The sequence below is a fragment of the Lygodium microphyllum genome, chromosome 1 (genome assembly GCF_053477565.2).
Source record: "Lygodium microphyllum isolate KBCC chromosome 1, Lygodium_microphyllum_v1.1.10, whole genome shotgun sequence".
In the NCBI taxonomy this organism is placed as follows: Eukaryota; Viridiplantae; Streptophyta; class Polypodiopsida; order Schizaeales; family Lygodiaceae; genus Lygodium; species Lygodium microphyllum.
The window spans coordinates 110,789,747-110,933,925 of NC_141135.1; the positions used below are offsets into that span (position 1 = coordinate 110,789,747).

At 40.2% G+C, this 144,179-nt stretch overlaps 1 protein-coding gene across 4 annotated transcripts; it reads left to right on the top strand.

The window, feature by feature from the left end:
* Positions 1–49,491: 49,491 nt before the first annotated feature.
* LOC148041547 (external alternative NAD(P)H-ubiquinone oxidoreductase B1, mitochondrial-like) lies at positions 49,492–102,321 on the top strand. Of its 4 annotated transcripts, XM_087680670.1 has the most exons (11): positions 49,493–49,698; positions 49,856–50,101; positions 51,110–51,446; positions 51,550–51,756; positions 52,333–52,583; positions 52,721–52,940; positions 64,362–64,466; positions 66,485–66,751; positions 101,153–101,271; positions 101,472–101,591; positions 101,996–102,321. In XM_087680670.1, exons 2-11 carry the CDS (start codon positions 49,896–49,898, stop codon positions 102,081–102,083), a joined length of 1,920 nt encoding a protein of 639 aa, XP_087536796.1. In that variant the 5' UTR covers positions 49,493–49,698; positions 49,856–49,895; the 3' UTR covers positions 102,084–102,321. The 4 variants fall into 4 exon arrangements, with proteins under 4 accessions (XP_087536799.1, XP_087536801.1, XP_087536796.1 ...); XM_087680676.1 differs by lacking the exon at positions 49,856–50,101 and having other exon boundaries at positions 49,494–49,698; XM_087680673.1 differs by lacking the exon at positions 64,362–64,466 and having other exon boundaries at positions 49,492–50,101.
* The last annotated feature ends 41,858 nt before the right edge of the window (positions 102,322–144,179 follow it).

The following is a 144,179-nucleotide window of genomic DNA, read 5'->3' on the forward strand; positions in this document are numbered from 1 at the left end:
ATAATCTTTTTAAAAGAATTCTTAACCGCAAATTCCAAGGGGTAACTTGGATCTGTACAAGATGAACCTAAGTGGGTGCAAGGAAAGTATTGTATCCCTAAAAGATTTAATATTTTTTATTTGTATTGATCGAACAAAACCTTTGATGGGTAATCACAAATGCTAATCCTCGATATATAAGAGACCTTGAGATGAAATTGCCAAAGAATATTGTTTGTAATTGAACTAACCAAGATTTTCTTTTATTGTGGGCAAGGACCCACGAAACTCCAAAGGGGTTATTCTCAAGAATAAAATTCTTGTTTAAATTTAGTCTAGCTAGATCTCAAGGAAGGAAAAATCCAAGAAGACTATTGGAAGGTATTGCCACTTATGCTAATTTTGCCACTTATGCTAAGTTTTGCCTTGATGTTATTATTTTTGGAAGGAAAAGATTTGTCTTGGAAATGAATTTGTTAAAAGTAATGCATTCAAAATAATATGTTTGTGATTGTAAATTAGGTATTGATCTTCCTGAAAATCATCAAGCTAAAAGATGGATGACTGAGTAGTATAGATCGCTGACTAAGGCAGTATTCCGATGAGCACAGAATGCCAAGTGAGGCGGTGTTCTTAATGGTGCTAGACCTCCCCAAGGCCAACGTGAATAAAACCTATCCAAGGGGTTTTCTTTTTTTTGCTTTGCATTAGTGAGTATAGACCAATCATGATGCGAAAGGTCTTATCGTAGGGAACTCTAGTCGGCAGGAGGAGGTGAGGATACCAGGGGACTCTAGTCATAAACTCCTTAGGCTCTTACGAACTGCCAACTACCCTTCGATTTCCAAACTGTGTCTTGGAAGTTCAAATACTAGTTGGGGAACGGAGCTTAGAGAGAATAATACCTTCGAACAAGAAAATATTTGTAAAAAGTCATTTTTCTGAAAGGAACTATTAAGAAGGAATTACTCTACTCTATTTTTGTGTCGTGAATTAAAGGCGTGTAACGAATTTGCATCAGGAGATAATTCAAAGAAGCTATTTTTACGTTGAACCTAAAGTGGTAGCTAATTAGGTAACTAAAACTACTCTCTCGAGGGAAGCAGGAGGATGGACCCCCAACGAATCCAGACCTATGGCTGGGTGGTCTCAGTAAGCTGAGAGCTTTCCAAAGAAGCCTGACCCGCATCACTTAGAATCTTGAGTAGAAGGAATTAAAGTGTCATACTTCTCCCGTTCTCTTTGAACCCAGCAGAACATAAGTCTGTTTCAGTCAACAATTCCTATAGGGGATGGAATCTCGAACTGCTAATACTAATCAATTGTTAGTAATAGATTTGACCAGAAAGACTCAGGTCGATTCTCGTGGGAATAGCCAAAACTTCCACTGCGGGGTAGACTCAAGCGAGCCTAGTTAGCAAACTCCAAGGGTTTTCATAAAAATCCCAAACGGCACTTCCTAGGACATCTCTTGATGGACTACTAAGAACATACCGCCAAGGAAAGCTCGGGCAGACACGTCACAATCTCATAACTGGGTTAGCAACTTGGCTCACCCATCCCCACCAACTAGAGTTTTTTGGAGTGATCCATTTGAGGCCTCTCCATTTCCATTGCCCTTTGGTGGCCTTCCATTTGATTGACTATTTATATGGAGAAGGGATCTTACTCCTTAGCTAGCTTTCTTCATTAACGAACTTCATCAGCATTGGCATTCTTCCTACCACCCTTGGATCTACATCTCCTTTGGCCTTCCACCACATCCAAGATCTAAGAGGGGATATTAGTAGTCATGTGTGTCTTGTGTGGTCATATTCTATTTATGAGCCTCAGTCTAAGTTATAAGGACATTAGGAGTTCTGACATTGTATTTGTCTGTCATTTTATGTGTTTTAGACACTAAAGATGGAGGGCACTTTAGTGCATTTTGTTTTGTGCAATTTTGGCTATTTTTTAGGGTTTGATCATATTTAGGATTTTTCCTCTTTTTCACCTATATATAGACAGACTACCCTCCCACTTTCATTATTCATTATCCATCATTGATCCTCCGTGATCAACCAACCCTCCACATTCTCTCATCTCCCTATTACCACCCGGTGCCCACACTAACGTATAGAGCTATGTATCGGAGCTAACCATTAGAGCCTTGTACCTTCAGCCATTACAATCACATTGTTCCTTCTCTTTCCTGCATTCTCTTTTTGTCTCTATCTTCTCTAAGTGTTCACTTTCCTCTTTTCGTTACGCACTATCATGAGACTCTCACAAAGGATGGCACCAAGACTAATCATGCATATAAGGAAGTTAATGCTGGTCTCTAGGAGTTGGATTTGCATGGTTGTGGTGACAAGATGTGGAAACATTCATAGATTGGGGATATCACCATTGGGTCACCTTCTATGCTAGATGCGAGAAAAAAGCATGGTGCAAATAATGATGAATCGGCCTTCTCCAACAAAGAGAGAAAAGTCTACTTCAGGTAGATTAACTTCCCAAAAACATCAATTTTCCTCTATAAAAGTTGGGAAAGCTCATGCTTATAAAAATCTCTACTAGCTATCCTACTACATGTTGTTTCTGATTATCTATCTTTTCATCCTTCTATCTTCCCACCTCATGGTGATGGTGCTTTTGTACTTTCTAGATATATAAGATCATCTTCTTATTTGTTTTGTTGTTTAAATTGATGAATTGTTCCATATAAATTTTTCTTTACTATTTTTAAATATTGTATTTTTAAGTTGATATATAATTTCTAAGTCCTACAACTCTATCCGTAGGAAAATCTTTTCTCAATATTGGCACCATCTACATGATGTGGTTGCCTCCATGTCTTTGAATTGCAGTGGAGTCTCTAATTGTGGTCTAACTGTGGGGGAGGGAAAAAAATGAGCTTTCTGAGTGAGCATTTAAGCAAGTTTTTTTGGGCAATCTCCATTTCTTGTTCCAGGTAATCCACTTATTCTACCCCTACATATTTTCACCTTCACCACCACCACTACCATTGCCACTACCATGGCTACCTCCACCACCACTACCACTACCCTTGCCACCTCCACTATCGCCACCACTACCTTCACCCTATCTATCTCTCTTTCTCTCTCTATCTTATCTCTCATTTATAGTTTCTTAGTTTCTCTCTCTACGTGTATATTCTCTTTTTCTCTTTCTACTACATCCACTCAAATAGCACTCTATCTCATGTAAACATTTCTCTCTCTCTAGCACGCAATGTGGATACATTCATACACCCTAATACGATACACCACAACCCACCTCTCTCTCTCTCTCTCTCTCTCTCTCTCTCTCTCTCTCTCTCTCTCTCTCTCTCTCTCTCTCTCTCTCTCTCTCTCTCTCTCTCTCTCTCTCTCTCTCTCTCTCTCTCTCTCTCTCTCTCTCTCTCTCTCTCTCTCTCTCTCTCTCTCTCTCTCTCTCTCTCTCTCTCTCTCTCTCTCTCTCTCTCTCTCTCTCTCAAATTGCTCCATCTCTTTACTCTCTCTCAGTTCCTCTCTATACATGAAAATTTTCCCTCTCACTCTATATTCTATCTCTTTGTGTTGTGTAAACACACACACACACACACACACACACACACACACACACACACACACACACACACACACACATATATATATATATATATATATATATATATATATATATATATATATATATATATATATATATATATATATATATATATATATCATAATGTGAACACGTGTGGCCACTTTGTATTTTTAGAACTTTAATTGCAATGGATTGATAGCTCCATCCCCCCCCTCCCCCTTTCCCCCAATAAATTTGATACAATACAATTCATACAAGCAATCCAAATATACAATTTTGGTATAAGCTAACCAAGTGAATTGTATGATAGTATTTTCTCAACAAAATAAGATGCAATTGTGCTAAGAGGTAGTGTTAGCATTGCATAGTTGGTCATAGTATAGGGGTGGTGCTAGAAAAGTTCTGCTTCCAAATACAATGTGCAATTTTTCTTCATTGAGTATGGGTTGGTGTATAAACAAGTTTACATTTGCATCCATTCCAAACACTCAAAGATACACGTAGTATAGGTGCTTGCATGCCAAACGCTTTTCTTTCTACGACACGGTCCATGAAATCACGACTATTACATGTTGGATTCTTTGCAATGTGCACATCATAACACTCTTGCAAGACACTTGAGTTAGGTGTCTCTAGTTTGAAAAGTTCATGCTTTAAGGGCTTTGCCACTATGTTGCCTTTCACAGTTATATATGGAGCCAATGCTGAGTCTATCCTTTTGTAAAACAAACCTCTTTAGCATCTACCTCTTGTGTCACATTTTGTAAAACAAACCCACCACTCTCCAACATGTGGATTTCTTCTACTATCAAATTTGTGCCTCGTGCCACTGGCCATACTTATGGAGCTTTGGGTAGTGCGCAATGAATGGAAGAACAAATGCTTCATGTACTATCATTACAGAACCACATGAACTGACGCCACATTTCTTGTTGATTGGTAGCTTGTCCTCTTGAGCTAGACCACTCCATGATGCCCCAAAACAAAGGTGCAGGCACTCCATGCATCATGTTTTTAATTGGTTTTTTGTATTTTTCCTATCTAGCTCCCAACCATCCTTAACATTGCAAATGACTATGAGCTAGAATCCTTCTTATAGCCCAAACGATGTCGTCAAGGACTGTCTCCACCTCCATTTCCTCCGAAGAATTTGGCGATACTACCCTTGATTGGTTGGAAGGCAAAGGGTCCTCAAAGTCTAGTTTTCTTGTGGCCTTTCTTCTAGGTATGTTTTCAATCACATACTCAAGACTATGAGAGGCTTTGCTTTCTCTAACCCTACTTTCCCATCAACCTTACGTTTCTTCGCTACAATCACATTGTCCTCTCAAAAATCAAGATGTTGATGCAATTCAATTCCTCTTGCCACCTCTTCAACCATCCTTGCTACTGCTCAAGATGTGGGGCTGATTCCTTGTTATAGTTGACTCAAAAGCTTCTCTACAATGGGTCCTACACCATGGAACTTTTTGCGAATGAATGCATGTCATTTTAAGCTCTATAGTAGAGCATTGGCCAAATCACTAACACATGTATCATACAAGCTTATAGATCCTTTGAATCCCTCCCCTGCCAACCAACTTGCATGCATCGGCTCTACTAGGCTCGTGGTTGGCATATGAGCAATGTCCTCCACCACACCTGGACAAATACCAGCACAAGAGGGTATGGAGTGTGAGAAAACAATTGCACCACACATCACATCCTACTATTACAAATTGGTCTTATCCCAACAAAGTGTCGCCTTCAACATAGATATATAATATGCCACCAAATAAGGCAACAATCCATTGCTAGAATATTGCAATCTGCAACTTTCCATGAGGCTCACCAAGCCCAAATGAATCAATATTATGTGGTTGCATCATCTTCCATGGCTACACACCTCCACATGTGGCACAAACGCTTATGCTTGTCTTGGAAACTCTTGTGCACATATTGTGATGTGTGAATCAATATTATGTGGTTGCATCATCTTCCATGGCTACACACCTCCACATGTGGCACAAATGCTTATGCTTGTCTTGGAAACTCTTGTGCACATATTGTGATGTGTGTATTTGGGGACTTTGTTCCCAATGAAATAAGCAAGAACTCTCCCTTCCTCGCATTATGTTGTTTGACCATGGAACACTGTGTGGATGGCAATCCAGTTGACGATTGTCTCATCTGCCATGAATCCTCGAAAATCAGCAATGGGGTGGCCACACTTCTCCCTCGCTTCATTCATTTTTGTCTAGAAAAGTACCTATGCATTTGTATCCTCTTCCTTCATCTCAAATATTGCCAGAGTCGTCAACTCTTGTACACTACAGAAACACAAGATAGGAATGGAAGAGTAAGGAGAACTATGTTTATTAAGTTCATGTTGTGATGGTAGAATCATATAGGAGAAACTGCCTTGGGTCATATTCATGTACTGCCATGGTGGTCCAATCATTAATACAATGCATGTAGTCGAAACATATCCAACTATTGCGTAGGTCCCCAATTCCATTCCTTTGCATACGATTCATTAAGTCGACCCCTAAGGCTAGCCTAGTCTTTGACATTTTGAATATTAAGCACTTGATATCATTGTCAACGACTTGCCTAGGAAATATGCTACCATGGAAAAATATGTATATACACAATGTTGCTTTAGCTTTAGAAGATGAGATTCCATCCCCTGATTGCTCTCACTGCATACTGCATGAACCATGTGCTTGAACCTACATGCACGAAATACTAATTTTTATATGCAGGGCTTTTTCATGATATTTTGGGATGCATTGTGAATGGAATAATATGTTACAAGTTCCTCTAAACTAGTGATTGGAGTTTATCAAGCATCGTCGAGAGTTCAATATCAAACATAGAAACACCTTGCTCGAGCTATTACTAGTCTTCTAGCTACATTCATTTGTAAATGTCAAGGTCCAGCTACACTAAAGTCTCTTACCATTTCATCTATGGTCTTTCATACCTCTTTGACATTAGCTCTGCACATGCCTCTTTGCACCTCATGGTTATATGTGCCTTGATGGATGAACAGTCTCAACATTGTGCTCACTGCCACCATCACATAATACACTACACACTCACACTTGGAAAGTAGGATGGGGAAATTCTTACAATAGAAGCATCCAAGGCTTCTAAGACCATTAGTTGGCATTCTAATAGCTAGTATATTGGTATTAAGTTTTCCTGCATGGCATGTAATGTGACTTAATTAGTATGATTTACTCATAATAGGGTACCAAAACTAGGTCATGCTACTTCGCAATCATTTTAATGATAATGGACCAAATGAAGAGTCTTATACATGTCCATGCCACCTAGTTTGGTGAGCCAAAAATTGACCAGCCATCACAATTTCTATTTAGATACTCTAGTTCTCCAACACATTTACTTCAACGAACAATACCAAGGAATACTGTCGATGTTGATGCGGGTTTTATCCAACATTGGCAATCGTACTTTTGCTCCATACCCTCCACTGGATGCATATTGTCTGCTACTACCGATGGAGGCTCATACACCACATTGCCATCATACAAAATTGGGATCTTCTCCACTCTCTCTATAATGCTCTGAAGCAAACAATGTAACGCTTGGTGTCAACTCCCTGAAGACATTATGTGCTCAACCAAACTTGCAAGCATAAAAGGATGGTCATATCCCCTCCTCTTCCACATTAGCCGTGATTGGGATGGTTTTGTTTTTCGCAATGTCTAGGGGGGGTGGTGAGCCTTCCATAGTGATTGTTGTTTTCTCAACACTGCAAGGGCTTTGGGTGAGGTCTATAGTTGGGGAAGGCTACAACATAGACCCATTTCTAGTTCAACAAGATAGTCTTGCGATACCAAGGTGCCCAAAACATACCAAGGTGTCTTATTTTCCCAACACTACAAGGGCTCTAGGTGAGGTCTATAGTGGGGAAGGCTGCAATGTAGACCCATTTCCTTATTTGACAAGATAGTCTTGCGAGACTAAGGTGTCCAAAACATATACCTAGATAGCATCATGGTCATTGTTGCAATGGATCAGTGTGCTTTGTATTCGGCCATTCACATGGGTGATAGCAAGAACATGGTAGCCATTGCCATTGCAAATGTCCTCCTTCTTCAACATCATGAACCGACTACTTGTGTAATGTATAATAGGTTTGGCAAAGAGGGATGATACATACATGCGGACCTCAATATATGGTGTACTACTTATTAATGCTAGATTCATTTCCAAAGCTATCTACACATGTACAAATACTCATGTCAGATATGGGTGACATTGAAAGACTTTGTGTGTGTGTGTGTGTGTGTGTGTGTGTGTGTGTGTGTGTGTGTGTGTGTGTGTGTGTGTGTGTGTGTGTGTGTGTGTGTGTGTGTGTGTGTGTGTGTGTGTGTGTGTGTGTGTGTGTGTGTGTGTGTGTGTGTGTGTGTGTGTGTGTGTGTGTGTGTGTGTGTGTGTGTGTGTGTGTGGATGCGGGTGCCAAATATGAGAGAGAGAGAGTGTGTGTGTGTGTGTGCGTGTGTGTGTGTGCGCGCGCGTGCGTGTGCATGTGTGTGTGTGTGGATGCAGGTGCCACATATGAGAGAGAGAGAGAGAGAGAGAGAGAGAGAGAGAGAGAGAGAGAGAGATGTATACATTTGTGTGGCAGAAAGAGAGCAAAAGAGGGAGATAGAGAGAGTTTGTGTGTGTGAGTGGATATGGGTGCTAGATATAAGAGAGAGAGGGGGGGAGGGGGAGGGCAAAAAGAGGAAGCCAGAGAGAGAGGCAGGGCAATGGATAGAATGAGGGAGGGGAAGGGAGATGGAGAGAGAGGGGGGCGAGAGAGAGAGAGAGAGAGAGAGAGAGAGAGAGAGATGGTAAGGGAGAGAGGTCTACGTACTTGCGGGATTAAGTAAATATTCCACAACTTGGGGGGGAGGTTGGCCTTATATAACCACTTTGAGATAGTGGAGCATTAAATGCATGTCAAATATGTAGAGTGTCTATGTGATGGAGAAAGGAAGACTAAGAGACGTGTTGCATTAAAGAGAGAAACATGAGGGGGGAGGGAGGGGTGTTTGACATATTTTTCTTCACCAAATATGGGGGCATCAGAGCGACCCTTCTTTGCTGATGAAAAACATGATCCTAGCCCACATGCACGCTCTCTCTTCAACCATCATGGCCCATAAGCACACTCTTTCACATGGCGCTGGCAACCCCTTTCTCTGTGGGCGGCAAAACGATCCTGCACATTCAAACTCTCTCTTCATCCCCTTCAACAAAACCCATATAACTAACATATTAACATACTATCATATTAATTATTTTATTGATTAACTAATATTACTATACTAATATACCGATTTATATAAAATTATTAAAATTAACATATCAATTAATATACAAATTAATTAGTATTAATTTACTAAAATATCACTTCATACTAATTGATTAATATACTAGCATGTTAATCAATATATTTACTACTTTATTATATTAATATATATTAATTATTAATAATGAACATAAAGTAAGTACTATCAATCAACTAAATAAAATAATATTAATTTAATATAAGTGTTATTATAAATCTAATAATTATAATAAATTAATTGACACTCATAGATTGTTGATATTGATATATAATAACATATTAATTAATGAACTAGTTGATATTAATATTGACTAATGGATAAGCTAACTAATATTAATTAGATAATTAATTGATCATTTAACTAACATTACTCAATTCATAAATTAATTAACTACTTAATAAGCTAATTAATAATATTTAAATATTAGTTTATTAATACAAGTATTAATTGATTTTCATATTAATTAAAAATTTAATTAACATGTTACTATTAATTAATAACCTAATTGATATTGATTATCTAGATATTAATTAATTTGTGCTAGTATTAAAATATATACTACTTATTATTAATCGTTATTAATAACCTCGATAATTGATACATGTATTCATTCATTTTAATCTTAAGTAATAAGTTAACAAATAAGTTAGTGTGTTAATTAATTACTATTTCTAATATTGATAACCTAATTAACAAATAAATTAATACTAATCAATAAAGTTTTTACTACTACGAATTACTAATTAATATTTTCCATAATTAAATTATTAACTACTTAATATCATTAGCTACTAATTAACTAATTACTAAGTAATAAACTAATTACTAATTGATATTAATGATTTTATTTAACTATTATTAACTAATGCATTAACTAATTTTAATATTAGTTAATAAGTTAAGTAACAAGTTATCTTAACTAATAATTTAATTAATTAATAAGTTATTTTGACCATTAATGATTAATTAACCAACTAATTAACTCAAGTAAATAGAATATTATCAATATAAAGTAAGTGATATTAAGGAATTAATTTATTATAATAAATACAATTAATCAATAAAGTAATTAATACTACTAATTACTAGTTAATAAGTTAAGTAATAAATTATTCTAACTAATAATTTTAAGTAATAAGTTACTTTATCATTTTGATTAAAAGGTTATTTTAGCTAATAAGTTAATTAATTATTTTACTAATATGTTATTTTAAATACTTTACTAATAAGTTAATTAATTATATTACCAATAAATCATTTTAACTAATTAATTACTTCATTAACTAATTAATTTGATTAATAAATAAAACTAATAAATTATTTATTTTAATAAATCAATTAATTAACTACTAATTAATTTTTAAAGAAGCAAAAACGCACTCACACAAAGAGAGAGAGAGACACAGAGAGAGAGAGAGAGAGAGAGAGAGAGAGAGAGAGTGTGTGTGTGTGTGTGTGTGTGTGTGTGTAGTTAGTATTAGTTAATTTAGTTGATTATTATTAGTTATTTATTTAGTTAACTATGTTAGTATTAACTAGTAATTTAGTTAACTATTTACTTAGAAGTTAATTAATTAAGTTAATCATTTACTTAGTAACTAATATTTTAGTTGATTAGGTAATTAGTCATTAGTAGTTAGTTAGTTCATTATTTATTGATTCACTAATGACTAAATAACCTGAATTGTCACTATTTTATACTAATTAAATCATACTTATTAATACTAATCTAATTGATTATTAATACTAGTAATGAGTAATTGATTACTCATTAATTAAATAATACTAATCTAATATATAAATAGTATTAATTGACACTAATATTTATAATTACTAAAATTTCAAATATTCATAAAATTAATAGTAATTACTAATAATTACTTAGTTCTTAATTAAATCATACTAATTTAGTAACTAAATACTATTAATTTAAACTCATATTTATAATTTTGAAAAATAATTATGAGATAATAATTTTTAAATTAATTAATTAATTAACGTGAATATTATAATTAAATATACAAATATTAAAAATATAATAATTATAATGATTTTATTATTTAGTAAGTAATTAGTAGTAATCAATTAATTAATAATTATAATTATTACTTAATTATTTTGTGATTAATAATTATTATTTACTTATTAATTAAATAGTACTAATAATATTAATCTAATAATTAAAAATATTAATTAATAGTAATATTTATCATTACTAAAAATTAATTATGGCATAATAATAATCAATATTGAATAGTTAATTAACATTGATATTTTAGGTAAATAATATTGTAATAATTAAATTTAAAATAATTAATACTTATAATGAATAATTAAATAAATCCAATTAAAAATAAAAATACTAACTAACACTAATGTATAATTGAATAATATTGATTAATACTAATAAATCCTATCAAAAATTTAAAAATACTAAACTAATAATTAAAATAAGATATCAATACTAAAAATTAAATAAATAATACTTATAATTAAATTAAAATAATATTATAAATATATTATTATTTAAAAATAAATTAAAATTAAAATTAAATTATTAATTAATAATTATTATATTATTTAATTTAATATTAATAGAATTCAATTATTAATAATTATATCTAATAATAAATATTTATTAGGATTGATAGTTAATTGAATAATAATAATCTAATTAAATGATTAATTAATATGAATAATTGATTAATTTTAATTTATTTATTACTAACTAAGGTAATTAAGAAATGTAATCTAATTAATACCATTATTCATTATTTGTTAACTAAATCATAATTATTCATTATTTCTCAACTAAGTAATTAATATATTATTTATTAACTAACTGATGGTTGCGCGCGCGCGCGCGCACACACACACACACACACACACACACACACATATGTATGTATGTATGTATATAGAGCATGGGACTTGTGGAATTTCTCTTCACTTGGAAAGGGGTGAAGAGGACTTGTGGATTTTTTTCTTCGCCAAGAAGGGGTCATTGGTAGCCCCTTCTTACGAGGCAAAAAATAAAACCACAAATCCACTTTTGACTTTTTTTTCCGCTCGAGAAGGGGCTACTATAGCGACACCTTCTTGGGTAGAGAAAGAAAACAAAAGTGGACTTGTGGCTTTCTTTTTTTGCCCAAGAAGCAACTACTACTGGCGACCCCTTATTGGTGAGAGAAAATAAATTATAGCATGCTCTCTCTCCCCCCATTTTCTCTATTCTTTGACTTGTGGATTTTTTTTAAACCCAAAGAAGGTCATCAAGAACCCCATTTTTGGAAAAAAAAATAAAGCCACAAGGGGACGTGGCTTTTTTCTCGACCCGAGAAAGGGTGCCAACTGGGCGACCCCTTCTCTCGGTCAAAAAATAAAGCCACAAGTGGATACATGGCTTTATTTTCACTCAATAAGACTGCAGGCACAATGAGTTCTTGACGAGAGTAAATTGCACATATCACGTGCTCTCTCTATCTCTCTCGCTCTAAGAAGGGGTCGCTGATAGTGATGAAAGAGATAAAGAGTGATGAGAAAGGGGGGAGAGAGTTTGACAGCATGTGATATGTCCAATTTGCTCTCACCAAGAATGGGTCACTAGGAGCCCCTTCTTGGTCATGGGACTTATAACTTTAATTTTTGCCCTATAAGGGGCTGTCGGCTCTATCTCTCCCTCTCTCTCTCTTATCACTCTTTCCTTCTCTCTCTCTCCCCCTATTTTCTCTCTCCTTTGCCTATAAAAGGACCCTTCCCCCTCCTTATTCACATTGTGAATCATTTTTACAACTCTGAATATGTGGCCCTATGCCACTACTACATGCTAATTACATTGTTTGGAGCCGATTGCTACTAGTGGCTTAACTTGGCTTGCATCTGGCTTCCCGAAACTTACTTGGGATATTTCTTGGCTTGCCAGAGTTGTATTTGGGATACAGTTGATGCCTATGGATGATCTAATTGGAGGCTACAGATCCTATATGCTCATGATGTCTTATTGATGTCTGGTCTTGGATCTTTTGTCACTGCTGCTCTCATATGCCCTTCTTGAGCTTCTTGGCTTAATCCATACGGCTTTTGTGCAAGTGGGAGCATCGTTGGATGTTTGACAGACATTGAGCATGTGGTTTATGCTATTAAGCTTTGAGTCTTCTAAGACTGGGATCTTTTTCACTTTGATGTTGCATGGTTGATATGTCGTGGTCCACATACATGTACTTGGGCTGATTTGGGCTTTGCACTCCCTGAGCATACACCTCTTTGTGTCGGGTCTTGCCAGTGTTGTGTACACTTTGCCCTACTACACAGGGGGTGTGCCGGCTTACTGATGGATTCGTTTGGCATGCTTGGGTGTTTGCTCGATGACCGTATGACTGTCATATGCTAATTTATGCCCGCTTGATACTGGTTATGCTTTGATAGTCAGTGGTTGACTTGGTGCATTGATATTGCCTACAGTTTGCTCTCATTGTACATGGTTGTAATTTGTTACAGCAAGCAGTTATGTATGGACTGATGTGGAATTTTCATGTTGAATCATCCTGATTTTATGTACTTTTGATGGTACTTGGTGGGCAGCATCATTAGCTATCAATTTGTGGTTATTTTGCCTTGGTTTTGGTGGTATTTTTTGTTGTTTGCAGCAAAAAGCAACAAGTAGTTTTGAACTGTCTGCACTTTTTTGGACTACATTATGGGTTCTTCTTCCACTGATAGTGCTATCTTCAACATCATTAAGCTTGATTGTATGAATTATGCCTATTGGAAGGGCCAAGTTTGGCAGGTATTGGTGCAGAAATCACAGATAAAGCCACTAAGGATGCATGGCGAGCAGCTTGAAACTATGACTGATGACGAATGGGATGAGCTTGATGAGTTATGCAAGTCCACCCTCATCTTGTCTCTCACTGAATAGGTGCATTACAGTGTGGTTGAGGAAGCACAATGTGCTTGGCAGTTTTGGGATAAAATTAAAAACCTCTATGACAAGAAAAGTCCAGCAAGTCAAATGTATTGGCTGAAACTACTTATGGACCTGCCCGTGAAGGAGAATATGACAATGTCTGCTCATTTAAGCCAATTCCATGCTATTCTCAAGAACTTGACTTCGCAGGGCATTACCTTTAATGATAAGGTTACTCCATTGTTTTTGCTTGGGACTCTAAGTAAGTCATGGGATGTATTTCACACTGCCTTATGTACTCCTGCTACTATTTTGAACTTGCATGACGTAGAGAGTGCTCTTCTGCAGGAAGAGATAAACTGTAAGAACTTGGATGCCTCTTGTGTGTCGCATGCTTTGATTGTTAGAGGCAAAGATGGTAATGGCAAGAATGATCGTGGAAATGGCCGTGGCAGAGACTCGCAGAAGTCTAGGTCTAAGTCATGTGATAAGTCGTGTAGCAAGTCTCGTGGGAGAAATGTTAATGTGACATGTCATCATTGCGATAAGAAGGGTCATATACGCCCACAGTGTCATGAGTTGTGCAATGAGAAGCGCAAAGAAAATGGGAAAGACAAAGTACAGGAAAAGTCCTCTGATCGCAGTATTATGCCCGCAAAATCCAATGTGAAAATCGAGGAGATAAATATCATGCAGACTGATGACTCCAATGAGGAGTACATAATTTAGCTAGTTCTTATGATACTACGTCATAGACCGATGTTCACTCTATGTATGTGCAGTGCTAGCTTTTGGATTCTGGTGCTTCATTTCATGTTACACCATGCCATGAGTGGTTCCACTCCTACTGCACTGTCTCTGGTTCAGTTCACTTGGGTGATGATAGGTCACTTGCTATTGTTGGCATTGGGGATGTACGACTGCAGTTCTCTACTAGCAATACTTTTCTATTTGTATGTCATGTACCTGCGTTTACACGCAGTCTCATGTCTGCAAGGTAGCTTGATAATGCTGGGTTTCATGTTTCATTTGGGGATTCTGCCTAGAAGATCACCCGTGGCAGACTTTTGCTTGCTAGAGGTGCCAAAGCTGGCAACCTCTATCCTCTTGTAGTTGATGGGTCCTCTGTTGACCATGTTTTGTCAATGGGTTCCATCCCACATGTATCTCTTTGGCATACCCATTTGGGCCATATGTCCTTGAAGGGAATGAAAATGCTTTCTGGTTTGCAGTACTTACCACCCCTTGACTACGCATGTTTTGATTCATGTGAACATTATCTTTATGGCAAACAGACTAGGAATACGCATAAGAAGTCTAGTAGGACACACATGAGTGAGCCCCTGGCATTGCTACATTCGAATGTCTGCGAACCCATGCCCTGTCAGTCTATGGGTAGCGCAAAGTATTTTGCGACGTTCATTGACAACTTTTCATGTAAAGTATGGGCTTACCCCATTAAGATTAAGTTCGAAGTCTTGGCTATATTTCAGAGATGGCTTGCATTGGTTGAGAACCACACTAGTCATAGGCTAAAATGCCTTAGGACTGACAATGGGGGAGAATATGTGTCACATGCTTTTGAGCAACTATCTGACGAGAGGGGTATTAAGTGTCAATTGACTACCCCCTATACCCCACCCCAGAATGGTTTGGCTAAGCGGATGAATAGAACCATCTAGGAGCGTGTATGCAGTATGCTTAGCCATGCAGGCTTACCACAGAGCTTTTGGGTTGAGACAATCAGTACAACTGTGCATGTCATAAAACGATTTCCAAGTTGCAGAGGAGGTTTGGACTAGGAAACCTCCATCTTATGCACATCTACATGTCTTTGGATGTGAGGCATTCTACCATGTGTCCAAAGACAAGCATACTAAGTTGGATCCTCAAAGTGTCAAATGCATTTTCCTTGGCTATGGGGATGCAGGCAAGATGGGTTACCGCCTCTGGGATCCACAAGCGCAGAAAGTCATCCGCAGCCATGATGTAGTCTTCCATGAAGACAAGATGCATAGGAAGCCTAAGAAGGTGGTAGGGATACGCAGAGTTATATTCTAGGAGGAGCCCTGTGCTCCAGTACAGCCTACACAGCCAGATGGTTAGCCTGCCGCAGCAATTGGTACACATGGCTAGGGTGTTGGATAGGCAGTAGAGCCTGCTACCATAAGACAGTCTACTAGAGATGGACGTCCACCTAATAGATTTGAGCCCTCGAGCACAGGGGTGACAGTCACTCTTGGGAGAGGGCTATGCAGTCTAAGATAGACTCCTTGCACAAGAATATGACTTGGGATTTGGTTGCCTTGCCTTAGGGCAAGAAGACTTTGCCACGCAAATGGGTGTACAAGCTGAAAAGTACCCGTGGAAACCCCAAGTCGGCTTATAAGGCAAGACTTGTTGCTAAGGGTTTTAAATAGGAGCATGGAGTTGACTTTGATGAAGTCTTTTCTCCTATGGTCAAGATGACCACCCTAGGCTTGGTTTTGGCCTTAGTCGTGCAGCTTGACTTGGACTTGTACCAGATGGATATCAATACTGCATTCTTGCATGGGGATTTGCATGATGAGATATACATGGAGCAGCCTAAGGGCTTTGCAGAACTTGGTAGAGAGCACTTAGTGTGCAAGTTGAAGAAAAGTCTTTATGGCTTGAAGCAAGCCCCTAGGGAGTGGTATCATAAGTTTGATGCCTTTATGTAGTCACATGGCTACAACAGGAGTGCTATGGATCCGTGTCTTTACATGAAGAAAGCCTGTGATGGCTCCTTGCTTATTTTGATACTATATGTGGATGATATGTTGATACCACGGAAAGCTCATGATGAGCCATATGTTATCTTCCACAGCTCAATTCCAAGCAAGCTTCGATCCTTCTCACCTCTCTCTCTCTCTCTCTCTCTCTCTCTCTCTCTCTCTCTCTCTCTATATATATATATATATATATCTGTGTATGTGTGTGCGAGCGCGCGCATGCGTGCGTATGTGCGTGAGTGCACGCGTGCGCTCGTGCATGTGTGTGTGTGTGTGTGTGTGTGTGTGTGTGTGTGTGTGTGTGTGTGTGTGTGTGTGTGTGTGTGTGTGTGTGTGTGTGTGTGTGTGTGTGTGTGTGTGTGTGTGTGTGTGTGTGTGTGTGTGTGTGTGTGTGTGCGCGCGCGCAAGAGAGTCTATACTTGGATTTGTTCCTACATGGCTACTATGTTTATGTATATTAAAATTGGTATTTGATGGCAAGATATCAAGGAAGCAATATATCTACAAGAGGGTAAATATAAAACCCTCCATCGTGGCCAAATCAGATTTCAAAAGACAAGACCATGTCACCCTTTTTGAGGGTGTTGAAAGCATAGAAGAAGGTTTAGTCCATCAAATGTTCCCCTTGCCAACATTTCTCCCTGGATGAGTGGGGGTTCTTGTCACCATCATGCATTGGAGAGGTGTGAAGGCCCGTGGCATAAGCAATACTGAGATTGACTTTAAGGAAAATGCAATTGTGCAATGGCCAATGGAACAGACGGTAAGCAGCCCTTCTCTTTATTTTTGTTATTGCTACTTTATCTCCCCCTCTTACCTTATTTTGGGACATTGTTCACAAGAAAGAGAGCAAGGATCAAACAAGTCTCCCTAGGACTTTGACTTGCCTTCATGACCTAGAGCAGGACATGTTGCTATCTCCAACAGCATGCAATCACAAGGGGGGAGTTGCCCTCTAAGAGTGAGGGGGAGAGGAACACAAACATGAACATTGACATATGTTAAGCTACAAGCAGCCATTGAACTTACATGTGGGGAGGGAGTGATACCAGAAGAAGATGGACACGCTTTGATGATGCAAAAACAAGGAAGGGAAAGAGAAAGCTCATAGTATTAGAGAGTGATACTGACAAGGAGGAGAGCAATGGCCATCAGAGCATCGAGTCTTTTAGTGCACAATAGGGGCATGACCACACGCAAAGCAAGAAGAAGCTAATGCAAAGAACTAAAAAGGAGTACATGACAAAGGCTAAGGATATGACTATGGCGAGACTGCTCTCACAGTCACTTGTGATAAACATATTGTGCAAGCTTGAATCGAAGACTAGTTGCAATGTTGACAGTGAATGTTTATAAGAGTTGGTGACATGATATTGATTATTTTATTTATTTATATTATGTCAATGTGTATAATACCTTATTGTTTCATATAGATGTAGACTCCACCCCTTTGCCACCCATCCCATTATGTTGTTTGGTTTCCATGCATATGATAAGACAAGTCACATCAAGGTATAAGCAACTCTCAAAGACCCTTTTCAAAAATGGGTACATTAGAGGGATGGGCATATTCATAGTAACATTAGAGACTCTAAGGCACTATTGCAAGGAGATTGATGATACAATTAGAAATGAGTGGAACCCCCATTGACTAAAGAAGAACAAGGACTTTGAGGTAGAAATCAATGGCACCGATTGGGCTTTTTTGTCAAATTGCATGTTTTATGTTTGGAATGGTAACCATCACCTCATAGCATGGATGAATAACATATGCATATGTGAGTGGCCCTAGACCGTAGGACCTTAACATTTTCCAATGTGTTTGTTGCTTATGTTGTCATTATAGTTGATTGTTTGCAATAGCCTTTTCAGATAATATGAGGCAACATGCATGCATTGATTGTCACCTCGTGAAAGTGATTGGCATGAGGGGGAGATTTTGTCAGCTATATCTCATACAAAAGTGTATGCAGTGGACCATTTTCTCATATGCTTTGAATGCCTTTGTGCATTAAAGGTCATACGGATGGAGAAATGTGCATTAAACCTTGATGAACAATGTATACAAGCTAGCACAAAAGGGGGTTATGCATATCTCGTATCCATACCTTGTTTGCCAAGCAAGGATACTAGGGCAAGCTGAGCACGCAACTATCTTTGACAAGTTAGCTGATTATGCAAAGGCATGGGTGTAACTGCACAAAAAGCCAACATCCATTTCCACATGGTACAAGGCACAATTGATTACACTTGCCCATGTAATGTGGAAGGTAGGTAGTTCCTTAAGCTAGCTTAACTATTCATTTCACCCTTACACATTTTTCTCCAATGTAGTAAAGTTATCCTTAACTACTAAGTGTAGGATGAGTATGATATGGTGGTGTGGCCAATCAAATAGAAACAAACACAGCTCTTTGACTTTGAGTTTAGAACCAAGTGCAGGATGAGTATGATATGGTGGTGTGGCCAATCAAATAGAAACAAACACAACTCTTTGACTTTGAGTTTAGAACCAAGTGGGGGGAGGCATACTACATTGTTAATGAAAAGCTCATCAAGAAAACTTTATGTTTGGTAAGGGTTACAGACCCCAGTCTCAGAGACAAGCGGTATCGGTAAGTTGCTATCTCTTTGCACTTGCCATTTATATGTATTCAAACTACATTGGTCTGAAGTAACAATGTTTTTGTCAATACAGAACTATCTCATGCTTGGAGTGGGGCTTCAAGACCGGGGGTGTGTTGATGAGAAGAGAGCATACACATTGGCATCCTCAAAGCTAAACAAGGCAAATCACATAAGGATATTGAAGACCATAGAGAGTTTTGACAAAAAAAAATTCAAACGTTAATGGCCATGCCTAAACATGGGTTATTCTTGTTCATCTATATTATCATAAGTCAAATGGATTAGTATTAAATTATATAACTTTGATTTGAGCATATGAAAATGCACCATTTCAAAGTTGGGTGAGACAAGAGACCTTTTGGGCCATATAGCAAGGCAGCGAAAGGAGACTACTCTTGAGTTGTGAGAACTATTATAACATTCGAGTGGAACATGATTTATTCTTCCAATACACGGAAAAGATAAATAGAAAATATAGAGAGTAAATATTTTGCACCATCTTCCATGATTTCAAGCCGAATGAAGATATAGAGGCACTGAAGTCATCAAAGTTGGGAGCATGGAGGCTTTTGTACATGTAGTTCACAATATCCTTCTCTTATAGTATGTTTGTGATGCTATCTTGCCAATCCATTCCAGAAATGTAATGGTGACTTTGCCTATCAGGTTCATGTATTGGCAGATGGAGATGGGGACTATACAAACTCTACCAAGAGAATGCAAGGACTAGGTGGACCTATAGGATGATCAGTGCATTTATAAACATTACTAAATAGAGCAAGAGTGGGATGAGAAGGTATATCAAAGATACCCTATCTTCCTTGATTACCTAGAAGGTGAATACCCCTCCAATGAGAAAGATTTGTATCAAAAATATTCAAGGAAAAAACAAACACAAGAGACACAAGGTTCCAGAGGTGTAGTAAGTAAAATAAGTTGTATCCTCAGGAGTATATTGCACTTTTTGTCTCCTAGTAAAAAGACTATGATTGATTTACAGGAAACTGATACTTGTAGTGCAGTCATTAAAAAAAGAAAATAGAAGAGCAAGTGCATACCTAATATCATCGAAGAAAGAACAAGCAGAGATTGGCCCTCATCGCCAATTAATTTGGTTTCTCCACATCCAAAAGATATAGTGTTTTAAAGTACTATAACCTAGACATCTCTTGTATTTTGGTAGTGAAAATATTTTATTGAACATGAACCATAACCACTAGACCATGCATGACCCTTCATTGATAGCATTGTAGAGCAGATTGAAATCCCAACAATGTAACAAATAATGCACTCAAGCAATAGAGGTAAGACAAGTGAAAGTTGCAAGTTTGTCATTTATTACATGTTCATGTATATTGTTCCACAGGATCTCTATTGTTCTATGCCTTGATATGTTTCCAATGGACCTAATTTGTAGTGGAAGGCACCATGAAGGAAGCCGTTATCATTGTCATGGATAGAAGGATAGAGCAAGTTCTTCCAGATCTTGTGGTGGAGATCCTTACCTTACACACCACTATAGAGAGATGCACGACAGTGACAACGGAAATTGGGAGGCAATAATCAAGGACATGGCATCTCATCCCACTGGCATGCATCCACTACAAAGCACCGAGATGGTAAGGTTGCTTATGCAAAAAACTCATTATGTGAAAGTGCATAAACCTTGTTCATCATTGAGTCATCATCAAAGTAACAAGAAGAATGTTTTATACTATGCAAAGGGTGAAAGAACTGAAGGTCTTGAATTTGCAAAGACCGTGGACATGGCTCATACACAAAGAGCTAAAGAAACAATGCTCATGAAATTCACATGCCATGATCAGATGACATGAGAACTTAAAAACGTTCTATCATTATACAATATTAATAGTGATGTGTCACCCTATGTAGGGAATGAAAGAATTCATGAGAACACAAACGTGCTAGGGGGCGTGACAGCTATTGGTAAACAAGCGTGACTCATGGTTTTTTTTTCTCCCCACAATATAATGTTAATAGCAATGGTCTATCTTTTTGCAGGGGGGATACAATTCAAGATTATGAACTTACAATGGTGGAGGATGTGCCAGCCACCACAAACACAAGTGAACTAACGTGCCTCAAGAATATTATCTATAGTAACATTTTGAAATAGAAATATGTTGCTAATTGTGAGGTCATCATGCAGAGGGCCATATTGAAAGTCAGGTTGAAGCCCCCTTGCAAGACATTGTCTCCCACAAAGCTACAATGGTGCAGGATGTGCTTGCCTTCCACACAAATAAACAAACATGTCTCAAGAATATTATCTATAGTAACATTCAATAAGAAGAAAATGTTGCTGATCACAGAGTCAATATGTAGAGATCCATATTAAAAGCTGCATGGAAGTCCCCTTATAATTCGTTGGCTCCCATGCCACTATGATGGGAAACGTGGAGTTGTGTAGATTGTTCTTTGTGACCCATTCGAGACAAGAAATGCATTACGAAGTGATCATTCAAGTGAGGCATTCTCCCGAGCAGAGGCATCAGAGTCACATTGCAATGTCCTTATTTCTTTCTTGAATGTGCATCCTAGCAGCGATTCCTTACCAGCGGCCTTAATGTTAGGCATCACATAGAAGATCATAGAAAGGCTTTCAATATCGGTAGAGACCGTTATTTTGCACTTTTCCAATAGTGACTATGGGATTGTCTTCCAAATGGGTTGAGTTTAGCATTGGTAGGCTATAGTTGGGACTAACCAACGAGGGTCCAATGATTGTGCATAAAGATATTACAGTCAGCTCCCTCGTCAATGAGTGTATCAAAGGCATATGTCGTGTGACCAGTGATTGATATGTGCAAATATGCAGATACCACTTCATCCTCATCCTCATCCTCAATCTCAATGATGGTGGCTACTATTACGTTTACAAGTAGGTTTAACATTGGAGACTCGTGTGGTAGGTGCACTAGTATTGGTCGATTAGTAGAGCTCCTAGCCATCATGCAGAGTGGTATTGATTGTGGGACCCTACTCTTCAATGGTGATTGAGATGATGTGACCTTTTGGGACTCACCCACTACCCTGGCAGCCTATTTATAATCCTCCTCTTCATCTAAGAACAACAAATGGATGGTGGCTAGCACATGCATCCAATCCCACTCATCCTCGAGGCAAGGGATATACTTTGTTAGTGGCCCATAGGATTTGTTGACTTATGAGTCTCCTTTCAACATAGCGGAGATGGCATTTAGGTCAACCTGAGTGGCCTTCCAAGTATTCATCTCGACTCTTACAGCCTCTGGTCTGTTGCCCAAGAATATAAGACCATTGCCCTAATCTTTTATCACTCATGCATTTCTCGGTCGGTCTAGCAGGACGTCGTAGTCCACTCCCTTCATGACTATGAAGTTAACTGAGAACTAAATTTCCACTATCTTCAAGGGCCAGTCTTTTGTCACTCCAAATGGTCTAACCTTCATTCAGTTAGCCAATGTGACATTAGACCTTGTGGTCTCCACAGGTGGGTTACCCCAAGCCTACATGACTGCATAGCTAAGTACATTGACTCTTGCTTCTGTGTCTACAATTCCCTTTCTTGTAGTATCTCTTAATGTGTGGACAAGCAAGATTGCATGCATCTTTGTACCTTCCCAAAAAGCATTCACGTGCAAAGACTTAAGCACTAAGTTCAAGGTTAAGCTTGGTATATGTGTTACTATGGCGAGCAAGTCAGTCATGTCAAGCTCGTCATGTCATTCTACCCACTACTTCAACCCTTGCCATAGCATCGGGTTCTGCCTAAGCAATTCTCCCAAAGGTAGGGTCACAAGGGCTAATATCAATGTCATGAGCAAGTTTCCAACTCCCTGCTTTTCGTTAGGCTCTACATTCTTTTGCCAATGATCTTGGGCAATATGCCCACCTGTGGTGTCTAGGCTCTATCTATGCGCTGTTATGTGGGGTGCAGATGCATCTCTTGATCTGAATTGAGTAGCCGAGACTGGTGTGCTCATGCTAGAGAGCTCATCAATCTCATCTTCCATGATGGGTTTTGCATCTTTTAGGTACGCTTGAGCTTCTCTCGCCCACTCCTTAACATTATCAACCACTTATAATTGGTGCCTTAGATCGAGATATTCTCCAACCTTGGCATTTCCCTTTTGTAATATCTTAGGAGAAGATGTCTCTGCTTTTTCATTCATGACTTGCTTTCCCTTTGGTAACGTATGGCGCTATCTGTCTTAAGCATAATATTCACCTCATCCCTTTTTTTCCTTCTTCTATGGCTTCTCTTCCCTATTGAGGCTGCATCAAGGTTCCCAAGTCATTATAATGAAATACCGGCATGCTTTGCCTATGATTGGGTCATGACATTCAACAAAATTGGCATGGCTTCACCATCGAGTGTTTCAACTCTGAACAATCCCAATGGTATAGATGGCATGATAGTCGAACTAGTGGATGGTTTTTGCCTAGGGCACTCGACATACAAGTGTGTGATGCCACACTCAGAACATCTTAGGTTGGCCTTCTCTCAATTGGCTTGCTCCCTTTCGGGGCATTGTGATGAGATGTGTCTTGGGTGACCACAAGTCCAGCATCTCATGCAATGGGTTCTCGGTTCTATCCTCCTAGACGTCAATCTCTTCCCCTGCTCAATGCCATCACTGACACTAGTCTAAAATCCATCAAGATGGGATTACCCTCTTCGTCATATGAGAGGTAAGGGTTTACGTATGCTTCTTTCTTGTTTGGCTCCTCTACGTAATGTATTGGAGCATCACTCGGTGGATGGGTCACGATGGGTCCAGGTAGTCTAGGTATCCTTGTGGGGTTGATATCCATCCTAGGGATAGTTGGCTTTGAATCATTTGGTGGTCTATTCCCTAGGTAGTAAGGCTGATTGTATGGCTTTGGGTAGTATGGCAACTGCCTCTGCAATCAGCAATGCATTACATTATGACCAAACCTACCACAATCGGCATAGGGTCTAGATCTAGGATCCATGCACTCGGCCAGAAGGTGGTTTCCTCTGCAATGCATACATTGCACATGAGGTTGTGTATAGCTTCTCATCATCTCTTGAAGCTTAGCCAACTCTAGCTTCATGTCTACCAACTCCTGGCTCTGATTGACATTCTTTCACTTATATACAATGCTTTGATTAGATCTTTCACCAATGGTCATAGCCCTTTCTGAAGTTCTAGACACAGTGATGTCTCGGGTTGTGGGTCTTGAGTTCCTCTCCTCGAGTAGGTCATCCACTTGTCTGGCTTCTTCGAAAACCCTAGCTAGCACATCTCTTTACAGGGTTGAGTTGCTCACCAGGGCCTTGTAAAGCTCTTCTCTTCAGATTCCACTTATTGAACACAGTGGAGACCACTTGTTTGCTAGGTCGCTCTGCGACTGGAATTCTCTTAAAGAGACTTCGCACATGGGTGACATAGCCTCCGATATCCTCCTTGTCCTTTTGACTGACATTCATCAATCTAATGATGAGGTTGTCAAAGTATCCCGCCTCATAGAATCTCTTGATGAAGAGACTCTTGAGGTTATTAAAGTCATTGCATTCAGCATTGTCTAGTCTAGTGTACCACGTTCGTCCTTTGTCTACTAGGAAAAGTCTGAAAGCTTGTGTGCATTGAGCAAGGTCCATGAGGCCATTTTCGTCACATACTCAAACTAATCCACAAAGTTATACGGGTCATTGTTAGGCTAATACTTGTCAAGTTGCTTAGAAACCACAGAGGTATCTTTGTCTTGCTCCTAGAGTTTGGGGTGATTCCTAGTCCTGCTAGCAATGTAGTCGCTAGAGCTGCTCCACTCTACTTCGCAGTTGTGTCGTTTAAGAGTCTCTTCATGATGAGAAGCTCGCTTACCACAAGATCAACCTCTAAGGCTCTCTCGCTCTCAACATTTGGTCTTGTCCTAACTCTATTGGCAAGAGCTAAGACATATTGAACCTCATGAATTTCTATGTATTGTCTCGACTTTTGAGCTTGTTGCTCTCGATTGTAGGCAACCATGCTCTACAACGCTTTCCTTGCCAACCTTCTCTCCTCCTCTAGATCGGCTAAGATGTCCTCAACTAGTCTACCATGATGCTCCGTTTTGGTTTGCAGTTCATATCGGGTCATTAGTTGCTGTGTGTCAAAGTGGGAATTCGCCCAGGTCAAGCTCATCATTTTTCAGGTTGTTGTGGTCTCTGACATATTACTGACTTCCTGAGCAACTGGGGTGTCAATCAAATTGATCAAGTCAGGTAGAGCTGTGTTCCTAATCATGCTTGTCATTGTTGCTCCCTAAACGGCTTCACAATTCAGTTTCTCAATGTTTGCTGATTAGGATACTTGTCCCCTATTCAATGTATGGGGTCTTCTCCTATTGTTATTAAAAACAATCCTTAATGTTAAGAGCACTCAGATGTAAGTGGTGTGCTCCTCAAAGTGCGTTCTGTGAAATTAGGCTTTCAGTGTTTCTATGCACATCAAATGTTTAATTAATGCAATGTGTGAATCAAATGAAAACAATACAGTGCAGCATACACATTTCCTAATTCTTTTGTGTGTTAGCAACCATTCTAGCTGGCTTGTTCTTGTCTCTATAGCATCCTAGACGTGTGGTCTAAGATGTAGTAGGTTTGGTTGATTAGCCCAAGTATCTATCGGGACACGAGGCTGAGGGTTAGTGTTGCAATCGTTTTCTAAACCGTCGAATCTTAGCTTTTGAGTCAATAGGCTCTATTGGCCCGTTCACTCGCCTGGGGATCCATTGGGATGTCCCACAGCTAGGGCTAGGCCTCTACAGGGTCCAGTAAGGTTAGAGTTTGTCAAAATTTGATGTCCCATTATTGTCAGATTTGCATGTTTTTTTGTCGAATTTTGAGAAACGATTGTTTGATTTTGGCATGTTCGATCCTAGCCTACTGTCCAATTCTAGGTTGTCTGATTCTAGACTATCCGATTCTAGCTATCCAATTTTGGGCTGTTTGATTCTGGACTATCAGATTCTTCAAAGTTTTGTCCGATTGGATGATCTAATTGTGTCCAATTTTGAAACTCAGATGACTTTAAGGCAGTCGGAATGTTTGATTCTAGGAATCAGATGGACCAAATAACGCAGCGGTGAAAGTTCCAAAATGGCAAAAATCTTACCGAATCTCACATGCACCTAAATCAATCTCTCAACTATGATCTTGGAAGCAATTAACCAACACCAAGGCACACTTAGAGCTTACCTACGGGGCTCGAAGGCATGGTCCTGAAGACTACCAAGTACGAAATGGTTTCTAGCCGTGCCGTATAGCTCTCTCTCTCTCTCTCTCTCTCTCTCTCTCTCTCTCTCTCTCTCTCTCTCTCTCTCTCTCTCTCTCTCTCTCTCTCTCTCTCTCTCTCTCTCTCTCTCTCTCTCTCTCTCTCTCTCTCTCTCTCTCTCTCAAGCTCTCTCCCTCAACTCAAAAATGACAAATGAGCTCTCTTTTTGCCCTCTTTGCTTCTTATTTAACCCTTTCTCTCTTGCCCTGTTATTTCCCCCTTCTCTCTCTTTGCTGTGTTAATGACTTGAAGCTCTCTTTTCCCTATTTTTCCCTGTTTTGGGCCTGCTATTATAGCATATATCCTATTGTGTATTTATCTAATTTTCCTGATTTTTCCTTACCTAAATGCATTCACAAGTAATCACTTACGCTAATCCAACCTACTTATCTAAATCCAAAAAACCAAAAAAAATTACTTGCAAAGGAGATTGAATACCTCTTCAACTCCCTCACTTCCTACCTATCTCAAGCATCGATTCAGGGCAAACCCTACTTCAATACATGATTTAGAGTGTGCAAGCACTCAAAGCTTAAATCCATTGGTTGCGGCAATGGAACCAAAATATGGGAGCTTCTCGCTCGACCGACAAGACCCACGGATCGCTTATCGTTTCAAGTATTTCAAGCCAAGTGCAATGGCTACCTCTCACATAGACATACGTGCTCTCACACCTACAAGTATAGTGAGCTTACCTCTATGCTCGATTGAGTTGCCTCCTCCCTCAAGCACTCCGATAGCTCCATGATCCAAGGTGTGAGCTCAAGCAAGCTTGATCCTCAAGCTCCATACTCCATTGCTGCGCATGAGATAAGAGAAAAGAAAAGAAAAGAAAAAGAAGAGAGGAGAAGATGCAGAGCTTCTCCATCATGGTCCCTCATCCTCACACACTCACTCCCTCTCTCAAGCAGCACAAGCTCAAGCAAGCAAGAACAAGAAGAAGAAGAGAATAGGAGAGCTAGTTTTGGCCACACACAAGAATGAGCTTCTTTGTTCACTTTTTGTCTTTTATACAAAACCCTAACCCTAATCCCCTTTGGGCACCCATCCCCTTTTACATGATCGGCCATTTTAGCCTGGTCCTCTTTTCCTCTTTCCTTTCTATTTGCATTGTGCCTTCACCCATGCCCGTCTACATTTACAAATTGCACAAGAGGGAGCCTGGCGCTCTTTTACAAAGATTTAGAGCGTGCTTTTATATTTAAAATGTGCATTTCCTATTTGGTGCTTGCCCTCAACTTTTAAGATTGTCCTTATGCTTTTGGCCTTTTTTCCTCTTATTTCTTCAACCGAGGGCCACCTTTTCCACTTTGCCCTATGTCTTCTTAATTTTCTTTTTGCCTACTTTGCACTATGGTTAACATGAGCACAGAGAAATGAGAAATTTTGTGGAATGGATGAAATAAAATTACCGTGGAACAAAGAAAAGAAGTAGGGGGTTAGGTGGCTATGGTTGAGAGAATTGGGGGGCTCTATGGCTATGTCTATGCTTAGAAGAAAGAGAGAGATTGGCTGCTATGTAGCTATAGCTGGGAGAAGCTAGGGGCTATGTGGCTATGGTTGTGTGAGGATAGAAAGATTTAAAATGGAGGTAAGAGAATGACCATGGAAGAAGGAGAGAAGTTGGGTCTTGTGAGGCTATGCCTAAGAGAAGATGGGGCTATGTGGCCATGGCTGAGGGAAGCTGAGAGCATAGAAAGTTGAGAATATTTGTGGAATGGGGGTAAGAGAATCACTAAACTGAAAGCATGTCATGCAAAAAGACACAAAAAATGTATTTTTTGACCATACATGTCATAAGAAGAGGTTTTGGGGAAGGGGAAAATGCGTTGTTAGAGGGGGGATTTTCAAAATTTGGGTAACCTTTTCGGACACCCAATGGGACCCACCTAATATGGGGTGGTAAAAGTGAGAGAGGGAGGGGACATAGGCGAAAAAGCCTATAAGTGCTAGGGACAAGGGGGAAAAGGGGTGGGATAAAATGTGTACACCACCCCCTCTCCTATTGATCCACCTCAAATCTCTTGTCATTAAGAGAGTCATTAACTCTTAAGCTAAATGGCCCTTTTTGAGTCCATATTCCCCCTAATGTGTGTGTGTGTGTGTGTGTGTGTGTGTGTGTGTGTGTGTGTGTGTGTAGAGGTAGAGAGAGGGTTAGGAGGGAGAGAGAAAGAGAGGAAGAGAGAGAGAGATAAGGGGATAGAGCCAAAGAAGCAAATGGGATGTCATTATATACTTGTATTCTCCAAACTATCCTTCATCTTCCCCCCCCCCCCCCCCCCTTTTTTCATTCTTCAAATTCTCAAAGAATCCAAAATTGGACTCTAACCAAGGCCATCATTTAATCTAGCCACACACTCTATTAGCCTTGTCCTCATCCTTGTGCACGCCTCAAATTCAAAGGAAGCTTTAACTCAAGATGGATGAAGAGCTTGAGGAGAAAAATGTGCAATGAAGCCATAGAGTTCATGATGATGGCCCCACAATGGAGAAATGTTGGAGTTGGGAGTATTGAAGCTAGGAACAATATCACTTGCACAAGAGATGTGCCACTTGCACCAAGCTTAGCCCAGGTTCTCCTTGTTGTGCTTGTAATATGATTTTAAAAGATGTAATTAAAAAATTCACATGATTTTAAGAAGAGATAGGTATGGTCAAGCAAATTGATTTATTAAAAAGAAAAGGGATTCTCCATACCTTGAGTTCCTATATAAATATGCTCATTGGTAAGCTTACAAATCATGGGAAACTAAACCCCTAAACTCTCCAAAAGATTATAATTTGTAATATCTTTTGATCATCTTTAAGTATTTTGAGTTAAAGAAGTAGAGCTTCTCTATTTGTAGTTAAATGCCTTAGCATAACAAAGGACCCTAAAGGCAAGATAAACACTTTTCCCTAAGTTTACAACAATCTCTACAAGGCTGATGGAACTCCAAGTTGGAAAGACACTACTCAGAGCAAATTCCAAGTTGCATAAATTGCATCCCAAGGATTGTTGGATGCATTGAAAATGATTTTTAATGCTTGTGTATTCTATTTAGGGTTTGTATTACACCAGGTTGAGCTCGAATATGCCCTAGGCCTTCTTGAAGGCTAGCTGCATAAGCCCTTCACCAAAGGGCTATTCTTGTTTACTTTTGATGCTAGGACTAGCTTTGTGATGTGAGAGGCTCTCCATATTGATCACACATTAGCTTGGAGATGACGAGGGCACGAAAATGGCTCTAGCCATAAATCCCTTGGATGTCTAGGACTAGTCTAATTGCCATACAAGCCTAGGATGGCTTTCCTAAAAGGCCTTGATGCTAGCTAAAGGGTGATTGATGGTATCACTTTCAAGTAGAGTCCCATGGGAATGATTGAATTGATGTAATAAGGCTACCTGGTTCGAATAAATAATCGTTTTTTCGAAAATATTATTTTCAAATAGTTGTTGTATTGTGTGAGAGAATTATGTGAACAAAACTTAGGCTTAACAAATTAATTTGTGAACTTATTTTTATATGTCAAATCAAATATGCTAGATAATTAGATAATGATAAGCAATTCCATCATAAAATGGAAGTAGGAGAGTGGATCTCCAATTGATCTGTTCTATGGTACGTAATCTTGGTAAGCCAAGACATTCCCCTTAAGGATGATAGGCTAGGAGATATCAAGAGGGGCTAGACGTCATAGGAAATTGCTATAGATCCTGACTTTGTGTCATTTTAGGTGCATGAGATGAGATTTTGCCTTATGGGCAAAGGGTTCGACATGCTAGCTCCCCCTCATTTCTCACCCTCTTTGAACCAAGTGTAACATAAGTTCACTTTGGTCTAAGTAAATTTGCACAAGAAGTTGCCATGATCGACACTAGATAAACTATTAGATGACCTTAGTATTATTTAGGAACCTTATTTTTTGGTCGATCCTCATGCAAAAGGGGTGGATCTTCCCCTACAAGGTAGACTCAGGTGACCCTAGGTAGAAAATTTTACGATATTCCAAGGTTGATTTTGATGGCATCACCTAGGTCTCTCTCTCTCAGTGGGCTACCAAAATCATGCCATCAAGGGAGCATTACATGGGCATGTTACATTTATTGATGATGCTATATGAAAAGTATGGGTATATCCTATTTGAAAAAAGAGTGTTCCTTTGATAGATTTGAATAGTTCTTAGATTATGATGAGGATCAATCAAGCAAGAGGCTCAAATGCTTGCTTGTTGATAATGTTGGGGAGATCACTTCTTATCCCTTTCAAAACTTGTGAAAATGTAGGGTGGGTATCAAGAGAGTTGGTGACTTGTAAAAATCCAACTCAAATTTGGGTTGTTGAAGAAGGTAAATAGAACCATACAAGTAAGGATATTTAGCATGCTATTTAATGTTAGTCTTTTAAATGGATTTTGTGTTGAAGCTGTCAAAACAATAGCTCAATTGATCACTAGATCACTTTTGGTAATTCATGGATGGAAGATTCCTAAAAAGAGAAATGCTCTAGAATGAAACCCTTGTATGAGCACTTACATGTGTTTGGCTATGAAGCCTATTGCATATCTTCAAGGACAAGAGGAGCACACTTGATGCTAAGTCATGGATACGAAGATTCAAGAGAGATGGAATATTGATTATGAGATCCAAAGGCCAAAAAGATAGTACATAATCACTATGTGATTCAATGAAGAGAATATACATAAACAAACCATGAAGATGGTTAAGATAAATAGGGTGGCACTTGAGGAAGATGGATAGCCACCATATGAGTAGCATGCATGACTATCCCACATGATACGTTGCTAGGATAGTTAGGACATGTTGAGGCTAATGTATCACAACCAAGTATGCAACCTCACATCCAACAAGATAGATAATTGGGAGAGCAATATGCTTAGGTTGAGGAAGTACTAAGGCAATCTATGAGAGTCTCTACATCTCCACAAAGATACTCTCCATCTCTTGATTATGACATGTAATGTATTGTGGAGAGTCTTGATGTTATGAGGATGTTATATCCAAGTATGCTAGTCATAAATGTGAATAGAGAAGCCCGAGTGAGAGCACAAGCAAGTGGAAGCAATGGAGGAGTGAGCTATGGCAGATGGAGCAAGAGAGCAAGGGAGAGAGACTCAAGATGTGGGAGCTCCAATACTTACAATGTGTAACCACCCTTCCCTCATTCAAATGTCACTAAAAGAATAAAGAATAAAGTAACTGGGTGCCTACCACTTGTGGTATATAGGTATGCGAGTACTATTAGTGTAGTGAATACACAAGTAGTATAGGCACAGATGTCTTTATCCCCAACAATCTCCTACTTAAAAGTGAATGTGCCCCTAGTAAGGAGAAAACAAGAAAAAAGTGACAAAGTACAAATGTACATAAAGTACAACGTGATTATGAAAGACATCATCTCATCCAATGCCCATCAACTTCTTAAGGAAGGCAGAATGCTCCATTGAGAGACTTTTAATGAGTAGATTTGCAAGATTTTGGTTAGTTGAGATTTTGACAAGATTAATGGACTTGTCCTCAATGACCTTACTGATAAAGTGGTAATGCATCTCAATGTGCTTTGTCTTCACATGGAAGATTGGATTCTTGGCCAACTAAATAGTACTCATAGAATCCAAATGCAGTGTAGGGACCATATTAGTAATGCCAAGATTTGTGAGCAGATGGCCTAACCAAAGAGCCTTCTTGCAAGCCTCAGTGATTGCAGCATACTTTTCCTCTGTAGTGGATAGGGCCGTGCATTTCTGCACCTTGGACATCCAATAAATCGCACCCCCAGCAAAGGTGAAGACATAGCTAGAGGTGGACTTCCTACTATCTACATGTCCTACATAACCATAGTCAGTATATCCCATGACTCCTATATCCTAGCTACCATAAGACATGCACATATTTGCAATGTCCTTAAGGTACCTCATGATATCCTTCGTGACATCCCAATGCCACTTGCCAAGTGTAGCCATACATAATGTACTACAACTCCCACTACAAATGTTATGTTAGAACAAGTCGCTATAATTGCATGCATCAAATGGTCCATTGCGGATGCATAAGGGATCTTGTTCATCATGGCCTTTTGCTCATCATGCTGCAAACAATTGGCCTGACTAACCACATGAGAATGTAAATGACAACGAATAGGCTTAAGATCCTACTACATATGAAAGGCTCAAGGACCTTTTGGATGTACTCCTTTTGTGACAAGTAAAGAAGCCCCTTAGAGCAATCGTACATGATGCACATCCTAAGAGTATGCAAGGCCTATCTGATGTTCTTCATCTCAAAGTTCTTCTTGAGGTAACTTTTCAAGGCATTTAGCTCATCATTGGGCACTCCCAGCAATCAACATATCATCCATATAGAGCAACAAAATCATAAGGCTACCATCCATGGACCTTCTTCTGTATAAACACAAATCCATATCACTGTGGATATATCCCTGTCAATGTATGAAAGCATCAAACTTGTGGTACCATTTTATAGGTGCCTACTTAAGGCACCAAAAAGACTATTTCTTAACTCGCACACTAGGTATTTCTTGCCTTTTTCATAGCCAAGACTTTTGATTTTTGCTTTATGGGGTATGCCCAGACCTTATGTGAATAATCATAAATGAAACTAACAAAATACTCCATGCCACCTAATGACTTGTAAGGCATAGGTCCACAACATGTAAATGAACAAGAGTCAAAGGCTCGTCCATGCACGTAATGATAGACTTCTTACGTGAACTACATGTTGGCTTGCCATAAAGACAACGATCACAATAATCAAAATACTTATAGTCAAGGGGCAGAAGATATTGCAAATGGGTAAGCATTTTCATTCCCTTTAATGACATGTGCCCAAGGCAATGATGCCATAATGATACATTACATATGGTACTATAGCCACTATCAAATATATGGTCGATAGACCTAGATACAAGTAAGGGATAAAGAGTGCTAGACTTGGCACCTCATGCTAGGATAAGGTTCTTGGAAGTAATTTCCATGAGAAATCCCCAAAGGATACAACATAACCTGCATCATCCAACTATCCAATAGAAAGTAGACTTTTAGTCAAAGTCAAAACATTATGTACATCATGAAAAGTAAACATACTACCTAAAGCAACTTGCAACTCGACATCTCTAATACCAAAAGTATCCAATGCCAAGTCATTGCACAATTTGATAGATCTTGTCATGTTGTGATAGGAGTGGAAGCACTCTCAATGAGGGATGACATGAAATTAAGCCCCTAAATCAATCAGCCGCATTGAGTATAAGTTGACGAGGAGTGGAGTCAATCAGCCAACAGTAAGCACAGGTCAATGAGGCATCTATCAACTATAAAACATCAAGAAAATAAGTTGCAAGTTTATAACCACAATCAGAATCAGTCTACACGATATTAATCTCTTCAATCTTAATCTCGAACTTTCTGGGGACAATGTTGTGATCATCATTCTTTTCATAAATTTTTTCCTTTCTCTTTTCCTTATGCTTGTCTTCACGCATTTTATGGCATTGTGGCCAAATATGACTGCTTCCCACAATAATGGTAAGTCAATGCAGACACAGCCACATGACTTACTGCAAGATTATCCATGTGACTAAGAACGAGACCTCTAATAGTCTCTCCCATGGTGATCATTATTGCTCTTACCATTATGCCCTCTAGCTGGTAAAAGCATGGGAGCTACATGAAGCATCAACATTCTTTCTATTGACCTCTTCATTCAAAAGTGTACCCTCTACATCATACAATTTTAGCCCATGAACAGGTATATTTACACACATAGTAGTACAAAATGTGTTCTATGACTCATGCAATGTAACCAATAGGAACAAAGGAGAAAGATTCTTCTTAAAGTCAAATCCTTGCAAAGACAAGTGGTTGAAAATAGAATGAAACTCATCAAAGTGGGCAGACGTGGAAGTCCCCTCTTACACACAAAGGTCAATGGTTTGCTTTAGCCAATACATTTGTGAAGCAAGACTTTGCTTGTCATAGATATTAGGAATCTTCTCCCATAAGTACGAAGCATTGTGCCCTTCAAATATGACATTATTGAAAACCTACTTAGAGAGTGGAAATATGTTCATAGATTTGTATAACTCAACCCAATCATTTGCATCAAAGTGTTCGGGCTTTACTATTGGGGATAAAGGCGTCTTTGCCTAGCTGCTCGTGTATTACTATACTGATAGTACCTACACTTGCACACTACATGCGGAAAGCATCCATCATTGTCACTTCATTCTTTATTCTTTCAGTGACATTTGAATAAAGGGAAGGCCGCGGTCAAACATTATGATTGTTGGAGCTCCCACATTTGGAGTCTCTCTCTCTCTCTCTCTCTCTCTCTCTCTCTCTCTCTCTCTCTCTCTCTCTCTCTCTCTCTCTCTCTCTCTCTCTCTCTCTCTCTCTCTCTCTCTCTCTCTCTCTCTTACTCCTGCTCCTTCCACCATAGCTCTTGCTTCCACTAATGCTTCCACTTTAGGGCTCACCTCCCTTCAACTAGTATCAAGAGCCTGCTTCTTCGTGAGCTTGAGCTTGGTCTAGCACATTCTCAACCTCCATTCGAATACCTACAAGAGTCATCTCTTTGTTGGGAGCCATAGCCACTTCGATTGAGCTTCCTATCGATTACATTATTCTTGGCACTCTTTGAGCCTTCTCGAGTAAGTTGGAGTAGCCATTCATAGCCCTCACCCTGTTGGTGTAGCATCACATTGCATGGAATAGGCCCTTTTTTTACTAGTAGCTCATGTTTTTCATCTCCTACATCATATCTTCTTCATTGGGTAGCTATATATCTCATTAACAAGCCACCTTATAGTGGTATTGACTTCTAGGTTGCAGAGAGAATATATGGATAGGAAAGCCTCCCTCATATGCTCATTTGCATGTCTTTGGATGAGGGGCCTTCTACCATGTGCCCAAGGACCAAACAATAAGCTAGATCCAAAAAGTATGAAATGCATTTTCATTGGCTATGGAGATGTAGGTGAGATGGGTTACCGTCATATTTGGGATCCACAAGTGTGGAAAGTCATCCATTGTCATGATGTAGTCTTCCATGAAGACAATATGCATAGGTAGCCTAAGAAAGTTATTGAGATATGCATGGTTATCTTTTAGGAGGAGCCCCCTGCCCCTATACAGCCAGCTAGATAGCCTACATCAGTAGCAATAGCCTATGCTCATGGCCAGGATATTAGACAAGATGTTGGACATGCAACATCATAGCATGCCTTGAGACATTCTACTAGAGATAGACAACCTCTTAACCATTATATGCCCTCCACGGATTATGTCTTGGTTACAGATGCATGAGAGCCTCACACCTATGGTGAGGCTATGCGCAGGGGCGATTGTTACTCCCGAGAGAGGGCTATGTAGTTTGAGATTGATTCATTGCATAAGAATCATGTGTGGGACCTGGTTTCCTTTCCTAGTAGGAAGAAGGCTTTACCTTGCAAGTGGGTGTACAAGTTGAAAAGAACCCCTGGCCACCCCAAGCCGGCATACGAGGCTAGATTGGTGGCTAAGAACATGATGTGGACTTTGATGAAGTCTTTTCTCCTGTTATCAAGATGACTAGCTTTGGTTGCCCATCTTGACTTGGATCTTTATCAATTGGATGTCAAGACGACTTTCTTACATGGGGACTTGAATGATGAGATATACATGGAGTAGCCTAAGGGTTTTGCGGAGCCTGGTAAGGAACACCTAGTGTGCAAACTAAGGAAGAGTCTTTATGGTCTAAAGCAGGCACCTAGGGAATGATATCACAAGTTCAATGCTTTTTATGTAGTCATAGGGCTATAGTCATGGTGCTATGGATTTGTGCTTGTATACGAAGAAAGCTCTTGATGGTTCATTATAGATTTTGTTACTGTGTGGATGACATGCTTTTGGTAGGGAAGGCTCATGATGAGCTAGATGCTCTTAAGGCTCAACTCAAAAAGATCTTTGAGACAAAAGATCTGGGGACATGCCTCTCATATACTTGGTATGCGCATTACGCGTGACAGGTCTCAAGGACTACTCTATCTATCACAAAATGAGTATATCCATAAACTCCTTGAGTGCTTCCGTATGCAAGATGTGAAGCCTATTGATTGTCTATTGGCTTCTCATGTGAAGGTATCACAAGCCGACTGTCCGCAAACAGAAGCAGAAGATCAAGATGGCCAAGATTCCCTATGCATCCGCAATGGGTAATCTTATATATGCATGATAGCCACATGTCCAGATATTGCTTTTGCAGATGGTGTTGTGGCACGTTATATGGCTACACCTGGCAAGAGGCATTAGGATGCCATGAAAGGTATCATGAGATACATGAAGGGCGTTGTTGATATGTGCATTTGTTATGGCAGCTAGGATACAAGAGACATGGGGTACACTAACTTTGAGTATGCAAGATATGCAGACAGTAGGAAGTCCACTTCTGGCTATGTGTTCACTTTTGCTGGAAGTGCTGTTTCATGGATGTCCAGGGTGCAGAAATGCATGGCCCTCTGCACTATAGAGGCTGAATATGTTGCAACCATTGAGGCTTGTAAGGAGGCCATTTGGTTAGGCAGTTTGATTGCTGACCTTGGTATGACAGACGCTATCCCTACACTGCACTCTCTAAGTGCTATCCAATTAACCAAGAATCTGGTCTTCCATGTGAAGACGAAACACATTGAGGTGAGGTATCACTTCATTCATGAGGTCATTGAGAACATGACTGTTGATCTTGTCAAGATCTCGATGACCAGAATCCTATGATGAAAAGTCTCTCAGTGAAGCATTTTGTCTTCATTAGGAAGATGATGGGCGTAGGATGAGATGACGTCTTTCCTCATCTTATTGTACCTATACACACTTGTACTTTTTTTTTCCTTTTTTTGCTCCTCACTAAGGTAGATTCACCTTTATAAGTGGGAGGTTATTGGGGGTAAAGTCACCTTTATCAAGTCGCTCATGTATTACTGCACTGACAATATCCACACGTGCACACTGCAGGTGGCAAGTGCCCATCATTGTCACTTCATTCTTTATTCTTTCAGTGACATTTGAATAAAGGAAATGCCGGTCACACATTGTGGCAATTGGAGCTCCCACATTTGGAGTCTCTCTCTGTCTTGCTCCTGCTCCTTCCACCATAGCTCTTGCTCCCGATCGTGCTTCCACTCTAGGGCTCACTTCCCTTCATTTACACCCTCATGTTTCAATGGCTTAATCTATAATTTTTGCACTAGAACCTGTCAAATTTGTGTCTTTTAATAGCTGTAATTTGTGCCATCCAACTTGTCAATGTTAAAGATAGAATTATCATTTGATCCACCAGTCATAATGCAATAAATGAAAGCACAAGCCAATACAAATATATTGCTATAAATGATAGCAAAACATGCCAAAATCGAGACCAAGATAATGTCTAAATAGATGAAATTAGCAAATAGTAGGGTTATCTACTAAGAATTAATAAATGACAATCAAGTTAAAGCATCTGCACTCATAGATGATGCATAAACATGCAATTACAACAAGTTGAAAATAATGATATGAGTCAATCCAAAGCTAGGTGTGAGTAACCAACTAATAGAATCCAATGTGCAACTCTGTCATGTATATAGTAGGTCTCAAAGATAATGGATGAGAACTGCTAGATACACAATTGAGACTGAGCAAGGGCAAAGAGGCTCGCTACATAGCCAAGCAAAATGAATACATCATTTACAACACACTAACAGAGATAGATGTCGACTCAAAGTAGGAATCAAATCAGCCTACTAATAAGTAATTGCACCAAATCAGCATCAAGAGAGCATGTACACAGCTCAATGAGTCCCATGGTCTCAATGAAAAAAGCTCAATTACATAAACCCAAAGCTCTACTCAAATCCAAAATATCCAAGTAGCTCAAGTGACTCCCATTGTAACAAAACGGAATGCCAATCGAGCAAGAGAAGCTCAATAGATAATATACATGACATCTGAGCATTCGAGTTACATGAGGCATAAGCTAGGAGCATAAAACCCAATAAAATCTTTCAAGCCGTAATTATATAAGCCACTATTGCAATCGAAAAAAGCTCCAAGACATGTAATTGAGCTCAAATGCAAAGCATACAGTGCTTTTTTGGTTGCCATGAATGACACAGAGCCTATCCAAATGGATGTAAGGATAGTCTTCTCACATGGGAACTTGCATGATAATGTCTAGATACAACCATTAGAGGGGTTTGTTATGCAAGGCAAGAGAAATTCATTTGTGAGCTTTTATAAAAGTCTCTATGGACTAAAGCAAGCTCCAAGGGAATGGCATCATAAGTTTTTGATGCTTTTATGAGGTCCTAGATATATGCAGAGAGAGTCAAATCTATAGGAAGAAGACTATGAATGGTAGCCTTGTGATCTTGATAGTTTACATGAATGATATGCTTATTGCCATAAAATCTAATTAGATGTGGGTGCATTTAAGAAAAGGTTGCATGAAACTACAATATTTTCTTTGCATGAAGGATTTAGAAAATGCATGCCAATTTATTGGCGTGAAGATAAGTGAGACAAATACAAGAAATTTTATTTAACTATCATAGACGGAGCACAATTTTTATTTCAATATAGATAGGGAGGAGGCTATAAGTATTCCATTGCCTCCATATTTGAAACTGAGCCAAGAGGACATCCCTATGTCAATCGAGTAAAAAGCTAAAATGACAAAGATACCTTATGCATCTACAATTGGTAACTTGATGTATGCTATGGTAGCTACACGTCTAGACATTGCTTATATAGTAGGTAGGAGTGGTTAGTAGATTTATGGAAAACCTTGTGAAGAAGCTGAAAGGTGAGAAGGATCGAAGCTTGCACACGAGCTATGGCGGGAGAGCAAGAGCAAGAAAGAGAGAGACAAGAAATGGGAACTCCAACAGTCACAATGTGTGACCGGGCCTTCCTTTATTTACTAGTCACTAAAAAATCAATGTAAAGAATAAAGTGACGTGACGGGCGCCTGCCACCTGCAGTGTGCAGTGGCGGGTACTGTCAGTGTAGTAATACATGGGGCGGCACGGCAGAGGCGCCTTTACCCCAACAACCTCCCACTTAAAGGCGTATCTGCCCCAGTGAGAGAGAAAGAAAAGAAAAAGACAGTACAACTGTACATAGGTACAAGGGATGAGGAAAGGCAACATCTCATCCAATGCCCATCAATCTCCTGAGAAAGGCAAAGCGCTCAGTAGTGAGGCTTTTCGTGAGCAGATCTGCAGGATTCTCGTCAGTGAAGATCTTGACAAGGTCAATAGACTTGTCCTCCACGACACCACGTATGAAGTGATACCTCACCTCAATGTGTTTTGTCTTCGTATGGAAGACCGGATTCTTAGCCAACTGAATGGCACTCATAGAATCCAAATGCAGTGTAGGTATAGCATCAATCCCAAGGTCAGCAACTAGACGGCCTAGCCATATGGCCTCCTTGCAAGCCTTAATGGCTGCAACATACTCGGCCTCACTGGTAGACAAAGCTGTACACTTCTGAACCCTGGACATCCAAGAGACAGCACCTCCAGCATAGGTGAATACATAGCCAGAAGTGGACTTCCTACTATCTGCATGTCCTGCATAATCGGAGTCAGTGTACCCCACGACCCCTGTATCCTGGCTGCCATAGCAAATACACATATCTGTTGTGCCCTTCAGGTACTTCATGATACCCTTCACGACATCCCAATGTTTCCTACCAGGTGTAGCCATATAGCGTGCCACGACACCAACTGCAAAGGCAATATCTGGACGAGTGGCTATCATGGCATACATCAAATTGCCCACGGCTGAAGCATAAGGGATCTGGGCCATCTCGGCCCTCTGCTCATCTGTCTGCGGACAATCGGCCTATGATACCTTTACATAAGAAGGCAATGGACAGCTAATAGGCTTTACGTCCTGCATGCGGAAGCGCTTAAGGACTTTATGAATATACTCCCTCTGTGACAAGTAGAGGAGTCCCTGATGCCTGTCGCATTTAATGTGCATACCAAGTATGTGAGAGGCCTGTCCCAAATCCTTCATCTCAAAGCTCTTCTTCAGCTGAGATTTAAGAGCATCTAGCTCATCATGAGCTTTCCCTGTTATCAGCATATCATCCACATAGAGTACCAAAATAAGCAATGAACCATCACGGGCTTTCTTCATGTAAAGACACGGATCCATAGCACTCCTGCTGTAGCCCTGTGACTGCATAAAGGCATCAAACTTATGATACCATTCCCTAGGTGCCTGCTTCAAGCCATAAAGACTTTTCTTCAACTTGCATAGTAGGTGCTCCCTGCCAGGTTCTGCAAAGCCCTTAGGCTGCTCCATATAGATCTCATCATGCAAGTCTCCATGTAAGAAAGCCGTCTTGACATCCATCTGATATAGATCTAAGTCAAGCTGAGCAACCAAAGCCAAGACCAAGCACATGGTGGTCATCTTAACCACAGGAGAAAAGACCTCATCAAAGTCTACACCATGCTCCTGCTTAAAACCCTTTGCTACCAATCTAGCCTTGTATGCCGGCTTGGGGTGTCCAGGGGTACTTTTCAGCTTGTGCACCCACTTGCATGGCAAAGCCTTCTTGCCCTTAGGCAAGGCAACCAAATCCCAAGTCTCATTCTTATGCAAGGAGTCGATCTCAAACTGCATAGCCCTCTCCCAGGAGTGACTGTCACCCCTGCGCATAGCCTTATCATAAGTGAAAGGCTCTCCTGCATCTGTAACCAAAATATAATGCATAGAGGGCTGAAATCTATTAGGTGGATGTCTGTCTCTAGCAGACCGTCTCACTGCAGGCTCTGCTGCCTGCCCAGCTGCCTGTCCAACACCCTGACCATGAGCATCTGCTGCAGCTGTAGGCTGTCCAACTGGCTGTGCAGGAGCTCTAGGCTCCTCCTAAAAGATCACTTTGCGGATCTCAACCACTTTCTCAGGCTGCCTGTGCATCTTGTCTTCATGGAAGACTACATCATGGCTGCGTACTATTTTCCGTACCTGCGGATCCCATAGACGATAGCCCATCTCTCCTGAATCACCATAACCAAGAAAGATGCATTTAATGCTCTTTGGATCCAACTTACTCCTCTTGTCCTTGGGCACATGGCAGAATGCCTCACATCCAAAGACATGGAGATGCGCATAAGAGGGTGGCTTACCAGCCCAAACTTCCTCTGTAACCTGGAAATCCAATCCACTAGAAGGCGATCGGTTTATGACATGCATTGCCGTACTAACTGCCTCAGCCCAAAAGCTCTGTGGTAGACCTGCATGGCTAAGCATAGAGCGGACACGCTCCTGAATAGTCCTGTTCATGCGCTCAGCCAAACCATTCTGGGCGGGGGTGTAAGGGGCGGTCAACTGACGCTTAATACCCCTATCATCACAAAACTGCTCAAAAGCACGTGAGACATATTCTCCCCCATTGTCAGTCCTAAGGCATTTCAGCCTATACCCAGTCTGGTTCTCAACAAGAGCAAGCCAACGCTGAAAGATTGCCAAGACATCAGACTTTTGCTTTATGGGATAAGCCCACACTTTCCTAGAAAAATCATCAATGAAGGTAACAAAGTACTTTGCGCCACCCATAGACATACACGGCATGGGCCCACAAACATTTGAATGCACCAAAGCCAAGGGCTCACTCATGCATGGCCTACCCGATTTCTTATGCATAGACCTATTCTGCTTACCATAAAGACAATGATCACACGAGTCAAAACGTGCATAGTCCAAAGGCGGAAGATACTGCAAACCAGATAACATTTTCATTCCCTTCAAAGACATATGCCCCAAACGGGCATGCCAAAGTGATACATGTGGGATAGAGCCCACTGCCAAAACATGGTCTACAGAAGACCCAGATATAACAAGAGGATAGAGGCTGCCAGCCTTGGCGCCTCTAGCAAGCACAAGTCTGCCTTTGGTAATCTTCCAGGCAGAATCCCCAAAACATACATGAAACCCTGCGTCATCCAACTGTCCTGCAGATATAAGACTGCGCGTAAGCGCAGGTACATGACGTACATCCCTGAGCAAAAAGGAACTGCCAGTGGAAAACTGCAAGTGAATATCTCCACAGCCCACAATATCAGAGACCTTGTCATCTCCAAGTCTGACTGATCCAGATACAGTACGGTAAGAGTGAAACCACTCACGGTAAGGCGTCACATGGAAGGACCCACCTGAATCCAATAACCAGCACTGTGCATACATACTAGGTGTCTCAGTCAAGTGTGAAGCATTAGAAGAACTAGCTGCAAGTATGAACTCATCACTACCATCGAAATCCTCGGTCTGCATGACATTAATTTATTCAATCTTGACGCTGGACTTCGCAGGTACTATGCTGCGATCAGAGGACTTCTCTTGCACTTTCTCTTTGCCCTTATCCTTGCGCTTCTCATGACACTGTGGTCTGATATGGCCCTTTTTTCCACAATGATGACAAGTGACATTAGCGTTGCGCCCATGCGACTTTCCACGAGATTTAGACCGACCCTTCTGCGAGTCACGGCCACGGTTATTACCAGGATCATTCTTGTCATTCCTGCCTCTAACTGTCAAAGCATGTGAAACACGAGAGGCATCCAAGTTTTTGCGATTAACCTCTTCCTGCAGAAGAGCACTCTCAACATCATTCAGTTTCAGAGTAGCACTAGAGGCACATAGGGCAGTGCGGAATACATCCCATGACTCATTCAGAGTCCCAAGCAATAAAAGAGGAGTTACTTCCTCTCCAAAGGTGATATCCTGCGAAGTCAGGTTCTTCAGTATAGCATGGAACTGGCTCAAGTGAGCAGACATAGTCGCATTATCCTTCATGCGCAGATCCATAAGCTACTTCAACCAGTACATCTGACTCACTGGACTTTTCTTATCATAAATATTCTTGATCTTATTCCATAGATCCCATGCACTCAGCGCTTCCTCAAATACATTATAATGTACCTATTCGGTGAGAGATAATACAATCGTGGACTTGCATAGCTCATCAAGTTCAAGCCAATCGTCATTGTCCATAGTTTCAGGCTGCTCCCCACTCAACTGAAGTGGCTTAATTTGATATTTCTGCACCAAGACCCACCATCCAACTTTGTGATGTTAAATATGGCATTATCAATCGAAGAGGATGCCATAATGCATTCTGGAAATGCACAGACAATGTAAAACTGTTGGCTGTTTTACTGCAGAAAATGCCCAAAATCCACTGAAATGAGCTCCAAATGGCGAGAAAAGTGTGCCAAAAGATGCTGCCCACTTAGTACTAGGTACGGTACACCAAATCAGGATATTTCAGCATAAAAAATACTGCTCAGTCCACCAATAAATGCTTGCTGTAATAAATTTCAGAATTGCAATAATGAGAGCAAACTGTCCCAAAACTGGATCTAATGTCAACTAAACAATGCTAGGTCCAAAGCTGGCATAAAGGGGACAAAGCAAAGCCAAATGACAGTGAAAATACATGAGCATAACACCGAGAGATGTCAAATAGCATCTGCCAGTAAGAGGCACACCCCAGACAATTTAGGCAAAATATAGAACCAACTGCCAAAACCTGATACAAATAGGTGTCTGCTCAAAAGAAAGCGGATCCAAAATTGAGACTCAGCTCATAAGCATCCTGTGAACCAAAACATATACTCAATGCAACATCCAATTGTCGGAGTATAATCCCAAAGTCTCAATACATCCATAACTGCTTAATGACATAGACTGCTCCAATAGCATGTAATCCCTGCTCAAGGTCAAGTAAGCATGCAAGATGCTCCCACTGGCACAAAAGGCGTACAATCGAGTTAAGGGCTCAAGCAACCCAAGACAAAGTACCAGTGACAAGTGACCAAGTCGATGCGTCATACGCTTCCCAAGAGCATGACATACATGAAGCAACTGATGTAGCAACCACTAAGCAAGACATAATCCCAATGGCAAGATCTCTGTCAAGTCAATACATCCAGTAGCAAGCCAAAGTCAATATCCCTGTGAGTCGGAAGTGCTCAAAACATCCAAATCGGAGCTCCAAAATATCTGTCAAGCATGGACGAACTAAGAGGCATCAACCACGGACCAAAGCATGTAATGCATAGAGCTTATCCGTCAAGTACAAACAATAGGCATAAGCGGCCCAAATGCCAGTCAAGTCGACCAAACTGCCAATGACAAACCAATAACAACAGAGCAAATGCGATGCTCAAAAGCATTCCGGAATCACGATCATGAGTTCGAAGTCGATTCCCAAAGTGTAATACATCATGACATAACCCATAGCATACATCCGGTATCGATAGAGAAGCAATACATGTGACAAATGAGCTTCAGCCCCTCATATATAGCAGCTCTAAATAGTCCAAAACTGTCAATTTCCAGCCCAAAAACAATGCCAAATCATGGGCAGATCGAATGCATACATTCCCAAGACATTAGGCATCATGTAGACCGCATACGGGCATCAAACAAGGTAACCGGAGTAGAGTATAAGCATCAAATGCCAATGCCAAGTGTGGCTGCCCTGTTTTCAGCACTGTATAATAGTAAATGACAGTCCCAAATCAGCCAATATTTCAGGCCAAAATCATGGCATAATCATGTGCATACATTCCCAAGGCACTAGGCATCATGTAGACCGCATACGGGCATCAAGTAGCACAACCGGAATGGAGTATAAGCAACAAATGCTAATGCCAATGGTGCTGCCCTGTTTTCAGCCTGTTATGACAGTTTATGACAGTCCCAAATCTGAAGAAATCAGCCCCGAATGATCAAGACCAATGCCCAAAGCTTGAATGACATCAAACATGAAGTCTATAGCCCTCTTGATCAAGGTAGATAGCAAGAAGCAATGGCCAAGTGTGGAGCTGAAGTAGACGAGTGCTAACAGCTTGGAAAAAAATGGTGTAATCTGCCCTGTTAGTGCTGAACTTGCTGCTGCTCCACATGGGCTGAAAAGGGGGTAATGGGGGGCTCAAGAAGGGCCTATCAAAGGCCTATGACAAGCCTCTTTGAGCCTTGATAGGTGTAAGGCACAATATGAGGGGAATAAGCTTCAAGGGTTTGAAGCCATGGCTGCCCTTGCTGTTTGCAACCTGTAGACTGAAATAAAACCCTGAAAGAATGATCAAATACCTCAGTATCAATGCCTTGAAGGTGCCTCAATAGGCCGGGAAGGTGCTCGGGAAGCCGGGGAGTGACGGGAGCTCGGGGAGATCGGATATGGCTGCCGGGATGGAGATCCAATGCGTGAAGGCAGTCGATGCGAAGGTAGAGAAGCACCGAGTCGAGCTCGAGCAAGAGGAAGCCAAGCTCTGATACCAGTTGAAAGGTGAGAAGGATCGAAGCTTGCACACGAGCTATGGCGGGAGAGCAAGAGCAAGAAAGAGAGAGACAAGAAATGGGAACTCCAACAATCACAATGTGTGACCGGGCCTTCCTTTATTTACTAGTCACTAAAAAATGAATGTAAAGAATAAAGTGACGTGACGGGCGCCTACCACCTGCAGTGTGCAGTGGCGGGTACTGTCAGTGTAGTAATACACAGGGCGGCACGGCGGAGGTGCCTTTACCCCAACAGAAGCATTGGAAATAAGTGAAGGGTATCGTGAGATATTTGAATGGCATAAGGATTGTGTGCATTTTCTTAAGAAGAAAGGATACCTCTATCCTTGGTCATGCCAATGTAGATTTTGCAAGGAATGTAGACTCTAATAAGTCTATGATAGGATTTGTTTTCACATACATAGGACATGCAATTTCATGGGTCTCTCAATTGTAGCCATGTCTACCACCATTGAGGCTAAATATGTTGCTACCATTAAGGCATACAAGGAAGCTATATGGCTTGCTCATCTAGTGGGAGATATGGGCACTACAAGAGACGAGTCCATTTTGCACAGTGATAGTTAGAGTACTACAGAATCCTATGTTTCATGTAAAGACAAAGCATATTGAGGTGAACTATCACTTCATCAAGGACATGCTTGAGGATAAGCAGATTTAGCTTGTGGAGATTCATGCATATGACAACTCTACATATATTCTTACACTAACCCTTTGTTATATGACTTTGAACTTTCTATACAAATTTTATAGGGTTATGGCTTCCACTCTTCCATTTAGTATTTTAGCCCTCTTTTCATCCATTATAATGCTTCTATCTAACATGTAGGCCTTCGCAACTATGCCGACATGATTTTACAACTTCCATAAGAGTGAGCTCAGACTTTACATGGATATTTTTGTGGCTCATGGGATGTAATATATTAAGTAAGATCCATTCAATATTCATATGTACTTGAACACAGAAACACTAGAAACTAAGTCAACTATGTCATATGATTGGCTCCCTAAAAAATGCAAGCATTTGACATCAAATTATGTAAGATCCATAAACGATCTCTTTGTGTGCAACTCTAACTTCCAATTTGATGTTATGGCCTAGCTATAAAAACGTTAGTCTTAATTTATAACTAACTTTTATCCTACTTACTAATCTGACCTAACCTTCCAACATATCAATTTAATCTAGTAACATACTAACCTAACATAGATCATCTACTCGTTTTTGAAACCTAAACCTACTAACATGCTAAAATAGTTTTCCTATGTCTGAACCCTATCACATTCCCACTAGTAACTAATTCTACTAAATCAATACATTGCCTATACATGAAAAACAACAAAATGTACTAGTTGCACACAAAAAGGTATATTAGATGCATAATTGTATTATTTTCATGATTGAGATATTAATAAAGTATTAATAGAAAATATATTTATTAAATATTAACAAAAAATAGTTTTTTCATATGCTAGATACCAAACCTATGAGGTAATGACATTTAAGTATACTAATTGAAAACAAAAATCACAATTAGCACACTAGTTATATGCAAAATATGCTAATGCTTATATCCTAATATATATATATATATATATATATATATATATATATATATATATAGAGAGAGAGAGAGAGAGAGAGAGAGAGAGAGAGAGAGAGAGAGAGAGAGAGAGAGAGAGAGAGAGAGAGAGAGGTGCTTGGCATTAGAATGTCCTCCATGTGTAGTAGTGCCACACTCCTACACAAAGCATAAGCACTAAATATCCAGTTTCTTTTTTGGATGTGGTAGTGGGCTTGGATTTATGTCAGGCAATTTTTTCAAGTAAACTTTGGTAACATACCATGAGGGTGTGCTTGGTGTTCAACTCCACTTGAATCTCTTGTCTTTGTTTCGTATACACCTAACATAAACTAATGGCACTTAATGTAGTCATTGAGAAATTTTCAACTTTTGAATAGATCAATCGATGAGAGATGTGGAAAATATTACGTGCATCATCCTAGGCATAATGCCAATCTCAGATTCAATGCTTTAATAATCAAGTAATAATGTCAAGCTTGAATAAGTTCCTATATTACAACATGTGTTTAGCACCTTATGTGCATGGTTTTCTTTTTTCTAATTGCAAAGGTGTGTGGGTGAGCTTCTACAAATTAGTATGCTTGGAGTACCCTATATATATATATATATATATATATATATATAAAGGTTACCCTCATGTTTTGTTGATTGGTTCATTAATATGAGCATTGTACTTGAATACACACATTTTCATGCCTTCACCCACACAAAACTCCCCACAAAAAAAATGGATTATATCTACATTCTAGATTATAAGATATAGCACATGTGTGGAAACTCATAAGTCACTATCTTGAACATCCAGGCTTTCATTTTTATATAAAAGGCAATGATTTTTCCATTAAGCTTGATGGGAAAGTGCATCTATGAGTACTAATGATGAAGCGACTAGTGTGATAAAGTTTTGACTAAAGGTTGAATGAGCGGCATGGAGTGATTGTTTAGAGTGATAAGAAGTTACTTTCTTGACAATGTCATGTAAGGTATACAAGTCAAGTTGTATACACGAGCCTTTTCCAACAATATATGTTGGCGTACACGAATCCTTGGCCCTTCTCGACAATGCTATGCAAGGTTTATTTGATGAGTTACATGTGAATTTAACAACAATATGTGTTATCTACAATGAAGGAGTCAACTTTAACTTCTTGACCAACTTATATTAGTTGGATCTCTTCCATAGGAAATCCAAAAAGGCTATTGCATCATCCATAGCCTTAGGATTATTGTCACTTTGATGCCCATTCCACGAAGATAAAATATGAGAGAGAGAGAGAGAGAGAGAGAGAGAGAGAGAGAGAGAGAGAGAAGAAGAAGAAGAGATAATATAAACACACACAGAGAGAGAATTATAGAGAGAGGAAATATAACATTTAAAAGGGACACAAAGAAAGCGAAAAGAAAAGAAATGAGAGAGAGAGAGAGAGAGAGAGGGGGGAAGAAAAAAAGAAGAAAGAGGAAAGGAGAGAGAGAGAGAGAGAGAGAGAGAGAGAGAGAGAGAGAGAGGGAGGAATAGAGAATAGTATTTTAAAATTAAATATTTTTTGACATAGTTTTTGACTTTGAGAGAGATATATATATATATATATATATATAATTTGAGAGAGGAAAATGAGAGAGAGAGAGAGAGAGAGAGAGAGAGAGAGAGAGAGAGAATTATAAAGAGAAAAAATATAAACTTTAAGAGAGAGAAAGAGAGGAAAAAATAGAGGAGAGAGAAAGAAAAGAGAGGAGAGAGGAAAAGAGAGAAAGAAGAAGAAGAAGAAGAAAATATGAAAAGAGAGAAAGAATGATAGAGGGAGGAAATATAAAATTTAAAGGAGAGCAAGAGAGAGAAGAAAAAATTTAAAGAGAGAATAAAGAGAGAGAAAATACTAGACATAGGAAATTAAAGAGAGAGAGAAGAGAAAAAATTAAAAACATAAAGGAAAAAAAGGAGAGAGAAACGACCTAGAGTTAGGTTAACTAACTAGAGTTCCCATTTATCCAAAGTTACAGTGACTCTATGGAGCGGTGCAAGTGAATTGTGGGGGGGGGGGGGGGGTTTCAAAGTTCAAACGCATTAAAAAAACATACCTCTAGGCACGTTTGTATGGGAAACCCGCTGCCGGTCATGGGCCTAGGCGTCAAAAAGAATGGATCGAATGAAGCAGGAAGCCACGTAGAAGGCTGAGAGCTCGGGAAACCGTCTTTGAGTCTCTCCCCGAAGGATCTTGCCTCGTCGCTGCCGAGAGATTTTCCTGTTCGGTGTTAGCACCTGCTGTGTTTCTGCAGTAGGTAACACGCACATACACACGAACTTTTTTTTTTGGCGTCGATGAAAATGCGCTCGCATACAGATGCATCTCCCTCTTCTTCCCATTCGCCCTTTCTCAGGCTTGCCATCTTCATGATTTAACGAAGCTTCTTTGTGCCCGCATGCTTGCTCCCTCAGCGTTCATTTGCAAGCAATCTTGCCGGAGCCAGGCCTAGTTATGCATTCCGCATTCAAAATTTGCACCAGAAGAGCCTCCAGGCTTGTCAAGTCGTCGTCTTTCCACCCTCGCACCGGGTCCGCTTTCGTGCTTCGCTTCTATGGTTGCAAGAATGTACATACCAGCAGTGCTGGCAGACAAACGCGTACCTTTTGGGAACAACATGACCACGGACGCACTTTCTTCCTTGCAATGGTCACAGCCAGGTACCGGTCACATCCTGTCTTGTTCTTTTCTAGAGGATTTCAACGCACGGATCCGTCAGTTCATGGTTAAACTCAACGATATTGACGGGGATCTATCCGTCAGCTTCACATCTAGAGAAGGCAGAATCGTGTCTATCAAGCTACATTGAAAATGGCGAGACTGTTCGCCAGCTTCACGCTAAAAATTCTGTAGTTTTGGATCGTGCAGTACTTTCTGCATTGCGTATTGATTAACTTCACGAGAGTTTCAAGTCGTAGACTTAGATCGGAATGGTAGATCGTTTCTCCTATGGAGGCTCTTTGATAGTCTTTATTTTGGAAGTCTGTCAAGCTAGCAGGGAATATTAGCCCCTAGATGGATAAATCTTGGCAGAGCGGTTTACCCTTTGTAAGCAAGCATAGGCCTACATGTGTTTCAATTTCAGGTTTTTCAAGGCTGAAAGATGCGTTCGCTTTAGTAAGTTATTGAAATCAGCATTGTCTACTTGAATGTCCTGATTTCATGGATTCTGCAGTACAATGATCTTATGGTAAGCACATTGGACTAGAACATTCTGCAGTACAATGGTCTTGTGGGAAGCACAGTGAACTAGCTCATGCTCCTGGTTTGTCAACACATGCTCAGGATGAAGTGCATGCGGCATGCAGTTGCATGATTACCAAGACCATTTTATTGCAATAGAAGCTTTGGGGGATCACCTGGCTGACTTATGTTCATTATAAACATTCTTGCTTCCGAAAATCACCAGTTCACAAGCTACCTCAACACTTGGTCTGTTTGTACTTTCTTGCTTTCTTAGCCTTGTCAATCTCATGGATTTTCTACCTGCATAATCTGCTACTTGTTTGATAAGCTAATTTTTATGGTCTATCCTCATACACAGAAGGCTTTCAGCTGTTGCATACTACATGCTGAGTTAGGGCAGACACATTTTGGATTTCTTACATTTTTCTGCAAACTATTTAGTCTCTTGATTCCTGAATGCTTCTTCTATTCTGCTGTGACAGCGGCCTGTTTGGAGGCGTTTTCATCGTGTCTGCAGATGCTAGGGTAAATGAACTTCCTGCCACAGGAACAGTTCAACAGTTTTCGGAGCAGAAACTTCCTGCTGCAGGAACAGCTCAACTGTCTTCTAGACAGGAGAAAAGAAAAACAAAAGTTGTGGTTCTTGGCACAGGATGGGCTGGCATGAGCTTTCTAAAGTCCTTGGATACCTCTGTTTATGATGTGTATGTGGTTTCACCACGTAATTACTTTGTTTTCACACCACTATTACCTAGTGTAACGTCTGGGACAGTGGAAGCTAGGAGTATCACAGAAGCAATCCGCAAAATAATAAGAAAGGTAGGGATTTGCTTTGAGATAATTTGACATCTTTGCAAAGTCATGTGGCAGAATCAATTGCAGCACCTGCCTTAATATGTAAATCTTATTGTGAACTTGACAGAAGAAGAAAGAAGCGACATATTGTCAAGCAGAATGCATATATATTGATCCAACCAACAAAAAAGTGATTTGTAGGCCAGTGGCAAATGTCAATGATGTTGGGAAGAATGATTTTGAGATTCAGTTCGATTACCTTGTTGTGGCAGTTGGAGCCACGGTTAACACCTTCAACACGCCTGGCGTGGAGGATTACTGCCATTTTTTGAAGGTTTCTGACTCTGACACCAAACTGGCCTCTGAATAGCTTGTTTCAGTAGTTTCACATGCTAGATACTTATTTCAAGCCACAAATATCATCTGTTATGAAGGCACATTATGGCATGCATGCAAAACTATGATCATTATGGACAGGACGTGCTAGCTTAGACTGGGGAAAGCTTAGGTGTACCTACGTCATGGGAGATTTAGCAATAATATTTGGTGGGATTTGGGATGCAACCAAGCAATAGCAATGACTTCACTTGCTTATTATGCCTGGATGCTCCTTCATTGAATACGATAAGTTCTTGTCCGTGCATGCTTTAACAACATGATCAATCTTTGCATCTGTTGCCAATATTCAAGACTTCTGGAGTTTCTGTCACACAACCTTGTATTTTACTGTGCTTGACACATGACTTTATCACCAATGTCACTGCATGGATCATGCTGCTGTTTCTTTTCAGATTGTAGTAATTCTGCTCCTATTGATTGCAAAAGCTGGATCTATATGCTTCGCTGAGGGCTTGGGTTTTAAATATATTTATATTTTTAGTTCTGGGATTTTAAGATTTACATTTTGCAGGAAATTGAGGATGCTGAGAAAATTCGAGAAAGCATAGTGAACTGTTTTGAACTTGCTGCGCTTCCAATTGTATCAGAAGATGAGAGAAAAAGGCTTCTCCATTTTGTAACTGTTGGGGGTGGGCCGACAGGAGTGGAGTTTGCAGCTGAACTGCATGATTTGATACATGAGGACTTATCCAAGCTTTATCCATATCTCATGCCTAGCGTGAGTATTAGTGTGATCCAGTCCGGTGATCATATTCTAAATATGTGAGTCATTTACACAGACTTTTTGCTGTTGGTCACTAATTCACAATTTTCTACATTTGTATAGTTGAATATTATTCAGTTGACACTTCAGTGTCTGTCTCACTTTTGTACTAAATGAAATTTCATATGGCTGCCAGGTTTGACCAGCGAATCAGCAGTTTTGCAGAAAAGAAGTTTCAGAGAGATGGGATTGAAGTGAAAACAGGGTGCCGAGTCCTAGCAGTTGAAAGGACGGCTATTGTGATGAAGGAGAAAAGTTCTGGCAAGAAAATTGAAGTGCCGTATGGTATGGTTGTCTGGTCAACAGGAATAGGTACTAGACGAGTGATAGCTGAGTTCATGCAGCAAATTGGACAGGTGTGTTTCACAAGTGCCAGTTATATTTCATTAGCCCTAATATGAAGCCTTCACTTTTGTTTGTGAAAGGTTTCTCCCATTTTAAAACTGAGCTATGCTGATTCTGAATTTTCATGTGCCTTGGTATATTATTAATATCCAACTTTGTTTTTTCAACGTATTGGCAGATTTATATGTAGTAGAGAATATTCTCCCACAAAGGGTGTGCTTGGGGTTTCCTTAACATTGTATAAGTTGACACAGCCCACTGAATTAGGTAGGGTCGCTTCCTGATTTGGGAGGATGTGTCCAGTATTTATGAAGGAAACAATGGGGTCTTTGTCTTACTTCTTGCCATAATTTACTTTTGGGCATCTTGAGAGGACCACATCCATTGTCCTTTCTTTGTTTTCTTGATGCAAAATAATGAAATAGCTTAGATGCAAGCTGAAATTCCTGATTTTCAAGGTAATGGAGCCTTCTTTGGTGATTCTCTCAAGGTACGTGGTATGGATTGGGTCTTCCAAAGTAGTTCAATTTAGAAAAGCTCATATTGGGCGGGTCTTCTTAAGGAAATTTTAATATAATAAAACTATAACAGATGCTCAATATTCCTTCTTCAGTTTGTCTCTGCTCTTTTCCCATGACCATATGGAGTTAAAGGCGGCAGCAGCCTAGCTGTGAAATTTGATATTAGAGCTAAAGACAATAGTTGAGATTGGGTTTCAGACTGATTTTTAAAATACAAGTGGGATTAGAGCAATCAGAGTAGAGTTCTACCATTGGGATACTCACGTTTTCCTTTGATCACATGGATGGTTTCCAAATCAGTCTAGCGCAGCTCATTGTTGTGAAATCAGCAGCCTTTTCATCCGAGAATGTGTTTAAGGAGCTTAGATCAGATGCATTTTCAGCTAAAACTACCCTAAAATAGTTGGTCTTTTCTCTAGAACACCTATGTTTCATGACTGAATCCCTTCAAAGCCCTTTTTTTGGGGGGCAGTGTGAACTTGAAAACTTTAAACAGCTGTATTTTCTGCAATAACACAGCCTAGGGCAGTATATGGAAAATCAATACTGCATTGCAGCCTCAAACAGTTGTATCAAGTCTACAGCAGCCTTCTATATAGACTTGGACTTTGTGTGTATGCAGCAGGTTTGTGTTATAAGAATAGCCTTTAGCCTCCCGCAACCAGCATTCAGCATCACCCTACAGAATTGTTTTTCGAGCAACAACAGGGTGTGGGTAATGGTCCATATTGTTTCCAATATATGTTTGATTTCAAACAATTGATCCAATGACTTTTCATGCAGAGAGAGCAACTACAAAGTAGCTTTATAAAAATTTAAACAATACTGCTCTTACAGTCATACATTTTTTGGCAAAATATCTTCTTCTTCAAGTTCTTCCCTCCCTCATCTTTGTTAGAGTGCAGCGATGCAGAAGCGTAGGACAAAGACTGAGAGAGAGTGAACACAGAGAGAGGAGAGAGAGAGAAAAGGAGATAGTGTAAACATAGAAAATCTGCAGTGTAGTATGTTGTATAAGAGTGCAGAAATATACACGGGAGTAGAGGAAAAATCTGCAGGTGTCTCCGACTTGATGATCTCAATCTCCATAGCCTGAGCACAGTCTGTCTCAGCCAAGAGATCTCAAGACCAGAATCTGAAGTGAATGAATGACTGAGTGTGCCACCAACTGGCTATTTATAGCCAGAAAATAAAGAATGCTTGCACTAGGTCGGCTGCAGTAAATGCAGCCGACTGAATAAAATAATGATAAAACAGTCCGATTGTAGCCTGCACTGTCCGACTGCAGCTGCTGACATGCCACCTGCTGATGTGGCACCCTGCTGACGTGGCACTGTACTGTGTGCTGCTGACATGTCCTTTGCCTGGCCAAGAAATCATGATGTACCAAACCCTACTGTGCAGAAACCCTAACACAGCCTGTCCAGGGGATGACTCAACCTCTAACAATCTTTTACAACACATGAGGTTAAGGATGGGGTTGCCTTGCCTTTAGGCTTTTGCCCCTTATTGCAGTCACGACGTCACTTGCCTATATGGGTGGTTGCAAATGTTTGATTAATTAATGCATGACTTCTCCTATAGCAATAAGGATACCAAGTTTTCATAGAGTATGCATTGATCTTACCCTTGGTGACTCGTCAAAGAGTAATAGCAAAGTTTTAAGTTGTGGCAAGAATTTGACAATCCATCTTGATTCTTGAAACAAGAGGTATATTTGTAATATTCTTGTAATGTTAGTTGGTTGCTCCTTGAGATCTTTGATTTATATTTGGACAAAAATGGCTTGATTCATTCCGACAAAGGCAACCATAAAATCCACGAGCTAGCTAGTCTCTTTATTGAGCAATTTTATAGACTTTATGATTTGTCGAATGAAATAGTCAGTATTGAGATCCTAAGTCCATCAGCCATTTTTGGCAAACGGTCTTCTAGAAATCGGAAACTTGATTGTTTGTATCATGTCCTCGGAGCATCATGGATAGATCCAATGAACAAATCAAACTATGGAGGATATGGTATCTATATGTCTCCTGTAGACAATCTGATTGGGAGTGTTACCTTTCTCAAATTGAGTTTGCTTATAACAGTGCTAAGCATTCGGCTATTGGGTGTGAAGATATGCTCTGGTTTGTACTGAGGAAACATAGAAAGTATGGCCACGACTGAAACACGAAGACTTAGATAGTGACTTGCTGCTACATTGTATTCAGCTATCGCCCAGCCTTCCACTGTTGCAAGTGATCAGCTGCCATCATCTTCACGCGATTAGATGGCTGCATTTACTAGTTCCAACCCCAAAGACTCTTGTGTTCTACTTTCCAACACGCTACCCTTCCATTTCTAGCATCAGCCTCATTTGCATTTGCATCTATAGTGGGTCATTTTTGTGTTTTCAACACTCCCTAAATGCAAATTCAAAGCTCACACACACACACACACACACACACACACACACACACACATACACACTGTGCAATTTTCTAGCCATTGGCGATCAGCTCAGCCATTGGTCACTATCAAAGAGCTGCTCTCAGCTGGTCAGGAGGCCATTGGAGGTTGGTGACAGCCCCTCTAGGCTGTCTACATGCAAGTGATAGCCAAGTTTGGGGCCCACAAAGGCAGCATTTATTGCTTGCCATCTTAGCATTTCTGGCCGATTGCTAGATTTAGACTGTGTTGCAACATTTGTCCAATTTTGGCTATTTGTAGCCGGTGTCCACTTTGGGGCAGATCATTCTTCTTCCTTTTCTATAGGTACACACACTTGTCTTCATCCTTGTCACTGTCTCTCTCACCATCTTCGGTGTTGTCATCGTTTTCCAGCGTGATGTGGTGTCTCATTAACCCTTTGGGTTGCATGTAGGGACTGATCAATCCATCATTGTACTCAACATTCTTTCCAGATTCAATGTAAATTTCTCCCTCATTCTTGCTATCTTCTCTCTTCTCCTTTTCTCTCGGTGTTCATGTATTCAATGTAAATTTCTCCCTCATTCTTGCTATCTTCTCTCTTCTCCTTTTCTCTTGGTGTTCATGTTTCTCTTTCGTTGCGCACTCATATATGGTATCATCACCTAAGGACACAGAGGTTTCCTTTAGAGAAGACCATGGTAACATCTCTTTTTTTGTTGTGCGCTTATACATGGTATCGTCACCTAAGTGAGGACGTAGAGGTTTCCTTCAGAGAAGACCTTCCTATTGCTGAAAACACAAATTTTCAGCTTGCTGTTTGTTTTAGAAAATGCAAATTTTTTTCCATTTTATAAGTGCTTTGGAGAAAGGCAAGACATCTACAATTGTTTCTTTGTAGGTATTAGTTGATTATTCTCTCCATTCGGGCTCTTTTATAGCCAAACACAACAGATTTAGTGTGCTTACAAGTTGAGAGATATGAAATATCATTGGTTCCAAGACTTTGATGACTTAGATGAGGAGTTTATTCATACTCCCTATGAGAGGTGGTGTTATGTCCTTGGACATTTAGATGGGCGCTAGTAGCATTGGTCATAGTGGTCATGAAGTGACTTAGTGTGAGTGCGCTAAGGACACTTCAGGGTTAGGACAGTTGAGTTCTATTTATAGGACTCAAGGCCCTATTGTGCACATTTATTGTGTGCTCACCACTCTTGGACTCTTAGCTCGTTGGCTAACACGTGTACATCGTGATGATATGGGTTGGTGGTATGGGATGCCAACCCTTGGGATGTGGTCGTGACCTGGAGTGTTGGTAGCTCCTAGGCTTGAGGGTGAGTCCATTTGGCTCTATGACTAGGAGGCGAGTTTAATGCCCAGTCCCTTTTATCATGAGTTTGGCTTGCATTGTGTCTCCTGTTACCTGTATAAGTTGGATCCTTGGTGGACATTTCATTGGTATCAAAGCGTCAATCTGCAATTGGGCACGAATCCGGTGATGTGCATAAAATCACTTTTGCCATGATGGTTGACACTTGATAAGTACATCTTTATCTTGTTAAGGATGGTATGTGATACTACTGGCGAGAGAGGCATACATGAGGGGCACGTGTTGCAGATGGTGGGTATGAGAGCAAGGTATGTTTTTTGTTTCATACTTGTGCTCGAGTTTTGTGTTGAGGTGATGATTATGCATAAGAAATTTTGGCAGATTTGATGACTAGAGTCTGGGGAGTTGCTACTCCAAGGCTATAGCAGACTGTCTTTGGAAGCCGAAATTTTGTAGCCTAGATGGGCATTAGAGTTTTAATTGATAGTGATTTCTATTGATTTGCACAGTTACTTGAAAGGCCGCTAACCACATCTTCTTCCCTCAAAAAGAGGAAAAAGTTTAATGTGGTTCCATTTGTCTTTGCAGGTTTTGGTAGGCCACTAGGCAGCCGGCGAGCACCCTTTGTTCGATCCCTTGGCCTCTTTGGGGTGATCACTTGGACTCCCTTGGTAAGATTACCATCGCCTCTCTAACCTCGGTAGGCCACTAGGTAGTCGCCGTGCACCTCTTGTCCGATGCCTTGGGTTAAACAAAATGGGCTTGAGGTTTTTCTTGTAGTTCCTTTTTGGTTCTAATTTTGGGCTTGAGAGAGGGTGTTGAGCTGAAATTTCATTACATACGGATTAGCTCTTTAAAAGAGCCCCAAAACATGTAAATTACTAAAAGTTTCATTTAATGGGGAGCGGTTCTAGAGAGTTTGTGTCCCACATGCAAAACCCTAATTTGGGGGGATCCTTCTACATCTATAAATAGATAGGTTGCTTACCATTCAGCCCATCATTGTATTGCACGTTTCAGCCACCCACAAGCCCTTCTCCACTATCTGTCTAGCCCCTAGCGATTGTTGCTACATGGTCTATGTTGTTGCCTAGCTTCCCACTGTTGCCGGTGATCAGTTGCCATCATCTTCAACAAGTCGTTTTTGTGTTTTCAGCACTTTTCTTCATCAGTCTCTGCTCTGATGGTGGGTGGTTATTGCACTTGGGATCCGTCTTTGGTGGATGATACACATCAACACCTTCCTCAGCTTGCTCCCATGAGAGCCATTGACTGTTGGACAGCTCTGTGCTTGAGCATCTTGTGCATTCTTTCCTTCATTTACAACATCGATTCATTCACATAGGAGCTCTATTTCTTCTCTATTTGTGTTTGTGTTTTGCGCTTATTGTGTTACTATCCAAGTCTTATTGTGTTTCAGCCATGTTCGTACATTCTATGTTTTCTTTGTGCAAACTTTAGCATATCTTTACAGAGCTTGCATCCCTTGGCAGGATGATATCTTTAGAGGATATGGCAAGGGTTCTCTTGACTCAATTGCCATCTCCGAAGTACAATGTCTTCTACACCAGCCTTCTTATATCGAGGATTCGGGGGACTCTATGGGAGGAGCTAGCCCCCTTTGTCTTCGAGCATGCGATTGTCTCAGAGAGGTAGGATCCAATGGATCCAACTCCACGAAGGCTTTGACAATAGGTACAAGAGGGGGAAAGAAAAGAAAGAGAAATCCAAGGCCAAGCACAAGAAGGAGAAACATAAGAGCTCTTTAGACTCTGACTTAGATTCAAAGAAGCCTAGATGCCCACATTGTGAGAAGGGGACACATCTCAAGGAGAAATGTTGGAAGAAAGTAGCCTCACCTTTGTCCAGGAGCGAAGGATGGAGCTAAATCATCTGAGCCTTCCTCTATCTCTATACCAATTGTTACTCGTGAGTCTGTGTTCCTTAATATTCATGAGATGGAGAAGCCTTCTTTAGTGGCTACCTTGTCTTTTGAAAGGCCTTGGCTTATTGACAACGGTGTTTTAAGTCATATGGCTCCACAAGGAGATTTGCTACAGGATCTTCGTCCGTTTGAGGGTCTTGCTAGTGTTGGTGACATTTGTTCGGCACCTCTTAGTGGTGTTGGTACTTTGCCATCATTGCTAGCTAGTTCATCAAGCTCCATTTAAGAAGTCCTACATGTGCCAAACTAGGGCTCTCCACTCCTCTTAGCTGATGGCCTTACTAGACTTGATAGTGGGGTTATCTTCATTGGGTAGATTGTCTTTATTGAGGATTCTTCTTCAGGAGCTGTTTTAGCGACAAGTTGGTAGGAGAATGAGCTATACAGGATCCATTCCCCTTCTCTTATGCAGGGTCCTCCAAGACAATTGTCTATTGCTATAGCCATTCTCGCTTTTGTACCATCTATCCCACATGTTCCATCCCATCCCCCACCCTCTCCTTTTGTGGTTCCCTTGTACCTCCCATTCTTTTAGAAGGAGATGATATCGGTGATGTGTTTGTGGACTTCCTAGACCCTATTGTTTTAGAGGGGGCTTCCCAAGATTGTGAGGAGCTTTTTAATCAATAGTCTACATTGACAGGCTTCATCGGCATTGGTACTCTTTTGTCACCCTTGGATCTGCATCTTCTTTGGCCTTCAGCCACATCAAGGATTTGAGAGGGGGTTAGTTGTCATGTTTGTTATGCATTGCCATCTGCTTGTGAGCCTCAGTCTGAGTCACAAGAAGACATTAGGAGCTTTGACATGTTTGTCATGTGCTTTGACGGAGGAGGCAACTCTATTTAGAGCATGCATTTCTTTTCTCACTCAGTTTTGTGTGCATTTCTTAGTTTTGCCATGTACCAGTCAGCTCCACACAGCCCTTGCAAATTGTGATTTGCATTGTCTACCCCTGTTGGCATTTATTGCATGCCATCTTAGCAATTTCTGTGACCGAATGATTCTAATTGCCATTTTTGGCTGGCTGATTGCCAAATTTAGGCCCTATTGCAGCAGTTGTCTAGTTTTGGCTATTTATAGCCAATGGCCAGTCTGGAGCAGATCATTCTTCTTCCTCTTTCGTAGGAGCACACTTGGAGTTAAGCGTTTATCTCCACCATCTGCAGGGGTTGCTGCTTGCACTCTCCATCTCCGTCTTTGGTGCTATTGTCATTTTCTAGCCTGATCCAATGCCCTCATGGATGCTTTGGGCTGCATGTAGGGATTGATCAGTCCATCATTGTTTTTAGCATTTTTTCTAGATTTAGTGTAGATTTCTCTTTCATTCATATTGTCTTCTCTTTTATTCTTTTCTCTTCGTATTCGTGTTTCTCTTCCGTTGTGTACTCTCACAACGAAGACTAACATCATGTTCCTTATTTGACATCAATATCCATGGTTAAGAGGGGTTCTTACCCTTCATTGGTATTCTACAAGTTTTGGCATTTGTCTTTGACATTGGCCTCCCTTCCGTATTGTACTTAGTCTTTGCATTGCGTGATCATCATCATCTTTGTAAAAGGACACTTGGGCAAGTGAGCAATTTCTCCACGAGAAACAAGGTCTAAGTGGCACCTTGTTGCATGCGCATTCTCATCATGCAGCATTATTCTTTGTATCTCAAATTGCAGAGCACCCTTTAGCTAATCTTGAGTTCTTTATGTTAGAAGTGGATGTAACAATGGAAATGCATACATACGCTTAAATAGGCTGTTGAACACAAGGTAGAAGAGAAAGGAAAGAGAGAACAGAAGAATACTACAAAATAAGAGAACTCAAATGAATGATCGGGAAATGGAATCCATATACCAAGACATGAGATAGTACAGAACCAATGTGAGTCACTGGCTATAAAGGCACTGACACCAGCTCCTCTCTTCTCCAAGAACCTGTAAATGATGATAGATGAATGCATGTGGAGGAGTATCTTACTGATATAGGGCAAAATAATGCCAAGAAATATAACATGTCAGCCAATATTTGATTGGTTGAAAATGCCAAAAACAACATCATAAATGGCCAAATAAAAATTCCTAAATACTCATGAAAATATCATGGTGCCCTAGACCATTGAATCACATGCACAGATTCATCCATGAACTGACATATTTGTTAACACCCTCTTTCAGATTAGGGGTGATTTGATACAATATAATATACAATAATAATGTCCCATCATAGTACAGACAACAATGTCCACCAGAGTAGAACCATGGATATCCAAGCAGTGGATGTGCAAGCTACCACCAAGGTGCCTTGGAGAGAACTTGATGTTGATGCTGATTGTACCAACTCCTAAAAATAGAGAAGAATCATAGCAATTCTCAATGTCTGTCAACAATGTCACAGTAGCATATAAGACCATCCAGTCAAAAATGTTGTTGAACATATGTGACCATGGATTCCTCACCTTTGGCCAGTCTCCCAAAGTGTCCCCTCATGTGAGTATCAAACTACAAGCCAGTGCCGCTCTTTATCATGCACCAACCTATCATGAGTCTGGGTATCAATCCTAACTCTAGGATTTGAACCTTGCTAAACTTCAGTCGATGCATTAGGGACGTTCCTCTTTGGAACCTATGCACCTGTATACCTATATAGACGAGGCTCACTGGCTGCACCTCACCATCCTCTCACACTCTCTCTTTGGCACTGGAGAGTCGTGAAGGATGAATGCGTCACCTATTCTAGAAAGCGGCAGGAGGTGCTACTAGGTTCTCCCCTCAATTTGAAGAAGAGGATTCCTTTCACGCCTTGGCTTGTGCCTTGGTTGGAGGATCGGTGTTTGAGGAGAAGGATGACTCGTTGGAGGAGTGCACATCTTGCTTCTTCTTCTCCTTCTTCTTCTTGGAAGCGGCTAATTCTTTACAATCCTTTCACAAGTGTCTCTTCTACCATAGTGGTAACATTGGGCCTTTGACTTCTTTTTCTTGCCACCCTTCTCTGAAGTTGTAAAGGCCTCATTAGAACCTCCATAAAGAGATGGAAGCCTGCCATGTAGATGCAACGATGCCTCATGCTCAAGTAGCATCGAGGACATATGGGTAAAGTTCACACGTGTCAATGATGTCTATGTCCTCAACGCATTGGTCGCTCCATCAAACTGCGGGGGGAACTTGTAGAGTACCATCCCTACAAGTTGTGTAGCTAGAAGGGCCGATTGCATGTGTCGAAGTTGGTCCTATACTTGTGTAACAGTGAGCAGAAATGATTGAATAGTGTCCTTAGGCTCAAACTTCATGTGCTAGAGCTGGCCATAAAGTGCCTCGTACAACATTTGAAGCTTCGCCCATACTTTTGGAGATGTCTTGTAGGTCGTAATTGCCGGTAGAACTTCTTGAAATACATCAAAGAAGAGTAGAATAGGCACGCGCATCATCTGTATAGCATGTAAGCACAACTTCCTCGTGGTTATCCTCATCAAAATCTTCTGGAATTGGAAAAGGATGTTGAGGACGTGGAATAGCTCCACAAACAATGTACCGTAACTCACTTCTACACAAACTAGGCTTTCATAACAACACTCCAAGTTAGATAGTCGGCCATGTAACTTATCATTAGTAGAACTGCACGGAGGAGCCATTTGGAGAGGATAGGAAGAGAAGATAGAGAATGGAAGGTATATAGAGAGAGAATACAGCCAAACCAATAACAAACACTGCACAAAATGAGAGTTCACACACAATGGAAACCAAAATTGGATGAGAAAAGAAGGGCGATTGCTGCAAGAAGTTAAAATACAGCCAAATGATGCTAGAAACAGCAAAAATGACCAGTACACAGTCGCCCAACTAGCAGCTAAGGCCAGAAAACCAAAACACAGATTGGATTGAGCAATAAATGCAGCAAATTGACGATGACAGGGAGAAAGCTGTCGCAGGCTGAAAATGTAGGGTCCTGGGCACAAAATGCAGGCTACAGTGGACCATAGATAGGCTGGATAACAGTCAGCAACAGGTCACCTGATCAAAAGTGGTAAAACAGACTTGTAATCAGCAGAAAAACATCAATAGGAGCATAGATCGTGCAGACTGATACCATGCCAGAAGTGGATGCAGCAATGAAGCGTATACATATGCTGAAATATACCACTAAACACAAGTCAAGAGAGACAAGAAAGAGAGAACAGAAGAACACTACAAAAGAAGAGAACTCAGATGAATGCTCGGGAAATGGAATTCATATACCAAGACATGAGACAATACAGAACCAATGTGAGTCATTGGCTATGAAGGCATTGGAACCGGCTCCTCTCTCCACCAAGAACTTGTAAGTGATGATAGATAAATGCCTGTGGAGGAGGAGTGCCTGATTGATATAGGGCAAAATAATGCCAAGAAATATGACAGGTCGGCTAGCATTAAATGTTGGCCGATTGGCTGAAAATGCCAGAAACCACATTATAAATGGCCAAATAAAAATGCCTAAATACTCAGAAAAATATCTTGATGCCCTAGCCCATTGAATCACATGCACAGACTCATCCATGAATTGACAGATCTGCTAACACTTTCCATTGGTGGTTCTTGTACCACCTTATCACCACACATCCATACTTCTTCACTCCTCTACCTCTTCACCCTTTTACTTTAGTGGTGGATCTAACCATCCCTTTTCATTCTCTGCCAGGGCACAATTACTCAATAGGATGAAAACTTTATTTAAACCCATCCAAAAAAAAAGGTTCAATGTGGTTCCATTCACCTATGACAATCAAAGAGACGACTGCAATGCATAGAATTCAACTTATCATGCAGATAAGCAGGAGCCTTCAAAGAATAACAGATGTGGTCTTATGTTCTGTTTCTTTCTTTTTCCCTATTTATTGACAAAATAGGCAACAAGGTGCATAATCCGGGTCACTAAAAGTAACTGAATACCCAACTTTTAGACCAGCTTGTTAGTGGAACAGGGACATCATTCCTACATATAATTTTATATTGTACAGTTTCTAGCTCTTTTCACATAGCTTATGTGTCAGCAATGTCTTTACTCTTTTCACATGATGAGATTATGCATCAGAAATATCCAATCTTTATGATCTGAATTGTTAGACCAAGATAAATTTTCTGATCTCTTCTCTTTGGCATGGTTGTATGTGTAGACTTCCCTTTTTTTGGGCCTTTAAAAAAGCTAGTTCAAAAGAGCTTACATGTATAAGTTATTTCAACTTGTGCAGAATGATAGGCGTGTCTTAGCAACAGATGAATGGCTTCGTGTGAAGGGATGTGAAAACACATATGCATTAGGTGACTGTGCTACAATTGAACAGCGTAAACTTCTGGTTTGTACGTCTTATCCATGCTCATTTGGCTTTTTTTTCCTTTGGTAAGTCTCATTTTGGATGGTTAGTCTGTTTTTCCCTAGAGCACATAATGCTTTGGGTAGCTCATAAATGCTACAACAGGTTTTATACAGAGAGTTAACATCATCTGGAGCATAAGAAGTCTGTTGAATAGGATGATGGATCTTTGAATCTTATCCTCCACGTGACCATCTTGCTATCTTCTGTACTGGTTTATTTTATCAGTTAACTGTTGTACTTAGCCAAGTTTCAGCCCCTTCTGTGTTGGATTGTGATAACTGTACACCTAGAGAATCAGGAAATGTGTAAAGCAATGTATCCTTACACTCGTACTATGTAGGAACCAGCAAGGTAAACTGGCCATGCAGTTAGAGAATTTAGTATTGGTATCTCTGTACAGTTTATGCTATAGTTGCAATCTGCTGGGGCTGGGATTAGAAGGTTGGTAATTCTTTGAAAAAATTATTAAATATCTTGTTTGGTTTTGGCCCTTAATATTGCACAGCCTGCCACACACCTAATAACGATATACTGGACATTTGTTAGACGTCTTTTAATTTTTGATTGTCAGTTTTACTTCCCTGTTACCAGCTTAAAAGGTGCTATAGATGTGATTTGTTGCATATGCATACTACAATGTCTATCTTAGAACTTATGTTTGAGCTTGGACTCTCGCTGAAGTTGTAGGACTGTTGTATTAAGTGCTATACTTGTTTCATGAAACATTTTAGGGATGCTGTGAGTGTCCATCGAGTATCCAGTAAAGGTAGAGGTCAGTCTATGTAGCCAACTTGGAAGTCAGCTCTTCGAGGTTTAAAAGTCTTGTGAGACTCCAATTAAGCATGGCTTTACCTTAGTCAATCTTGACACTTTGATAAACCAATATCTAGTGGTTGTGTTGAATGATTTTTAGAGAAAGAATGGGGGAATGGGAAAAACTTGAAAATAAGGTTGGAGAGGGAGTGATCCAGCAAGAAGGCATTGTCAAGAGAATGTGGGCAGATGTGACTGCTCAATGGCAACACAGCACGAGGAGGAGACTAATAAAGTGTTTGGGAGGTGCAATGGTGATGGAGCAGCCAGCTTTGCAGGTAGGAAAGCGACTATGATGATGAGGCCAGAAATGCTCCGTGCTGATATGTGGAAATGATTTAGATGCACTCCTAATATTTGATCATGATCATTTTGCTGTTCTATTTTGAAAGTGCAGATTTCTGCAGGGATCACGACTTAGAAGTTTTGGTTTGCTACTAGCGTTAGTACCCACAAGCTCAGATTTAGCACCTGTTTCTGGACTTGTTTGTCAAAGAATGCAAATTGTTGACAAGCTTGTGCCTAGGCTATGGGTATTTATAGATGGTTCATATTTACATCTTCTTTAACAGGGCTGTTCGACTGTATGTTGTGGACAGCAGCATTATTAACATGTCATTTGCTGCATTGGGGAAATTTAGATTTTCATTTTGTTATTCAAAATTTGTACTTCTTTGTTGCAATTAGTGTCTTCTTCAGTATTTCCCTAACCAACCCTTGTCTTGCAGTAAATTTTCTATCAGAATTCTCAAACTTTGAGTGAATGCTGAGAAAAAATGTGAACATTCTTCACACATGAATTGTAAACATTCAACCTAGAGGATGGAGACTCTGATTCTGGTGTTAGCATGTCAAATTAATCTGGTGTGGGTATTGATAGATTGTTCATCTCTACATCATCTTTTAACAGGACTGTTTGATAATGTGTCATGAAGGGTGGCAGCTTTAACATGCCATTTTCTTGCATATTTCATGGTGTAACCGAGCGATTTTGTACTGTTTTCTGCCATATTTCCATAACCAACCTTGATCTTGCCCAAAAGTTTCTAATCAGACTACTCAGACTTAAGTGAATGTTGAGAGGAAATGTGAATCATTCTTGGGGCATGAATTATTGTGACACACAACCTAGAGGACTCAGACTCTTATTCTGGTGTTAACTCTTCAAACTTAATGTGTTGCAGGAGGATGTTGCGTACATATTCAAATTGGCAGATGTAGACAATTCAGGCACTCTAACAGTCAAAGAGTTTAAGGATGCACTTGAAAAAATAAGGGATAGATATCCGCAGATAGATATATACTTGGAACGACAGCACTTGAAGGATGTGGCAAAGCTGCTCGATGGTTTTGATCCAAAGGATCAAGATAAAGAGCTGGATATTGAAAGTTTTAAGAAGGCTCTCAGTAAAGTGGATACTCAGATGAAGACTCTTCCTGCAACTGCTCAGGTTTGAGAAGACAAAGAAACTTGCTCTTCTTCTCTTCATACTTGGTTAGCATTCTCCTGCTTTATGATTGTCTCTGCATATTTTTTCTGAAACCTGGAATATAAACTTTTTGTGACTGTAGCAGTTTTGAACTTTTGCTCTTGCCATTTTTCATCAGCTTAACTTACTCATTCATGAGCTAGGTCAACTGATTTTCTGAGTTTCTTCAATTCAACAACTTTTCTCTCCTCCTTTTTCCCCTTGACAACTCCTCTTCATCTTCCTAAGACACATAGAGGGTGTACAGCTGAACCCCAAGCAGAACCATATTGTAACAAAGATTGTTGTCTCATGTTGAATCAGGGTCCAATATCGATAAACTAATCTCTTTCTGTAGAGTTCCAAACAAAGGCATGCTGCTTAAACCTTATCTCCATGACTAGAACCAACTTAACCCTGATAGATCCCTAATCCCTCAGGATCAGGTCTCTGATCCAATATTTATAAAGGCTGCATATAGCAGCATGTTCAAGAAAAAAGGGATTTTTTGTTTTTGTTTTTGTTTTTTTCCTCATTTTTTTGTTTTTTTTTGGGGGGGGGGGGGGGCAACCTTGATGTGGGATATTTGGTAATTAAAAGGGCTTGATGCTTCCCTGCAGTGAAAGTGATCTGTCTCTTTGGTTTCTCAACTGCTGCAGCCACCAACCAAGCTTCCTAATGCCTTATTTAGCAGGTTAGAAAGGGATTAGTGCTTTTTAGTGGTGAAAGCAATCAAACTCTGATTTTTCAATCACTATAGCCAACCAACCAAGCATCCCAATTCCTTCAAGCAGTACGAGTGATGCTGTGGGAAGCAGAAGAGGAAGTTGAACTGCCAGCCATGCAATGTTTGATTTGAGCTCTTAGCTCTTAGTCTTGAAGTTTCATTTTTGATAGTTAAGTCATTCATTTTTACTCTTAACAGTCCAGTGACATAGGAGAGCAAATGGTTCTATAGCCTAGGGTCCCTAGGAGGTTGGACAGGTGGCTATAGATACTATATGACCTTGCTTGAATTCATGACCAAGCCCCTATTAGGGTGATACTTTGGGGAGCATGAGGAGAGTTGCCATTGATAGTATGAGCAGATGTGATGGCACCTTTCACGGAGGAAGAGGTTATGAAAACCTTAACAACCTTGCCTTTTGGTAAGTGCTTGGAGAGGTTGGCTTAGATGGTAACTTTTTCTTTAGTTATTGGAGCATTTCAAGCGATTATGGGTGTTGGAAGGTATGTTGGAGGGGATGTCAGAGGGATTGATTTACCTTGTCTTGAAAGGTAGCGGGGACAGAATTGTAGATCATGTAGTGGAGGCCAATCACTTTGTTAGGAACAACCTACAAGATTCTAGCAAAAGTGATCGACCTTAGATTAGTCCTTCTAATGCTACATATCATTCATCCCACTTAGACTAGCTTTATCTGGGGAGTGCATAATCTTGGACAACATCTCTTGCTTCATGGAATCTAGAAGACTAGCACACTCTAGGAGCTAGAATATTATCGTTTTGTTTTGTGGCTTGCAAAAGTCTTATGACAAAGTATATTTGGTGTTCTTGAAGGATACAATATCATGGATGGGATTTCTATAGCAAGGGATTAGAGGTGTGGCAACATTTCGCTTGTTAGCTCGTAACTAGGACCTCATTAGTGGGGCTAGAGGGAGAGCATTTCAACATCCATAGATGAGAGAGACAAGGTTGTCCACTTGCTCCCTTCTTGTTTCTTTTAATAGCAAAGGCTATGAGTTCTTTTTTGAGAGACAAATCCATAGGCATTTGAGGTATGAGGCTACCCATTCTCGCTTTTGATGAGCTCCTAGATGTGGAGTTTGCTGGTGACACTTGCGAGCAATTTCAAGGCCTTTGTGATAGCGATGAAGATCCTTGTTAGGGCATCATATGCTCTCATCTATTGGCACAAGTCTTATGGGATTTGGGTACGCGACACTTTGAGTCTAGATTTGAGGCCTCAGGATGACTTCACTTGGGATCCTCGTGAAACTAGAGTGAGGTATATTGGATGTCATGAGTGTGTAGTTCACTTATGATTACTTAGACCTTAATCAAATCCAATTTTGAGTAATGAGTAGTTGGTGACTCATTTGGAAAATTAATTTGGTGATATGAGATCTCTTGCTTTCTCATTTGAGATGCCCAAGTTTGAAGACAACTATTCTTCTCTTCTTTGCTGAAGAAATTTGAGTTTTCACCCGTTTAACCTAAGCTTATAGCATGTATGGAGTGAGGATAGTAGCCAATGTTCTTTTGTTGGCATGTGGAATTGATTAGGTAGCTCTATCACTCCATTCAAAGCAATGTGAATGTATGTTCTTGTTTTTGACCTAATTGTGATCAAAACGGGCATTGTCACACTACAGGCTGAGATCCCTTTTTCACTCCAAAATGTTAAGCCTTGTGCACTTTTTGAACAACTTTTTGCACATTTTTTAAAATTTTCTGATGCATTGAATTTTTTGTGGCACAACTGGTCTACAAGTAACAAGTGCACAATGGCCTTGTAATCTTCAACCAACTTTAAAGTCTTTGTAATGCGCATAAATGCTTTAGTTTGGGCAAATCCTAAGAATGGCAACAAGGATTTGAGTCTAATCTCATAGAGCATTTGCTTTGACTAACTATTTTGTATAGTCCCCATGCAATCCCACACTATTCCTCTCACAAATAGAGAGATTTCTTTCGATGAAATTGTGAGAAAATCACTTTTTTCATGTCACAACTCTATAGAAACAGAATTTGTATTCTTTTTCATTAATTTGTCTATATAATGATTTATTAAATTTGTTTCCTTTGCACTAATTAGATATAAAGAAAAGTGCATTGGAGTTGGCCACTGATGAGTGGTCACATGTTATGGTGGACCCACGCGGTGGGTTAGAGAAAAGATAGTTCACACTTCCACCTATATGGCTTGATTGGGCGCTTGTGACCAGAACTCACGCATATCAGGGTTAGACTCGCACACAGAAAGGATTGATGCCTTGAAGTGTGGGCTAGATCCGCCAGAACAGATAGTTACAATCAACAAGATGGCATGATCATGAAAGGCTTGTACAATGTGCATGTGTGGACTGAAAGCTTGAAATGCACATTTCTTTGCATAGAAAAGTCACATGAAGATTCAACAGATGCACAGTGGGTAGATGAAAAATTCATGAAGGATTATCCAGACATTCTTCAGCCATATCAAGAAGCTTTTTAGTTGAGGGCAGCAGAATAAAAGCCAGAGGGCTGTCACAACTCTATAGAAATAAAATTTGTATCCTTTTTCATTAATTTGTCTATATAACGATTTATTAAATTTGTTTCCTTTGCACTAATTAGATATAAAGAAAAGTGCATTGGAGCTGGCCACTGATGAGTGGTCACAGGTTATGGTGGACCCACGCGGTGGGTTAGAGAAAAGATAGTTCACACTTCCACCTATATGGCCCGATTGGGCGCCTGTGACCAGAACTCACGCATACCAGGGTTAGATTCGTACACAGAAAGGATTGATGCCTTGAAGTGTGGGCTAGATTCGCCAGAATATACAGTTACAATCAACAAGATGGCATGATCATGAAATGCTTGTACAATGTGCATGTGTGGGCTGAAAGCTTGAAATGCACATTTCTTTGCATAGGAAAGTCACATGAAGATTCTGATACCGTTTTTGCGATGTATACGGAAAAAGCTTTCACATGACACCCATATTGGGGGGGTCCCTAAATTTTAGGAGGTCCCTAAATTTTAGGAGCCTCGAATTAGCCTAAAAATGGTAGTCCTAAAAAATAGGGATGTCATTCTAAAAATAGTAAATTCTGTACTCTGACTGTGCTTACTAAATTTGGTTGTTTCTATTCTTGACAGTATTCAGTCCAAAAAGGAAGGCCATAGAGAAGAGACAAGTGTCAAAACACTTGTCACACAAGTTTCCAAGTGTCCCACCACTTGTCACATCTCATGACATGTGGCTGGACACTTGTCTTGTGCTACTCCACTTTTCCGTTTTGTACTAGCTCTTCCCTCTCCTATAAATAAGAGCTCGTTTTTCTTCATTCAGTATCATTTTTCTTTGATGTAAACTCATGTACAACACCCACAGATAGCCAGAAACTGGCCCCATCCATCCCCATCATCATCCCCCACTTCTCCATTATCAAATTCCTCCATATTCCCTATTCTATCACTGCTGTTTTACAGGACAGCAAGCCTGTAAATTCATTACAGCATCTCCTTCTCGAGCTCTTTCTTCCATTTTAGCAACAAGAAGCAAGCCCTATCCATGTATTGTTGATCAACGATGAAGAAAGACTGATTTCCCATCTTGCATTAATTACAGCACCTCCTTCTCGAGCTCTTTCTTCCATTTTAGCAACAAGAAGCAAGCCCTATCCATGTACTGTTGATCAACGATGAAGAAAGGCTGATTTCCCATCTTTCTCCTCTCATATTGTAAAGAAATCGGTTCTTATCATTGCATATTAGATAATGCATGTGTGTTTGTACATCTTTGCATGATCTTGTGAGAGTGAGAATTACTTCTCCTCACTCTCAGGTTGATTGTAACTGAGCTCTTCCCTAAGGGACTTGGATCGAGTAGAAATACATTCCTTCGGGGGGGGGGGGGGGGGTTTGCCCATCTTCAACCCTCAATCTTGTCTCCATTACTTTTACATTTTCATGGCTGTAATTTTGTGAGTAATTTTCATTTTCAGCTTTAAGTGTTCATTTTCTTTTACATTAAATCTTGAAAACAAGCGAATATCATAATTGTTAAGCATACTACGTTGTTCGGGGCGTTTACACTTAACGACCTTGCATACTAGATGTTTCATATTGAGATGCTTTGGACACTGTGCTAAATGAAAAAGAAAGCTAAGTGAGTGTAGAATGCAACGGAAGACTTGTAAAAAATATGGCTAAGCCTAAAGGAAATGGGATCTAACTAGCCTAAGATTTCTAAGTATGACATTGGACTTTGAAGTGATTGGCCTAGTGGGAGGTAATGACCGAACTAGTCAAAGATGCCATAAGGTATTTTTTGAGGATGAGATCCAAGGTCCACCGCACCAGTGGCAAGCCATTGATGAGCCAGGAGGAACTGCACTCCTGTTGGGAATAAAGGCCCTTGTGCCTTTTAATGTGCTCGGGTGTGAACACACCCTTAGCACTTGTACTTACACATATATATATCTATCTAAAAAACCTAAAGATGTACACTCGTCATTGTACCCAAAAAACGTGCACACTCTCAACTCTGCTCTCTCTCACTCTCTCTGTCTCTCCACGTGCAACGAACACCTACTGTCTCGATCTTTTTGCCTCCCCGTCACTACAAACTGGTATTAGAGTTGTGGTTGAGACGTTCGTACTTCTCGGAGTTCGAGCAAGAGTTGTCACAAGCGAGCAGGTCATGAGGTCATGAGGTTGTTTTCTGACCCGACAAGTAAGCGTGAGGTAGTCAGTCGTCTGGTTGCTGATGTGTTGCCAGTCGGATAGGCGACTGGCGGGAGCTGTAGGCGTGAATCAGGCGGCACTTGTTTTTGCAATGGGACTGGAGGTGAGCTGACGGACAACGCCTGCAAAGCAACTGACGGGCGATGACCAAGGTGCACACGCGCTGATGATTTGCACGCGCGACGGGCCTCCACACGCGACAGGATTGATGGGCGTCCTACACACGTGACTTGACTGCGAATCCTCATTGTAACGAGCGCTTGACTAAGGTCAGCGGCCCATTTTTTGTTTACTTCTTTTTTTAAAAACCCCTTTTTTACCGGGTGTTCACACCTACAAGCACATATAAAAATCTGTCTCTTAAAATTTGGGGGTTTTCCCAAATTTGTGCTTGACACACATTGCAGTGTTCTTTGGACCAGAAATTGCAGACATCGAATGCGCAGGCCTCAGAAATTTTTTGGGGATTCTCAAATGCAAGCGAGATTTTTTCTTGGATGAGTCAATTTCACTGAAATCTGTGCAATCTGGGCTTGAAAATTTGGGGCTTTTCTCGGATTTGGGGATTGTGATGCAGGACAAGACAATTTGTATAAAAAATTGCAGGAATTTGTGACATTTTGCCTCCGACATTTGGGGTTTTTCATGTACATGCACAAATTGGGTCGACATTTACCGAATTTCTCGACATTGATGCACATTGGACCCGTGCAATTTGGGGCTTTTGCAGTTTGGGCAAAATTTGTGCACCATTTGGTCATTTTATATACATGCAGGTTCAATTCCATGTAATTTGGACATCCAACACTCGGAAAATTTGGGGGCTTTGTTGAAATTGCTCTATTTTAGCAAAATTGGCATGTTCTATGCATGACAGAGAAAATGCAAATGTGTGGTTGATGCTTTGAGCACAAAAAATTGGGGCTTTTGATCGTGCGTGTCAAATTTTATGCCCGTGGGTACATATACAACAGAAATTGCAGCTAAAATTTGGGATTTCTCATGTAATGTGATGTATATGCCCTTGGAACAGCTGTAATCAGTTGGATAATGCTGTAGCACATGGTTCGGTGCTTCTGAAAAATTTAATTACAGATCTGAAATCTGTGCTTATGCATGGTCATTTATTGCTGATTGGTACTTGTTTGTACCTTGGTCACTTGGGTGACAATTTGGGTTTGCATTTGTTGGTTTTTTGGTCACATTTGGGCTGAAAATCATGGCTGGCAGCAATGACAGTAGTAATACTTCCAGATATAGATGAGGACATGCATATCTGGATTCTCGATTCAGGTGCTTCCTTTCATGTCACTCTTCATCGAGAGTGATTCTCTGCCTATAGAGGGGGTCGACATGGTGTTGTCCATCTTGGAGACAACTATGCATGTGACATTGCAGGTGTTGGCAGTGTGTAGTTGCAGTTTCAGCATGGCTCTGTCTTCACACTTCATCATGTACGGCATGTATCTCAGCTCAAGAAGAGCTTGATTAGCACAGGGCAGCTTGATGATGATGGTTTTCATACCACCTTTGGTGATGTAAAGTGGAAGATCTGTAAGGGATCTAGAGTGATTGCCAGAGGTTGTAAAAGTGATACTTTGTATTCTCTCCATGTATCTAGTGTGAGTGATCATGTTGTTGCTGTGACCGAGCAGCCAAGCGTTTCTTTGTGGCATGGCCGGTTGGGACACATGAGTCAAACAGGAATGAAAGTGCTTTCTCGTTTGGGTTACTTGCCTTGTCTTTGTTATACTGATTTTGAGCATTGTGATCATTGTATTTATGGTAAACATGCACAGACGTCTCACAAAAAATCTATTTCATTGAAAACTTCTCCTCTAGAGTTAGTACATTCAGATGTATGTAAGGTGTCAAGATTATCTTTAGGGGAAAATAAATATTTTGTCACCTTTGTCGATGATGCTACACGAAAGGTATGGTTTTATCCTATTCGTAGCAAGGATAAAGTGCTTGATAAGTTTAAAATATTCTTGGCATTGGTTGAAAATCAAACGGATAAGGCACTCAAGTGTCTTTGCTTTGATAATGGGCGGGAACATGTGTCCAAGGCCTTTCAGGCATTTTGTGACAGCAAAGGGATAAAGAGGGAGCTCATTGCCCCTCATAATCCATCCCAAAATGGAGTTGCAGAGCGTATAAATCGGACCATATAGGATAAGGTCCTTACGATTCTGTCTCATGCCACATTATCCCATGGGTTTTGGGCAGAGGCTGTTATGACAGTCGTACACTTGATTAATCGATCACTAAACAGGTCTTTGGGGAGGGAGGGGAGAGTTTCCCAAGAAGCGTGGTTGGGCGAGCCACCTTCATATGGTCACCTGAAAGTGTTTGGCTGCGTGGATTTTGTGCACATTCATAAAGAAAAACGTAGCAAACTTGAGCCAAAGACCTATAAATGCATTTTCCTAGGATATGGTGACGAGGGTGAAATGGGGTATTTTTTTTTTCTGATAAAATGTGGCTGATTATATTACTCAAAAAAACTGAATACAACGGAGTACTCATGCTCAATAGATTAGCTGGAGTTGATGCAAAGTCACAAATATATCATGAATACAAGCCTCTCAAGGCGGTCTGGGGGAGATGGGGGCAAGAAGCCATGGAGGGGGGGGGGGGTGTATCGCCATCTGGGGCTGCCTGTCTGCATCTCGAAAAACAGGTCCTGGCTAACCCAGGTATGCATGAAATGACTACCGAGTTCCTGATGAGCCTTGGACTTGCCTTGCACCTGATTCCAACGGCCGCAGAGCGAGTGGATGATGGAGGTTCAGAGCTCTGCCAAGGTCATCTGTACTGAAAGTCTCTCTCCGTCGAAAGTCTCCTGATACCGCGCCTTCCAAATATACCATCCAGTAAGAGTCCCTATGATCTCCCATACCTCGGAGCGGTTTGTTGTGGGCTCCAGTACTTGACGGATGGGTAGAGCCTCCAAGCCGACCACTGCGCTTGACCAGGCCTTGATGATGAATATCGTGTCTTGCATCCTGGGCCCCGGCCTCATACAAAAGGTGACAGCCTTGGCTGACTGTATGCCAGTAGAAAGCTCCCCATGAGATATATCCAAGGCTGGGTGCTATACGACGAAGGATGCGGCATGCTCCTCTCCACACGAGCTGCGCCTCCTCACACGACCAAAGGGAGTACTTTGGGGTTTCCAAAAGCTGGTGTGTGCAACGCTTACAACCTCCCTCCTTTTGCATTTGGGCAAGCCAACTTCCCACCGCCAAGCCTCTATGTGCCACCAGCCATAAGAAGTATGACACCCTCCTCGGCCTCTAGCTATCCCATAGGCGGCGCTAGAAGGTCCGTCGGAATGGCTCCGTGATGCTATGCTCCGCCCAGTGCTTGCTACGTGATGCCACCCAATCCATGTCCTCTTGCATCGGTACGTGTTTGCCAATCGTGGCAGTGTACTCCAGGAACCTTGGTGGCTTCTTGGCGACTGCAGTGGTTGGCCATAGCCACTTTCTTGGATCCCACTCCAGCTCGACAAGTGGTCTGCCCTTCCAAATCCAAAGGCGCCACTCCTTGAGCTCCTTTAAAAAAACATAGGGGTCTAGTCTCCATGTCTTCCCCTAAAGGCCCACCATCTGAATCCTCCTCCATGAAAGGGCAACTAACCCCTCATCTTGCTGCCCTCTTTCAAGGGCCAGACGCCCCCTCTCCTGAACAATGATGAAAGTCCCCTGCGGGGCGCCGCCCACTCTACCTGCCACCTGTAGGGGGATGCTTGCTAGTGAGAATCTAGCGGCCCATACCTCCCTGGGCTCTATCGGCACTCGTATAGAATGGGTTATAGACTGTGGGATCTCGAGAAAAGGAAAGTAGTACGCAGCAATGATGTTATCTTCCGGGAAGATCGCATGCATAAACAGCCCGAAAAGACTGAGGAGGTCCGTAGGGTTGTATTCCGAGAAGAAATACCTTTTGGACAGCAAAATGTGCCCGCTGTACAACAGCAAATACCTACTGTAAATGAATCTGTAAATGCAGAAAATAATGCTGGAAATGATCAGCCAGCTATTGCCCATGATAATGAGCCACTACATGTGCAAGAACAGCCAGGACAGCAAGCTGTTAATATTGATTTGCAAACTGAAATGCTAGGACAACATGCTGAAAATGGAAATTTGCAGGAACAGCCTGCAAACAATGATCATTGGGTTAGGAGATCGTCTAGGGTTACTAGACAACCTGATAGATTCATTCATGGTGCAAATAATGTGGCTGATTATGTTATGTTGAGAGAATGTGGTGAACCATCTTGCTTCAAGGAAGCAATGGATAGAGAGGACAGCAAGAAATTGTATAAAACCATGTTGTCAGAGATGGAATCTCTTGAGAAAAATGGCACTTGGGACTTGGTGCAGTTGCCTAAAGGGTACAAAACACTTCCATGCAAATGGGTTTACAAGATGCTACATGTACTGACATTGCCTTTATAGTGGGAGTGGTTAGCAGATACATGGCAAACCCTGGCAAAAAGCTTTGGGATGCAATGAAAGGTATTACGAGATACATCAAAGGCACAAAGGAGTTGTGCATCTGCTTTGGAAAGCAGAAGGCATCTGTTGTTGGCTTTACGGATGTAGACTATGTTGGTCATGCGGTTTGCAGAAAGTCCACTTGTGGGTATGCGTTTACTTTCACAGGAGGAGCAGTCTCTTGGATCTCCAGGCTACAAAAGTGTGTTGCATTGTCTACTATAGAGGCAGAGTATCTGGCTGCCACTGAGGCATGCAAGGAGGCTTTATGACTTTCACGCTTGGTGGGAGAGCTTGGCATCACAGAGTTACCTGTTCTCCATTGTGATAGTCAGAGTGCTATCATGCTAGCACGAAATCCTGTCTTTCATGCAAAGACAAAGCATATACAGGTGAAGTACCACTTCATAGAGATGTACTTGACAGCAAGAGCATTGAGCTTGTCAAAATGCATACAGATGATAATCCTGCAGACCTTCTCATGAAGGGTCTTCCAGTAGAGCGGTTTTCTCATTGCTGACAGATGATGGGAGTTGGATAGATATATGTATTTCAGTTTTGTACATACCTAGACTTAGCTGATTCTTTTCTTCTCTTAAGGCACATTTCCTTTAGGTGGGAGGTTGTTGGGAATAAAGGCCCTCGTGCCTTTTAATGTGCTCGGGTGTGAACACACCCTTAGCACTTGTACTTACACATATATATCTATCTAAAAAATCTAAAGAGGTACACTCGTCATTGTACCCCAAAAACGTGCACATTCTCAACTCTGCTCTCTCTCACTCTCTCTGTCTCTCCACGTGCAACAAACACCTACTGTCTCGATCTTCGTGCCTCCCCGTCACTACAACTCCCTCCGTGGGGAAGACCACCTCTCAATTACCATGGAATGACCCTATTGCTGCTGAAAGGTTGAGATTGGTTTGGGAATGGGTATTGGATTCATCTTTGGTATGGGTAGAATATCCTTAGTTGTAGATGGGGTGATTTTGGGTGTGGGTCCAATATCCTTGGCCTTTGAGTGACAATTGTTATTTACATGGCCAAGTTCTGGAAAAAAGTACAAGACCTATTATTTTAAGACAAGTAATGCTAGAAGGACCTTTGGGATGATTGGACTTTACTACTCCCTTTTTACTTCAAGAAAGGAGAGTGAGCGTTGAAATTGGAACAGGGCCTTTGTTTACAATCAATCAGGAAGGGTGTGACAAGGTCTAAATGTGTAGGTGATTTCTCTCCATTCCTTGAGTCCTACAATAGGACCAAAGGAAAGAGTGACATACTTATGGGTATGGGAATGGTGCATAGTGCATGGGTGGCATTTCCAGCAACAAAGCACTAGGTTACAAAGTGGTACACCTCTGGGTGTTTAATGATAATGTAAAACCTAAATGCATATGAAAGACAACGTGAGCTAGGATATGATAGCCTAGGTTAGATCTAAATAGGAGTGTAGATTGAATGTAGACAACGTGAGCTAGGATATGACAGCCTAGGGTAGATCTAAATAGGAGTGTAGATTGAATGTAGAGGAATCTAAATGTGAAGTGAAAGTAGAAGGGAAGGGTGGAAAATGTGAAGCACCAAAGTCAAACTCAAAGGAAATAGAAGATAAAGGATTACCTTGTGAAGCATCTCTAATCATGGAGTTTTCTTCTAATTCATACTGGTGTTAAACTGGGTTTCCTAGGTGACTTGTAGTTGGTCCATGCATAATTGAAGAATCAATATAGATGTAATCAAACTCACACAAAAATGGATTGTATGAATGTGCCATTGGGATTCTTTGTGAATAACTTGAACTTATTGCTTGTGTCTCAAGTGGATAGTCTTTCCTCAACTGGGAGGTGATTAGTCTCGTCATTGGAGTATTCCAATTGAGATGCACCTTGTGAAATAATATGAGACGAAGAAAAGCTGGGCATCTATGAGTGATTCTTAGAAGAAAGGTTAGTAGATGGAGCGTCGTCCTCCAAGTCAAGACTATAATATCTCCATTCTAGGAGTAGTCTAAGAAAACATTGTAGGGTCTGAGCCATTGTGAATCAGCACATGATATATAGTGTAATCAAGCATGTTGCACGAGAGTGCTATGGAGTCCGAGACAGGAATGAGCAGGGATAGAGCTGAGAGCTGAGAGTGAGGGAATCGAATGTGAGTGTACCAGTGTGTTGCACAGTACACATGAAAAAAAAATGTATTTATATGTTAGGGTACAAGTAAAGGGTGTGTTCACACTTGTAAGTTTATACACACGGGATTAATGGGAGTTTACACCCAAAGGGGGAGTTTACATCCAATAACCTTCCACTTAAAGGCCAGAAGTGGTACCTTTAAACTATCCAACTCCCGCTAGTTAAATGCAATGCGCACGCTGAGCCTTTGCAAGACTTTTAGTGAGAATATCTGGAGGGTTATCTTGGATATTGACCTTAGTCAATGTGACAAGGCCATCATCCAAGACCTGTCGAATGAAGTGATATTGAACATCTATGTGTTTGGTGTGTGTATGAAACATGGCATTCTTAGCCAGACATACTGCACTTTGGCTATCACAACTAAGCACTAGAGTACGTGAAGAAAGACCAAAATCCTTGACCAAACGGCCAAGCCAAATAGCTTCCTTAGAAGCTTCTGTGGTTGAAATATATTCAGTCTCTGTAGTACTTAGTGCTACAATTTTCTGCAATCTTGAACACCAAGAAATAGCCTGACCAGCCAAATATCTATTGGTAGATTTTCTAGTGTCAAGATCTCCTAACATGTCCAAATCACAGAATCCTTGCAACTCTAGTGTATCCTTTCCATAGCATATACACTTGTCTTGTGTACCTTTTAAGTATCTAAAGATACATTTCACTGCTTCCAAATGTGGTTTGTGAGGGTTAGACATGAATCTACTAACAACTCCCACTGCATGAGCAATGTTTGGATGAGTTGCAACCATGGCGTACATCAAAGAACCACAAGTTGATGCATAAGGTATGCCCTTCATAGCAATAGCAATTGCATTATCTTTTGGGCAATTAGCTTTACTAAGCTTTGTATATGGCGGTAAAGGCATACTAAGAGGCTTAGCATCAACCATATTGAATCTATCAAGTACTTTGTTGATGTACTTGTCTTGTGACAAAAACAACAAGTGCTGCCCTCTATCTCTTATAATGATCATGCTGAAAATGTGTTCAGTTGCTCCCAAATCTTTCATTGAGAAGGCTGAACTTAGCTGCCTTTTAAGGGTATATAAAGTACTCTTACGCTTTCTTGCAATCAGCATGTCATCCACATATAAAACCAGCACAATAAGGCTTCCATCATCAGCCTTTATAGTGTATAAGTAGTAATCTGCATGACTGTTTTTGAATCTATGGTTGAGCATATTAGTATCAAACTTTTTATACCACTGTCTAGGGGCTTGCTTTAGCCCATACAAGTTGTGTTTCAGCTTATAAACTAAATGCTCTTTCCTTGGAAGAACAAGATCTTCGGGTTGTTTCATGTACAACTCTTCATCCAGTTCACCATGAAGAAAATTAGTCTTCACATCCATTTGATCCAACTCTAAATCCAAGGATGTAGTGAGAGCAAATAAAACACGGAGCGTAGTCATCTTCACCACTGGTGAAAAAACCTCTTGGAAGTCTATGCCTTCCTTCTGTGTATCCTTAGCAACCAGATGTGCCTTTTATTTAGGCTTCCCATCAATACATTTAACCTTATAAACCCATTTATTAGGAATAGCTTTCCTATCCTTGGGCAAAGGTACAAGCTCCCATGTGTTATTCGCATACAAAGATTTCATCTCTTCCTGCATAGCAAGCTCCCACTTTCTCTTGTTTTCATATGACTGTGCCTCTCTAAATGTTAGCGGCTCACCTTCGTCAATCAAGAAAATGCAATCCAAAGATGACTGAAACCTTTGTGGCTGCCTTCTGACATGTGTAGACCTTCTCACCCAATGATCTACATTGATAGGTAATGGACCTACATCCTCAAGTATGTGCACACCATCACTTGGTGGCTGATTTTCAGCATTTTCTTGCTGCTATAACCTATTTTCATCATGTTCTTCTTGCTGTCCTATTCCATCATTAGTATCAATTTGCTGTCCATTATCTTTTGGCTGTAGCACAATAGGTTACTACTCATTTTCAGCATCAAAAGGATCAGAATCTTCGGCTAATGGTTGCTGAATGGCTGGCTGTTCATTCTGGAATTTGACCTTCTTTTTGTCAAGGTCACCATGTGTAGCTTTTTTCAGCAACTTTGCCTCATTAAATACTACGTCTCTGCTGTGTATTATCTTCTTGTCTTGAGGAAGCCAAACTCTATATCCCATCTCTCCTTCATCTCCATATCCCATAAAGATGCCCTTGATGGATTTCATTTCTAGTTTAGTCCTTTGATTTATAGGAATATGCACAAAGGCATCACAACCAAAGACACACAAATGGTTATATGAAGCAGGTTTGCCAAACCAAACCTCTTCAAGAATGCCATTTCCCAATGCACGATTAGGAGAGCGATTGCACACATGAAATGCAGTTTTAAGAGCCTCTCCCGAGAATTGCTGTGGGAGATTAGTTGTGGACAACATGCATCTAACTCTCTCACAAAGTGTGCGATTATATCTTTCAGCCATGCCATTTAATACAGGATTGTAAGGAGTTGTCAACTCCCTCTTAATGCCATGCATCTCACAAGTTTTTTTGAATTCATTTGAAACATACTCGTCCCCATTATGTGTTCTTATAGCTTTTATTGTAAGCCCTTTTTGTGAGGTAACAAAAGCAAGAAACCTTTTAAAAGCATCCAACATTTCCATTTTGCTCTTTAATACATATACCCATGACTTTCTACTGAATCATCAATAAAAGTGACAAAGTGCTGTGCACCCCCATGTGAATTAATGACAAAGTACCGTGCACCCCCATGTGAATTAGTAGGCATAGTGCACACATCAGAATGTACTAAGTCAAGAGCATTGAACTTTTTAATGACACTAGAGTAATAAGAAGACTTACATGTTTTCCATATATGCAATCATTATAAAAGTCAAGACCGGAGCCTTTTATATCAAATTGTCAGAAGTGGTGCAGCAATAGAAGCGTAAACATAAGTTGTAATAAAGTGCTGAAACACAAGACAAAAGAGAAAGGGAAAGAAATAACACAATACAAATGAGAACTCAGATGTATGCTCAAGAAATGGAATCCATATACCAAGATATGAGACATTACAGAAGCAATGTGAGTCACCGACTGTGGAGACACTGGCACATGCTCCCTTTCTCCAAGAACTGTCAGATGATGAATGAATGTGGAGGAGGGAGCATGAGAATATATAGGCCAAATAAATGCCAAAAATATGACTGGTCGGCCAACATTAAATGCTGGCCGACTGGTTGGAAATAATGTCAAATCCCCATAAATACTGACAAATAAAATGCCTTAAATATCTCTAGTGCCCAGCTTGCTGTACCACATGTACAGACTCAACCATGAACTGACTAATTTGCTAACACCCTCTCTCAGATCGTGGATGATTTGATATAATATAATATACAATGATAATGTCGCATCATAGTACATACAACAATGTCCATCAGAGTAGAACCATGGATACCCAAGTAGTGGGTGTGCAAGCCACCACCAAGGTGCCTCGGAGAGGACTTGATGTCTATGTCGATCGTTCCAGCTCCTGAAGATAAAGAAGATCATAGCAGCTCTCAATGTCTGTCAATTATGCCTTTGATGTAGCACACATGACCATCTTGTCACGAATGCTGCATCGCATAAATGACCATGGATTCCCTTCTTTGGCCGGACCCTCAAAGTGTTCCCTCATGTGAGCTCCAAAGGAAAGCCACCCGCTCTCTGTCAAGTAACCAGCCCATCATGAATCTGGATGTCAATCCTAGCTCAAGGATTTGAACTTGTCAGACTTTGGCCGATGCGTCTGGATGTCTCTCTTTGGATTCTGTGCGTTTGTATAGAAATATAGATGAGGCGTGGTTGCCCCATCTCACCACCCTCTCACACTCCCTCTCTGGCACTGGAGACTCGTGAGGGATGACATCATCACCATCACTAGAAAGCAATTGAGGAAGGGGCCACCATACTCTTTCCACGATTGGAAGAAGAGGATCCCTACCGTGCCTTGGACTTTGCCTTGGTCACTTTGTCTTCTGCTCCTTTTTCTTCCTGGAAGCCGCTAACTCTTTGCTGTCCTTCTGTAAATGGCCTTTCTTGCCACAGTGGTAACACTGGGCCTTCGACTTCTTGATCTTCAAACCCCTCTCTGAAGTTGCAAGAGTCTCACCTGAACCTCCATAATGTGACGGAAGTCGGCCTTGTAGTCGTACGCAAAGTCGCCTCATGCTCAAGTAGCATCGAGGACATATGAAGAAAACTAATAGGAGTCGTAGATGTCTGTGCCCGTAAAGCATTCGCCACTCCATCAAACCTGCGAGGAAGCTTGTAGAGTACCGTATCAACAAGATGTGCCTTTGATAGGGCAGATTGCATAGTGTGAAGCTAGTCCTAGGGTTGGGTAACTCGAAGTGGGAATGATTGAATCGTATCTTTAGCTTCAAATTTCAGTTGTTGCTGGAGCTGGCCATAGAGAGTAACGGCTCGCATGGTGAAAGGAGCCTCGTACATCAATTGCAACTTCAACCATACATCTGAAGCTGTCCTGCAGGAGGTGATCGTTGGTAGGACTTCTTTGGAAATACACTGAAGTAATGCCAAATAAGCACGGGCATCATCCGAATCCCATGTAAGCACTTCCTCCTCATAATTGTCTTCATCAAAATTAGATGGAATAGGAGAAGGTTGTTGAGGATGTGCCCGCCAACCACGTACCATAACCACTTCTGAATAAACCAAGCCTTCATCACCGCACTCCACATGTAATAATCTGATCCATGGAGTTTGTCAACAGTGGATGTGCATGGAGGAGCCATTTGTAGAGGATTTAGAAAAGAAGTAGAGAAAATAAGGTATTTGGAGAGGGAACACAACCAAAACACGAGCATAGATTGCAAAAAGCAAGAGTTAACATACAGTGTAACCCAAAATTTGATCAAAATAAGACAAAAACTGCTGTAAAAAGTGAAGAAATCAGTCAAAAACGGCAAAAACGGCCTGATAATACAAGCACTGAGCCAAGAGGAGATGCAAAGGCATCAAAATGCAGGCTGAAACGGATGCACAGGCTGTACGGATGTTGACGTTAGCAAAAATGCAGGCAAAACAGGTCGCCTGGTTGGAGTAGGAGCCGCCTGATTAGCAAGGGTGAAAATAGACTTGAAATCAGCAAGACAACACAGTAGGAATACAAATCCTAAAATCTAATACCATGTCAGAAGTGGCGCAGCAATAGAAGTGTAAACATAAGCTGTAATAAACTGCTGAAACACAAGACAAAAGAGAAAGGGAAAGAAAGAGCACAATACAGATGAGAACTCCAATGTATGCTCGGGAAATGGAATCCATATACTAAGACATGAGATAGTTCAAAAGCAATGTGAGTCACCGGTTGTGGAGGCACTGGCACATGCTCTCTCTCTCCAAGAACTGTCAGATGATGAATGAATGTGAAGGAGGGAGCCTGAGAATATATAGGCCAAATAAATGCCAAAAAAATATGGTTGGTCGGCCAGCATTAAATGCTTTAATGCTGGCCGATTGGCTGCAAATAATATCAAATCTCCATAAATACTGACAAATAAAATGCCTAAAATATCTCTAGTGCCCAGCACGTTGTACCACATGTACAGACTCAACCATGAACCAACTAATCTGCTAACACAAATCTCCCTAAAGAGGAGAGAACTTAAAGGCCTTTGAGGCTCATATGGCCAAGTCTTTTGTTCCAAAATTCTATCTGTGAATGAACTTCAGCCACAACCAAAAACTTGCGAAGTAATGCTTTACAATTCAAATAATACAAAGTCCCCCTTTTGCTGCCTTAACAATCAGCATGGAGCCCTTGTGGGCCTTCTAAGATCCACCACCAAAAGTAGTAAAATACCCTCTTGCATCAAGCTGCCCAACTGATAGTAGACTTTTCTTTATGCCAGGTAGATATCTAACATCTTGCAAAATCAGCTCTTGACCATTTTCAAGGGCCAAGTGAATGGTACTTACACCCTCTATATAATTGTTGCCCAAGTAAACCTTGCCTAGGCAACTTGCATTGTATTCAAAAAATGACTCCAAAGAGGAAGTAACATGAAAAGAGATACCGCTGTCCACTATCCATGATTGAGATAGCCCACATGAGTTGAAAGTAAGGCATCAATTACCTCCTTTGTAGTGATTTGCATATCACCTGTTGCTACCATAACATCTTCATCATTACATGAGGTTGCAACAAGTATCTCTCTAGTGTTAGAGAGCTCTTCAATGACCATACTAGATGCAACATTTGCCTTTGCAACTTCTTTTGAGGGAGAGCTGTCATCATCTTTCTTGTCATCCTTCTTTTTCTTTCTTTCTTGCTCTTTCTTGTAGTAGCGACAATCAGGCTTTTTATGCCCTTTACGTCCACATTGATAGCAAGTAACATCCTGTTGCTTGCCCTTACTTTTTCTCCCGCTTATGCCTTTATTTCTTGCATTATCCCTCTTTTTTGACCTGCCTCTAAGATGATAGGCTGAACGACTACTTTCTCCACTGGACTTTCTTCTAATCTCCTCATTGAGAATAGAGGCCCTAACACCATTGAAGATTAAAGCAGGGTTATTGTTCAATGAAACAACTAGAGACTCCTAGCTATCAGGCAAAGTCATCAACAAGAAAATAGCCTTCAATTTATCATAGAAGGACTGCAAATCAGAGTCTTTAGTTGGCTCAAAATCCCTATGAAAGCACTCAAATGCTCCGATGCTGGCTTAGACTCATCCAACTCCATGTTTACAAGCTTGCGCATGAGATGCATTTGATTTACTAGAGTTGTATTTTCCATATGGCATAAGTTGTATCAAGATGCTTAATGTTTGTAAGTACATCATCAGATATAGCCATTTTAGTGTATGCAATGGCCTTTTTGTTGAGTCTAGCTTAATCCTTATCTGTCGTAGCTACATGCTCGACTTCCAAAAGGGCATCATCACAATCCGTGAAAAACAAAATGCCTTGTATCTTGTCCTTCCACAAGTTGAAACCAGTGCCAAACAACTCAATGGGAGCTGCTCAACATGTGTATTGCATACATATGTGACCAAGTCAACTTTTGATACACAAAAACACCAAGATTCTTTGCAATTTCTTCAAAATCTTAAAAGTGGGAGATAAATCTCATTGCTTAGAGCACCAAGATTGCTTCAACAATGTTCTCAATGTACATTTCAGACGTAATTTTTGCCAAAATTCTCAAATTTCAGCAAAATACTGACCAATCTGTCCCGATTGCATGAATACATGAACCCAAGAGCATAAAATGGGCAAAATTAGTAAAATTTACCAAAATCTTGCAAAAGCTTGAAAATTCTGAAGTCAATGTGTACCAACGTCAACAAATTTGACTCAGCTAAGAAAAATTTAATTGATATGAGAGAAGCCCTAAAATTTTCGGAGCCAATGTGCACAATTTTTGCAATATCTTTGTGAGATTGTCCTGTTATGGATCACAATTCCCAAATCCGTGAAAAGCCCCAAAATTTTCGGCCAAGAAGGCACATTGTGCTTGTGTATGCAAAGACTTGATAGAGAACGAGGAGAAAAATTGCAGATAAAAAAAATTGGCTTGTCAAATCGTGATCCTATCTGCCAGGTTAGTTGTCTGGCTCGTCGCCTGCAGCACGCCTGGCTAGTCACCCGTCACGCGTAGTCTTGTCGCTCATCAGTTGCATGTACTGCCTCACTTGTCAACTGCTACTTGTCTCGTGACCTGTTTGCTGCACGCTGTTGGGAAGCGCAAACAATGTAACCAATGCTTTGATACTACCAATTTGTTGGGCGAGAGTGCTATGGAGTCTGAGACAGGAATGAGTAGGGATAGAGCTGAGAGCTGAGAGTGAGGGAATCGAATGTGAGTGTACCAGTGTGTTGCACGGTACACAAGAATAAAAAATGTATTTATATGTTAGGGTACAAGTAAAGGGTGTGTTCACACTCGTAAGTTTATACACACGGGATTAATGGGAGTTTACACCCAAAATGGCTTTATACCCAACAAAGCAATTCATAATAGCCTTAGGTAACTCTTTAGAAGAGCATGGGTTCTGATACCATGTGGAGATATGCTAGGGGTTGCAAAAGAAAACATTGAGTGTACGGCCATAACTGAAACATAGAGAACTCAAACACAAACACAAAATACACAAACAGAGAAGAAAGAGAACTGTGAAGTGAATGAAGGAAAGAGTGTAGAAGATGCCCAAAAGGAGAGCCATCCAATAGCTAGTGGCTCTTGTGGGAGTGGGCTGATGTCACCGGGTGGTGATACTTTTTACAGCTGCGTTTATAAATATTTTATTTTTCTTTTCTTTAGTTGTTGTTGCTTTTTACCCCTAGAGTTCTCTTGGATTAAGCCGGGATCTTTGCATGGCCAGAAGAGGCAGCCATTGGGACAAGTTGGACTAATGGTTTGTTTGAGCCTTGGGACCGGTTCCATGTTGAATGGGCACTGAAGAATAGAATGCAAGTGGTTTGGGATTGTGTACTTAGCCAGTAGAGATTGTGTAAGACAATGAGCTTGACCAAGACAGAAGATGCACATGTAAGAATGCTCATGGAATAAAAGTTACCATATCTGAGCCACATTACACTTTTTGATGTGGTTGCAATGATAAAAGTTGCTTAGAACAACTTGAGTAATGTAGGGGTCACCATGCCTAAAATTTAGGGAGTTGCTATTTTTGGACCCCAGAATTTGTTTGCATCATTATCTTCGTTTTTGCACAAGGATTAATTCTTTGGTTTGTGCCGAGGTCAAATGTTGCACCGATCATGGAGAATTTTAGACTGGAAGGTTTAAACGAGAAAATTGTTACATGTATGCTATGTGTCACAATTTGGGCACAAATTTCCAAAAGAGAGAGAGAGCATTTAAAAAAAAATGTAATAGGTAGGAGGGGCAGATTTGAGCGTGAAGTTTTCAGGGGTTGAGGGCAGATTGCTGCAAGTACATCAACTATGGAGAGTACTTCTTTGGCTCTGACTCATGTACGGAGGAACTAAAGAAAGTGATGACCACACCACACATGAACAGGGATTTTCAGCTCTGATTTAGTGTTGTTTGTGGGACTGTTTTACTGCTGGAATCATGGTAGGGTCAAAGGGTTTGTAGTCCAACTGGTATGGAAGAGATCTGGAATGGAATAAGGCTGAGAATAGGTAAGAAACAAATGAAAAACAATAAATACAAAGTTTTGCATATTGCAATTCCACACTTGAATTATCGAGTTATGTTCACAGAAAGTGTTTTCCTACTTGGGATGTTGTTCTGGATATGTTGTATTGTCCTTATGCAGCTGAAATTTACTTAGAAAAGATGAAAGCCAATTGTTCACAGGTTTTATACTTTGGAACATTTCATTTTTATTTGTAACCTTTCATCTTTTAATTGATAACGAAATACCGAGAGGGGTGCCGGTCTTCGGGGCAAATCGAGTTAGGTCTCTATTTGTGTGTGTGTGTGTGAAAAGACTAGCTTTTAATTGAAGGGACTACCTCTTTATGTGAGTCATAGACCGGTTTCATGGTTTCATCCTCGGGATTTGAATTATTTTCTGTAAGAATTTAAGCTCGGAGAGTTTTGGGTGAAAAGGCCATACACACAGGTTTTACAGAGATTACAGGTGAGAAAGACTACGAGATTTTTCTTGGATATAGTATTTGTTGGATACAGGACTAGAGAGATGGCAGACATGGACAAAGGCAAAGGAAAACTCCCTCATGAAGAAGAGAGTTTTTCTTTTGCTCATAGACACCAAAGAGAGAGTATTGGTGCACAGGTGTCAACACTTCTAGAACTGAGATTGAACCACAGGATGAGGAGCAAGAAGAGGAGGACTTGTTTATGGCACAACTCCTCAGTATGGTTGGCTCTTTCAAACAACTTGTAAAGAATCCTCGGATGCAAAAAATTTTGAAGTCACATAATGAGGATTCTTAGGCTGAGTCATCACATTATACCATGGAGCGCTCAAAAGACAAATCTCTAATGTGCGTGAGCATGTGGAAAAGACACCAAACATGGAGACAGGTCCAATGCAACAAGAAGCATAAGCACATGAGCAGGGAGTGAATGGTCAAGGCAGTTCGCTACCTATCCTAGTCACTTTGGTGGTGGGTTAGTTTTTCAAGCAATGGTTGGATTACCCACTGGTTATTAGGGATACTTGTGCAAAGGGCCACCAGGAATGATGTCTATTGAGGTAGTGAACCCACTTTATACTAATATTGATCTACAGTCCGGTTATCAGACTTTGCAGAGTCTTTATTTGATGCCTGGAGTATAAAATGCAGCAGCTGGTTTTTCTCAACCTAGTGGGCATATGGCAACTAAGACATGTGAAATTAATACTGATAATGCGATTAAGGGACTTTCCTTTTTACAGCCACCTGTCTATGACAACCTGACACCAAAAAGTGCAAAGCCTAAAGACTATAAAGAGGGTGGTTAGGCATTAAAGTTTGAAACCTTCAGTGGTATGCAAGATAAGCTGAAAGCTTTGACATTCATACAACAGTTTGAAGCAGCTTACACTGAAGGGAATTTTACTGAAACTTCTAAGGTGTGGAAGGTTGCAATTTTTTTAAAAGGTAATGCTTTGCAGTGGTGGAACATATTGTTGATGCAAGGATATGCACCTGTCACTTGGGTCCATTTTAAACAGTTGTTTGCAGCTTCATGGTTAACTAACATGTTTGAAGTAGATGTCATGACTGCATGGCATAAATTGTGTTGGGTATTTCACTCATGCCTCACTTACACCTATGCTCACATAGGAGTGTCGGTGATCAGTAGGACATTGGGGCACTTTTTACTCTTGGTAGGAAAGGCTTTTTTCCCCCAAACTTATGGTATTATTTCGTATGTGCTTATGACACACACTTACTGGCACTTACTGTGTTCGGGTGTGAATACCCCCTACAACCCTATGGTTTAAGGGTTGTACCTTGTACTTTCAGTTTACACTCTTTCAGTCTATTGCATTGGGTGTCGTGCTTCACTTTCACACTATCTATTGTTTTTTGTGAGGAGCTTCGATCTTGCCTTCCCTCACATTTGGTATTAGAGCAGTATTGGCTTTGCTCAGCTCAGCTCTGCTCAGCCTGTAGGAGCTCCCCACTCAGTCCTGTTCTATACTGCCAGAGCCCCCTGCAGCAACTCGACTTGCTTCTTGGAGCCGTCAAGCCAAACGCCAGATGTTCCGTCACTCATGCTATCTCTGGCTGCACCGCCTGTACCTTGCTCGTCATGCCCAGCACCAGTGCCCTGCCAGTCTTCAGACGCCATGTCAGCAGCCTGCAACCGCCACGTTGGCCGCCAGCTGTTGCATGCCCTGCCAGTGCCCACCAGAAGCGCTGCTTGCGCTTGTCTCTCGTGTTGTCTCCGTCAGTTGTGTCCTCTGTGCCACCCACTAGACGTTTTTTGTGTCGTTCATCATCAGTCAACAGCTCGTCCGCTTGCTTAATGTTCGTCCCGCTAGTGACAGCCCGTTTGTAGTATCGACGGTACTCGCCTAACACCTGCCTGATGAATCTGCGCTAGTTAACTCGTGATTTTCGTGGTAAATATTTTTTTTAAATTTTTAATTCCAGCATAAATTTCTGGAAGTAGGTGTTCCTACGCAGCAGGCACAACATTCAGAAATGTGTATGGGACACATTGGATGCAAAATTTTTTGGCACATTCATAAAAAATTTTGGGGTTTTATGTTTTTTGAGAACATTGGCATATGCACTACAGTTTTAGTCACAGAAAGACTATTTTGAACAAAATTGAGGCAAGAAAGTTTGGGGATTTTATTGGTACAGTGTTGTTGAACACTGATTGCACCTTGAATTGCGTGTATTATAGACAATTTTGATAGAGTGCACCTCTGTATACTAATTGTAGAAAGTTATTTCCTGCAATTTCTGGAGATTTTCAGCTTCGTTCCGCTTCGATATTGCTCTTTTGTCTTTTTTTTTTGTGGGTAATTGATAATCATGGCAAATCAGGGAGGAGATGCCTTCACCTATGTATCCGAGGACGATATATTGGATGGAAATAAGTATTCACTTTGGTCCTTCATGATGAAGAATGTACTTGTGGCAAAAAATCTTTGGGATAATGTTAGTGGAGAAGAAGCTAGACCTGGAGTTGTGGCTCCAGCTACTCCTCCTCTAGGAGGACATGCACAACGGGCACCTTAGCTTGCTTCACTTTAGCTACTTCCCCAAAGAACATCTCCTCAAAAAGCATGGGATACACGGGATGCACATGCTTTGTCGTTGATTGCATTGGCAGTTCAGCGGTCAATCATCCTCCACATTCGTTCAACAACTTTTTCATGAGAAGCTTGGCTAACTTTGGAGCAGATGTTTGTAGGCAAGAATGAGACTCGCATCTCTTTCTTAAAGAAAGAGCTAGAGACATTGAAAATGGATAAAGGTGATTCTATTCAAGATCACTTGAACAAATTCAGGACTTGCGAGAGCAACTCATGAATGTTGATGAGTACTATTCGGATGCATAGATGATATCTATCACTTTGAACTCATTACCTTCTTCGTACTTTGCTTTTCATACGGCCTTAAACCTCTCCATGAGGATTGCTGCACAGCCAATCACTTTTCTTCAGCTAGTGAGTTTGCTTATAGAGGAGGAGCAAACAAGAAGAAATAGTGGTGTGGATGCTATCGCCTTTGAGCAGGCTTTTATGGCTAGATAGAAGGGCAAAGGCAGCCAAGTGAAGAATGCTCTGCAGGGTTTTGGGACTTCCGACACATCACAGGAAAATAAAAAACAAGGGGGTACGCAAGCCAAAAAGGGCAAATGCCATTATTGTAAGAAGCTAGGATACTACATCACAGAGTGTAGGAAGCGAATCGCCAAGGAAAAGAAGGAGGAGTCACAAATGTCTGCTTCTGATGCTCCTTCCACTGCTACTGAGTTCGTGTCCTTTGTTGCAGAGAGGGACTATTGTTTTCACACATGCAGTTATGACACCTCTTGGGCAGATGAAGCATTTAGCTCTATTGAGAATACATGCACTTGGTTTTTTGGCAGTGGTGCTTCTAGGCATATTACATCTCGTAGAGATTTATTTGCATCTCTTCATGCAACTCCAGTTGGCAAGTCTGTACAGTGTGCCAACAATGCATCATACCTTGTTAGAGGTATTGGGGAGATTGTGCTCGCAGCCATTGATGGCTCTATTCTCCCCCTACAGGATGCTTTATTTGTGTCAGGTATAAAGAAGAATTTACTCTCTATTTCTTCTTTGGCACGTTGTGGATTGTAGGTCACATTTAATGATGACAGATGCATAGTGAGAGACAAAGAACACATGACTTTGGTCTTGACAGACACTTTATGTCATGGGTTATACGAGTTGGATGCTCTTTCAGTTGATCACTCAGCGTATTTGGCATCCACTCTTACTCCTGTTGTGGACTTTGGTCTTGACAGACACTTTATGTCATGGGTTATACGAGTTGAATGCTCTTTCAGTTGATCACTCAGCGTATTTGGCATCCACTCTTACTCCTGCTGTGATACAGGCAGAGTTATGGCATGCTAGGATGGGGCATGTGAACTTTGGTAGCTTGATGCTCTTGCAACGTACGTAGATGCTAGATGGATTACCTCTACTGGAGAGACCTCCTGAGCACTTGTGCGAAGGATGTATTTTGGAAAAAAATGCATCATTTTTCGTTTCCCCATGATGTTACTTTTAGAGCAATAGCCAGGTTGCAATTAGTGCATTCAGATGTATGTGGTGTCAAAAGATAACATACCAGCGAGACAATAGGGTTGGCAGGGAGGAACATGAAGTGAACTCGGCAAACATGGAGAAGAGAGAAAAAAACCTTGATGAATGGAATGATGAAGTTTTGAATCATGGAGTGAATGTGATACAAGGGAACAAGGGTGTTATAGCACAAGGAAGATGATGAAGACAGCCACGAACCACGAACCACGAATTGCAATGTCCTCCTGAAGGGGTGTGAGGGTAGTGGAGAGGCTAGAGAGAAGAGGTGACAGACTGAATGAATCAGCCGTGAGGAATGACTGAGAGAGTGGTCTATAAATAGGCACAGTCAGTCTAGGATGGCTTTCCTTTTTGGGGTGGGAAACCCTAAACACAAACTAATGCAAAATGCGAAACACAAAAACACAAACTGCGGGTGAAGGGTTTCTCAACACCCCCTCTCAGGCCCAAAAAGAGGAACAAGAGAAGAGTGAGGTGGAGATGCAATGCTACGTGTTGAAGAATGCTCATGCAGCAGGTGCCACTTGGACACAGTCCCTCGTGGGGAAATTGTTCACTTGCCCAAGTGCCCTAGTAGGAAGATGAAGAAAACATGCAATGCATAGGAGGAATGTCGGACTTTGTGTGGTGCCGAGAACCATAAGGATATGCCTGTACTCGATCGTGGGAGTGGGTTCCATGTTGACCAAGTGACCAAGGCAAGAAGAAGAGGAGGAAGAAGATATAGAGGATCCCTAAGATCCAATATTTCCACCGGAAAGGGAACATGCAGTAAAGACCAGTAGACAGAGTGAATTGGAGAACCCGAAACACAACCTCGGAAGAGAAGCCACTAGCTCCGTGCATCCATGTTGGAAGGAATATGAAGGCCTCGTCACCAAGTTGTGGCTGAACCTCCGAGGTCCCGATCTAGGTGATGCTTGAAGATCCTGGGTATCAATAGAAGAGATGAGTGGTCGAAGACAGCCACCCCAAGAAAGTAGAGGATGGGTGAAGAACTTCATGTGGAGTAGGTTCCCCCTTTGAGGTGGGAGGTGGAGGGGCCCCCGCTGAAGTCGAAGAAGAAGAAGTAGATGCCCCCTTTGAGGGCAAAGAAATAACATCCCCCTCTGAAGTAGATAGAGAATCCAAAAACTCATGGATCACGGACTCTGAAATGTCTGATGACGAAGGAAGTGTCGCCGGTCGTGTCGAAGAAGGTATCTAGGGTGCCAAAGAGCTCCTAGAGGTAGCCTCTCGAACCTAAGTAGTCGAGGGTGGGGAAGGGTGGGGCTCAGAATGAGCAAGAGGTGTGTTGGGAATAAAGGCCTCGTGCCTTTTAAATGTGCTCGGGTGTGAACTAACCCTTAGCACTTGTACTTACACATATATATCTATCTAAAAACCTAAAGGTACTCTCTCGTCATTGTACCTAAAAACATGCTCACTCTCTACTCTGCTCTCTCTCACTCTCTCTATCTCTCACTGCGCATAACAACTGTCTGTCTAGATCTCTGTGTCTAACCTGTCCCTACAAACTGGTATCAGAGCCCAAGTGCTCAACACTCCATCAGTCTTGCAGGAGTCAACGGCAAAGTCGGAGTTGCAAGTTGGGCTGCAGGCATTGTCGGCGACAGGACTGATGAAGTCCAAGTCAACGGATTGTTAGACGGGGTGCGACAGGTCATGAATAGGCGATAGTCTCTAGTATGACACAGCAGGCAGAGCAGGCAGCAAAGTCGGCGAGGACCAACGGGCAGCAATCAACGAGGACCAGCGACAAGCTGACGAGGACCAGAGGGCAGCGGACAGAGCATAACAAGGGAGCAGTCGCATGACGGTGGTTTGTGGCGGGTAGGCGTAGGCGACGTCCCGTCGGCGACCTGCACGCGGTCAATGGACCCCGTCACATTTTTTTTGAAATAAAAGAAAAGAAGAAAAACAAGAAAAAAATTCAACTTCTACCCCTTTCTCAATGGGGTTTCATGCGGCAAGCACAAAAGGCCAAATTTGTGCAAAATTTGCCCAAAAATTTGGGGCTTTTCTGGATTTGGGGATTATGATGCAAAGCAAGGTCATTTGTCTCAAAATTGCAGGAATTTTGTGACATTTTGTCCCCGACATTTGGGGCTTTTCATGTACATGCGCAAATTGGGCCCCGTGCAATTTGGGGCTTTTGCAGTTTGGGCAAAATTTGTGCAGCATTTGGTCATTTTATGTACATGCAGGTTGGATTCCACACAATTTGGACATCAACACTTGGTACAAATTGGGGGTTTTGCTGAAATTGCTCTATTTTGGCAAAATTGGCCTGTTCTATGCATGACAGAGAAAATGCAGATGTGCGACTGATGCTTTGAGCACAAAAGTTTTGGGACTTTTGACCGTTCGTGTCAAATTTTATGCCCGTGGGTACATGTACAATAGAAATTGCAGCTGAAATTTTGGGATTTCTCATGTAATGTGATGCATATGCCCTTGGAACAGCTGTAATCAATTGGATAATGTTGTAGCACATGGTTTGGTGCTTCTGAAATTTTAATTACAGATCTGAAATTTGTGCTTATGCGTGGTCATTCATTACTGATTGGTACTTGTTTGTACCTTGTGACTACCTTGGTCACTTGGGTGACAGTTTGGACTTGCATTTGTTGGTTTTTTGGTCACATTTGGGCTGAAAATCATGGCTGGCAGCAATGACAGCAGTAATTTGATGCACATAAAGAAGCTTGAAGGAGCACATAACTTTGCAGTTTGGCAAAAGCAGTGCTACAATATCCTGTTGTAAAAGAAGCAGGCAAAGCCGATCAAAACTAAAGGGGCAAAGCCCGCGGACATGGAACAAGAAGATTGGGATGAGTTAAATGAGCTTGCACGCTCAACCATAGAGCTATTGATTTCTGATGCCTTGCTGTTCAACATTGAAGGTTTGGATTCTGCATATGCTATATGGACTAGATTGGAAGAACTGTATGCACAAAAGAGTGTTGCAAGCAAAGTGTATTGGTTGAAAAAGGTTATGGATTTGCGTATGAAAGAGGGTACAGCAATGTCTACTCACTTGAGTGAGTTTAACTCCATTTTCAGCCAGCCGGTTGCCTTGAAGTTCTTGATTGATGAAGAATTCAAGGCTACGTTTTTGCTTTGCACTCTTCCAGAGAGTTGGGATACATTCAGGACTGCTATGAGCAATTCGGATGCGATTCTTTTGTATACTGATGTAGAGAGTGCTTTACTCATGAAAGAAATGAATTGGCAGAACAATGCATCCAGTAAGTCTTCTGTTGTCTCTTCGCATTTTGGTGCACATGCTTTACGTTGCTAGTTCAGAAAAAGGATGGCTCTTGGCAAATGTGTATTGACTACATAGCCTTGAATAAGAGCACGATCAAGAATAGGTTTCCGATTTCGAGGATAGATGACATTCTTGATCGATTACAAGGAGCAGGAATGTTTAGCAGGATAGATTTGAAAAGTGGGTACCATCAGATCAGAATCGGGCCAGAATTTATCCATAAGACTGCTTTTAGAACGACATTTGGTGTCTATGAATTTTTAGTCATGCTGTTTGGATTGACCAATGCTCCTGCCATGTTTAACAGGATGATGGATAGAATTTTTTGCCCTTATCGAAGTTTCGTTGGCGCATTTTTTGATGATATGATTGTCTTTTCAAAGAATGAAGAGGAGCATAGAAAACACTTAGTTACAGTCTTTAATGAGTTTAAGCGTAACAGATTGCTCATTACTGGCAAGAAGAGTGAATTCACTTTGGAAGAGATTCACTTCCTTGGGCACATAGTTTCTAAAGATGGTGTGAAGATGGATCGTGCAAAGATAGAAGCAATTGTCTCTTGGCCTGACTTGAAAACCGTTCATGATATCCGTAGTTTCCTTGGCCTATGCTCTTACTACAGAAGATTTGTAAGACACTTTGCAGAGATTGCTTCTCCTTTATATGTGCTTGAAAAGAAGGATGTCAAATGGCAATGGACTGACAAAGAGAAATCAACATTTAGATGTTTGAAGAGAAAAATGACTAGAGATCCAGTACTTATTTTGCCAGATCTATCTAAGCCATTCGTAGTGTAGTGTGATGCATGTGGAAACAACATTGGTGCTGTATTAATGCAGAATGGCGGAGTTGTGGCATATGAGAGTAGAGTACTCTCATTCGTTGAAAGGACTTACTAAATTTATGAGAAAGAGTTATTGGCTGTGATCCATGCACTTTCTACGCTGATTTTGTAGTGCAAACGGATCATCAAACACTTAGATACTTTCTCACACAGGCTAAATTGTCAGAGAAACACATGCATTAGGCAAATTTCCTATCTATGTTTCATTTTCAGATAGTGCATCTGGAAGGCAAGAAGAATGTAGTTACAAATGTTTTATCTCGCAAACCACAGATGTCGGTTGTTTCAATTTCTTATCACCATGAATTGGATGATATGAAAGAGCAGTATGCTAATGACGAAGATTTCTCTGAAATCTATGAATAGTTGATCAATGGCCAACATCATGATCATTATGTGTTCAAAGAAGGCTTTATCATGATGCATGGAAGACTATGCATTACAAAACAACTAAGGCCAAAAGTTTTATTAGAAAGTCATGCTCCACCGTATGCAAGACATCGTGGTATAGATGCTATAGTCAAACTGGTAAAGACTTTCTTCTATTGGCCAGCCTTGAGATCTAATGTTGATGCATATTCAGATCTTGCCTTGTATGCCAAAAGGTCAAATTTGATAGATAGAAGGCACTAGGGTTATTGTAACCACTGCCTATTTCAGAAAGGCCATGGGAAAGTATTGCCATGGATTTCTTTTTTGATCTTCCAAGAACTTCTTCAGGGAATGATGGAATTTGGACTATCATTTGCAGATTCAACAAATAGGTATATTTCATTCCTGTAAGGAAAAAGGTTAAGTCAGAACACATGGTAAAGATATTTATGCATAATATCTTCAAGTACCATGGAATGCCACATCAATTATCAGTGATAGAGACCCAAGAATGACTAGCTTGTTTTGGAAAGCATTGTTTGAAAACATGGGCACTACGCTGAAATTTTCATCTTCTTTCCATCCACAAATTGATGGTCAGTTTGAATAAGTAAATTCAACTGTTTTAGATCTACTGAAGTGTTATGTTTCAGATCATAAGACCTCTTGGGAACATTACTTGCTATTGGTTGAGTATGCATACAATAATACAGTGCACTCATCTACTGGCAAAGCACCTTTTGAGATTGTGGAAGGTGGAAAGAAACTGCCTCCCATTTTGCAGACAAGAGATAACATTTTTGAAGCAGATCGTTATGTAAAAGATTGGGAAGAAGCATATAAAAAGGTCAAGTATGCCTTAGAAAAGTTACAAGCTAAACAGAAAAGAGCTGCTGATAGTCATTGTCGGGAACTCTTGTTCAAAAAAGATGATTGGGTCTTATTGCATTTTGAAAAGGCATGTTTGAGAAAACAGAAGGGCAAGGAACATTCGTTTCCAAAGCTAAGTATGCGTTACTATGGCCCTTTTCAAGTCTTAGAGAAGATCAATGATGTGGCATATAGGCTGAAATTGCGAGAGAATTGGAAAATTCATAATGTATTCCATGTGAGCCTATTGAGGCCTTTTATTTCCTGAGCAGATCCTAGCACATAAGGATAGGAAAGTAAAAGGTAGAGTTATAAGAAGATTTTTGGTGAAGTTTAAGAACTATTCACCAATGGATGCCAAATGGATGGAAGAGGTTGAATTGGCAGATTCGTCTCAGTTATTGCAACTTTATGGAGAAGCTTTCTTGTTGGAACCTACAGTGACTTAGAATGCTTTTTGAAGCAATGTACATTCTCTATTATACAATTGAATACTGCATCTCATTGAATAATGCACAATGTATGGTTTACACTTAGCATTAACATGTGTATCATTGAATGAAATCTGAGTGCTTAGAAGTTGTATTTGTTACACTTCAGTTGAATGATTATACATGTTGTGACACTAATAGTTTGGGGATACGTGCTATCGCCTTGTGTTGCATCCGGAAACATGTATATTAGAAAGGCTCCTAGTAACCATAGTTGGATACATGATGTGATCCTTCACCTATGTGAGACTTGAACTTGGAATGACACAAATGGTAGTGGGGAAACTCCTACCATTGCCTCGTGTCATCATTTAGCAAGTGATATATGCGATGGTACTAATAACATGGAGAATCTTGGTATTGTCCTGTGTCATCCGTTAGCATGTGTGGCATGCAATCGAGGTCGCTTGCTTCTTTCAAAAGGGGAGTATGTCACCAAGTGGTGATACTTTTTGCAGTTGTCTTCTTTATTTACTTATATAAATATTTTATTTTTCTTTTCTTTAGTTGATGTTGCTTTTTACCCCCAAAGTTCTCTTGGATTAAGCCGGGATCTTTGCATGGCTAGAAGAGGCAGCCATTAGTCCAAATTGGACTAATGGTTTGTTTGAGCCTTGGGACCGGTTCCATATTGAATGGGCACTGAAGAATAGAATGCCAGTGGTTTGGGATTGTGTGCTTAGCCACTGGAGTTGCATCTCTGATTTAATGCTGTTTGTGGGACTGTTTTATTGTTGGAATGATGACAGGGTCAAAGGGTTTTTAGTCCAATTGGTATGGAACAGATTTGGAATGGAATAAGGCTGAGAACAGGTCAAGAAACAAGTGAAAAACAATAAATACAAAGTTTTGCAGATTGCAATTCCACACTTGAATTATTGAGTTATGCTCATAGGAAGTGTTTTCCTACTTGGGATGTTGTTCTGGATATGCTGTACTGTCCTTATGCAGCTGAAATTTACTCAGAAAAGATGAAAGCCAACTGTTCATAGGTTTTGTACTTTGGAACATTTCATTTTTTTTTTTTGGTAACCTTCCCATCTTTTAATTGATAAAAAAATACTGAGAGGGGCGCCGGACTTCGGGGCCAATCGAGTTAGGTCTCTATTTGTGTGTGTATATGAAAAGACCAGGTATTAATTGAAGGACCACTAACCGAACCCTGAAGTTCCCTTAGTACATTTGCACTCGCACACTTCATGATCACTATGATTGATGCTACTAATGCCCATCGGGATGTCCAAGGATGTAACATGTATCACCAAACTAGGGAGGAGGATTTAGGTGAGTAGGATCAGAGCACTATTGGTTGCTTCTCAGCATTGGACCATATGAGGCATTTCACTAGTGTTCTTGGTATAGTTTTGGAAGTTGGAAGGAGACTACACAACAACTACAGCCATAGGAAGTTCTCTTTCTTCCAATGGCTGGTTGCTTATAGCAGTTTGGTAGTTGGGATTTGATTAGGCGATGGTGGAGCTCCTAAAGACTGTGTTAGATGTGAGGGCTCAAGGAGACCCCAAAGGTAATGTACTTGGTGGTAGTTACGTATGTCATTGGCCCCTCGTGGCTATGAGGATATCTAGGGCAGTCTATATCTCATCTCTGGTCAGCACCACATTTTTCCCAATGAGAGTCTAGACTGAGGGACACTGTCTTAGATGGGAGATAATTGGCAGCATTTTTTCTTGGTTCATCTGGTCTGTGAGATGTTAAAGACCTACAGGATGTCTCCAATGCAGAGATTCTCTCCAGGATTTGGACTGAGATAGTTCACTCTCTTGGTGGGAGATAGGAGAGACTACAGGGTGGTTCAGAGTGCGAGGAGGAGCAGTAGAGGCTTTTCTATGGACTTGGGATTTATGCACTTGCTTCCATCTTAAGTTAGTCTACAGATGGTCTAGCATTTTAGACTGCCAGTCTGGCTTTTTACTCAGCCCTTGTATTAGACTGCTTTCAAATTTTGGATGTTATTTTGAAGTCCTACACATGCTATTGTATTATTTTTTTACCTTGCATTCATTTTTGGAGGCATCATTAACATAGAACCTTCTCTTCTTTGAAAAGAAAAACATAGTGTGATCTTTATTAGCGAATTATGAGGCAAGCATGGCAGCAGCGATGCGTGTGGGTTGAATCTTTCTGCTGCACTGGTTATCCTGTATGGACTCATTCCAAATCTGCTTAGTTACTAATTATGTACAAAAATACCTCCAGAGCTCAAAGGCTTTGTAAATATCCTTCAAGGCTCAACACAGATTGCTTTAGAAGACCCCTCTCCACACTGTCCCACTTGACTGCGATATTGTGTGTAGCCAGTCAAACTCCAAGCTGAAGTCACTCTACCTCGACTTTTTCACCTACTTGCTTAGGATAGTCTTCAGCTTATCCTACATCTCAGAATATTTTGCTACTTCAAAAAGAAGAGAATAGAATGCATTGTTTATAACAGTTGAAAGAAAGACCGTTAACAAATGCGATATAAAGAGTTTTAGAGTGCTTCAAATTCGATATAAAGAGTTTTAGAGTGATTCTTCATGCTTGATTGTAGTGAGGATGTGTGGAAAGACATGTGACAAATTTAACCTTTCAAGACTGAAGTGACACTTGCAAGTCCAATTCCCAGGTGGCTGCCCAACAAGGAGAGTATTTGGCTCGCTGCTTCAATCAAATGGCTTTATGTGTCAAGCCAGAGGGTCCCTTGCGTGTGAGAGGAGAAGGACGTCATCAATTTCGACCTTTCTTGTAATGCTTTTCTATAAATTGAGTTTCTACTGGAAGTATGACATCTTGTTTTGAAGTCATCATAGTGAAATTGTTCGGATTTAAGAAGCTGAAGTTCGTTATTTGTAGGCTTTACTAATAAAGTACAATCTTTGGATAGCCTTGGTTAAGAAAGTCTCGTAAAATTTTTGTTGTGTTTCTTGGGCCTTGCTGCCTAGCAGGTACAAACACTTGGGGATGTTTGCTCCTCTTGGTGGTGAACAAACTGCAGCAGAGTTGCCGGGTGACTGGGTGTCTATAGGTCACAGTACACAATGGCTTTGGTACTCCGTTTATGCTAGGTATGTTTCTGATTTCAGAAACAACAACTGGAAAAGGTTCAGTGTTATGGATCCTTGCTGGCTGCAATGCTTTTCTTTGATGAGTTGAGCTTCATTGCCAACCTTGATTGCCTGGCCCCTGGTCATTAATTCTTGCTGGTTGCAATGCGTTTCTTGATGAGTGAAATCTTTACCCAATGTGGCTCTTGAAGGTTTTACGATGGGCTACAACGTGGCCTGAGTGAGACATAAATTTTTTGTGCAGGCACTTTAACAGTTGCACAATAGGTCTGCACAGTGTGGAACATACATGCACCATTCTTGGATATCATCACTTTCTTTCTTTATGGGTTACATTTATGGCAGGGTTTGGGACATATTTGTGTTTCTGACTTGGAAGTTCTGGGTGTTCCTTATTTACACAGTAAGCAGGTCAGTTGGAGAACACGGGCATTGGTGATTTTTGACTGGACAAAGCGTTTTATTTTTGGCAGGGATACAAGTCGAATGTAAATGCACAAATGGTGCTTTTTGTAATTATCATCATATCAATTCAATATCTGTTCCCTGAATACACTGGAAATAAGTGAACATAAAACACTCTCTCTTCATACTTGAAGATGATCATGGTTTCTCCATCAGGTGGTAGTATGGTTGCAAGGTGCATATGGAAGTACAGTTCAATGTGAAGCAAAATTAAAGTCTTCTCACTGTTGTGAGTACGAGAAATGAGTTTAAGTTCTTAGCTCCACCGTAGTTCAATGTGAAGCAAAATTGAAGTCTTCTCACTGTTGTGAGTACGAGAAATGAGTTTAAGTTCTTAGCTCCACCGTCGTTCCATGGGTCATGGGCAAAGTGTGTGTTTAAATTTCTCTTTGAATATTATATTTGAAAGCTTTTTTTGGAGTGTTTACAAAAAAGGGGAGATATCCATTGGGTACATATAGAGGTATTAGTATGGCATCGCTATGGTCGTGACTTCAACTGCCTCACTGCAATCATGAAGACAGAGTGTGACATCTAACTGCTCTCTACGTTGACGAGAGGTTAATTTATTGAGCACACTTTCAACATGCCTCACCAATGGGAAAATGCCACCCATTTGTCTACTTAATGTGAGGTAAGTTGATGGTTTAGTTTTACAATATTGGGCTTTCGTAGATACCAAAGCACTCTCAAATATTGGACCTATATGCAAGTATCTAGATGCTTAGTAGCTTGGAAATCAATAAACTCCTGTGAGTTTATAGTTGGGGCATACAGGGGGCTCTTGCTGGGATGGGCAACTGGTCTTTGCCATGTGTGGACTGCTATTATGGGAAATGCAAGCTTTCACAATGTCTTCCTTTGCATGCATGCTTATAATCAATGCAAGGCACTTCTATTTGCATTTGTGCTCTGCTCCTAAATGCATGCTAATACAATGTCATGCCACATGCTTTGTATCCATCCACACCATCTTTCATGAGATGTTAGAAACATCCACATTAGGGTGCCATAGTTCTTTTGACATCTTTACATATCTTGTATGAAGGGTATAGGCCTCATCCTTGGCCTATGTACACCTTGTGAATATTCTCTTTTCAGCAACATATAGTGATTGTTGATGTATATAGGTCATGCACATATATATAGGTCATGCATTGGAGGATGTCAAAAGTAGAGGCAAGTTCCTTTAAGATAGACATATACATGTACATGTGTATATATATACAAACATACATGTACATATACATACATATACATAGAATCTATACAGATGTGTGTGTACACACACACACACACACACACACACACACACACACACACACACACACACACACACGCGCGCGCGCGCGCATGCATATGTACATACATACTTTCATTCATTTATACATGTGAGAGAGAGAGAGAGAGAGAGAGAGAGAGAGAGAGAGAGAGAGAGAGAGTGTTGGTGAGGATCAAGTTAGTGGTACATTTATAGATGTCATCTAACTATGAAATATTAAAAGGATGAGATAAACAAAAGAAATATAAATTGGATCTAGGTTTAGATATGGAAACTAAATTCATCTTAATCTCACTAAGAAAGATATAAAAGCTCTAGTAAGTGTGAGCCTAGACATCTTTGGTCGTATTCCATGATTTGTTGGAAGGTCTAAAGGGCTTGTGGAAGAGTGGATTGGACATGTTTATGATAGTTACATCTATCTTGGCTCCTGGGATGTGAGGTTAATCCATCTAATTTTGTATTCAAATTATCATATTTTTGTGGCTCTAAAATTAGCCTTAAAAAGTAATTATTCCATATAAATGCCACATAAGAACTTTCAAAGTTTAACTAGCTATATGTTTTACGAAGGGAAAGCAAGTATGCACTCCCATGCTCATCCTCTTTCCTTGATCTTCACCTTTACTGTTAGCCACCTATTATCATATGCTCATCTCATGATTAGTGCGTGTACTTGTTGTTTAATGTGTTATTGTATTGTCATCGCCATCAGCCACTGTCGTCGTATAGCTTGTTGCCACATCCTTCTCTCATCACATTGTTGTACAATCTTAAAGTGAATCTAGCATTTGTGGGGGTTGGAAATCCTTTAGAACAATTGTATTTGTTGTGCCTACTGTATATGTATCATCACTTGCACCACAACTACTATGTTGGCATTTGAAATGCATCATGTTAGCTTGGTAACCATATGATCAATCGTGTTTTGACTTCTAGAGGCTTGCATAATTCTTATGATGTGGAGGACAAATGCTTCACCATTCTCTTCTTCCTCATCTTGTATGAGCCCACAAAATATTGGATGGTTGATGAAAGTGGAGTTCATAGAATAAATGAAGGCGACCCAACTACAACTAACATAAACCTCCATCTACTTTGGCCCATGCTACCATGGGCTTTTCCACTTGTACGTTTGAGAGAGTCGCATATTAGTTGTGGCATCCAAGTGGTGAGGACCCCTTGAATGGGGGAAGATATGCTACTTTTAAGACATGGAAATTCAATGTCCATCACAATTAGCCCTTCTAGTAGGTTTTCATTCTCTCTTTGAATTGTACAAATGAGCACCCTCTTTGTTGCCTCTATTATGCAAGAATTGATTGTTAATTACTTCAAAGACCTAGAACTGTACAAGCATGTGAATACAAATAGAGGTAACTCTAGATGTTGAAGAACCTACCATGTTACCCTTTGTTTCATATGAGCATGGTTTTTTGTAGGCTCTCTTCCTCATGATTAAGGTGTCTTGGTATTAGATTCTACTCTCACATCTTCCACTTTAGGTTCTATTCCTCTGTCTATCTATCTATTTATTTGTTTGTATGTTTGTCTATCAGTTAGTCAATCTCTCTTACACAACTTAGGTTCACGATATTCAATATGATGTCTAGGCTCCTTTTCCTTTATTAAAGATATCTTACTCTTCTTTTCTAGGTTTTAGGCCCTCCTTATGTTTCCATATTTATCCCTAAGTTGGTTCCACTTTGCAACTTTGCTTTATTGTTGGGAATGCCCACTTGTTCACTATGCACCTCTTATCTACTCGTAAGTGAGCACATTGGGTGTCCCCCTCGCACCCTTAGGACCTTTGAAATTTTTTCTTGGCCATGCAGACAAAGGATTTATCCTATACCTATTTGTTTTTCTATACCTATTTAGCCTAGTTCCAGGCTAAATATGTATAGGCATGATCATTATCTATCCTATGCTTATGGCTAAATAGGTATAGGCAAACAACACCAAGTGGCTGCCCAAAGATAAGAAAACAAAAGATCATCTACATCCAAGACATAACATTGCAAGGCTTAACACCAATAACGAAGAAAGCCACTCAAAGACAACTATTCTACAAGAGGGGGACACCAAGGTGGGCGTCAAAAGCCCTACTCTACACATAGAAATGCTATCAAGGAAAAACAACACTTTGGATATTCAATTTGGGACAAAAGTAGCCTCTTGAGAGATCTTCAATATAAGTGCCCAAGGATAAAAAGTCTAAACCCAATCCTCTAACCAAACCAAAATGACCACTAATAGATCCAATAAAAAAGCCAATTGCCATCTTGACAAAGCAAAAGACTTCAAAGTCAATGGCCATTTGAAAGCCAAAGGGCCTATCGACAAAGGATCCATAATAGGAGTAGGCACTCATGCACCTTAAAAAAAGGTAGACACCCAAATCCTGACCGTAGATATAGAATAACCTCAACCCTCAACTCTTTCAAACCTTGCAATGATGTAGATGCCAAATAAACCAAGAACAAAGACAAACTTGAACCATGAACTTGTAAGTTTCTACATTAACATGACAATTAGGTGAATTAGGTTGGCTCAACTAGGCCTAAACCTCCTATTGGATTTAAGCTAACTTATCACAAAACATCTCTTTAAAGGTAGGATAGCTTTTGGCTAAGTGGGTTTTGAGAGAGAAATAAAACGATGAACCTACTTCCATTTAACTATTAGTTCGTGGATGGAAGAATGGCTAGTGAAGCCATGGTTGAGGTGGCATCAATATTGTGTCACATGGGTGGATTAAGAATAAACCTTAGGTAGACATTGCCCTTAAGCTAAGGAATTCACAAAGTCCCTTGATAAACCTAAAACTTGGAAAATATACATTACTACCTCTTATTGGACTAGCCTTGTCAAGCACAAGGGATGAGGAAATCTAGGAATTAGATATGAAAGCCAAGACCAACATCCATTCTTGCAAAAGTGGTAAACACTCTAGGATATTTGCAAAAAACATAGGTAGTCAATTAATGACTAATATTGAGAAACAAAGAACCATAAAATTCGTTGTATATGACCCTATGTATGTAGCACCCATGTCTATTAGAGTGATTGCAGTTATAGGAAAGATCCTCATAGAAGAAGGATTTGAAATAGCTAGTCACCTAAACCTTGGTACTACACACAAATAGACAACCATATTTTAAAAGTCTTTAAAATTCCAAACTTTTACTTGCTCACAATGATTGTATTCAACATCATCTATACTTAACTACATGCTACACTTATGATTTGATCTAGCATTTGTATATGCCAATAACAAGTAAATTTTTAGGAGATGGAGCTTAAGACACTTGAAGGAAAACAAATAGCAAGGCCTCTTGAATGGTATAGGAGGGGCCAAGATCCTACCCACTTCCCTCAATGTCTCGTTGACCTAGCTACTACGACATCACTTTATTCTAAAACTCAAAAGAGGAACTCATCAAGGCCCATCAACTAAACCTAACCCTACACATCCGTCAAGAGAAGGGTACCTCAACAATCCACATCCCCCAATGTCAAACTAGTTCAATGAGAGGGTACCTCTATAGTCCACTTCCCATAATGTTAAACTTCTTCGAGAAGAGTTGCTCTACATATCTTGACACTCATCCTCTTATATACACATTTGGATGCTTGTGATCAAGTTTGAAAGGTACATGTGGAGCCCTCATTAACCTATGTACTTCAAATCTTACATAAGCAAGGGTGAAAAATTCAACTTGATGATGTACTGAGGTTGTATAGGATTTCAAAAAAGAAAGGAGGAAGAAAAAAGGAATATACATAGATTTACTGCACCATTCTAGGAGTCCATTATTTAGAGATGCTCGACCACTTGGATCCATTGACTCCATCTCTAACTCCTAGGCCTTCTTTAAACCCACACTTACGGCATATTGTGGGCACAACATACTTAGGAAGCTCTTACTTACCAAGTGCTAAACCTAATGACTTGAGTCACTTGTATCCTCCTTTTTCTTGTAACTCACTTCAATGACCCTAATGTGAAGGAGTGGAGTCACAAATAGCAAGACGAAAAAGTTAAATCAAACAAGAAGGTTCCCCATGCTCCAATTGCGATGGTGGTTGAGTTATACTATAGGTATATACTTTACCACTTGGATCAACCTCACATGTTTCCCTATCCAAGTATGAGCTTTGTATATTCTTACATGATTTCCTTTTTTTGAAGTATGAGTAATATATCGTATACCTCAACCATGGAGATAATCCTTGCTACAATGATGAACTTCAACAAAAAGCAACTAGTGTAGATAACTTCTATACTTATGTATTAGCCTATGTAAGCATACACACTCACATAACTATTCTAAATACCATCTATACAGTAATTGGGTCTTAGGTGTGGGAATACTTAGAGAGCTCCATCTTTGCATAGTATTAGAATCATCTCCCAATCCCATAATACATGTGTTATGCACAATAAGAATAGCACTATCCTTAGGAAGTGACTGCATGCTACTATGGAAGTGAACTAAAGTGCATGACTTGAATTTTATGTGCAACTGTTCACCTTTAGGAAATGAAGACCTTAGAAGACTAGAACTATTGAGAAATGAACCTTTAGAAGAAGACCCTAAAGAAGAGGATTTTGATGCCAAATTTGAGGATGAAGCCTCTAAATATGAATTTGAATGTAATAGAATACAATATCAATGTGCTAATAATAGAGTATGTAATAGAGAATCCCGCCCTAAAGAAATGAATAGGAATGTTAGTCCACATTGGAGTGACCAAATTAAAGAAAAAATGAGAATGGATAGAACTCCTTGATACCTGGAACTATGAACAATTTGGACTTGAAATACTTAAACATCCATCCTCTTTAATGTTGAAGCAACACACAACTTAAACACCGCTCCTAACAAAAAGAATCCCCAAGTGGCTACTTAGATAATTCATAGTGACCTAGAAATACCTCAATTCACAAGATTAAGTACACAAAGAGAGACCTACCATGTCACTTATGATGAAGAAATTAAGGGAGGGAGAAGATTTTGAAGAAAATGAACATTAGAAACACCAATATATCCCAAAATAGTTCATGAAGCTCAATAAAGAAGATTGAGTGGTAATGATGCCATGGGTGAAGCAAGAAGGTAGCACCCAAAAACCAATAGAAGGACCTCCTAAGGTGGAGATAAACCTAGTTGAAGAGGAATAGAAACCTAACCCCGTGTTGCTTACTAGAAATCCCATTGAAGAGGAAAAATCTAAATTGTTGGATCTATTGAAAGAAAACTTTGATGTGTTCTCATGGTCGTACAAACATCTACATGAAAATTTCCTTAAATTTTTTACCTACACAATACTAATGGTGCCTAATATCAAACCTATGGAAAAAAGGTCATACTTGATGAACCCCAAGTATGCACATGTAGTTAGGGAGGAGCTAGACAAGCTTCTCAAAGCCATATCCATTTATGAAAATTTCCTTAAAATTTTTATCTACACAATACTAATGGTGCTTAATACCAAACCTATGGAAAAAAGGTCATACTTGATGAACCCCAAGTATGCACATGTAGTTAGGGAGGAGCTAGACAAGCTTCTCAAAGCCATGTTCATTTATGATATTGCATACACAAGTTATATATCACTCATTATCGAGGAGCTAAAGATGAGCAATAAGATTTAAGCATGTATAATGAGAGATAACTATTAGTTTTTGTACACATAGCATGTGATAAGCACGGAGGTCTACAACTTCCTTGATAGATTTTCAAGTTACAACCAAGTGTAACTCCATTTGGATGATAGGCACAAGACAACCTCCACACCAAATGGAGAGACTTTGTGCACATAATCATGCCCTTCAACCTAACTAATGCGTAATATGTATGATATTTAAAGATGTACTAAGGAAGTTCCTTGCGATGTATAATATTCAAAGATGTACCAAGAAAGTTCCTTGAAGTGCTTGTTAAGGATATTTGTGTCAACTCTAGTTGGTAAGAATACTTAGGTTGACTAAAGTAAGTCTGTGAGAGAAGCGAGCAATATCAACTCTAATTGAATCCCTTAAAATGTCAATTTTGATTAAAACACGAATGTATATTAGGGCATGCGGTATTTAAGAACAAAATTGCCATAAACATTTCAGATATGTAGATTACTATAAACGTTCTCCCTTTGACCAATACCAAGGAATTTCAATGCTTTCTCGATCATATATGGTACCATAGTGGCTTGTTTTGAAATATGCTATTATTGTTAGACATTTGTACAAGCTACTTCTAATCTTTGAGTGGATTGAGGAATGCCAATATGCATATAAAACACCAAAAAAGGCTCTTATATCCACACGAATTTATGAGTACTAGAATGGTCACGCATACTTCAAGTTCATATTGATGCTTCCAAGATTACAATAGGACTAGTATTGTGGTAGAATGGTGAACATGACATGGATTTCTTGATAAGATTTGCAAGTAGGGAACTAAAAAATGTTGAGATGAATCACTCAACTGCTTAATGAGAAGGATTGGAAATGGTGTATGCTATCAAGAAGTTTAGACATCATCATTTAGCTATCCCATTCACGTTCTTTTAAGGCAATCTAGCTTTGCAAATATCTAGTAAACAAGTCATGTGCAACTAGCCACATGACTTGATGGCTACTTCTCTTTGACTGCTCTATGATTGCCCATAAATCCTAACAACATTATATGGAAAACCATATGTTGAGAAATCTAAGTGGGGGACTTGCATAAGGTATACTTAATAATCTTTTGGATGCCTAGTTGTCCAACTCACACAGGAGGCCAAACTCTTTACCACTAACCTTACTCCTTATTACTTGGTTGATGACATAGTGCACATTCTTCAACATTGATTGCTAAATGGAGAGAGGGCTAGAATCACATGTATTCTTATTAACTGTGAGGCAACTCTATTGGCTAAAGCATGATGGCCATTTGAGGAGGTGTGTATGTGAGCATCAGATGCTACAAGAAGTGCATGGAGGCAATACGTTGGTCATTTCAATGGAGAAAAAACTGTACAAAGAGTAATTCAAGCTCAATTGTGGTTTCTAACCATGTTTAAAGACATGGCTCCATTAAAGTGTTGTGATGAGTGTTTGTGCACTAAGGTGCCTATTAGAAATGACGAGTGTTATAGCCTATTAAACATTTCACAAATGGGAAATTAACTTTGTTGGAACCATTATCCCCCTAAAGCTTAGTATTCACAAGCAAGATATAAGCCATCAATTGTATTTCAAAATGGCTTAAAATGGGACAATGCTAAAACCATAACAAAGTGCTTATGGGAGCATGCCCAAGAAAGCTTTTATAAACTCAAGGAAATCATAACCACTACTCTAATACTAAAATTCCTTAACTTCACTCAACCATTTCAAGTGATCACCAATACAAGTGGACTTGTAATCAAATTTGTATTGGTACAATAAAGAAGGCATGTGGCCTACACCTGATGGAAACCCTATGAGTCCAATTATGCCACATACAATCTCAAGCTACCTAAAAGATCTATTGGGTTGCATTGTACATTATTTAGGAAGCATATTTATGGGAATAATGGCCAAATTTTATGTTAGTCCCTAGAATTCAAATGTATTATTCAATTACATATCATTACTTTTAGAAGTGGTTGAATAATGCTTATATTTTGATCAAACAACTTTTATGACACTAGAAATCTTGTGTTTCAATAAGCTTGGCAAGCAATGTATTTGAGCATCTAGCTTAAGTTGGCATGAAGCTTGCAAATTGAAAATGCCAAATTGGATTTTTAGTATTATTATATGATTATTGTATTACATGTTATTTACTACTTTAAAATAAAAGCAAGACTAGTTAAAAGAGTTAAATAGTTATTTTCAATTTATATATTTAATATTAGTTGGATATTGTGTTAGATTTTATTTAATATATTAAAATAAATATGCAATAGTTAAAATATCTAAATAATTAAAGTAGTTTAAATAATTAAATGTTAAATAGTTAGATCAATTAGTCAAATAATTTTGTAGATAAATAAATTAACAAATATGAAAGAATCATTATATAATAATTATAAAAATATTAATATGTAAAGTAATGATATTTAAATAATTTTGAAATTCGATTGTCCATTGTGTTAGAGAAATTATCATACTTTAAAATGCAAATTAATGAATGCATAGATGAAATTTCTTTCTCAATATTACACACAAATATCAAACTATTGTAGATTAGATGGACTTAAACATGTGAATAAATACTTGAATTAGAAAAATCCCTTGCAATGGAAGGAAATAAATTAAAATTTTGAATGTTCTATTAAGAAAATTATTTACTTTATGAAAAGAAATAATTATGCAATTGGGATTATTGAATTTCCTATCTATTTGTTCTTGCTATTATAGATGTAACTAGCAAATTAATTACTTGCAAAGAATTATATGTATGTATTGAATTACTTAAAGAATGATATGTAGTTTAAAGTAAATATTGACTTCCTTAATTATATTTATTACCTTGATTATAGTTTCCAAAGGTAAATAACAATGGTTTACCCATAGATTTATTGCATTTTAAGAACCATTAGTTCTTAACAAATTCCAAGATCTAATTATAAGTTTCAGACAATTGATTTTATCTATAGAATTTAGAATTTCAATTGTTGTATAGAAAGAGCTAAAGATGGACTATTGGATTTAGCAATAAAAAAATATCATTCTATCTATCAAGAACTTTCCTTCCTAATTATGTAATTACTCTTTAGTAGGTATGTATAGTCATTTGATTAAGTACATCAACTCCTAGTGAGCTAGCAATAAGGATAGAAGTGGAGCTGCACTTGCCATGGCTATGGTTTTCGCCATTGACATGGTTATGATGGGCTCAACCTACAATTTCTCTCCTTTTGTGTACCATTGCAAGTAATAATTTGATTTCACTCCTACACATTGATGATTTCATGAGTAGCATAAAAACCATAAGGATTCCAAACTCAATCTCAAAGATCTACTTCATGATGATAGTGATATGTCTACTCAAAAGATTTTGAAAATGCAACTTGAAAGGATTCTTGAGGTAAGAGAGAAACATTTGTGGAGTCAAATACTAAAATAAAACATTGTGCAATGTAAATAAGGATGATCCTAAAGAAGATACCTAGTTATGCTGATGAGGTGGCACTTTTGAAAGAATACCCCCAATTTCTCTCTCAAGATGAGGACATCTTGATTTCCTCAAAGGGAGAGGATGTAATATCCCCATTAAGTAATTGATACCAGTAAAATAATTTGAATTTCAAAACAAGTAGACTGATGTACAAAAGGTGCTAAATAAGTGTCCTCGATGATGAAATGTAAATTATTGATACATTTGCATGTTTATACATTGTGAAATATGGGTATAAGTAATAAAATTTAACTTGTACAATAAAATATGAATAAATCTACACATTTTGAAATAAGATTCTTAATTGTGCTTAAATTGAGAGAAACTAATTGTATAGATGCATTCATATTTAAAAATTAGTCATTCTATAATTTCATAGCATGTTTCTGACACATGGAGCACACTAGGTCTAACCCACAAGAAACAAGAAGAAAAGTACTTTGGTTAAAATAAAATAATAGAAGGGAAAAGGAATTAGAAGTATAAAAAGAAATTTGAAGTTGTATTTTTAGTGAAAATAGAGGGGCTAAAAACATTCAACAAATAACTAATGGTACACCTCTCATAAAGTTTGTTTACACCATCTCTCTCTTCTTGGCCACTTACTCTTGTCTGCCAAGAATGCCCGATAGGTAAAATGGGTACCCAAACGACTTCAAGTTTTCATCCAAAATTTCATGAATGTTGTTATACATATGCTCTACTCCTAATAGTAATATTTCCAAGCTCGGAGGTCATTAATAAGTGTTCGTGAAATTTGCATCCCAAAGACTATTTTCAATAGCCCTTCAAAGATTAGGGAGAATGTTCATGCTTCCACCTTCAATAAGCCCATCACTAAAGTGGAGGCTCATCCCAAAGCTAGATCATTACTTAAGGAGGCCATAGAACACACATAATTGAACATAACAATGGTTACAAGTTGACACAAAGCCATAGTGGTTCCTTGTAATGATGGATGGCCAAACGAGTATAACAAGGTTTGGGTAAAATATAGTTAATTAACTTCACTTCAAAATCCACTTAAAGTCGGGCTCACATTTTCTTTCTAAATTTATGTGGCTTGTCATATTATGTTACCAAAAACGAATAAAAATAAACATGAGATGGTTAAAAAAGGCTTGGAAAATTATCACTTTGGTTAAAATAATACGAGCTAAGAATTGACTTCAAAATAATCTAACAAATCTCAAAACTAACTTTAGATTAATATTTTGTTTTTAGGAATGTGATATATTTTTTTAAAAAGATGATTTTATGCACAACATGGTTAAAAAGTGTCCACGCCATTAGAATTTCCACATGAATGCACCTTAGTATCTTATGGGATGCTCAAATAGCTTACCTTATGGGGTGAGGGTCCTACACCCTTGCGAAAGCTGGATGTTTTGCTTTTTGATTACTCAAGCACCTATAGGGCAAAGGGCCTAAGTGGTAAGTGCCCCTATTATATAGGATGATTTTGGAGGATTAGGGAAGTGTAATAGGGCTGTGAGCTTGTAAATTCCATGTGACCACAAAAGGAGTGTGATCACATACAACCCGACCTTGTAGGGTTGGAAGATCCCATCTAGACAAAGTGATAGTTCTTTATACATTTTATCAATTAATATTATTTATTCTTTTTTAAAGTGTTTATTTTGTACTAAAGGTTGTGTTAATGAACATCCATAATGGCTTAATTAAAAAAAGTTTTTTAAATATTCAAATACTATAGTAGTATGTCTTACTTAATTAGATAAGGAAAACAAAACCATTGAGGAAAGTGAAAGGTCTTGTCCCAAAAATGGATATTCTATGCCTAAATGGGTCCAATAAGTCATGCAAATTGAGAATCTTGATCACTATATGATTCATAGTTGGTCAATCATAGCATTCAAAGATGCTCAACTTATGCAAAATAGAAAATTCCTAGATAGGAGATAGATTTTAACTTGTGTGCCTTCTCTACCTTCTATGCTTTTTAAGCATTCTCTTGTGAGCTTCCGTGTTGCCTTGTGCCGCGGTGATATCACCATGGACCGCATGCCTAGAGCTATCAAGGAGCTTGGACTAGTACAAGGCCCTCTCATGGGATTTTGAGGGGTTGTTAGTTACACTTGTATCAACTGATTGTTTTAATTTCTTCTATGTAAGCATGGATTCATTCTGCATTTTCTAAGGCATTCCAACTAAATGAAGCAACTTAATTAGAATAGTGTTTACATGATTGGAAATCCAATTAAGACTCTAATTGGAATTTGAAGATAAATAATCAATCTACAATTCGAATTCCTTTGGATCCTTGAAAACAAGTTTACTTCTTAATCTAACCGCTCCTTTGCTCCTAGATAGAGTTATTTTTCCATTCCTTTCATGTACTAGCCTTCCCTTTTTGTTTGATGGGATGATCTTAATCTCTAAGACTAGAGGGGATCCCAAGGATTAGAGATTTCTTAAAGGATTTTTAAGTTGAATTGTAGCCCAATTAGTTGAATAGAATAAATTCATATTCTCTATCAACAATCTTTATTTCAACCATAATTTGTCATTCCATCTCTATTTGAAATGATATTCATATTCTCTATAAATACAACTTTGCCAACCTTGGAAAATCAACACTCATTAGAGTAGAGTGATGCATAGAGCATGTTCCAACAAGTGATCACAATCTCCTTTGTCACTCTTTGAATTTGTGCACATCTCATCCATGCTCAAAAGAAGCAAGAGGGATTGAATGATTAGTGAGTTGCTTTATGGGGGCCAGTAAGGTTAGAAATTGAGGTGGTTTCTCAACTTGATTGAGAGGTAGAGATAGTGGAAAAGAGAGCAACAATTAGTCCAAGATAATTCCCTTCTCCCATTGGTCTCTCTCTTAGTTTTAAGAGAGTGGAGATGGAAGGGATGGATGGGAAGAAGGATTTATGGTGGAGTTTTGGCACCAAAGGGGAAGAATTTGAATGAGTAGAATAGTCTAATGTTGCTCAAGGGTAAACAGCCATGGAGGAGAGTGAGTTGTGATAATATAGGTAGCATGTGCTCTCTTGATTTCATGCCACATTGTGAGTTGGAGTTTGTGTAAGTGTTGTTGGCCATATTTGGAGTGCCAATGACTATTTTGGGGAAACAACCAAGGTGGTTTGTGGCTTTCAATAGTAGGGAGTTTTAGGGGCTATTTGTGGAGCTATTTTCCAGTCCATTATCAATTGAAGAATAGTTCACTTAGACAAGGACATGGGGGATGAATCCAATGAAGTGATCATGCACTTAATTGCTGATGATCCAAGAGATCCACAAAAAATCAAAGTGCCTATTGATCATGCCTATTTTTGGGGCTAATCAAGATATTATTATTATTATTTCTACTCCCTTTTTTGTATTTCGCATTCCATGTTTAATTCCACCCAAAAATGCTTATTTTTAAGGTCACTTGCCCTTTACCTAAACTTCACTTCTACTAGTTGCATGCTATCTACAAATTGATTGGTGTTAGATATTTTTTATTGCAAGGCTAAAACCTCATTGTAAGTCATCCAAGTGTTTCCATAGAGTCCATATCCTAACATTTGATCTATGGAGACTTTGTTTACAAATGCTAGGACAACCCATAGTGTGTGACCTCAATTCCATATTTTATAATATATATTGGGATCCCAATCATAAACTGAACTTAGTTTTGAAATCATGGAATCACCTTGACTTGAGCTATGTAAACCCTTTCAACATAATAAGGACCATTTGCAATTCATACAAGATCTTGACACCTTCTAGTGAATATGGAAAGCTACAAACTCTAAAAGTACTAAAAAGTTACTATAGACACCCTGACTAACTTACAAATTACCTTTATTTCTTGGAAATAACATCTGAAATAGGCTAAGGAAGCATAGAATGATTGTTTCATTAATAGACTTACTTTCAAGTCATGATGCAACCTCCTAGCACAATGCACATAGGAATGTAAAATTGGCTTGGGTGTAATAGCCCCAATTAAGTCCTTGAGAAGGTGTGATACCAAATTAATTTGGTCCCATATCTAGAGCGTGCGCTTTAATTAGAATTATTCTCCATAAAAAAGCATAGACATATCACTATTCTATCCAAGAATTGTTCCAAGATAGTTAGATGAAACAATACTTAGCCAAAGAAGTGGATTGAATACTTGCCATATCATTATCTACTTCTCACTTCTTAGGAGGTGTCTCAATTGATACTTTAGGAAATATATCAATGTACTCACATAGCCACGAAGGCTCACCCTCATTTTTATTGTGATTTTCCTTGTTGAGTTTGATTAGATAGATAGGAAGTCCTTTCCTCATTCTCTTAAGAATTCAAATTGCCTTGGCTAGCAAGATTCTAGGTTCACCTAGCTTTCCTTGTGATTGAACTAAAAGATTTTCTAATGTAATAGGACCTTTCCCACAGTGTATGTTTGCCTAATTGAAAATTATCCAATAGTACATGCCTAGAAGGCAATTATAAACTCTTATGGTAGGAGTCTAAAGTTTGTTTTGGTGGTTTCTCCACTTAGTGTAAATTTCACATTGTTGTCTACTTGAGTTGAGAGAGTTTATTTCCCATTTTCTAGGTCTACTAGACCTAGCAAATTATAGTTTTAGCATCAACCTTCTCACATGCTTAAGAGAAATGAATGAGTGGTAAGCTTACAATCAATGATGATTTCTAAGGGAGTACCTTGATGGTCTACAAGGATGTGGATAAAATAGAATTGATGTGCAACACATTCGTTATTTATAGCGGCATGGATGAAACCTCGCTCTAGTTCTTAGGATAAGAATCCACTTCATTGCCCATGTCAACACATATGTGGGCTCTAGCTCCACATCCTACTCCACACCCTACTCCATGCCTTGCTCCATGCCTATTGACATTAGTATTCATTCTTCTCTTTGAAATTGAGCTAAAAAGTGGCCAAGCTAATTAGAATTGAAGCATTGTAGTTGATTTCCCCTATTACCATGATTGTTGTCATTGTCATTGTCATTGTCGTTGTCGTTGTCATTGTCGTTGTTGTTGTTCTTGATGTTGTTGTTGCTATTGCTACTACTATTGTTGAAGTTATCATTCCAAGGATTGTTGGTGGCAAGGTTAGCTCGGCCCCAATTGTGATTGCCTTTCAAATAGTCCACATGGGCCCTCTTGGAATAAGGAAACCCATTATTTTTTCAATAAGAGTTGAATCTACTTTTTTCCTTAGAAAGAGTAGCTAACGAGTGGTTAAGCCCTCATTAGAGTATCTTCAAATTCAATAGGGCCCTCATCACCTCAAGATGACCATTAAGAGCTAGACTCAACCCTTGGGAAAAAAAAACCCACTTGTTGGGAAATAGTCATGTGGGGTGTATAGTTTAATAGGATTACAAAGTGGCAATAGTACCCTTCCAAAGTCAACCCTTCATGCTTCAAACTAAGAAACACCTTGATCTTTAGGTTTTGGCATGAAGGAGATAGTTATCTACTTTTGATTATAGCTTTGATCTTATCCCAAGATTGAATCACCTTGAGAATCACCTTATTGTGGTACCATTGCTTCCACCAAAGGCATGTTTTTGTGAGCCTAAGGCACCATGCAAACATTGGCTAGTCGAATTCACTTTTTTCTTCGAAAGAGTTTTAAACAAACTTGGATTGAACAAATGGACAATTACTTTATTTAATCCAAGTTTTTCCACTCATTTCCACCTTCATCCCTTGTTTGTTAAATTCAAAAGGCTTGACCTACTTGACAGAGAAATTTCTCTCATTCTCTTTTGTTAGACTTTACAATAAGTGGGGGTACCTATAAGATTTTAAAACCCTATTAGTAACTTACTAGTAATCTTGTAGAATTTACTTACTATGATGGATAATTTGTCTAGGTAGCTTAACTAGATTATGAAGTTTGACCTAGAATTTACTTACTATGATGGATAATTTGTCTAGGTAGCTTAATTCTTATTTAAATGATATAATTTTCCATCTTTTTACCATAACTATAAATCCATAGCATTCATAGATTATCCTAGATTCCTACTATTCGGACTTTCCTTAAGATCCATTACAAGCTTGAAGTGAGATCTTTGATTTATTAAGACATAAAATTTATGCCATGGATTAGACTACTAAAGAATTTCATATATTCAATTTGAGAACCTCATTACTACTATGTTTTATATTCATTTCATTGCCATAGGCTTATACAAAAAGTTAATATAGAAGTTTGCATAGGGATCAAAAGTTCTACATCTAGTATCCATGATACTCCCATGATACATGGTAGAGTCATGATAAATACATAAAGTAGGAGGCTCACTCATGGTGTCAAGTGCCAAGAAATCTCTAGTTAGGTTAGGAAGGTGGAGACTTGAGGATGCTTGAGCTCGCATCATGAATCGTGGAGCTACCGGGTTGCTTGAGGGAGTAGGCTACTCATTTGGGCATCAAGGTAAGCTCACTAAATCCTTGTAGTAGGATCGAAGGCGCGTTGGCTAGGTGAGAAATAGTCATTTGTGCTCACTTGAAACACTGGAAAGAGTAAGAGGTTCGTGGGTCTTGGCGGTTGAGTGTGAGCTCCCACTACAATGATGAGGAGAAATTACATGCTAAAAATGAGTATGTCAAGGATTTGGACTAGGAGCAGTTCTATGATTTAGAGGATGGGTTTCCCTTTGACCAAGGTGGTTGCCCATCTCATGCTCTTGATTTGACTACCCCTACTACACCCCAACCGACTACCACTTCCCTTTGACCAAGGTGGTTGCCCATATCATGCTCTTGATTTGACTACCTCTACTACATCCAAACCGACTACCACTTCCCTTTGCTCCATCTCCATGGAAGCATGGACTAGCTCTAGGAGCCCCAATACTCTACGCATTCAAGGCATACTAATGGAAAGTATATATTATCTTGGTGGATAGTGATAGTATACATAAAATTTTCAATAAATTAGCCAATTGATCAGTTGAAATGCACTGCTATGGAATTATGGCACCCCCTGAAAGTTCAAGTAGTAAATAGTGAAGAAGAAATTAGCATGAACTAACTCTAGGAGCCCCAGTACTCTAAGCATTCAAGGCAGTATTAATGGAAAGTATGTATTATCTTGGTGAATAGTGGTAGTATACACAAGTTTTTCAATAAATTAGCCATTAATCGGTTGAAATGCACTACTATGGAATTATAGCACCCCCTGAAAGTTCAGGAAGTAAACGGTGAAGAAAAAATCATCACACATGTATGCTCCAAAGTTTCCCTATGCTTGCCTGAAAAATTATGTGGCATCTTGTAAGAAGCTGGGAATACATGTGTTAGTGAGAGAGAGTTATTGATAATACCTTGTCACACTGACATAGGTATAAAAGATGTGAGACATGTAAGTTTTGGCATCTTTGATCATAATACATTACTGTCTCTCTCATCTCACCTTCTTGTTCACAACTTTCATGGCTTCTCTTTCTTCTTTTCTATCTTTTTAGTTGTTCTCTCTCCTTGTCACTCTTTCTCTCTCTTTTGCCCTTCTTTCTCTCACCTCTCAATTCTCTCCTTGACAAGTGGTATCAGAGCATTGTTCTTTGATCCATTTTCTACAATCCTTTCTTGGATTTTCTTACATAGTCATGTTACTTCCTAGTTACTCAAGGACACGATGTTAGTTGGAAAAATAGTCAAGTACAATGACCAAGGAGACCAAAGACAACTAATCAGAGTTAATTGGAGTACTTGAAGGCAAAGTTCAAGGTATCTTGGAAAAAATGGCAATTCGTACATCAATAACATGCTATTTTGAAGGTAAAATGATTAAAGACAAGCTGAATAGAGTTAGTATTGGTTAGAATTTCAGTTATTTTTCAAGACATGCTTTCTCTTTCCTCTTTCTTTCAAGATTTTGGCTGAAGCTCCCATGGTGGATAACAAAGATTTGCTTCTCTTGATTAGTAATCACCTTATCTTCTCCTGAAAGCATGGGATAATGATTCTTCATCCCTTGTTGATCATGTCAGTAACCAACTTGAAGGATTGATCATCAGGAGCATTCCAGTTTAGCCTAAAATTTGCGTCACATTTTGCACATAATTCCTTGCTCTTCTTCTCCAATTGATTTAGTCAATAACCTCTTCCCTATTGCTTGCCTACTACTTGGAAAAAGTTACTAAGTCATTCTTAGCAGGGATACACACTCTTGAATTTCATTCTCTTGGTTGAAAATCCTAATACACAATAGGGCATTCATAACCACAAACTTGGAAGCTTCAATTTCTTCAATCTTTGGGTCTTCTTGACCTTCAAGGCTTCTCTACCATCATTTTGGAGCAGGATAGAATTTAGGATTGAAGGCATTTCAAATATTTCACCATATTGACCCTTTTGAAGTTCATATTGAAGGATTATTTTAGGGATTTTCTTCAAGAAACTTGAATCTTCAACATTCGAGTGTTCAAGCAAGTCCAGGGCATTGATTCTTCATAGGATTCAATCTTATTCAAGCTTGTATGGATTGATTTTATGGATTCTTGGAGCTTCATGATAGATTCATGGTGGATTATGGAAGATTCTTCCAATAATTGGACTGAAGCTTGCATCAATCATCTTCTTCAAGATTGATCAAGGTATTTCACTAGCTTAATCTTTAAAATCTCAATATCTACATATCCTACTTTTCAATGCCTCAAGATAGCAAAATGCTTCAAAGCCAACAATCAGCCATAAAGTGGATCCTAGGTGAGGTGACAATAGACCCTAAATTGATTCAATAAACAATGCCAAGTTTATACCTATGGATCTTTTCAAAGAAAGAAATGAAAAGGGTCTTCAAATGTTGTGAAAAGTATATCAAAGTGTGCTTTCAAGAATGCTAAGGCTAAGAATTATAACATGATAGTACTTGAGGATAGGGAAGATGAGATTGTTGATGAACCAACAATGAGTACATAAGCTAAATTTGAAGAGCATGATGAGAATCCTAATCCTAATCACTCTTATGAAGTTGCAAATGAATTTCCATTTGACCAGGTGGGCATATTCCTTTTGACCCTGCTAGGACAGATTTACCTCTTGTTGTTATTACCCTTTGTTTGATTTCCATGGATGTTGGGATTGGTTCAAAGAGCCTTGATACACTTTGTATGAAGGGTATCGTTCATGGAAAGGATGTGTTTACTTTGATAGATAGTAGCAGTACACATTGTTTTGTAAATAAGTAAGCTGTGGATAGGTTACATTGCTTTCCCATTGTTTTACAGCAACCCACATAAGAGTACAAGTAGCTAATGGAGAAGAGACAGTCAAAACCCAAATGTGCCCACAGATTCCCATACAATTAGCTGATGACTTTAGGGAAGATTATTATGGATTTATTGTAGTTGTGCATGGAATTTTCCATTGATGGGGAACCCTATACATCTACAGGGAATCCCAAGTAAATTTCATTTTCAGCTTATCACCATTAAACAACTTAAGGAGTACAAGAAATGCTCATAGATTTTTGTATTACACCTGAATAAAGAGGTAGAAGATCACTCCAAGAATTCAACATAGTATTTGTTTTTAAAAGCTCTACTTGAGTACAATGACTTATTTGAAGTACCTACTTCTTTACCTCCTGAGAAAATAGTGGATCATCCTATTGATTTAGAGTCTCATTCAAAGCCAATTAATAAGCCACCCTACAGGTTGTCAAAATGCAAGTGTGAGGAAGTAGCTAAACAAATCAAGGAGCTTTTACATATAGGATTAATTGAGCTTAATTCTTCACCTTATGTATCTCCAATCTTATTAGTGAAGAAGAAAGATGGATTCTTTGGGATATGTATTGATTATAGGGATCTAAACAAGATCACATGTGAAGAACATATATCCAATAACTAGAGTTGATGATTTGCTTAATGAGCTCAAGGGAGCTAGATTCTTTATATAGATTCATTTGAGGTCTGGATATCAGATTCATATGTGAGAGGGTGATGAAGTGAAGATCACCTTTAGGACTAATGGTGGGCTGCTATACCATTTCCTAGTGATGCCATTTGGGCTTACTAATGCTCTAGCTACCTTCTAGAGTCTGATGAATAAGATTTTGTAGCCTTCACTCTTTTAGTTTGTCCTAGTTTTCTTTGATGATATATTAATTTACAACAAGACTATGTAGGACCATTTATCCCATATGAGGAAGGTTTTTGATGTGTTGAGACATCACAAACTCTTTGCTAAGGAGAAGAAATAGTCTTTTATGTAGACTAAAATGGAGTACTTGGGTGATATCATTAGTGATCTAGGGATACAAGCTGATCGTAAGAAGGTGCAGTGTGTCAAAGATTGGCCAACACCTACCACCACTACCTCTCTTCAAGGATTTCTTGGTCTATTATCATTTTATCGTAGATTCATTAAGCATTATGTGGCTATAGCAGCTGCTTTGACCAACAAGTTGAAGAAGGAAGCATTCTTTTGGGATGCACTTGTTGCAAATAGTAGCTTCAACCAATTAAAGGAACTACTTACTTCTTCTCCTATTCTAGTATGCCCGTATTTCTCTAAAGAGTTTACCATACACTTTGATGCCAGTGGCCGTGGCATAGGGGCTGTTTTGCTACAAGAGCATGGATTTATTGACTTTGAAAGTTGTAAGCTTATAGATAAAGAGATGGCTATGAATGTCTATGACCAAGAGATGTTGGCTATTCTACATGCAATATAGAAATGGCACCATTATTTATATGGCAGTCAGTTTAGAGTTCAAAGTAATTATAGGGTCATAAAGGACTTCCTTACTTAGTCAAATCTTACCCCTAAGAAGCGTAAGTGGGTAGTGACCTTGCAAAATTATGATTTTGATATCACTCATACAAGGGGCAAAGATAATGTGATAGCTGATTCTCTCTCTAGAATATGTACATATTGAGTTTCAGCTCTATGACTGAGTTACATGGTGATTGGATTAGTGAATTACAAGAAGCTTATCTTTTGGATGATGAGCTTAGCCATGTAATTCAGAAATTATAGAAAGGTCTTATGGAGGCAAACTCCAATTATCAATTTGAAAATGGCCTCATTTGGTTGAATGGCAAGATTTTGATTCCTTCTACTTTTTCTTTTAGGTTGAAAATCATTGAGGAGTTACATTCTTCGCCCACAACTAGACACTTTGGAGTGTTTAAGACCTATGATAAAATCAAGAATATTTTTCACTGGAAAGGATTGTGGAAAGATGTTAAGGATTATGTTATGAAATGTATGCCTTGTCAATAGAATAAGAATAGTACCTGTAAACTAGGTGGTTTGTTGTAACCATTGCCTATTCCAAAAGGAAAGTGAACACACATTACCATGGCTTCATTACTGGTCTACCTATTACCAAAATGGGTTGGAATAGCATTTGTGTGGTAGTGGACTAACTCACTAAGGGAGGTCATTTAATTTCTACTAAGACTCAATTTATTGCTTCACAAGTGGCTAGTCAGTTCATGGAGAAGATCTTTAGATTACATGGATTACTACATGTAATTGTGTATGATAGAGATAGCAAGTTCACGAGTAACTTTTGACAAGCGATATCTAGTTCCATGGAAACTAAATTGGATCCTCTATAGCATATCATTCGCAAACTAATGGTTAGGGATGACAAAGGGTTAATAAGTGGTTGGAGACTTACCTTTGCCATTTCCGTCATGATGTACAACATGCATGGGATTCATGGTTACATTTGGATGGGTTTTCCTATAATAACTTCACTCATGCTAGCATTAGAGTTTCACCCTATGAGGATATGTATAGCTACAAGGTACCCTTACCCACAGTTATTTTCAATGAGAAGATTAACCCTCATGGAAAGGAGGAATTAGAAAGAATGCATACCCTTCTTGAACAATGAAAGATGAATCTTAGAAAAGCTCAAGATCAAATGAAGGTGTATGCTGATGAAGGAAATCTTTGGATTTTCAAGAGGGAGAGTTAGTTTTCTTGAAAGTACCCAAGTCTCGATATTCTACTCTAAAGGATGGCTCTAGCAACAAACTTTCTCACAGGTTCTATGGGCCCTATAGGATCTTGAAGTGTATTGGAGACTTGGCATATCAATTGGAACTTCCCTCTTCCACTAAGATTCATAATTTCTTCCATGTTAGTTAGCTCAAACCCTTTTATGGTACTCAAGTAAAAATAGTTGATGAGCCTATGGATGAAGGACTTATTCAGTATATTCCTGAGGAAGTCATTGGTCAACATGAAAAGAAGCTTTGTTCTTACTCCATCATTAAGTATTTGATTAAGTGAAAGGATTTACCACTTGATCAAGCTTCTTGGAGGCTAGATTCCATCTTTGATGAGTTTTCCTACTTATGGGATGCATTGGTGGAGCTAATACATAGTCATATGGGAGCCAATTGCACTCTAAACGGTTTATTTTAGAACATATTTTAATCTATATAATTTTTAGAATTCATTCATCTATATGAGATCAAAGTACCATTCAATAGCTACCTTTTGATATGTAGCATGCTCTATTTGGATACTTCTACCAGAAGTTATGGCAATTTTCTTTCGCATGTCCTATTTTATACAATAAACTGTCTACTCTTTACAGAGGTTATTTCTTGAAGATTTGAAGACTCCAATTCTTTTTGAAGAAATTCAAATTATGTATATGGCAGAGGCTTTCCTTAATGCCTGCATTTCAGTAACTAAGTCTTCACTATTTGATTCCCATCACATCTTTTGTATACCTAAAATTAGAGTAGTACTCTATTTCATCACTTCTTCTTTGCCATTCTAACTTTGTTTTTGTGGGCAAGGATGGATTGTAAGAAGCTGGGAACAGATGTTTTAGCGAGAAAGAGTTATTAATAATACCATGTCAGATTGACATAGGTATAAAAGGTGTGAGATATATAATTTTTGGCATCTTTGATTATAATATAATTATTATCTCTCATATCGCCTTCTTGTTCATAGCTTTCATGGCTTCTCTCTCTTTTTTTCTATTCTTCTAGTATTTCTCTCTCCTCATCACTTTCTCTCTCTTCTTCTCTCTCTCTTTTGATCTTCTTTTTCTCACCTTTTAGTCCTCTCCTTAACACATTAGCTGATCTAATTGCATTGGACATGGGCCCCATTAATGCTATCTTGGGTTGTGACTTGCTGAAATATTTGGATAAAATTGCTATGGAATTCTCTCAGCTCTACATGGAGTTTATGATGCATGTATAGCTTATCCACTTTGAGGGAGTTCATGATAATGTTGATTTTCAACTAATTTTAGTAAAGCAACTCAAAAGGGAAATATTCATAGATCTTTGTCTTACACTTGAATACGAAAAATTTAGATCGACCCTCCAAAGTATCTTAGAATTTAGCCTTTACGGCTTTACTTGAGGGGTATAATGATTTATTCTAGATGCCTATAGCCCTTTCTCCCTAAGAGGCAAGTGGACCACCCACTTGATTTAGAGTCCCATTCCAAGCCAATGAACAAGCCACCTTATAGACTCTCCAAATATGAATGTGAAGAAGTTGCAACGCAAGTCAAAGAGTTCCTTGAGATGGGGTTTATTGAATCGAGTTCATCATGTTATGCATCTCCAGTCGTCTTGCTAGTCAAGAAGAAATATGGCTCTTTCCACATGTGCATTGACTATAGGGGCTTGAACAAGATCACAATTAAGAACTTGTATCCCATCCCATGGATTGATGACTTGTTGGATGAGTTGAAAGAGGCATAATTCTTCTCTAAGATGATCTACCCTGTGGCTATCATCAAATTCACATAAGGGAGGGTGATGATATTAAAACAACTTTAAGGACTGATCATGGGCTTTATCATTTTCTAGTGATGCCTTTTGGATTGTTTAATGCCCCCACCATATTTCAAAGCTTTATGAATAAAATCTTACACCCCTTCTTGTTCAATATAAATGAGATATGTGGCTCCACTTGGCTAAATTTTCATATAACAACTCCACCCACTCTAGCATTAGGGTTTCTCCTTTTTAGGCATTATGTGAGTGTAAGATTCCCCTCCCTGCAATCTTGGTCAATTATAAGATCAATCCCCAAAGTAAAGAGGAGTTAGAACACATGTAGGCCTTGCTTTAACAATGCAAAGTGAATCTTTAGAAGGCACAAGACCACATGAAGCTTTACAATCATGAGGAAAGAAGGCATTTGGAATTCCAAGAGGGAGAGACGGTCCTCTTGAAAGTGCCTAAGTCCCATTACTCCACTCTCAAGGAGGGCAGCAGCAACAAGTTGGCCCACCATTTCTATGGCTCATATTGAATCCTTAAGAGAGTTGGTGACTTAGCTTACTGATGTTAACCCTCAAACAAACAAAGGTGGAAAATCCAGAAAAGTTGAAGCAGAAGACAAGGCCAAGGCAAAAGTAAAACGGAAGACGAAGGCGCGCCAAGAAAAATCTAGAAACACAAGAAGCACAGAAAAGTCCTAAATAAGGGAAAAAGGCGCACAAGGAAAAGTGCAAGTCAATACTTTTGTAAAAGAGCGCAAGTGCATCATGATTTAATTTAAGGAGCGCCGGGCTCTCACCCGTGCAATTTGTAAATGTAGATGGGTGGTGGAAAGGAAGCTAGGAAGATAGAAGAACAATGGGGAAAAGGGCCTAGGCCACGGCCGGCCATGTAAAAAAGGGGATAAGGGGATGCCCGCCCAAAAGGGATTTAGGGTTTTGTATATAAAGTTGAAAAGTGAATGAGAAGCTCATTCTTGTGTGTGGCAAAAAGTGGGTCTCCTCCTCCTCTTCTTCTTCTTCTTCTTGCTTGCTTGAGCTTGTGCTTGAGAAAGGAAGTGTGAGAGTGTGAGTGTGTGAGGATGCGAGGAGGAGAAGCTCTCCATCTTCTCCTCTCTTCTCCTCTTCTCTTCTCTTCTCTTGTCTTGCTCGTGGCTATGGAGCTTGGAGCGTGGAGCTTGAGGATGGATCTTGCTTGAAGCTTGCACTTGGATCGTGGAGCTACCGGAGTGTGCAGGAGAGGAGGTAACTTGATCGGCATGGAGGTAAGCTCACTACACGGGTAGAAGTAGATGGCGCGTCGGCTATGTGAGAGGTAGCCATTAGTGCTCGGCTTGGAATGCTTGAAACAATAAGCGGTCCGTGGGTCTTAGCGGTTGAGCGAAAGCTCCACATTTTGGTTCCGTTGCCGGGACCAACAGATTCAAGCCTTGAGCGCTTGCACACTTCGAATCGAGCATTGAAGTAGGGGTTTCCCCGAACCGGTGCTTGAGGTAGATAGGTAGGAAGCGAGGGAGTTTGAAGAGGTATTCGATCTCCTTAGCAAGTAGTTTTTGTTGTTTTGGACTTGGGAAAGCATGATGGAGTAGTGTAGGTATTTTTCTTATAATTTTTTCTTGCATTTAGGAAGGATGGGAGCAAAACATTGGAGCAAATAGTAGGGTTTTCTTTTGTTGTATAACAGGTTGAAACAGGGAAATAGGGGCACAGATTCAGATTTCTAGTTGGAAGAGTGTGAGGGACTAACTTCGGAGGTCACAGTAGGCTAGGATGGGGCAATAAGAGGCCCATGGAACCAGGAAAGACCCCATTTGACATCCTGCCTTCTGAGAAGAGAGTGAGCTTGAGAGCCAGGGAGAGAGCTGCGGGGAGATCATTGAAGTGCTGATTGATTCGAATGCCACATTGATTCCAGGTATGCATGGCAGTTCCTTCTATTGTTTTGCACCTATTTGGAAGGCAGGGGACGATTTCGTGGAGTAGGTGTTGACCTTGAGGCATCACGCACAACTTGCGGGCCGTCGTCTACGCCATCGAACCAGTCCGTCCAATTCCCAGAATTGGACCATTTAATTTCGGGTCAGACCGTCCGATTGCTAGAATTAGACCACCTTGTCTGATCCGATTCCTAGAATCGGACCACTGGAAGAATCAGACCTAGTCTCAAAATCGGACACTCGGACCTTGAAAATCGGACACACTGAAAATCGAACTTCAAAATCGGACACTTGGACCGTAGAAATTGGACACAAAGAATCGGACGGTTCAGAATCGGACGCCTGTCAAAATCGGATGTCCGATTCCAAAAATCAGACGTGACCAAAATCGGACCACTGGACAGATCGGACCAACCCGAAATCGGACGTCCAATTTTGATAATCAGACTCCTGAAAATGAGACATCTGAGAATCGGACAAAAAATTGTCAAAATCGGACATGTATCTAGAACACAAATTTTGATGCATCTAAACCCTGAAATTGACCCCAAAGGCTACATAGAGCTAAAGGCACATTATAGATCGATCATTGGGCTGAAACTTAGAGCAAGTAGTTCAAAATTTGGCTATAGACGGTCCTCCAAATTGCACATGGTGTTTATCATAAAACGGCCCTGCGGGCCGGGGGGAACTTTCCCCCCGGACCCCCGCAGAGGCCCCCTCCGCACCTCCCCCAAGTAGGTTGGAGAGAAAATGCACGTCGCGACAAATCCTCCAAATTGGACCCTAGTGTAGTAATGGCTTTACACGAGCATGGATTCTTACTTGCAAAAGAGAAACCAAAAGCCCATACCCGAACAGAGAGAAACAGAGACCCTAGAAAATCAAGGGGCCAATCTAACCAACAAGGACAAAAAAGCCACACTACAAAAACACATACGTGTTGCATTCGGACTGCATCTAGTCAAAGCGGAAAGCAACAACATCGAGCTACAATAGAGAGAATGACTAGATATGACAGTCCTGACGATAGATGCTCCTTAAATAGCACTGCACTGATGATCCAAGACATCAGTGGAGAATCCACATCTGATCGTGCAGTTGGGGACTCAAGGGCATTTGTCAGAAGACTTAAATTTACAAGCCAAGACCTGGAAGATGAAGACATAGTATCACGTGCTTATCTTAGGGTCAAACTCACCACGAAAAGAGAGCATACTATCGATGCTCTGATTGATGAAGGAGCAGATTTCAATATCTTGAGCTATGAAGCATGGACCTTACTAGGCCAACCAGAGCTCACACCGACTAATGCAACTCTTAGCCCTTATGGGGGACACCCACAAGCACTCATAGGGAAGTGTAAAATCCTTGCGACAATTGAAACTGAAAGCTTGCCTATCCTATTTCATGTTCCTCCAAATAGTGCTAATTACGGGAAGGAAACCCTCCTTGGAAGACCCTTCAAAAGGGTGACCAAGTGTGAGGCCGACTATGTAGCATAGAGGATACACCTGACACTACCGAGAGTGAGGATAGTCACAACCTTTAGCAAGGGTGGCCTCATCAACCTCAAGGGAAAGAAAGGTGCTAATATAACAATCAAGCCTACTAACGAGGGCATTTGGGGACTCAAGGTGTAGTTGGGGACTCAAGGGCATTTGTCAGAAGGCTTAAATTTACAAGCCAAGACCTGGAAGATAAAGACATAGTATCACCTGCTTATCTTAGGGTCAAACTCACTGCGAAAAGAGAGCATACTATCGATGCTCTGATTGATGAAGGAGCATATTTCAATATCTTGAGCTATGAAGCATGGACCTTACTAGGCCAACCAGAGCTCACACCGACTAATGCAACTCTTAGCCCTTACGGGGGACACCCACAAGCACTCATAGGGAAGTGTAAAATCCTTGCGACAATTGAAACTGAAAGCTTGTCTATCCTATTTCATGTTCCTCCAAATAGTGCTACTTACGGGAAGGAAACCCTCCTAGGAAGACCCTTCAAAAGGGCGACCAAGTGTGAGGCCGACTATGTAGCATAGAGGATACACCTGACACTACCGAGAGTGAGGATAGTCACAACCTTTAGCAAGGGTGGCCTCATCAACCTCGAGGGAAAGAAAGGTGCTAATATAACAATCAAGCCTACTAACGAGGGCATTTGGGGACTCAAGGTGTAGTTGGGGACTCAAGGGCATTTGTCAGAAGGCTTAAATTTACAAGCCAAGACCTGGAAGATAAAGACATAGTATCACCTGCTTATCTTAGGGTCAAACTCACTGCAAAAAGAGAGCATACTATCGATGCTCTGATTGATGAAGGAGCATATTTCAATATCTTGAGCTATGAAGCATGGACCTTACTAGGCCAACCAGAGCTCACACCGACTAATGCAACTCTTAGCCCTTACGGGGGACACCCACAAGCACTCATAGGGAAGTGTAAAATCCTTGCGACAATTGAAACTGAAAGCTTGTCTATCCTATTTCATGTTCCTCCAAATAGTGCTACTTACGGGAAGGAAACCCTCCTAGGAAGACCCTTCAAAAGGGCGACCAAGTGTGAGGCCGACTATGTAGCATAGAGGATACACCTGACACTACCGAGAGTGAGGATAGTCACAACCTTTAGCAAGGGTGGCCTCATCGAACCTCGAGGGAAAGGCAAGGAAGGTGCTGATATAACAATCAAGCCTACTAACGAGAGCAAGGACTTGTTGCAAGAGTTGATACAAGCACAGGTCAAGCAATGAGAACCAGTGAGTGAGGCCATGCTTGAAACAAGAAGGTCAAGAGACAATGCCAAGGACGGGCTTTAGACTTACAAATATCGTAGAAGACCCCAAAAGAATCCCAAGCCTTATAGATGAAGGCATCGATGGAGGGTCAGCACAATGCCACGATGGATATCCAAAGCGTTGCTACGTGCTCATGGGTATTATGCAGGTAACCAATGGATTTGGGTACCAAAACCCCTGCTAAACCACCTCTATTAGCTGAAGGCCAGATTGCATCAAAAGCAACGAAGCATAGGAGGAAATCTAAGAGAAACTCCAGGTCTTGAGGCAAGAAACTAAACATGAGTGTTCAAAAGAAAGAGCCTCGGCCTAGCATGCTTAATAAGCATATGTCATATGTAACCATTGGGCGTGCACAAAGACCACTAGTACTCAAGAAACTTTTGACTTACCTTGAGGATAATGAGCATCAGAGGCACAACACTGCTCGTGAGAAGGCTAATTGCTCAAGAAAGCAAATGGCACAATCGTCTAATAGCCTCGAGCAAAGCATTCAGCCAGTGCCAAGTCTACCTATGAGTCCTAGATCTCCTACACCCTCTTTTCCCAAACGGACACAGGAAGCACAATAGTAGTCATCAAGAGCGGCTGCTCAATCCCAATCTCTATCTCCATCTAAGCTTCCAAATTTCCAAGAGGTGGGACATGACACCATCCGTAGATCTCGGCCCAAGGATATGCATGTGCAACCTATTGTGACTAGCTCAACTCATCCTCGATCTACACAGGTGAATGCTCAAAGGGCAACAAAAGACATGACCACTTCCGATCACCCTATGGACTTGACACTGTAATCCACCAATAATAGCAAGTCTAGTGAACTAGCTGCTACCACTTCCAATCAGGGATCACAGTAGTCACAGCCCTTGGCCGTGACAATGCCCCTTGCGGAACGTGTCCTTAGTAGTTCACCTGTCGAGGAGGTGTCACAACCAACTTCATTGACAACTCCAGCACTTCCAAAGAGCCTGAAGTCTAGGCTGGAGGAGTTAAACAAAAGGGAAGAGCTAGACTCTTCAAAAAGGGAGGCAGTTGTACCCTCACAACCTAACGAGGCTATTTAGCAGGCCACGGCTATGTCCCATAAGGACGCACTAGAGAAAGAGAATGCTGAGGCCCAACCAAGCACATCAATGGTTGACCTAGTCCAGGGTCCCGAGTCATTGAGAGATGCACCTTCACTGACCAAGAAAAAGAGGAGAAAACAGTGAAAACAATAGCAGTTACAGGTGGTTGTGGACCCCAAGAACATTGACACCAAGAGCACTGGAGAGCTGAGGAATAAAGCATCGAGTCCATCCACCAATGACCCCATTGATGCCTCTCCTAATAGCGGTGAAACCTCAGACACATCCGTGTGCTCTGAAAAATCAAAGCAGTCGTTACCATCAACGGTTGCTTGCAATACTCAATCCATCGACAACAGAACTCGCATTGACCAATCAAGAGTGGATACAATAGTGGATACAATGCTGTCACAATAGGGTGACAAATTTATACTAGTCACATCCAAGGAGAACCATGACGCAATAACGAAGCCTCAGAAGAAACATGGAAACCACAAGAGCATAAGAAATCCTAGCGTTGACCAATCTTGCCCGTCTAGGCCTGAGCCCCCAACTGTGCTAAAGCCTAGGCAAACTCCTAGAACCTTGCATGAGATAGCAACTGAGCAAGCCCTCGTTGAACATAGAAGTGTAGCAGAATGCTTAATCGAGTTGGATGCTAAGCTCAAAGTATTCGCATGTGTCTACGTCTTGGCAGACATGGGCGCATTCCCTAAAGAGCAGCTTGAAGAATACTTGCCATTTCCCTTATCCTGGGAAGAGCAAGAACATCTTGACGAGCACTAGAATAAGCTCCTGCATGAATGCATGCGACTTATCTCTGATGAGGAAGCCAACGAACTACGCTTAACTATAACATTCAATGATGTGCTATGCTAACCAAATCTCTTAGAGATAGAGCAACTAAAGCGACAATCAGAGGGTCGAAGTCAATTTGAACAATGTTGGTGTGAAAACCGCGTTGCAATGGCCGAACTAGGGGCCCAGATCATGACAGTCTCAGAGGAGCGATTGGCCAAATGGCGGTCTCAAAGAGACCCAACCTATGTGGCACCAACTTGCTTTCGAGTGCTGACTGCCATTCGGGGTAGGGACTTAGCTGAAACTAGCCAAGAGAACTCTCTGTCTAATAAGGTTCTCACTGAGGAGGAGTTCCATGTTGCTAGTAGACTCAGACAAGGTTCCATGCTACTCGATGTTGCAAAATATCTATCGGTATTGAGTCAGCTGCCACGAGTACTGGATACATGTGCCACACTCTAGTACAATCTGGAGTTCTACAATTGACTTTTATCCTCATGAAGTGACATGGATTCGTAAATATGTACATAAATAAACAATGAATTTTGTGACCTTGTATAGACAATATCAACACACACAAGCAATGATAGTCAAGTGCAAGGAGAAGAGTTGGGTTTGACAGGCTAAGCTCCTCAGGCCCTCCTCTCACCACACATTTAGAAGTTGTGTGACCATTTCCGCCTCCAGGGGGGGGAGGGCATGCAACCCTCATTACCGACATAGGAAGCCTTGACCAACATCTCTTATGGTGTAGACAAGATACTGTCCCTTTCTATACACCTTTCCCCCTTTCCGGTCTATCCTTCCGAGGATGAGCCCTGCCCCACTCCATGACAACAAGTCCACGCAACTTAGCATGAGCCAAGATTTGCTAATGGCTAGAGGTCAAATGAACATCATCATGGGGGCCATCCCTCTAACAACAAACACTGCATGCCTCACCTCTCCCCTTCTCGTCATGTGCACTCGTTAACCCACTGTATAATCCCTTCCATGCAAACAATTTTATCCTGCCTCAAGGCCTAATCCTCGGTTTGCATATTGCAGGTCCCCCTACGGTAGCTGACATGGAGCACCCAATGCAGCTGGCTAGCAAGGATGCTATTCACCGTCGAAGGGAGCATGCAGCACAAGCGCCCCCACCAAAATGCTACGTGCCTACTCTAAAGAGGTACGTGTCGAAAAGAGGCCCTGAATGACACCGCCCAGGACGTAGGCCAAAAACCCCCCAGGCCAAGAGGATGAGGGCTCAAGGGAGCACACAGGGTGTGGCAACACCAGCCGTGCAGGCTCCCACCAGACGCTCAGGCACCAGGTGCTCGAAAGAGGAGAGGGCAGCTTGGGACAAGCAGGAATTTGATGCATTGTTTAAAAGCAACTTGGAAACAGTTGCGGCCAGGGACTATACCATCCGGGTCCCAACCAACATCTTCCCCGACCAGCCTCATAGGAGCCCCTGACTAGCAGAGCCTTAGTCGCTCGACCACCCGGACTCGCCCCACCTCGTACAAATAGAGTAGCCCCACGTTATGTAAAAGGCTTATCAAATGCTACCTGGCCATGACTTTTTGTCTCTAAAGGGTTACGTACTGACATGTTTCCCGATTGTACAAACTTTTCATATTTGCATTTACTATGTTTCACATCTTTAGCAAAAGAAAAAGATAATCAAGTGCATGTGATAAGTATCTAAGCAAACACCATAGAATTTAGATAAATGATGCCTTCTGTGTTGCATTGGTTTATTATAGTTGTGGCATGAGCTGTGCATGTACTTTATGAAGTGATAAGTGGATGCAAGATGACGCAGGTCTTTGTGCGAAAGTGTTCAATACCCAAGATACCACAAGACCGCCAACCCCACGAAGAGCTGCGACAAAGCCACGTTGCCAAAAGCGAAAATCACCCTTGCGAGTGCCCACGTCGCACACTCTACGTCGGACAATCACGGCAGCTGTTACCTCAATTGTACCAACATCGCACGTTCCAAAGAGGGTTGCAATATCTCAAGTGTATCTCCCCATCTCAACGACTGCTTCTCTAACAACGAGGCTAGGGCATAATCATCACTGTAATATCCATTTCCTGAGCCTTCAAAGTTTGACATTTCCCAACCCATTGAAAGGTTGATAGCCTCAACATATTGCAATGATTGTACTCAGGAAAGTCCAAAAAAAAGAGAGAGGAGAAAAGATAAGAGAAAGAAAGAAAGAAATAAATAAAGAAAGAAAAAGAAGCACAAGAAAAAGAAATGAAAAAGAAAACGAAAAAGAAAAAAAAAGAAAAGAAAAGAATGAAGATTCGAAGCACCCACGATCATAGCACAACACCTAGGGGTCCTCAAATTAGGTACGTCCAGTGACCTTGGTTGGCTGGCTCCGTCCCTAGTCCCCTAGCCCTTTAGCATTACCCACAATTGTTCAAGGCACATCAAGGGCAGGACATACCTAGGGATCTTGTCTTGCCTATGGTTAGACCTGTCACCCCGACCCATTCACACGATTCCCTCTTACACTTTGCCTTAATACCATTGCAATCAATTGTGGTAAGCGCCACACGAATGGCCATGAAAAGTACAATGTCCTCATCACGCAGGTCCAACAGCTACCAGCTACCGACAATGTAGTGTCCCTGTGTTCAATTATGTTACGTCGTGCAGTCACAACGCAAAGGATGTCGCATACACCTTCACGTGTACTTCTTCTCAACATGGACAACTTCGCTTCATCCACACATTGTTATGAGAAACTAGCCGGGTCTTCTAAATATGTAATATCTAGTATGCATGAGCACTCACATAATATCTGTACCGAAATATATACACAGTTTGGGTCCTTAAGTGCATGACAATACTCTGAGCTTGCTTAGAGTTCGACCTGTCTCCCAAACTAATTGAACTATGTCTTGTGCACGATAGAGAAGACTAGCACTACCCCTAGGGAGAGACCACCTATGAGAGGTTTTCAATTGCAGGTATTGAAGACTCCAACGAAAGTGTCATTCACTCTTCATCGACACCCAACTCTGAACTCTTATCCTTTATTATCTTGCAAGCCCGCCAAAAATTAGCATGTGCAGAATCCCCAACAAACCAACACTTGTGCTGGCCATCAGTGCAATCCCCAACAAATAACAGCCCTACCACCAACTCCAAAAACCCTACCACCAGCCACCTAGGCCACCAATGTGCCCCCAATGACCTTCCTCCACACCACCACCAACACTCCTCCACGGCAACCATCGATGTCCCTTTCACCCACGTCTTTAGTGCATGCCAAAGCCTACTACCTACGACGGTGAGTGCCATGGGATTGGCACTTGTCTAGGAGGGGGTAATGTTAACCCTCAAACGAACAAAGGTTGAAAATCTAGAAAAGTTGAAGCAGAAGACAAGGCCAAGGAAAAAGTGAAACGGAAGACGAAGGCGTGCCAAGAAAAATCTAGAAACACAAGAAGCACAGAAAAGTCCTAAATAAGGGAAAAAGGAGCACAAGGAAAAGTAGAAGTCAATATTTTTGTAAAAGAGCACAAGCGTATCATGATTTAATTTAAGGAGCGCCGGGCCATGAAATTTGTAAATGTAGATGGGTGGTGGAAAGGAAGCTAGGAAGATAGAATGACAATGAGGAAAAGGGCCTAGGCCACGACCAGCCATGTAAAAAAGGGGATAAGGGGATGACCGCCCAAAAGGGATTTAGGGTTTTATATATAAAGTTGAAAAGTGAATGAGAAGCTCATTCTTGTGTGTGGCCAAAAGTGGGTCTCCTCTTCTTCTTCTTCTTCTTCTTCTTCTTGCTTGCTTGAGCTTGTGCTTGAGAAAGGGAGTGTGAGAGTGTGAGGGTGAGGGACCGAGGGGGAGAAGCTCTCCATCTTCTCCTCTCTTCTTCTCTTCTCTTCTCTTCTCTTCTCTTGCTCGTGGCTATGGAGCTTGGAGCGTGGAGCTTGAGGATGGAGCTTGCTTGAAGCTTGCACTTGGATCGTGGAGCTACCGGAGTGCGCGGGAGAGGAGGTAACTCGATCGGCATGGAGGTAAGCTCACTACACCCATAGATATAGATGGCGCGTCGGCTATGTGAGAGGTAGCCATTAGTGCTCGGCTTGGAATGCTTGAAACAATAAGCAGTCCGTGGGTCTTGGCGGTTGAGTGAAAGCTCCCACAACTGATTAGAGCTTTCCCCCACCACCAAGATTCACAATGTGTTTCATGTCAACCAACTAAAGCCTTTTCTTGTCACCTCAATAGAGGATCTGGAAGAGCTACCTCCCATAAACGAAGAAGGAATCATTCACTATATCCTTGAGGCAATCATTAGGCAACACTATAAATACTCGAGATCTCGATCCATCAAGGAATACCTCATCAAATGGCAAGGCCTACCCTAGGAAGAAGCCTCTTGGTGCCCAGACATCATTGTGGATGAGTTCTCTCCCCTCTAGGAGGCCCAACAAGCAGAAGACTAGCTGGATATGTCCCCCTTTTGACCCCACACTACTTGTAGACTACACATTGTTTTAGAACAGTTTTGTGCATGTCTCATTTACAACCATGTGCTTCCTACATGGGCTAAAAGTGCTCGTCATAATCTCCATTTTGACATATGGCATGCCCCCATTTGGAGCATCCCATCGAAAGTTATGGCAGATTTACATCAACATGCCTATAGTGGACAGCATGTTGTCCATAGTCTTCACCCAATATTTTCATTGTAATGTGGATTAGTGTAGTACTCTATATCCCCACTTCTTAACCACTCTATCAAGTCTCTCGAGTTGTGTTTTGTTTTGTAGGGCAAAAGATTTTAGGGTCTAGATGGAATATAATGAGTAGGATACAAGGGAACTAGGGGTTAGATACCTAGTCACACTAACTAGGATATATAAGGTGTAAGAGACTAGGTTAAGGGCTCTAGAGATAAAAAAACTAACTCTTCACCTTCTCCTTTAGCTTTCATGGCTTCCTTCCTCCTCCCCATTTTCATGCATTTCTCTCTCCTCTTCTAGTCTTTCTCTTTCTCTTTCTTCTTCTTCCTCTCTTTTTCTCTTTTGCTCATTCTCCTCTCTCCTCTCAGCCTCATTCATTACAAGTTACTGGTGAGAGATTAACTAGCTATGACTACCTTGTTAAACTAGATAATTCTAATTTCTAATGACATGCTGGTAAACTCATTAGTTAAAGGTCATCATCTCTCCTTCTCCATGTACCATAAGGTTTGTTTGGATTCTATGAAATAAAAAAGTTTTAACTAAGTTTCCTTACCCAACAAAGTCTCCATAAGTTTCTAGGCCTCTAGTCAACTTGGCATCGATGGAGTAGTAGAGGTAGGTGTCATACCTCAACCTAGGTATACAGCAACATGGACTTGGGCACACCTGTAAGTTGGAGGAGTAATATTCAACTCCATTATATGAAATATATCCTCTCTCATGAGAAAGTTATAGTAAGATCCTTTGTGATAGACTACAGGAAACAACTTTTAAAATTAGTACAGCTCCCTATATAAGACCTAGTATAGTGAGAAAAAGAGTTTCCTCTTCAAAGTATCATCACTCTTCCTTCATTTCAATTTTCCAACTATCCTTAAACATATTTTTCACATAACAATAATCTCAAATCTCCCTTACTTTCCTTTTCTGTTGTGCCATGTTTGGCTACAACCCTTCTCTCTTAAATATCTTTATGCCTTCTTTTTATTCTAACAAAGTGTTGGAGAAACATTCTCTTGTCTTAAGACAATTTTTCATTCACTTGAAGTTAGGTAATCATTCATCTTGATTTCACACTTATAGTGGGTTTCTAGTTCAAATCTTTCTTCCAAGGAAATATCAAGTTACAAACATTCATGTTTGGTTAAGCACATTTCCCAAACAATGTCATAATCTTCACATTAATTTTGATATTTCTCTCTTAGCTTTCATTGATGTTCTCCTTGTCTTTGCTTGGAAAGGAGTAAAGAGGGTATAGTAAAGTTGAAATATGACTCTAATATTTCAAGGACCCTAGCATTGCTTAATAATAGTCTCGTCCTTAAAATGAGCAACATCTAGATTCTTTGCAACCCATGCCTCCATTTGAGGGTCAACATGGTCCTCTGCATCCTTGTCATCCTCCATCGCCTTGAGCAAACAATAGCTAGAGGATCTCATTGTCTTCAACTTATACTCATTAGATTTGATTGGATACTTCACAAGATCATACATAATGAATGCAATGGACTTCAAGATAATCCTACATTTCCTTAGGTGGAGAGAGCACACAATATCTGAACCATAAAATTTTTGTAAGGAATGCCTTCCACACTTCTTTGTGAATGATGTCTTCTTTATGGGTGACTTGCCAATGGGCATGCGAACAAAATCCTTTGACTCCATTTGCATAGCTAGGGTTCCTAAATTTCCAAAGTCTATATAGTCCTACTTGCAAAAATCTTTGGAATAATTTACTAATTGATCTAGATCCCATTCAACATTGAAAATCTACCTGAAAATTAGGAAAATGATAGTTCAATGTTACTATGAACAAGAAAATCCAAAAAGCCTCTTAGAGGGGTATTATATCTCTAATTTGAGTGAGGCCTAGGGTCCTCAAAGGGGATTTTCCTTTGCTTGGTGGATTCCTCCTTGAAATCCTTGAACCTTTTGTGGACCTTGGAGAGGTGGCAGAAAGCACATCCTCCGAGTTGGTTGGATTGTAGTGCTAGCTCTACTTATTGAGCTTGTTGAACTTCTTGTGTGGTATCTATGCTAGTTGATGTAATAACCTCTACTAGTAGTCCATTCCTCAAAGTGTTTTTTATGTCTAATGAGGTGCATTACTTTCTATATCCAATTGTACTTCATAACAAGATATTCAAATGTGCTTGTGCTAACTCGTAGCCTATTGTTAAACATTAGACTTGAACAACATCCCAAAAGTGCTTGCTCCATAAAATTTTGTGGTAAGCTCGGCATGCTTACAACCATGTCTTTCGATGAGCTATCCTAGCATGATGAATAAAAAAATCTCGAGCCATGTCAAAAAATGCAAATGTGTAGTGTCATCACCATCATCTAGATCACTTAATAGTAGCTAAAATATTGCCATGACATCAATTACAATGCTAATTGCATAAATTATCAATAAACTTTCATCATTTGTTTACTTGCCAAAAAATTTAGTAAAACTCTATGAGATAATTAATTAGAGATATATAATTAGAATAAAAATAAAAAATAGAGAAGAACACAATATTTTAAAAGTATCTAATTCATTAATCTTTAAAAAAAATCTTGATTAGATATAACAGGCTAGTTTTTTATCCTACCTATGTGACAAACACTTGATAGCAAGATTTGGATAGTCCATTAAGAGATAGACCTAGATGACATTTTTCAAAGCTCCCTCGAAATATTGAGACTTTGCTCCCTTGGACTACCTCCTAGGGGAAGAGCCACTCCATTTGCATTAGGATTAACCTGAAAAATAAATTTTTTAAATAATATAAGGTCACATGTTGCACATGGTTCAAAGAGGGTGAGTCTCACCTCGATCTCCTAAAACAACATGAGATCATGTCTATAGCAATTTTCGTGACATTCATCATCCAATCCTTCCTAGTTCCTCCTAGTCTATTGTTCTAAGGGAAACCTCTCAAGTTAGTGTTGGAAGAGAGAGGGAGAGAGACAATGTAATGGAGCTGCTGCCTGACATTCAGATCGTTCATCATATTTATTTTTTCATAGACTACTAACATAACATGAGTGTATACAATAGTACTAAGGTCCGTAGGACAATTCACACTGGGTCTAAGACCGCCGACTTATTTAATGTCCCACACTTGCTGATACAGCTGGACACAGCTAATGTCGGTCATACATACTATGAGCTTGATATTCTAACACTACCCCTCAAGCTCAAATCATCTGATGAACTCCAAGTAGCTGTCTAAAACTACTGAACTTATCTTTACCCAAAGACTTGGTAAAGATATCTGCAACCTGTTCATCAGTCTTCACATGCATAAGATCTACTCTCCCTGCAAGAACCATCTCTCTGATAAAATGGTAGTGTACCTCTATGTGTTTTGTCCTAGCATGGTAAACTGGATTCGTTGCCAGGAGTACACTACTGAGATTATCACATAATAAGGTCACTGGAGCATCCACCTGAATATCCAAATCAGCCATAAGTTTGAGCAGCCATGAAATCTCACATGTTGCAAATGCAACACCCCTGTACTCTGCCTCAGTGCTAGACAATGCAACCGTTGGTTGCTTCTTGCTGCTCCAGCTGATCATGCCACTTCCAAGTCCAAAAGCATAACCACTCGTAGATTTGCGATCATATGAGCATCCTGCCCAATCCGCATCTGTGTATCCAACTAGTTTCAAGGGCTTATCTCTCATATAGAACAGCCCATAATCTACAGTGGACTTAACATATCTCATAATCCGCCTAACAGCATACAGATGTGGCTTCCTGGGCTTCTGCATAAACTGACTTATGAGCCCAACTGCATAACTCAAATCCAGCCTAGTGATGGTCTAGTAGATCAGACTTCCAACCATCTGCTTGTACATAGTCACATCCTGAATTTCAGCTCCAGTGCTAATGTCCAACTTGACATTCTGATCAAGGGGTGTATCCAATGGTTTGCATTCAACCATGCCATACTTCTTTAGCATTTCCATGGCATAATGTTTTTGCATCAACCATGAACCATTTTCAGCCTTGATTACCTCAATACCCAAAAAGTACTTCAACTCACCGAGATCTTTCATGTCAAATTCAGATTTCAGCATCTTCATTACATGCTCTATGCCGAAGTCATCATCACTAGTGATTATCAAATCATCAACATATATGACTAGCATACCAAGCCGTTGTCGGTCTTCTTTGTAAATAGGCTGTGATCAGCCCTACCAATAGTAAAACCCAACCTCTGCAAGTAGTTACTGATCCTAGCATGCCAAGCTCTCGGAGCCTGCTTCAGCCCATATAGAGCCTTTTTCAGCTTGCATACATAATGCTGAAAATTAGGGTGAACATACCCTGGCTGAACCATATAGACATCCTCTGCTAAGTCACCATTAAGAAATGCATTCTTAACGTCCATCTGCTGTAATTTCCAGCCTCTAGTAGCAGCCAAGGCAATCACAGTGCGTATGGTTGCCATCTTGGCAACATGGCTGAATGTTTCCTCATAATCAAGTCCATACTGTTGAGCATAACCCTTAGCAACCAACCTGGCTTTGTACCTTTCCACATTGCCATCTGACTTGCATTTGATTTTGTAGACCCATTTGCAGCCAATGGTCTTTTTTCCTTCAGGTAGTGGCACAAGATCCCATGTCTTATTTTCAGCCAAGGCATTCATTTCTTCATCCATAGCTGCACACCAGTTCTCATTTTCCACTGCTTCAGCATATGTACCTGGTTCTTTGATCTCCATCACTTTTGTCATGTAAGCATAATGCTTTGCAGTGTAGCCACTATATGTCAACCTGTCAACATGGTATCTGACCCTCTGTGAGTGTCTAAGATGTGGTGCACTGCTCGATTCTCCTCTCTCATGAGGTGGAATGTACCTGCTCTGCCTTGCTCCAGGTGTATAGACAGTCGGAATACCAAGTTCACTGTCTAAAGTGTCAGTAGACTCATATCCAGAAGTCATCCTACCAAGCTTCATCATCCCAGATACATCCTCAGTAACTTTCTCTTTTCCTTTGTCCGCGACATCATATCTCCCCCTCACTGACATACTGGTGTCAGTGGATGGTGAGCTCCTCAATCTCCTTGTCCATGGAGATACTGTCTGACTACTAGTTCCTGTCATAGCAGTGCTCTGCTGCATATCAACTGTAGATACATGAGTGAAAGGCATATCCGATGGCACTGTTGCCGGTAATAGATACAAAGAACCCATCTCATAAAAAATAACATCCCTGCTCACCAAGGTCTCCCTGGTAGAGGGATCATAACATTTGTATGCCTTCTTCTCCTGTGAATATCCAATGAAGACACACTTATGAGATTTTGGGTCCAGCTTCTTCCTTTTTTCATCTGGAATATGCACATAAGCAAGACAGCCAAAAACTTTCATGTGACTTACATCCGGCTTACAGTTTCTCAAATGGTGTCATCTCATGAATACCTGTAGTGGGAGTCCGATTCAAGATATACATGGCTGTCATAACAGCCTCAGCCCAATAATAGAGTGGCATCTTCTTCTCATTCATCATGGCACGAGCAGCTTCCATCAAGACCTTGTTCTTCTTTTCAGCTACCCCATTTTGCTGAGGAGTGTAGCTACAGGTAAGCTGCATACGTATGCCATTTTCAGCCAGAAAGTTGTCAAACTCATTTGACACATACTCCCCACCGCTATCTGACCTCAAGCAAGAGATACAACAGTCAAATTCCTTTTCAACCTGCTTTTTAAACTGCTGAAAAATAGTAAACACCTGATCCTTTGTCTTCAGAATGTAAACCCAAGTATAGCGACTGTAATCATCAATGAATGTAACATAATACTTTGAGCCTCCCATGGATGCATTATGGGCTGGCCCCCAAACATCAGAGTGCACTAACTGCAATGGACGTGTACTCTGCCTTACATGCCTGACAAATGGCAACCTTGACTGCTTATCAAACTAGCAAGCATCACATACATGACCAATATCTGAATATTGGAACTTGGGTAAACCTGTAACAAGCTGTTTTTTCTGCATAATTTGTAGCCTTTGCAAATTTACATGCCCCACTCTCTTGTGCCAAATTTCCAAGCCTCTGATAGCGCTAGAACCATGGGCAAACATGGCTGAATTCAGCTCTGGCAAGGTAGCATCAAGAGTAAACATTCTGCCATTCTTGTGACCGCGAGCAATCAATTTGCAGCCATTACCAAACTCCTCAATAAAGCACCCATGCTTATTAAACCTAACCTGCAAGTTTTTCTCGGTCATGAATTACCAAAGGAACTTTGCCTTTATGCTCAATGCTATGCTGCGTGTCATCCCCTGTGCATACATAGCAAAATGCACATGCTGTTTGCCTTTCTGATTGCCCTGCTTCTTCCAGCAGTCCTTGGCAATATGCCCATACTTTCCGCAGTAATGACAATCCTTATCCTTGTTCGGATTGTCAGATGGACACTGCTGTTGCTAGGAGCCTCTACCTCTAGGGCTAGATCTCCCCCTGCCTCTAGAGTTTCCACCACCTCTTGCATTCGATATCTTGCTGATTGTTATTGCCATAAGATGCATTTTGCTGGCCTCCTCTGCCAAATCCATAGCCTCTACCATGGTTTCCACGGACGCGTTGATTGGAATAGAAAACTGCATCCTTGTTTTTAGAACTACTAGATCCTGCAGCCAAACCAAGCTT

Bases quoted from the DNA above. Each gene is read 5' to 3' on its own strand.
- LOC148041547 (XM_087680670.1), top strand. From the start codon at position 49,896: ATGCATTCCGCATTCAAAATTTGCACCAGAAGAGCCTCCAGGCTTGTC. The intron at 51,757-52,332 runs GTTTCTGACTCT...TACATTTTGCAG, and splicing joins ATTACTGCCATTTTTTGAAG to GAAATTGAGGATGCTGAGAA. The intron at 101,592-101,995 runs GTATGTTTCTGA...TTATTTACACAG, and splicing joins TGGTACTCCGTTTATGCTAG to TAAGCAGGTCAGTTGGAGAA.